At 36.4% G+C, this 118765-nt stretch overlaps 3 protein-coding genes across 5 annotated transcripts in view; 1 reads left to right on the forward strand and 2 right to left on the reverse strand.

The window, feature by feature from the left end:
• zcchc7 (zinc finger, CCHC domain containing 7) overlaps positions 1-28709 on the reverse strand; it is a 49464-nt gene extending 20755 nt beyond the window's left edge. The window contains exons 1-2 of the mRNA XM_052546443.1: positions 28569-28709; positions 26361-26944 (exon numbers count right to left, since the gene is read on the reverse strand). Of these exons, the coding sequence (XP_052402403.1) occupies positions 26361-26931 (571 nt within the window). The 5' untranslated portion in view covers positions 26932-26944; positions 28569-28709. The remainder of the gene's footprint in view (positions 1-26360; positions 26945-28568) is intronic.
• Positions 28710-35197: 6488 nt separating this feature from the next.
• On the forward strand, positions 35198-92692 carry pax5 (paired box 5). Of its 3 annotated transcripts, none has more exons than XM_052545555.1 (11): positions 35198-35531; positions 44881-45046; positions 47867-48064; positions 49356-49420; positions 51872-51997; positions 66567-66667; positions 72351-72480; positions 78368-78469; positions 84642-84728; positions 86228-86314; positions 88953-92692. In XM_052545555.1, exons 1-11 carry the CDS (start codon positions 35486-35488, stop codon positions 89033-89035), a joined length of 1191 nt encoding a protein of 396 aa, XP_052401515.1. In that variant the 5' UTR covers positions 35198-35485; the 3' UTR covers positions 89036-92692. The 3 variants fall into 3 exon arrangements, with proteins under 3 accessions (XP_052401515.1, XP_052401513.1, XP_052401514.1); XM_052545553.1 differs by having other exon boundaries at positions 35199-35531; positions 66567-66748; XM_052545554.1 differs by lacking the exon at positions 35198-35531 and adding an exon at positions 39638-40906 and having other exon boundaries at positions 66567-66748.
• A 12322-nt stretch (positions 92693-105014) lies between these two features.
• On the reverse strand, positions 105015-115908 carry melk (maternal embryonic leucine zipper kinase). The gene is made up of 18 exons (XM_052544886.1): positions 115668-115908; positions 115139-115204; positions 114954-115039; positions 114719-114835; positions 114489-114632; positions 113666-113734; positions 113205-113297; positions 113009-113107; positions 112428-112496; positions 112247-112345; positions 111849-111935; positions 111143-111271; positions 110789-110944; positions 109440-109707; positions 107738-107828; positions 107231-107390; positions 106016-106119; positions 105015-105614 (listed from the first exon to the last, which is right to left on the reverse strand). The coding sequence occupies exons 2-18, from the start codon at positions 115185-115187 to the stop codon at positions 105437-105439; spliced, it is 1998 nt and encodes a 665-aa protein (XP_052400846.1). The 5' UTR covers positions 115188-115204; positions 115668-115908; the 3' UTR covers positions 105015-105436.
• Between the last annotated feature and the right edge of the window lie 2857 nt (positions 115909-118765).

The raw sequence follows: 118765 nt of genomic DNA on the forward strand, positions 1-118765 counted from the left end.
TTCCCTCAACAATGTCATGCTCCAAAAAGTTAATAAAGGCATTGTAAATGTAATCGATGTGAACACACAACCTAGCAAGCAGGTTTGAACTTCAAATATGTTTCCCATATTTGAAGTGCTCCATGGGTGCATTCATCATTGTTTATATGTGAATGAAAGCCTAAATTAAAACTGTTCATCATACAAAGCTTGTGTCTCTTCAGACTCTAATTAAACCAGTCAAATCATATGGTCTTCTTGAATCACAAAAGTTTGGGGTCAATGGACTTTCAATTGAGGGGCAGGCATCTCTCAAGTTTCAATAAAAATATCTTCAACTGTGTTTCAGGGATTATTAAAAGCATTATGGCTTTGGAAGTACACAAGAGTGAGTATATTATGACATTATGACATTTTTGGATAAACTAATCCTTAAAAAGTAAGCAATTGGGGTAATTTGTTGGCATCGACAGCACATGACATCCCATACCAACCAGTGACACACGCATCCATCTTGATCACCCTTTCCTCACACTCGTCTCCCTTAACAACCTCCCTCAAGTGTAACCATTCAGCCTCCTCTAGCAGGGGGAACATGGGACTGAACCCTAAAAAAGCTGATCAAAGCCACAAGCAGGCCCCGCCGTTAACCAGTTTTGCGGGTCCTTTGTGCGGTGCTGTTGACTTCTGCCACTGGGCTGCCGGAGGGGACAAAGAGAGCGGAAGAGAGGCCAGCAGTCAGATTAACACAGCCATACATAACAATGGAGCCCGAGTGTGTGCGACCCCGTGTACCTTTGTGTGTGAGGGTGTACGTTTAGCAGAGGGAGAGAGGGACAGGAGAAGATGCTCATGTTTAGTCCCATTTTTGTTTCTTATTGCAGGACTCAACAATATAGATAGCCTGATGACCAAGGGCCAATATAAATGTTTTGGCACAACTCACTGAACCCTCATTTGACCTATTTGGCTAACATATAATTGCTATTCAAAAGTTGCTTTTCTGAAATAAATACTCTTATTCAGCAAGGATGCATTAAACTGATCAAACCGAATAGCAAAATAATTAAACAATTATAAGATATGCAATACATTTTTGTCTTTATGCATTCATTCACATCTTTTAGAGCTATTTAAAGTGTCTCTATTGTGAATTTTTGAAAATTATTTTTCATGCAGTGTGTGATAGCTGTATTTGAATGTAAATAGTATGCAAAAATTGTTGCTGTGATGTTCTGTTGAGCATTGCAAAATATGTGTGTGTTGTGTATACACTCAATGCAGCTGTTGGTCACCGGCTAACTCACATTATAGTTCTGCTAATCAGCTGCCGGCCCACTATTGTCTAGAAATGTGTTGATTAATATAGAATGTCTGTCATTCTTATTGCCTGGAGTCATGATAAAAAGATGGAGCAATATGTTGGTTTACAGACTGCAATGATATATATATATATATCTGTGTTCCAATGTCAGTGTTCAGCATATACTGTAGCATTATTGTTTGGGTCTTTGCTATATTCCGTTTCTGACAAACTGGGTCACCAGACCAATCAGAGCAGAGTAACCTTGCGTAAAGAAGGGGTTTGGAAAGATGAATCACTGAAACAATTGTCATTGAGAGATCAGCTAAATTTAAAAGCTATTACAAAAAATTTACATATATATTTTTTTACCTTTACATGTAAACCTGTTGTACCCAAAACCAAACATTTTAAATAACATAACAGGTGCACTTTAACTATGATTAGAACTAAAATTATTTAAAAAAATAAATAAATAAATAAAAAAAACATTTTGTGGTAGAACCAAAATCTGAACTAAAAACTTCTTGTTTAGCAATTAATTGTCCAACTGATTTTTCAAGATGTAGATAAGAAATAGAGATTATTTTGAAATAAAAGGACATGGTTGTAAATAAACTTATACAAAAACGGCACTGGTGAAATAAACAGCCAGATGCAATGCAACAACCACGTACACGACTGGCTCAGGTGCTTTTGAGGAACAACTAATCATTTGATTCACAAAGGTTTAAAAGTGAATGATATTCAGAGATTGCTTAAGGCACTGAGTCATGTTCGCAAGTAGATCTGAATGCACCACTTTATATCCAGTGTTTTCTATATTAACCATCATAGAACCTACCACAGCATTATTTTAATTACTTTTTTTGGCCACTCTGGTTTAATCCATTTTGGATCAACCCACCTTCAAATAGCATGCAAAATGAACTATGGCTGGTTGCTTTCTCTTCCTGTCTAAGTGGGCGTTTCTTGGCCTGAATAAACTGCAATGTGGACCAGACTCTTCGCCATTTAGTCAAAGGTCTAGCTATGTGAGACTAGCAATACAGAGAAGGCTAAATGCCCCACAGAAGGGCAGACATGGGGGGTCAGCATCCCTCACAGACCCCCTGACAAATACTTGACATGGACCACAGAGCAAATGCATTACGTCCCTATTCACCCTGCCTGGACCAGACCTTAATCCAATCAAACAGTGATCAAACACACACACACACAGCGTTCACGCCTGCTTTCTCTCCTCCTGGCCTCCATTCTCCTGTTCCTCCACTTCCTTCATCAGCTAAATAATCTCCTCGCTCATTCTCATTTCCTGTCAGAATCCATCCCTCCAAACTGCTTTCATACCTTCTGTGCAACCCTTTCACTGGCTTCATTATTTTTATGGCCTTTTTGCCATTTTTATGGAAATGATAGTAGAGAGAAAACAGGAAATGAAAGGCGAGAATGGGAATAAGAAATGTTGCGAGCTAGATTCAAACACTTATTTCACACACGAGCACCGTGGCACCATCTGCTAAGCCACAACTCTGTCCTCTCTGTTCCTTTATGCCATTCTATATTCTTAAATCTTCGAATCAGTGTTTGTAGCAGAAATGCCAGATTTACATCCACACGGGCAATTAAACTCTGGTTGACGAAGGAGACGGAAGGCAGAATTCAAATGAGCGGTGCAGTGAAATGCATCATGGTCCATGAACAGACCACAGTGAGTTAGGTGAGCAGTGGTGAATGTGAGTGTGAAAACCAAACGGTGTGTAACAACGGCACACTTCAAAGACAAAACACACACACAAGGGTACCTCACTACAAGAGACTGGAGATACGCGTGCTTACAAACATACTCGCTAGCGTTTCACACTCGACTAAATTCAAGCATCCAGTTGGACCACAAACAGAACATGTTGGAAGAGAAGAGCAGGACATGAAATCAAGCAGAAAGAGACAGACATGTTGAGACAGAGATGAAATGAGAGAGATGGAGAGAGAGATCTCCCTCTCGGTCAATACATCATGTACAGGTCGATTATGGATTACAGTGGCACATTTCATTTCATGCTCAGTCTTCATGTTTGCAGCACTGCTGTGGAGCATTGCAACATGGATTACACTGATATCTCTATTGGACACATACATTCAACTTTAGCACCAAAAACCACCTTTGGAGCATAACACAGACACGCACAAAGTTTCCGTTACTACCATGATATAGTTTTTAAAATAAAGTTCATCCAAATCTGAATTCTGTCATTAGTTATTCACACTCATGTCATTTCAGACTTGTATGCCTCAATTTGACAAGAGAAACATAAAAGCAGAATTTACTAAATGATCACTACACAATACTCAATTCAACCAAAATAATTTGGTTGAATTGAAAATTGTGCTTTAAAGTGGAAAAGGTTTTTTCAGATAATTAAATCGTTCTTCTCAATAAGAAAATCAATGTTCATTGAAAGGTTCTTTGGGGAAACCAAAATATTTCATTTATGGCATTGCTTCAAAAACCTTGAAACCTTTATTTTAAGTGTATGAAAATAAAAGTGCACAATATTGCAAATCTTCTGAGGGCATATAATAGTTTGACGTGACAAAAACGCCAACATTTAAATGGTTACTCACAAATGACGACCTGGAGTATGATGGCATGTAGTATGTAATAAGTAAGTACAGTATACATGATCATTTTCTGATCCCTCTTTTAATAAATAAAATAAAGATCTTGCGGATTTTGAGAAGAAGTGTATAATTTGGGGACAAAATTTGGTAAATCAAGAAATTTTTAACATTTATTGTAAAAAAACATTATCAACAACAAAACCGTTTAAAGATTTGAGTTAGATGGTAGAAATACTAATTGGCTTTATATGACAATGGAGAATAAAACATAAAAAAAAGTCAGGTAACCGATTGTCAATGAAGATTAAGTACATTAAGCATTCCCTCCAAGTCTGCCAAACACTTTGACCATCAGTTTAAATTACACCCACTCTGCAGGTACAACACGATAGTGAGGCGTGTGGCTAAAGCGGTGCCCCATACCCAATATTCGGCATGGCACACGATACGTGCTGCCACACTCCTGGCATTCCTGACTCCCAGTTTAAAGGGGGAGGTGGGGCAGGTGGCCAAACCTGTCTGTCAATGTACCGTTGCCTCTTGCAACCCAGAGGGGGCCCAATTACTGCCCAGCGGGGCGCGGTATGGCAACAGCACGGCAACCACACGCCAACCATACGCTCCAATCAGAGTGGCAGACGGGTAAGTGACAGGAGATAAGGGAAGAGAGTCACATGGGATTGAGAAAAGCACATGCACACACTCAACATGACTCTTTGTACTTGGTAATCTGATGTCAAGTTAATGAAAAAACAAAAAACAAAGCCTTCAACCACAGAAAAAAAAAATAAAAATACAGACCAGACATCCAGGAGTTCACCAAAATTAAATTCTGCCATTATTTACCCTCATGTCATTCCAAACTTGTACGACTTTCCTCCCTCCGTGGAACACAAAAGAAGAAATTCTGAAGAATGTTGATCCTGCTCTTTTCAAAACAGTGACCAAGGGGCCTGCCAAGATCAAAAAGTTCAAGAATGTAGCTCACAAATTCCAACTCAAATATTTTCTATAAATAAAAACTTTCAGTCTGCTCTGGTCTATTCCTAACACTGCCACCAGCTTCAGAAGACTCCAAATTTATTGTGTTCATTTATTTTAATTAAATAATTACAATAAAATACTTAACAAATAATTATTATTTTTAAGTCTTTTGGACTAGTTTTGTGTTGATGTTGTGTCAGTTTTAGGAGCTTGATAGCCCTGCACACTTTTGTGAGCATGGTCAAGTTTGTGTTCCATGAAATAAAATCACAAGGGTTTTATAATAACATGAAGTTAAAGGTAAATACAAAACACATAATGCACAGAACTGTTATGTACTGTAAAAAATAAAAAAATAATATATAATAGAAAAATGTAAAGAAATATTAAGAATAAAATGAGTATGAATTAAAGTCCATTTTCAAGAGTGATTACAGTATGTTATCTGAATCATGTTATGTTAGAAAGTGATAAAACAGGAGGAACAAAATAATTTAACAACAAATCATGATGAAAATAATGTATATTTGGTTTAAGGAATGTACTGGCAGTCAGGCCCTCATGTGCCTCGATAGAAACAGCTTGTGTGCCCAGCACATCTCAGTCTCGATCAGTCACTTGTCACAGTGCTAGTCTGTGACAAACCTGCTTCAAGAGCCCACCAGAGAAATATGTCCACAGCTTATCCTACCATACAAATGATAACAGCACTAAGACACCATGCATATGCTTATATATGCTAAATAATATTGATTTGTCATTTGATTTGTCACTGCAGCAGCTTTGGAGCTAGCATGGGATATGTGATGTATTAGCCCATTACTGAATATATGCAATATACAGAAACAGCATTACTAGTCACCAATCTGTCAGCATTTATATTTGGTGGTTAAAGTGGTTAAACAGGCTCATAAATAAATATTAGATAAAAGTCCATATTATAGGTCTCGAATTACATTCATGTTTGAAGCACAACATTTCCCAAGAAGAAAAACTTTTGGTTTGTTTTTGTCTATTCCAAACACCAAACTCTCAGGATCAGAAGACTCTGAATCACCAGTGTGTCACCAATGTCAGTTCCAGTATTTATTCCAAAACATGCATTTCTAAACCAAAATTTAAATAAATAGTGCATTTTCTGGCACTTGACTTGTTATTTGAAAAAGTGTAGTAAAGGGGACTCTTAAATCAGATCAGAATCACAGCAGTGTTCAAATATTGATGTATCTCCAACTGTATCTTCTATATGAACGTATCCTATATCTAAAAGAAAAATGAATACTCAGAGTCGGCCCATGGAGTCTCCTCAGACCGCTGTGTGTTTAAAAAAAAAATCATTTTAAATTGAAATGACCCTGGAAACATCCCCATCACACAACAAGCAGACTTAATATTCCAAACCTTCAGTTTTCCTTCTGCGTCCATGTGCGCACAAACATACGAGAAGGAAAAATTAAATACTTAATAAAACCAGTAGCTTGCGACTTCAATTTCATTCTGATGAAAATTCTCCTCTGGGAGTGTTTTTCTATCAGGCTGAGGGGCAGATCGACTTTTCATGATTGTTATTATATGAAAAGAGATAAACACCATCATTAATCGGCTACATTCCCTTTCCCTTATCTGAGTGATAGGAGGAGAGGAGGGCTTTTCTTCCTCCCATCCAACCCACACTGTAATTAGGCCTCCCTTTCATTCACTCACTCACTAAAACGTGAACGTGCGCACACAGACACACACACAAGGGATGCGAGAGACAGCAGTGTTCAGCAAATTAAAAATTTGTCATTAAGTGGAATTTACCATAATGCTGTTTTATCTTCCAGCGGTTGGAGGGGGGCTGATGAGGTGTGTGTATGTGTGTGTGTGTGTGTGTATGTTATGGGTCTGGGTGTTAGGGGGTGTGTGTGGGCAGTGGGGCTTCTGTAAATTGAAAAAGCAGAATAATCCTGCCCTTTCTATCGCCCTCTTCAGTCACACACACACAGCAAATCCATAGCCATTGGGGTAATTAAATAATAGCGCTTTAAGATTCTAATTTGTTGTTTTTTTTTTCTTTTCTGCCCGTAGCTCATCATTGGACTTTAGGAAAAGTGGTAACAATATAGGATGGGAACAGAGGGAACAGAAGACACACACACACCCATACACATTAAATATAACCTCACAAATTAGATTAGGAAACATAAAGCTGGCATTATTAAAAACGATATCTCTCAGTCTTGAATTATAATGAAAGACAATAGGAATTATTTCTACTCTCCCACAAGAGATCCGAGAAAAAGTCCACACGGGGGGGTCTGGAAGCCGTGCGCTGTTCAGCTCGGACAACCTGGAATAAAATATGAGTTTGGGTGGGGTTCAGTTCCACCAGACTGACAGCAGGCAGCACGCGTCAAAATAACCGTTGCATTGAAACAAACACTACAAATGTGGCATTTCCACAAACGGCGCATCAATGAATACTTCAACAAAAATCTAAACCCCCTGTTGGTAAACAGGAGGCATAAAAGAAAAACTAATTTAGCTTTAGTTTTTATTTCCTATAAACTTAGAAAGCAGAGAACTAGTTGAAGTGAACTAAGTGATCATAAAACAATAACTCATGAATATTCGCGCCAGTTTATCTGTAGTAGGATCATAATAGCCACAGATATTTTAAATAAATAGGATGGTTAATGGAATGTTCCTGGTTAAATACATCATGACAACTAATTCTTGAAACTGTAAACAACGCAACAACAAAGATTGACAAAACCCCAAAACTGTCTACCGAGAAACAATGTTAGTTTGCCCCTCAAACTTATACGGAAAATGCATATTTGTCAACACCTACTTTTATTTCTTTATTTAAATTTATGTGTACTGAACCTCAAATATTAAATCTTTTAAAAAATTTTAATAGTTTCAATAAAATTACAGTTTTTCTTAAGACAATACTAAGCTGAAGTGTCAATAATTAAAAAAAATCCCGTTCTCTCAATTCCCTAACAGATTATTTAGTATGAATGAGCATGAACATTTCTGTCCAAATACCATTATTATTTAGTGTTACTTGCTGAAATAAAACCAAGGTAATTTTTCTAAAGGGTGATTTCAGTTTCATTACTATAGCTTAGCGTTACTAATAAACGCAGACTGAGACGATATGTCTAATTTTGAAACAGTCACATTAAATTCCATCAAACAAAAAGAGATTAAAAAAGGCTGAGAGATGTCAGGCGCGGAGGAGAAGGGAAGGGGAAAGACAGATGGCGGGGCTATGGCTGGGTGAAAGAAGGGTAAAAGGGGGGCACGAGGAAGCGACAGAGAAAGAGAGAGAAGGTGTAACGAGAGGGTTTGCCTGTCCATCTTCACCTCACTCTCTTCCCCAGGGTATTCCTCCCTTTCCTTCTAGCTCGTTCTCCCGCTCATAATTCTCATTTATCGGGTCTTCCCTTGTTATTCCGAGCTCTTGTTTATTCATTATGTTGGTTCGCCCATTTCAGCTGTTTTCCTCCAATACAGTCAGACTATGCAGATTACTAGAGGAAGGCTTTTGTTTGATGTTGTTTTTATTAAGCATCCTTAAATGTTCAGTAATATTTCATAACATATACATTTACAGTGATGATTCATGAATATTTGAAATGAAAGGATCAAATGGTTTGCATACGATGACAGGCAAGACTAAATTTACTCTTCAGAAACCATTCTCTCCACCCATCCATCTCTCACTCTAGTCATCCCTCCATCTGACTTTGTTTTTCTCAGCCTTTGACAGGTAATAGCATCCAAAAGAAAACCTAACTGACAAGCCCATTTGAATGTGTGTTTAATATGATAACGATAGGTCCTCAGACCTTCACAGCATCCTGCTCTCTCGCCTCTATCCATCCAAACTATCCAAACTATTGAATTACAATGTTTCGAAGTAATGTATCAGTGGATGGTTCAACAAACTTCACTTTTTTGATTAGGAAGTGATGTTTGCCCCTGAAATAGATTTGTTTTATTATTATTATTATTAATAATAATATTTTTTTTTCACCTTTAATATAAAAAATTCAGTGTATCACCCATCAAATTCTTCGATTGCTCTTCAATTAATTTAAATGTAACTAAAGTTTCCTAAACCATAAAAAGAATGGTATAGAGAAGAATAATGACTATACTTTTAATTATCTAGACCCCTATGGAATCTGTACAACTTTTCTTTTTTTTTTTTTCTTTTTTTTTTGCATTTTACACTTGAGTTAACTTAATTTTAATAATCAAAATATATGCCTTATTAATTGGATTCATAAAACTTTAATATTTAATAATTTATTAAAATTTTATCAATAATAGGGCCCTAGAAATAGATTTTTTTATATATATATAATTCCATTATATATATATATATATATATATATATATATATATATATATATATATATATATATATATATACACAAAATTATTATAACATTCTTGTTCCCCAGGTTGGGAACCACTACCCTATTGATTCAGTGTTAGATTTCTTGCAGATGCTGTCTTTATTGTATTGGCTTTAATTCTGTCATAATTTCTTTAAGCTAAACCTTAAAGCTTTTAAACTTTTTTTTTTTTTTTTTTTTTTTGGAAGGTGTGTACATGACAATAGCATTTCTCAAATTAAACTGTGAAATGCTCATGAAGTCAAAAAATCACTAGTCCATATTGCAATTTGAATTAGTTTGAATTCATTTTACAGCCCTACTTTTGATGTATTAATTCAGAATTTGACAAATTCCATGAAATTTCATGTTATATAGCAATCGCCATTTAAATTCTGTGATTCCGTCCAGAATTTATGGTATCTCTGTTACTTCTGATAGCATTTTTGACCCTGGCTCCAACAAAAAATTTCATAAAAAAAAAAAAAAACTGATTTATTTTTATGCTGTTTTTTGTTTCTTTACATGTCAAAGTTTACTCTACATGTTTTGTGCCAAAAAACATTCTAAACACTGAATTTATTAATCAAACATCATATATTTCTTTCCTTTTTTGCCACACTGCTAATGCAGTTCAAACCACTTCATTACATTCAAACTTTGTTTCATTCCATTCAAACTAATTTGGATTTTATAAATTATTTGTCAAGAAAAGGTGTATGACTTGCATTATTTAAATGCTCACCATTCAAAATCTATCAGTGTAATATTTGGTACACAAAAGCAGCATAACATGTTGCCTGTCGTGTACAAATGATAGAAAATAACAGCATATTGAAAGCTTCTCCAAAGCCAAAATGTTCATCTTACCTTAAAAATGTAACACTATTATTTTGCTCCCATCTAAGCATGGGCATTTCTATTAAAAAATGGAAATTTCTTCAAACTGCGAATGTTAATCTACAATAAATAAACATTGAGATTGTGTGCATTTCTGTTTTAAATAACTACTACAATATAGCAGGTAAGGTGAATATATAACCCTAAAATGCCCTTGCACCATACATCAGAAAATCCCATTACACCCAAAGGGATCTGCAAAATTGAATTGAACGTATTTATATGAACAACAGGAGGTTTCTTTAATACACCATAACATATGCCTAATGCCCTCACTAATACCTCTCTATTTGAATGTAGTCACTTAAGGCAAAGGCTTTATAGGAAAAATCTATTAAATATGCCATCAAAGAGTACCGGTGGTTTAGCCTCGAAAAGAATTACATTCCAGACCTCTCTCTCTCTCTCTCTCTCTCTCTCTCTCACTTTGGTGCATGACAGAGACAGAGAAGGAAAGAAGCGGAAAATAAAAATATATATAAAACAGGGGGTTGAGAAAGAAAGATTTTTAGATTAGGCCTAATGCTGAATAAATATGGAGAGATTTGCGGAGGAAAGTCAGTCATGCTCAGTACCTCGTAAACACTCTCCATTTCTCCTTCCGCTGGTCCACCGGGCCACTAAGCTGGTCAGCAGCGGCAACCCAATTACTATTGATCACCGCACTTCAGGAAAACGAGAGAGGGGAAGAGAGCGAGGGGAAGAAGGAGATAGACAGATAGACAGCAAAATCCATTCTAAAGTGAGCGTTATTTTGCCCTACTCGCTCTGGAGGGCAAACACAGAGTGAATAGGGTGCAGGGCATTACTATGTGCTCATTTGGTACACTCTGCAAAAATTGAATGTTACCTTGACTGCAGAAAAAAATACTGCTATTAGAGGTATCCAAAAATGAATACTCTGTCATCATCTACTCTCCCTCATTTCACAACCTGTATCACTTTTTCTTCCGTGGTACACAAAGAGAGATTCTGAACAATGTTTCTACTGTCATTGTCCATACAATGAAAGATAATGAGGAATATTATTGTGTTCAAAAGAAGAAAGAAATGTGTACAGGTTTGGAACGATGTGATGGTGAGTAAATGAATTTTTAATCTATAGGTTAAATATGCATTTTAAATAGTTTTTTTTGTTTTTTTTTACATATCGCAGACTTATAAGTGCATTACCGCTACCTATCTCTCAAATGGACCACTAACACTCTATATACAATCTCAATTAAGAGTGTCAATGGTCCATTTGAAAGATAGATGGCAGTAATGCACTTAGAAGTTTGCGATCTATCGTAAAGCAAGAAGAAAAAGAAGAGTCACGCACCTGCTGTTGAGAACATGCTCAGTTCGGACATTACATGAATCAGAGGTAAGAAAATTATATAAATACTGTTCAGTTTCATTTTGTGTCTTTGCACATCAATGTATCGTCACGAGCCTCAAGGTTTAATTTGGTTAAAATTTGGTTATGTCTTTTTATTCCCATTCACTTCCATTATATGCCTCACAGACTGCAACGGTTTGAGTTAAAAACCTGTGTTCGTGTTCTTCTGAAGAAACAAAGTCACCTACATCTTGGATTTCCTGGGGGTAAAATTTTCATTTTGGGGTGAACAATCCCTTTAATCACCACAGGTTTTATTGAAAATTTGACAAATAGCAAAAGAAATATTAAATGGTAAAAAATGCTTTGGGAAATATTTCAGATTTCCTTTGCTTGCTTTAGCATGGAGTTTCATTGGTGCAAAATGCCATCTGGAAATCATCCAGAGAGAAGAGAGACTTGTGGGATAGGAGCCATTTGTCAATAAACACCAAGTGAAATCACTTGACAAGTGTATTACTCTTTTCTGCGTTGATGGATTTCATTTGGTAAGGAAAGTTTTGAGTTGTGCAGCATGATGGGCAATAAGCATTAATTCTGTCAAAAGCCATTAATCGTTATTTGATACTTGCTTGTCAGAGGTATGCGGTAATTGAGGGGAGGGACATTCTCATTCTAGTGAGCATTTGATTGGACAAAAATCTGTAGAGCAGAGGATGAGTCATCAATTGTTCTAAAAAATGATATGCATATATGTTAAAAGTTAACTAGCATGCTAAGTGGACACCATTGTCTTAAAGCTAACAGACATGGACTAAAAGCCCCAAAGCTGGTAGATATGAACAAGTTCTGTACATTTCACAAAAAAGATAAACTAAAGGCAGTTATAAAGTTAATGTCATACATAAGATTATACAGGTGGCTAGTGTCAAATAAGACTATTCATACTGTATGGAATAATAGCAATGCTAATATGAAACACTTCAGCTTTCACTCACATGAAACGATTAAATGACAACAATCCAATGAACCAATCAATTCCTGGTGGAAAAAATCAAGTCAAATCATTTGAAAAGCAGATTCTATCTGATATACGATAGGAAAAACAGTATATACTTTTGCTTTCATGACAACTTTAACAGATTTGCTAATTGGCAAATGAGCTGTTCCAATCAAACTATCAATAAAAAAAACTAGGGGCTGTTGAATTATAAACAAACTGTTAAAAATATATATTTAAAAATACATAAAATTAATTGATAAACAAATATAACTAGGCCTATAAAACAACACAAGGCTTTGAAAAAAGGAAATAAAATGTTCTCACATTCTCATTCTTCATGCAAACTTTTTTTTTTTTTTTTAAAACAGGATTTCTGTTGTCACAGCTATTATTTATTCCAAGAAATGTTTAGGTTTCATCTTATAGAATATTATAATACAAACCGTTGCTTATGTGATAATGAGGATGATAGCTAGCAAAAACATTATTGGATTTTAGTGGAAAGATAAACTGGCAATATGTCTGGTGTATGCAGTAATCACAGCAACAGTAAATAGAAGAAGAGGCGAAACGATATGAGAAAAATGGCTTCCTGACTGTAGCCCCATCAACATATCAGCCTTATTCTACCAATGAAGCCAAAATCTTCACAGCCAGGTTCTCCGCTCCAGCGTCAGCTATCGCAGCTCACAGCTAAACCAACTGTAAGCTTGGGCCGTAGATAGCAAAAGAAACTCAGAGCTTTATATCTCCATGTCATTATGAGTTACGACCAGAAATTTAAAAAAAGCTTAAAATCCCAGCGGGATGATAGCGGGTTTCAATATTTCTGCATGTTGGAAGATTATTTGATACGTTTTAGTATTATTACATGAAATATAGAAATCTATTAGGACAGAAGCTTTCAATGAATAACAATAAAACATTTGAAAATCATTCACAATATGAAAAAAATCTAGTACGGATATATGCTACAGCAAGCATTTTTGAGGTTTAATACGTAACGGCAACTATAAATTAAGTAGTACAGTATAGTGGTCGACCAATATTGTTTAGTTGACTGTCGATGCTGATATCTTGGAAAGCAGGGGGGCCGATAGCTGATATTTAAAAAAATTATTTTAATTAATATTTAAGAAGTTTGAAATCATTTGACAATGGATAAACAAAAATTGTAAATTAAACATACTTATACTTTAGATGGCAAAGTATTTTTCAGAAATAAATAATTTTATAAAAAATATGACTAAAAAAAAAAGAAGTAAACACTGAAACCAACAGGGCACTCAGTATTCTGGGAAGTTTGTGTGCATTGGGAATCATATTTTTCAAATAAAACCAGAGTAACACTCATTTTACATAAAGCACACAGAGAAAATGACATTAATATGACAGTGGGCAAATGCATAAAGTGCAGCATAATTTGAAATCACAAGTTTCAAGTTTAAAGCATTTAATTCATTAATTAAATGTTAATTAGTCATTCGAAGATTAGTTTAAATGCGTATTTGCTCAATGCTGATGGCAAATGAGAGTATTATAATGTCTGATTATTAGATAGACTTTTATTCGTATTAGAAAGGAACTGTTAATGATGAAAGTGAACAAGAGGGAGAATGCCGCTCTCAGCGCCGTCAAAATAAAAGTCCCTCCTCAAACATATCGGCCAAGCAGAAAAACTTAGCTAGACCACTAGTACAGTAGAGCCTAATTTTATAGTGACCAATAATTTAACTAAGGAAAGTGCTTTGATATATTCAAGAGTAACCAAAAACAGAACATGTCAAAACACAAGGTCTCAGATTAAAAGGTTTATAACTCAAAAGTAAAAATATACAAAAAAGAAACATAAAAAAATTAAAAAATAAAAAACACAGTAAAAAAGTAAGATTTACCTTGGTAACTATGATCATGTGTTGCCATTCATGAATTAACTTGGATATAGTAAATACCACCCCATAGTTACAATCGAAGAAATATGGTAAATATGGATTCTTAAAGGAGTGTCATTAAATGACCAATGCCATATGAAAATAAATTAAATAAATAAATGTTATATATATATATATATATATATATATATATATATATATATATATATATATATATATATATATATATATATTTATATATATATATTCTAAATTCTTGAAGGAAGTATTAATAAAAAACGAGTAGCACATTTTCACGTAATTTTTTTAATCATTAAAATTTTTTTTTTAAATAATAACTCAATAGTTAAAAAGCACAAACTGTGGTCAATATAGTTTCTTAAGACAGGGTTAATATATGTCTGTTTTATGTTGCTAGTTTCTTCCTTTCTTTCTTCTGTCGGCCTCACTGTAGTTTTACCAGAGAAGTAAATGTAGTTATGAAGTTGTTTTTGATGTCACAAGTTCAGTTTAACAGTTGGCGCAACAAAAAGGAAAACTAGCTGCACACTTTCACTCTCTCCCTCACAAACACACACACACAATTGAGAGCAGCTCCCTCAATATGCAAAAGAGACCCTAATAATAGTGAGGTGGCGTTTTCCGGAAGGTCCCTAAGGGAGTTAAGAAGGCTTGAGAGATTAGTAACAGTGAGACACAGACCGACTGGCATAAAATTATACACACACAAACACCACATAACTCAAGTGAAGAGATCAGTACAGTCACAAGCAGAGAGAAAGAAATGAGATAAACAAATAAGGCAACATGTCTATTAAAGATAACTATAAATACCATAAAAATGACTTTCCAATGATACTTTCAAAAGCTGAAAATTTTTTTGGAGTAGATATTTAAGAACTACATCTAAATAAGTGAATAGCAATCACCACTGATGCATTTGGAAAGTAATCTAGAATACTCTAAAAGACAGCTTTTTTTATTTTTATTTTTTTATTGTAGATGGCCATGTATACATTTTTGAATATTGTTAGCATATATGATGAATATTATGGCTGCACGACATTGGGAAAAAATTACATATTTTATTTTTCTGCGATATATATTGCGATATGAAATCGAATAAATTTTTTTCTTACAAACAAAAATGGGGTGCGCACACTTACATTCTCATTTAAATGATTGAAACATCGACAACATCGTGTCAATTGATTAATATGCGCGAGGGAGAGAGAGCAAGACGGCGCTCATGTTGTTTGAAGACGGTGAGCGTGCAGCCGGGGCTCGCTCGCTCTCTCGCACTCTCTCTCTCTCTCTGCCCTGTTAAACTCACAGGACTTAAAATTTTAAAACTGCTGTGAAATTAATCCGCGAATCAGATTCGTCAAGGGCCGTACAGTTAATGAATAACGGATCAACTACGACAGCCTACATCGCACATCATGAATATCGTGGATTCGTACATCGCGATATCGATGCTTAAACGACAGCCCATAGTGCTCATAATCATGCAGCCCTAATGAATATAGTGGCTTTTAATTTACTATTTTAATGTGTCTTTATTACAACATATTTACAGAAATAAATACTTAAGTTTGCATTTAGGTGAAGTAAGGTAAAATAACAATACAAAATACAATTTGCATAATTTACTATCATTATTACAGTAAATACATGTAACTTGTGTAACTAGGATATTACAATGAAGTTTTCTTCTATGTTTCTACATGAATGTTTCATATAAAATCAGATTTCTCTTGAAAATCAGTTGTTAGCGGTTATATAAATATACATATAGTAGTTGTTGTGCTGTATGTAAGTTGTTGTACAGACCGACTTACTAAAGAGGCCACAAAATGTACAATTTTCCCGCTTCATTTCGCATTACTCTAATGAAATTACATTTATAATCTAATAGTCTACAGTCTAATAAATACCCCAAACAGTTAGGTAGGTAATCATCATATTGGCTCAGTTTTAATAAATACCCCTTACCCAAACACCCCACCCAAAGAGGCAGGGTGATTTAAAAGTTACAGTTGTGCTGAAAGGGAGAGGAAAAAAAATAAATTAATCAGGTCTCACTGGGGTGCCTCCGTCCTCTGTCGCTGCGGCAATAATTTGATTTTATATTAAATGACTGCTTAATTATAATGAATTTTATTGGTAATTGCAATTACCTTTCCTCCCTCACTGAAGTTTCCTGCCGCCCAGATACACAACTTATGAGGGCCGCCACCACAGAATGATAATCAAGCCAGACTATTAAAAAAAAAACTAGAAAATGATCGTATCCACATACATTTTAACCATAATATTCTGGCTTGGATTACAGTGAAATTGGCTTAAACACAAATGATAATATTAGTCTGAATGTGAATAAATAATGTGCTTTATATTCATTCAATACTACCAACAAATCTCATTTCAGCATTTTCGTGATCATATAGATAGAAGTATGTTACTCTCCTCGTTTCTGGACACGCAAAATCAAATATGAATTTGTGTGGTCTCAATTCCTCTTCTTAAAAAAAAAAAACATCAACAAACAAAACGTGCATTTTCTGGTTTCCGAGCACCGTCTTGTCATCACATTTGAATAATTCTGTGAAAAACAAATGCATTCGGTGCGTGGAATTAACGACAGAGGCTAGTGGGTGGGGGGACTTTTTCCACTACACTTTGTCTGAAAACAGCCCACACAAGTATTCTATATTGAAAAAAACGTTCGCATCAAACCAAATGAGCACCTGCGAAAACAAACACAGATGTTGGACTTGAGGTTTTCCGGGACAGCGCTGCATCTTCGTGTGGTGAAGATAATCACAGAGGAACAGACACAATATTCAGATTTCACCCACTCTGGGAGGACACTCTCCTAACTATGACAAAATAATATGACTTGTCATTGGTGAATAGCTAAATCTAAGACGGAATATTGATAAATGCATTATTAAGGACACTACTATGTAATAACGATTATAAAATTATAATAATCTAATGTGAGAAAAAGTTGAATCTAATCACCGAGGTTATGCATAGACAAAATGCTTATAAGTTTCCACGTAAAGCCTTGCTGAAAATGGAGTGTATAATTCCTTGAACAGAATAAGTACAGCGCTGTGGGTTTAAATGCACAGACCTGCCGCTCTGCACCACTGACAGAAACTATGACAATGGCCCGGGGCTGGGTACCTCAGGCTTGCCTTCTCTAATCAAACCTGGTGTGTGAGCATTTAGTATGAAATTGGGATGGGAGCTTGCCAGCTAACCCCTTCTCAAAAATACACCCCACACCCCGTAACATGATTAAGGATACCTGCTGTCCCATGCAGAGCCCACCCAAAACGCCAGGAACACACGCAGACCTTTCAAACAGGATTACACTGCCCACACTCATAGCGTAGTCCACCGGCCATTCGTGAAGAAAGGGCTGATGGAAATGCTCTTTTCTCCGAGAAGCCGGATTTCGACCCGATGAAAAATTACAATCTCTTGGAAAAGTTTGATGAGATTATTTTGATTTAAAGCAAAAGCTCAGCGAGTCGTGTTGTTACTACTTTTTTTTTTTGACCGAGAGAACTATCTATATTGACCAAAATGGTTCAAATAAGACACATTTGCAGTAGCTGAAATGCATGCCAATTTCTTTTCTTTTTTTTCACACAAATTAAACAATAAATTGATTATAATAATATATGAATGTGAAAAAAATAAATATTACAAAATTAACACCTTACAATTATAAACTGATCAAATCTGACCATACGGACGCACCGGCTATTTTTATGTTAAGGTTGTCTATGATGAATTGCCAATTTATTTCAAAAAGCATTAAAAGTAGTTCATGAATGACAGATGGATAACAATTTCTTTTTAGATCTGCTATAGAGAAAACATTTACTGTTTGGACAGATGAAAGTCTTTATAATAAATAATAGACCTCTGGAAGCTGGTCTAATGTCCTTGAAAACATTAGACCCCAATTACAGTCTCTAATCAATGGACTGTAATGATACTTCGGGAGTTAAACAAAGGAGTTTGTGTGTGCTCAGAAAAAGAATAAATTGAAAGGCTTGATTATGTAGAATACAACAGAATAAAATATATTTAACATTCTGAATAGGCAGAAGCAAAACAATGCCAATATCAATACAAATACATTTTAAAAGATCACTGCTTTCATATGATAAACATTATGATCAAACCATATCATGCATCTATAGCTGACTGGATTCGGATATTTCTTATAAATGCCAATTAAGACCATTCCATAACATCATATTACTACATATTTTGTAATAATGATATTGAAAACAATTAATATTTGTACAATAAAACAACCAAAAAAAGGCTTATCTCAATATATATATATATATATATATATATATATATATATATATATATATATATATATATATATATATATATATAAAAACACAGCCTTGTGCTGTGATTTTATGGTGAATCTCTGTTTGTGTGAGGACATGGCGTCTGTTCAAACACACCGTGTGGAGAAATGGGTGTGGTGTTTCAGCTGAAGTGGCACTGCTGTGCCCAGATAAGAGTTGATGCCTATCCCTGCCACACACACAAACACACACACACACCTCCCGGTCCACACGCTCACAATAACACACAAACACACATCAGCACCACTTGTCTTACACACACAAACTTACACCCCAAAAAGCCCTCCAATCTCACAAACACAGACCTACAGACACATATCCCCTCACACAGCTGCCACGCCTCACACACACACACACACACACACACACACAGCTGCGAGAATCTTGTAGCACTATGCAGTCTTCATAAATCCTGCAGATAAAACACCTTCACTCTCCAGCACTCAGCAACACAAGTTACACAACACAGTCTCATTTCTCCGGCCCGACCGCTGGCGTCTCGAGCTAAATCAGTCTGATCCATCCGTAATGATGCACTCTACTATTGACTGCGCATTCAAAACAATCACAATCACATTCACCTTATCTTCAAGCTCTTCTCGATACACAGTTCAATGTGTTAAAAAAGGTACGTAAAACATACATATGGAGGAATTCAACAAAGAAACACAAACTATAAGGTCTAGTAATCTAACAAATCCTTGACAAAGATTTATCCTACAGAAACTGAACGCAAGATTCCTGATTTGTAGGCTTAAACAACGTTTTTTTTTTATGTAAAAAAAAAATGTTATAAATGCAAACATATGCAAAATTAAAAAGAGTTTTACCACGATTTCACACAATAAGCAACTTCAAATATAATATTGTCCAATATAATCTATTTTTTCTATTATTATCTCAACTCTGTGTTGTAGAAATCTCGTTTGCTCTCTCAAAGTGAGTAAAATAAAAATGTGACTGTAAAAAATATATGAAAAAAATGCATTTCACTGATAAAAAAAAAAGAGACCTATTGTTACAAAAAAAATCAGTTCTTTCCACAAAAATAGTAAGCAGCACAACTGATTTCATAACTGATAATAATTAGAAATGTCTCTTGAGCACCAAATCATGTTTTCTGAAGGATCATGTGACACTGAAGACTGGAGTAAGGCTGGTGAGAATTCAGCTTTGCTATTACAGGAATGAATAAAATATATTAACATTGAAAACAATTTATTATAATATTGCACAATATTATACTGTATTTTTATCAAATAAACAGCCTTTGTTGCCAAATGAGCAAAAAATAAATTAGTCTCATTCATTAAGATAAGCATTCTTTATATAACCATTGCTTCTCGATCACTTCCATGTAGACTATAAGAAAGTCAAAGGAAAACAAAGGTGATTGACAGCTTTCAGTTATTGGTGGAGGTCTGGGTGTGGTCACATTAAACCGGGTGAGAGGGAAATACAAGGAAAAGAGGGAGACGAGGCGATGACGGCAAGAGAAAACCACAACCAATAGGATACAGTGAGTGACAAGGCCACGTTCACTACTCTGAAAATGGCAGTCAAGTCACAACAGACAGAGAAAGATAGCTAAGAACAGAACAATTCACAACTACGAATAAGCAGTAATGCCATTTCAGAACCCTTGAAAGAAAAAGAGGGAGATGGAGGCTAATATCTTACCTTATGCCCTGCAGTATATCAAACACACTCAGAGACACTTCTCTTTCAAACACCCATGCATTCAGCTTAAACTAATGCCCATCTGCTGCCACTGCTTTAGTCCAGCCTAATGACAAAGTTTGGTGTTCACAGGGCGAAAAACCAGACAGAACCAAAAAGGGGAGGGAAAAACACTGGGAAAAAAAAGATAAAAAAGGGGGAAAGGGAAATTAAAAAGGCACAAAGGGGGAAGAAAAAAGAAAGTGTGACCACTGAGGAAGGCTCAACAACTCTAATTCAAGTTTAGAGCCCCCCTTTTCAGAGTGTTTCCCCTCCTTTCTTTCTTCTTTTTTTTTTTTTTTTTTTTTTTGGAGGCTCTCATTTTTTCTTGTCTGTTCTGTTTGAGTGGGGTCCAAGGGCCCCCCTCCATGCCTCCATCCTAAAGTCAGATAGATTCAGAGAGACAACCTGTGTGTGTGCTGGACTGTAAGGACAAATAGGATTGTTTGGGAGGGATTTTGGGGATGTTTTTGTCTCTTTGTGCCATCGTTATACTTTTCCACACACTGGCCTGTCTGTCTGTCTGTCAAAGTATTATAGATAGACGAACTGAAATACTACTAAAATATTGCTTCAGTTAAATATAAACACATAAAATGATTAATAATCCCTGGCTTGTATTTTTTAAATGTCTACCATTCTTCAAATAAACTTCTGTTGACCAGTAGGTGTGTATCTGTTACCATACAGTAACATCAACACTAACAACTGTAGAGAATTGGATTTTAGGGAGTATGTGTCACAGTATGTTGTTCGGCTGACACATCACATACTTGAGACTTAGCAACTGAGGAGAATTGGATTTGTGTGAGAGTGTGTGAGTCTGTGCGCTCAAATGAAATTAGTCACCGCTGTCTAAAGCTTTTTACTAGTCTATCATAAACACAATCAATCACAATCATACTAAATACAAATCCCCAATGGGGAGTGCATATAGCCTTGACCAGACGGGAAATGTTTACAAATAAAAATGTGTTTATTTCCCTTATGCACACTGTGTTTTAGTATCGATTTCACTTAAATATATCTGAACTCTGAGATTTCAAGTATGTATAATATTTAAATATTAATTATTTCAGGTATGATTCTGAAAATGACACAAAGGGAAACAAATGTTTCTATTAACTGGCCGAGTAAAGGCCAATGCCAATTATCTAAATTTAGTCACAAATCTGCCAATTCACATTTATGTATTTGACAGATGCTTTTATTCAAAGCAACTAACATTGCATTTCAAGAATTCATTTTATCAGTTGGATTACATTGCCTTTACTAGCACCGTTCTCTAAAGCAGCTGATTTCATAATTGATAATAATTCAAAATGTTTCTTGAGCACCATATCAGGATATAAGAATGATTTCTGAAGAATCATGTGACACTGAAAACTGGAGTAACATCTGATGAAAATTCAGCTTTGCCATCACAATAATCAATTATTATTAAAAATATATATTTTTATCTTAAGAAATAGTTATTTTAAACTGTAGCAATATTTCACAATATTACAGTTTTGAGATTTCTTGATCAAAGAAGTCAGCCTTAATGACAAAATTCTTGGACCCCATGTATGTGTGTATATGATAAAGAAATCATGATAAAATACATTATGATTAAGGATGTCAGTTTAATTTGTGGGGCCAATGACAAAATTATCAAGAACTTCCCACTTTTTTTTGCTAAGAAATCCTCACCTACATTCCCACCTCACCCGAGTGTCTTTTGTCAAGCTCTACCACAGTTAACCCGGCAATGGAAACCTCTGGCTTTAAGACGTGTAAGTGCACAGGCAGATGCAACCTCTCTAGCCACTTCCTCCCAGCTCCCCTCCCTTGTGTGACCCACATGTTCTGGAGTGCGGGGTCAAGCCCCAGAGATCAGAGACACAGAGCAGAAAAAGAGAGACAGAGAGCTACCCCTTTCCTTCCTTCACCCCCTGTTTATCCCTCTGTACCCCTCCCCTCTCTCTCTGTCTCACTCTCTCTCTCCCTCCACTGAATCTCTCTCTGGGTAACAAAAGCAGGCCAGGGCAGGAGAAGGCCCCCTCTGCACATGAGTGTGAGAGGCATGACCGACAGAGCAGAAATACCAGCCCACAGACTCCTCCACAGTCACCATTCAAATAAGCAAAAGAGAGCAAGAGAAGGATGGACGGATGGATGGATGGATGGAGGGAAAGAGGGAGAAAAGACACAATGAAACACTCTGTATTTAAAGGGGAGAACTAGATAAAAAGAAAGAGAGAAGAAGAAAGAGTAGAAAATGAATAACAGGAACAGGAAGGAGTCTCCGAATGGAAATGAGGACAACACATTCAGGGAGGATTGAGGAAAAAAGAGAAGAGAAGAACGATTGAAAGAAACAGAGAGAGAGGTTTGCTGCTTTGCTGAGCTTTGCAGGTTAACCTAATGTGTAGATCTGGAGAGATTTGCAAATACATTTTTATTCGTCTATGATTAAAGTCTCTCTCTCGCTCACGCTCTCTGACAGGAGGTTTGTTATGTTTTGTTTGTTTTTTCCTCTACATACACAGAAATATTCCCTCATTGCTTTTCCTGCATGTTCTCACATGCATGCAAATTAACTTTACTCACGTGAAGTCAGATGCATGTGCTCACGCACACACCTAGTCATTTCGATCGGCACAGTAACTTTACAACAAGTACATGAGGATGAGACATCAGATTCAGTGATTAGGATACACATACAGCCAAGTGAATTGGGGATAAACACAAATTTTTGCTTACATTAACACGAATGGAGACCACAGGTGCTCTGGCCTGCAAACCATACAAACCATTGGGTGCGCCCCCATACAAATACTGACTAACAAACTAACACCTTAAAAAAATACATTTTCTTACAGGTCAAAGAATATCAGGTTTTTGTGCACAATATGATTAAAAACACTGCCTGGGAAAGAAATTCAAATGTAAAAAATAAAAGAATAAAACAAATAAACAATTTATTAAAAAAAGAATATTGAGAGACATTGTGCTCTCAAATGTCATTTGCATTCTTATATTTGTTCACACTTTATTTTAAGGTCCAATTCTTGCTATTAAATGCACACCACTTTTTTTTTTGAAAATAGGCTAATTTTCCAACTCCCCTAGAGTTAAACAGTTGAGTTTTCCCATTTTCGAATCCATTCCATATCATTGCGCCTGCTGCACCCATGGTACAGGAGAAAATTTCCTTGATTATTACACTGGAATGAAACTATAGCTCTTAGCCATATCAGACTAAAAAATCGCAACTTTTCATTTTCTGTTGGTCTTAGTACATTATGCAACTACAGAAGAATCAAGTTTTAAATAGGAAAAATACAGGAACTGCACTCTAATTTGGTCATTTTTGAGCGAGATGCTAACAGACTAATCAGATTCAATGATCTATGCAAAGCTAAGCTAAAAGTGCTACCGTTAGAACCGGAGATCGGCTGAATGGATTTGAAAACAGTAAAACTCTACTGGAGTTGGACAATGAGCATATTTTCAAAAAATAGTGATTTATATGTTAAGTCAATGCAAAGACGCGAATAGACATCCTGCAGCACTTTTCCCGCGAATGAGGCGGCGCAAAAGACACGCTTCGTGCAATAGACGCTATGCGAATTGAGCTTTTCAGGCGTTTTAATGCACAAAATGCATGTGAAAAATAGGTTTTAGCGAAATTTTGCACCACGTTAGCCAATCAGAAGCTTGCTCTAGTAGTGACGTGATTACGACATAGCGAGCGGAGGGAAAATCCGAAACAACAATGGAGGACAGTCATCGTCGCTGTATGTGGATAGCCGGTGTATGATGTATGATACTTCTTCATACTTTTACAAAAACAAGAATAAAAGGGATCTTGCTAGGAGGAAATAGATTAATTGAATGAAGAATGATATTTTATGTTGAACCACTAAAGAGTCAGAGCCAGCGGCAAATGTCAGAAGGACTAGCCGAGTAGAGTGTGCTCTCAGTGGATACATGATCACTGAGCTCCCGCTGATCGCATGGAGCTTGTCTCTGAAATCGGCGAAACACATTTTTAAATAGGTGCTGTCTTTATAAATAAACTGCATATTTGAGTTTAAAAAAAAACTATATTCTTGCCTGAAATGCTTTTAAAACTACATTTCATGACACCATAACAGTAATATTTTGAAAGTTATCTGAACAAAAGGTGGTTGAAATGCAGGCGGCAAGGAAGTCGAACGGAAGTTGAAGTCGGCTGGGTGCCGCCATCTTGTAGCAGAACTTCACTTGCATTAGCATTCCCATTGACTCCCATTCATTTTGGCGTCACTTTGACAGCGAATAACTTTACATCTGAGGCGTTTAAAGACTCCGTTGGTCCATTATTTATTTCTAAAGATACACAACAATGTATAAAGGGCTCCATTACCCTCTATGTTACATTATGGCCCCGTGGAAACAGTTTTTGTGAAAATAGGCTAACGATTGCGTCATAACCACGCGACTCTCTGTCGCATTACCGTACAGACAGGAGGAGAAGCTCGTAGGCAATTAACTTAATATGGCGTACTGGCATTACATTTTAAAAAACTATACAAAATAATTAATCAGAATACTTACTCCTGCTCACTCACGACAAAGAACTCCCCGCTCAAGCTCGCCGTCTCTGCAAGATTAACGATGGCAGTTTGCACGCACAGCTACTAGAACATTTACATCTGTCAGACAGGTTGCTGACGTCATCAAGCTTAGTTTGAGTCTGCGCATCAGAAATGGAAGTGCTAAAAAACGCTAAAAATGGGCTTCACTTTATCAGTTGAGTTCCAATGGGGTCGCTGTGTCCATTTCTTTTACTGTCTATGTTGAAATCACAATGCTGCCTGAACTCAACTGGCAGAAGCCCCTCCCATGACGTGAATTCACGTCTGTTGTGAAGTGAATTTCACGAGCGAATGAAGCAAATAAACTCAAAATGTTCAAGCGTCCAACTACAAGTCGTGTCTGGTGTGAAAGCACAGTAAGGCCTCTTTTTTTCAAACCTAAGTTGATGGCTTCAAAGGCATGGTATATAGTGTACAAGACACAAGGGCTAATTTACTTTACATTTTCAATCTTGACAGCCCATATTAATAGATACATTGTATAGAAAACCGAAGCACTAACATTCTACAAAATACCTTTGTGTTACATGGAACTCGAGTTCTACAGAAGCACATGTGGGTGTGAAAATGACCGAATCTTTTTTCTTTTTTAATCAGGGGATCGCAACAGAAGATAAAGGGAGGTCCCCAATAACTCACCCTCATGTCGTTTAACTGCATTACATTCTTTCTTGTGTGGAATACGAAAGAAGACATTTTGAAGAACATTAGTACTCACTCAAGTAAAAACTCAAACCTTTCTCAAAATATTGTAAATTACACAAAAGAAACACATACAGAAAATCATACAGGGATGGAATGACACGAGGATGAGTAAATGAACTATTTCTTTAAGTATGCACTAATCATGTTTTTGTTTACATTCTGTTTATACTATGGAAGCCCAGATTGCACAGGTAATTTTGTGATTTTGTATATATATACAGTCACAGTGTGAGATATAAAATGACATTATGAGAAATTAAGAGTAAATTTAGTACAGACAGTATAAAGTGCTGAACTTAGTCCTGAATTTTAAGCATTCTTGAGAGTAATGTTTAATAGATTACCTGCGTCTAATTTAATTGTGTAACCGTTTCTTATGTCTTAATTAAAGTGTGGACTTGTAAAGCATTAATGTGATAGAAAAAAATGAGTGGCTGCACTTTTATAAAAACAACACTAAAATATGCTCAAAAATACATGGTTGGGTAAAATCCTTACCTGGTAAGGAGAGGTTGAGCTGGATGTTCTGATCTCCATCCTGTTTGTCCCGGCCCAGAATCATCCAGTTCTCCAGCCCATCCGAGTCCGAATCCAGATCCTCCACAAAAGGAGGTACAGATTCAGAAGAGCTGTCTTCTGAATCAGATTCCAACACAACTTCATCATCTGGGGAGCTACTTCTTGCTTGAACTTGTGGTAGGGAGGGTGAAAGCAAGCTATGGGTCTGCAACTTCTTGTTCCAGCGTTTTGATGATTGACCCATTTTAGCACATACACTGTCATCTTCCTCAGAGCTGTCTGACTCTGTGATAGCATCTGTGCCAGAGTCAATCACAATAACATCTACAGGTGGAGCATGAGGCAAGGGTTTCTGCTGTGTTTGAGTCTGTGGTACTGATGACTGGACCTCTCTCGAGTCCTCACGGTCCTCCTGGATCTCAGTGCTGTAGTGCAGCTGGGAATAAAGCTGGAACTCCAGTTCACTGTCGTTGTCAGACAAACTCGAGTCCGCATCATCCCGGTACAACTCGTCCTCGTAGTCATCCCGCTCCTGATACCCTGAGAACATCTCAAGGAGAGCCCTAAACAGAGAGCAGCCGAGTTGCAACCAACAGCATGAGTCATCATTCAGAAGCCATAAAGATTTTTTCAGCATATCACCCTGTAAAAATCTGTACAGGATCTTAAAAACTATATATATATATGTGTGTGTGTGTGTGTGTGTGTGTGTGTGTGTGTGTGTGTGTGTGTGTGAAACAGAAATGTATCTGTTTTGTAACATTTATTTTACAAAACATAGATCAAGTAACACTTTGCAATAAGGTTTCTTTTGTTAATAGTTAACTACATTTGTAACAAACTAATACTGAAAAATATTCTAAAGCATTTTTTTTTATCTTAATATTGATATCAACATTTACTAGTATTATATAAAATGAAAATTTGTAACAACTAATGTTAGCTAACGGACCTCAGCTGAATTTTTATTAATTGACAATGATTAATAAATACTGTAACAAATGTATTGTTCATTGTTAGTTAATTTTATTACTTAACAAACGTTAACAAATGGAAACTTACTGTAAAGTGTTAACCAAAATCCTTACAAAACAAACATGTTTAATTTATATGAGATATAATATGCAATAATAATGGAAAATTAAACAGCTGGAATTTTACTCCACGGAAACTTCAGAAACGTTTATAAACAACTTTTGGTGAGCATTATTTGAATATTATTCATTATCATTTTGATCAACAGAACTAAAATACATGCTGTGGGAGACAACTGCATAGTTTATGGTAAACACTGCAATATTTCATTTGTCATTAAATGATCGTATGTTATATATCACCTGAGCCATTGAAAAACATATATTGTGAGATGTAGAAGGCTTTTCCTGGAAGAAACAATATTAATTTACTGCCCATTCTGACCCCTTCAACTTTATAATCATTCAGAGAGACAGGGGAGAAGTTAGATAGGATAAATGAAATGAAAATGAAATCAGACAGTATCAGGAAAATACATAAACAGTTCTTCGAACGGTCATACTTTTATTAAAATACAGGACTTGCATAGAGCCAAGAGAAGACAATCTCTATCCATAAAGCAAAGTGCAATGACATGAACATAAAACAGCAGCTGTTTAGTTTTGGTCAAACTGTCAGTTTGTATCCTGAAGGATGACGGTACAACCAGATCAATGGAGCTTTCTATATGTCTCAATTTTACATAAGGATACACATCTGCACTTTTCTTTTAAATTTAGCATGTTTGACAGCAGCACGTAAGTCACAAATATATATGTCTGGTCAAATCCATCAACTTTTCCCAAGATTATGTACACAACACAAGCCATGGATACTATGCCAGCTGGTTAGCTTAAAACCTAGATTACAGTAAACAAGAAACCTAGAGTATTCACAATAACAAATACATGTATAAAACCTATGAGTAATAAACCACTTGTACTGTAACAGCCTAAAGATAACATATTTCTGATGGATGAACATGTGTTAGCATCAGTGCTATCAAGTGCTGCTCAATGACCCACGTGTGTTCACGTACACATGGACGCCGGCTGAGGACGTATTACTAATAAACGTGCACGACAACAGGGTTTAAAACATTTGCAACCTCAGCTACACCATCCATATGACAGGTTTTACTGAGTCTGGTACGAAACTGAATAAAAATCTGACCTGTTTATAAGTTCCGTTTTGCAAAACAAACAGGGACACCCGCTTCCGGACTCCACAGGAAAATTAAATGGTTGGCCAACTAGTCTTCGTCCCTGGGAAAAAAAGTTCTACATTTAGCACACGAACGGAAGGTTGCTTGACTCTGAGTCTGGTGATTGTTTTTAATATTAACATGCTTGTTCATAGTGTGACTGAGAGAGGACCTGTTCTCTCTTGAATTTTCTGTTTGTATAAAGTTTAGAAGAAACATTAGTAGAGTTAGGCATTAAACAATGGTTCCTGAATTTATACCTTCAGTCCTGGGAAACAATCTTTACACCTTATTTAAAAATAAAGAGTGTTTTTTGGGAAAGGTTTCACCTAATTTCATGATAGATGATGACAATAATAATAACAACGACAATAAAAATAACAATTTTGTTTTGTTTAGCCATTGATAAACAATGATCAAAATCATTGCAAAATTCTTCTGAAAATTATTGGTGGTAAACAAAAAATTATAATACAAAATAAAATAAAGCCACACACAATATGATAAACAGTAGCATTGCCTCATTGGCTGCAGAAATACATACATACACACACACATATATAGGCTACAAAATCTATTCCGAATGAATAAATAAATAAATATATAATCAGAATCAGAATCAGAAAGAGCTTTATTGCCAAGTATGCTTACGCATACAAGGAATTTGTTTTAGTGACATAAGCTTCCAGTACACAGAGACAACAACACACAGAAAAAAATAAAAATAAAAAAAATAAAAAAGATATTTACAAATTGACAAATAAATAAGTGTATAAACAATTGTGCTATAAATGATAATGGAATAGGATTGAGTGAGATGCAGGAATGTTCTAGGATGGAGGGTTAACAAATAAATATAAGGATATTGCACGTTTATAAGCATAAGTAGGGAACATTTAACCCTGGGGGAAGAAACTGTTCTTGTGCCTTGCTGTTCTGGTGTTTGCGGCTCTGAGGCGCCGGCCAGATGGCCAAAGTTCAAAGATGGAGTGACTTGGATGTGAGGGATCCAGAGTGATTTTCTGAGCCCTTTTCCTCACTCTGGATGTATACAGTTCTTGAAGGGTGGGCAGGGGAGCACCAATAATCCTTTCAGCAGTCCGAACAGTTCTCTGTAGTCTTCTGATGTCTGATATAATTAATACAAATTTATTAATATATTTATTTTTGCAGCCAATTTATGAGGCAATGTTGTGTGTTGGGTTTTTACTAGAATTTGCTTTCCATTATATGTATATGTGTTTGTGTGCGTGTGTGTGTGTGTGTGTGTGTGTGTGTGTGTGTGAGAGAGAGAAGTTCAGATACAAAAGCCTCTAAGCGACATCTTAAATTGTCCTCTAAAATGAGCATTTTTATCAGGCTCCTATGCTTATGTTAAGTTATTTCACTTTAATAGCAATGAAAAGAACATATTCACTGCCATTAAAGTGAAATTACTGAACCTACACACAGGAGCCTGATAAAAATGCTAATCTACAGCATTTTACACATACTGGTGGATTAACCATTGCAGAAACATGAAAATAAAATGTTTGGTAATAACCAATACTGTTTTTGAAGTTTATGGCAGCTGTAGCACAAATATATAACATTGGGTTGGGTTAGGTTTATTTATATACACACACTTTTTTATTTACTTTTGCAAGCAAGTTATGAAGCAATGTTATTGGCAACATGTGTGTTTATAATATCTGGTATATATATTTAAGACTATTTTATTTCTACCAAATAGTTAGTCAAAACATAAGCTGGCATTTCAAGACTTTGGCCTTTTATGAAATGTGAACTTCTTGCTATCTTTATTGCTGTTGTAGACATAACATGCGAAATGTTCTTTTATAAGTGGCTGTGTTTGGCCTCTTCTGAGGTCCATATTTACATATCTTAACAGGCAGCATATCTGTCAGAAACATCAAAATATAGATCGCATTCATATTCTTTCTTTCTTTCTTTCTTTCTTTCTTTCTTTCTGTTTTTGTGAAATCACAGCCTACCTTTATCATCTCCAGTGCCTATGACATGAACGGAGCATGTGACTGATGTGGGAATCATGGTGTGAATGCCATCTGATTCTGAAGACGTCTCCATGCGTGTCAGTGTCAGAAAAGTCCATCAAAGCAGTGGATTGTTTTCTTTCAAAAGGTTACATTTCCTAAATGAAGCCAAAAGCCCACCACATATACCATATTTTAGGAGAAAGCAGAAATAGTGATTGTCGCTCGAGAATAGAATGCCTGGCTGCTCCACAGAAATGGCCATATTGGACATATTTGTTGATCGTTATTCCTATTATTGTCTTAAAAGGAAAAAGGGCAGCGTTTGTTCGTCGGTTAATCTGCACAAATTCAAACCAGTCGGGTGTTGAAGATGGAGTCACCAGCGAGGATGCAGGCTTTCCCATTCCAATATCTGATTCCACATGGCTGTTCTGCATGAGAAAGATTTTCATTTAGGAAATGAAGCCAAATGGCCACCTTCAGCAACCCCTGCATTTATATCACTGATGCCTCCACAGCCTGCACCTTCAGTGTGTCATTCAAGTGTAACATTGACCCATACTGTGCTATGATCAATATTTGAGCATACAATTATCATGGCATTGAAAGTTATAAGTCTATTTGGGTGCTATATATAAAAAAAACATAATAGCTTTATTACTACTGTATGAGAAGCAAACTATAGGTATGTTTTCTGATGAAAACAATCACAGCACAAGAGTACAAAAAATAAGAAGTTTCTAAGAATGCTGAGTTAATATTAAATGTAAAAAAAGAAAAATTAAAAAGGTTGTCCATTGCCATCTCTCTCTCTCTCTCTCGCTCTCTCGCTCTCATCTTTGTGCAGATTTAATATCCAGATCCTTTGGTTCTGACAATTTATTATTCAGAATGATGTCATTTGTTCCCTTTTGAGGGTCCACTTAAAACAGTTGTTCCCAACACTGGTCCTGGAGGCACCCAAACACTGCACATTCTGCATGTCTCCTTTCTCTGACACTCCAGTTTCAGATCTTGGAGTCTGTACTAATGAGGCGATGACCTGAATGTGTTTGATTAAGAACACATGCAAAGCGTGCAGTGTTGGGGTGCCTCCAGGACCAGTGTTGGGAACCACTGACTTAGAATATCAAGGCACAGTTTGACCCCAGCATGTTGCTACACGTAACACGATCTGGAACAAAACATTCAGTGAAGAAACCCATGTTCTCTTTGTGTGGTCTGGTGTTGTGCCAAGTGTTGACAGGTTTAGAACTGGCACTTTTTCCTGCTGAGGCTTGGTGTTCACTCATTCTGTAGACATTTTCACACTTGTTATCAGGTTAATACTTAGAATACATCATTATAATAAATCACTCATATAGATAATGAACCATTTGATATAGATTTTGGCAACACCAAACGTCATGTTTCTGGAGAAATGCTATAGGACAACTTTTTTAATTATTCTTTTCCGCTTGCTGAGAATTTAAGAGAACACCTCTGCAAAAGTTAACACATTTTCATGTGAAAAAAAAAAAGACAACAAAAAGATACCCCATCAGTGTTATCTGTATATTAAACTAACAGCACTGGCCATGATCTTTCTCTCTTCAAATATGAAAAACCTGCATTTTAACAATTTTGAATGGTTAAATAAGCATAAGGGGGAAATTATGGTTTCACAGATTTGACAACACAGCAAAAAAATAAAAATGAATAAATAAAACCTTTTTATTTGTGAGGTAGTTATTATAATCAAACAAATTCTGTCATGTCCTGTCGTTGGTAACTAGATATAGACATAAGATAGCCTATGTAAATTAATTAATACCGACAGTTGCTTACCAAAATTGCCTTATTTTTTCGAAATACAGTTACAGATGCTTTATGTGGAGCCATGGGAGATCTCTTTCGGAATATTCCTTTATCTGTTTGTTTGTTTGACGACAGTGTTGGCTTTTGTTTCCACAGTAAAAACAATAATTTTAGTTCTACTCTGTATTTTGAGGGAAAAGTGGTTGGTATTTTTTGAAAGGGATATAGGACAAGAAACATTCAAAAGTATGCTTCTGTCAGAAACATCGATGATCAGATGAGAGACAGGCAGTCCGAAAAGACAATTTTGGATTAGTTTTATGTGAGCTTGCGTGTAAAAATAAATAAAAATAAATAAACAAATAAATAAACTCGTTTATTGGACTTCTATTCATAACATCATTCACAGAACAAATGAGCAGAATAAAAAATGGAGGCGTCATTAATGTTGTTGATTTCTCTATGTATTTGTTTACTTTTTGTTTTAATTGTCCGCTTTGACTCGGTCAAAAGCGATTATTTCCGCTTCCAGCAGGGCAACAGCCAAAATCACTCCTTACCAAAAACTCTCCGCGCTTTAATTACTTTATTAATTAAATTAAGAAGGAGACTGAAACACCCTATTTTGTTATCCTATCACGTTTAGACTGCATGTGTGGAGCAATGTTGCCAAGCGAAATATCCACAGAGTCATGATGTAGCCTAGGCTATAAAAACCTTTTTTATAAATAAATGTATTACTAATTATTTCATAATAAATAATTTTGTAATCATTTGATTAAAGCTCAAATATATTTCCAAACATATTTGTAACTTTTTTTTACGGTTACAGAGCAATTCGCTTCTAAAAATAAATAAATTATGCCTTACAAATATACCATAATAACCATGTTTTATGCAAATAATAATAATAATAGCCATATTTTCTACAACTATTGCACTACAGTATAATAAACTATATGGAAAAACCTTTATAATGCCAAAAAATATAAGATTTGACATTTCTTGCCTTTATTCTTTTAATAATATTACCAGCTTTACCAGGTACAGTGGTAAAACTATAGCAGCAATATTATTATTATCAATTTATTACTAAATAGGCTATTTTGTTAATAATAATAGTAATAATAATAATAATAATGTTTTAATCTTTCATTAAACAGGCACACATGTAATAAAATACAGTTAATAAAGCTACAAAGGTACATTCTTATAGATTTCATTTTTGTAAAATAAGATGCAGTGTAAAACGGCTCATCAACACTGAACTCAGAAATCAAATTCTAAAAAATAAAAAAAATAAAACAATGTTGTCGCACTTGATGTCCTAAAAATTCAGCCTTGGGTTTGGCCATCGGGGAAAATAATTATTTTATTTTAAAGTCTATTATGAATTCCATGGATGGATGCAAACAGAAGCCCTGTGGTCCCAAGTGTTAAAAGATGTGACAAGAAGGGAGAAAGAGGAAGAAAGAGTGGACGTTGATGTAAGTTTATGTAGGACAAGTTTGGCCTTTGATCTTGGAGCGGAGAGTCGTGTGTAGCGATGCGGTTACATCGCCTCAGGTCACCGTGACAACAGCCACCTGCACAGTAACACTGTCAGAGCTCCAGAAGCCCAAACTCACCTCAAAATACAGCCCCACTTTCTAATGATTTCATTTATTTGTTTATCGCAAATGAATACAGACTTTCCGTCATGCGCGAAAAGTATTGTAATTAAATAATTGACCTCTGGGCCAAAATTATCTGAAACAAGCCACGGGCCACTCCGTATTAAATTAATAAGGTCTAAAGCCTCATTCATTATTCTGCCTTTAGCCCTCTATCAATGGAACATGGCTTTATGAGGCGCGATTAAATGAGCTACATTTGTTGTTTTCTGAGTAGAGGTCAGAGAGTGCCGCACTGCGCGTCAGTCGCATTGTTCGACGCTCAATTGTGTCTGTGTCGCCCATGAACCTCGAGACCTCAAATTATCGCCTGTCATCATCCAGCGCGTGCATTCACGTGCATTGTTGGTGTTACGAAAAAAAGAATATATATTCTGCAGAAGTCTTGTTAGATGCTTTAAAAAATGAAATGCAACCAAAAAGTCTCACCATATTTATTTATTTATTTTATTTGGTAACACTTTTACCTATTCTGTAAACATTATTAAACCTGCATATTGTTTGACATGTCTAAATGTTTAGGCATATGAAATTTATAATAGACTACATATCTAAATTAATGCTGTACTGTTTTTAAATAAAATATTTTATAACGTAATATATGTAAAAAAGTTACTGTAGTGTTATTTGAAATTATAGCTCGGTTACGATTCTGGCACATGCTTAAAATTATTTTGGTTAAATTGTATTTTAAGGTGTCCTTGTTACAGTGTAATTATGCATTTAAGTACGAGTAGTACTATGGCATAAGGGTTTAGTTTAGGGTTACTTGCATGCAATTAGGCCCATGCATAATTACTATTTTAACTACATTTAACATGCAACAAGGTCACCTTAAAATAAAGTGTTAACATGTTTTTTTTTTTTTACTAAATATCATGTTGTGTATTTACTTATCTCCTGAATCCCAAATGAACCCACTTAAACTTGTCAGCATGACTGAGAGACAGAGATAGAGGGAGCGAAAGTGATGTTTGAAAAGTGTTACCAACAAATTAATAGATATACGCGCCTACGCATAGACCCACTGCCCATATCTGAAAAGAGGAGCAGTTGTGCGTGTGTGTGTGTGTGTGTGTGTGTGAGAGAGAGAGAGAGAGAGAGAGAGGAAGAAAGAGAGAGAAAGAGGAAGAAAGAGGGCATGAGCGCGCGGCTCTTTCTTGACTTTGCCCCATAATCGTTTCACGCTTCCTTCAGAGTCTCTTTTCCACCTAAAACGTTTAGTCTCACTCCAGTGAACAATTGCAACGGCGCAACAGGGAGCGGAAGAGACACATTATTTCAAACTACCATTCGTCAAAACCACTGTTACAAAAAAGAGCAGAGTGAAAAGCAACAGAGGACATAGGAGAGGGAACTTTTTTTGTTCTCACACCCCCCCACCCCCGCTCATCCCTCTGTCCAACCGCTAGCCACGGCATGGACTTGGACCAAAAGGGTCCATCTCTGCGCATCGGACGGTCGGGTAGGGCCTTGTTTCTCCATTTCATTTGAACTACCATTGTTTGTACAAAGTTGTCTACTAATAAAAATGTCTCTCTTTTACAAAACTAAACTAACAAATACAGCATTTGTGCACTAACTACACGGGCTTATATGTGTTTTATAAAACTGTTTGGTTTTTGGATTGATCCTTATATTGATATGCATTTTGAAAGTTCATTTTGTGACACTTTTAACATCAGAAATCTAGAACAACACGGGCCTAGAAATTCTATAAGCTTACATTTTGGCCACACCTTTGCTGACTCTGTGATTTTGACAGCAACGTACTTTTGAGCTTGAAGTGTGCTGGGTTTAGGCCTATTTGTCGGGACTATTACAATCCAAAGGGACATAATCAAAATTCAAAACCGTCACAAGAAATTTCAAAACAGAACTATACGTGAAACCAATTACATTTCCTGTCACACAATGAGGTTGTTGAAAGATGTATGCTCCAATGGGAAGGGTTTGAGCCCGAGTGTGAGTGTCTATATTGCAGATCTTTTCATTCAGAATCCAAAAGTATGAATTATGAGTGTTCAGTCCATGGATTCAATAGAAAACAGTTCTGTGTTTTCATAAACGTCCGTCGTTCACGCGTCACATCTTGAACTCCCAATGAAACGGCGCGTGCAATCGAGATTTATGTGTAAATTCTGTCGGTGTTGGTGCTTGTTACTTTGCTAAACGTGAGACAGGCCTACACAAATCGCACAGTACTCAAAATTGATTGTTGTCATGTAGAAATGGTACTTTGAAAGTATAAAGCTATACAAGGGGACATGCATTACTTTTCTTAACAAAATGAGACATGTTTCTTAAACTGACATGTTCTTAAATTGCTCTGCAAACTAAAGCAGTAAAGGTGGTTCATCTCACCTGGTTCAAAACGATACGCCTAGCTATCCTTGAAGATTATAAATAATAATAGCATGCGACATTGTGGCCTGTTTTAGGTTCTCGTGTCTTTATTTTTCTGGTGATTTTTATTATTATTATTTTTTTTTATTTTTTTTAATTGGCCCAATGTGTCATAAATATATATTTGATAAATAGGTCACTGCCTTTAACTGATGGAATAGGCATAAGCTTAGACATCTGATAGTCTTGCAGTCCTTTGGTTAGAGGTTCTGTGTGTTTCATCCAGAGCATTTTTTTTCTCAATGACAGCATCTGGGACATAATTTGTAGAATTTATTTAACTTTCGATTGAACCAAAACACAATCTCCACTTCTCACGAATACAAAATGAGAGTTTGTGTCAGTGATGTGATTCATTGCAAGTACGACCAACTTGGAGTGGACTGGAAACCCTGATACTCTGAAATATGTACATTATTATTATTACATATTCAGATTTCTGAACACTTTTATAGAAATGTTATATTTTTGTTTACTATTAATTATGTTTATTATCGAAAGTGATCTGAGTCCGACTCATTATTTCCTTATTACTTTTTTTCCAAACTTTCTTTCTTTCTTTCTTTCTTTCTTTCTTTCAAAGCGTTAAATAATTTAAGATTATTTATTCTTTTAACAAATGATTTGAATAATACACTTTTATAAAAAAAAAAAAAATCCATACCAGAAAGCAATTTTATACATGATTTTAGTTGTTTTAGTTTTACTTGTTTTAATATTTTATTATATTAAATATTTATTTTTTGTTGTTTTTGATTGCTTCCACTGTCTTCATCTGTAAGTAGCTTTGGATAAAAGCGTCTGCTAAATGAATAAATGTAATGTAAATGTAATATTTAATTTGCTAAATATATGCAGAAAAAAATATTTTGGGCCACCACATCTGGTATTTTTATTTATTTATTTATTGGGAAAAGGGGCAGACTAGATAAACTAAAATAATTAAGATAATTTACTAGAAAAAATGTAAATCGTTTAATCAGCCTAATGTTATACAACCATTATTGTTCATCTGTTTGTTCTCAACATAAGGAACAAAACAAAACAACTAACAAATAAATGATTGAGAAATGTCAACTGAAAGCCTATAAGGGCTTCGAAAGAACATGAGTGTTCACCTTAATTGTTAATGTTAGTAAAATAACTTAATTGATCCCCACATCTAAACATCTTATTAAAATTAATACGGAATAGCCTGCAAAATATCTACAAACAGCGCTATTGTATATTTTAATATTGCAACACGTTTAGGCTATGTTTTCACAAGTTTAAAAGTGAGCGTGTGTGTATGCTCATAAATGTGTGTGTGTGTGTGTGTGTGTGTGTGTGTATTGGTAAATATGGTTTATGAGGACACAAATTTATCAAATGACATGGGTAGGCTACTACAACGTAAACATGGTCTATGAGGATAGTTTTTGTGTCCCCGTGAAACAAAAGACTTCAGAACATACAAAACTGTGTTTTATGAAATTCAAAAATGGCTAATAGTTAATTCCCTGTAAGTAGTAGGTTAAGGTGTAGGGCGATAGGAAATACAGTTTGTACAGTATAAAAACCATGTAAACCACAAATGCAAGTATGTCTGTGTGTGTGTGTGTGTGTGTGCAAGCTGACTTGATCCAGCTTCTTCACACGAGACAAAAGGTTCGCCCCCTCGTGGCACTTATAGTGCACCGCGCGGGAATCTTTTAAAGCCTTAAAAAAAGTAGAATATATGTTTAAGCACATTGATTTTGAGCATGAGCCACGGGATTCCAACGACTTCAAAGTTACCTTTTTCTCACCACACATGCAAATGCACGTAGGGTAGCAGTGCCTCTGTTCTCTAAGTGTAGATAACACTGTGATTGGTCACAGAAGATGCACGAAAACTTTCTCCAAAATGTACTCATTCCAAACAGAAAAAAAAAATGTTTTATAAGAGTTAAGTTTTGCATTGTATCCAGGCAAAGAAACATCTCGGCATAATTTAATAGACTGAGTAACACTATGCAAAAAAAAAAATTCGTTGTATGTTTTGATGCAATTATTATTATTTTTTAGTTTAGTTTTTGTTTACAAAAGTTTTTTTGTAGCATATATATAAGGACATAAATTAATATACGTATAATTGAAAAACCAACTACATGTTTAAAAAAATACTTCAAGTTAATTAATTCACTAACTTTAATTTAATTCAAGTAAATTTTGTGTGCGTGTGTTCTTGCCTAGGTAAGTATTTTTTTTTATTAAAGACCAAATTAATGTTGATAACCCTAATTTTATGTTTTTAAAAATGCTTGTTATTTCTTCGTATAACACTTATCACCATGCTAGCCCCCACAACAATTATAATCACCATTATTAAAAAAACAAATCACAGTTACTAAGTCAACTAAACTAAACATGACTACATACCAAGTGCTTAATAATCTGTTAGAAGGCTGATAATGAATACTTGTTTGGCTTGAAAATAGAGCAAAAGTCTGCATGGAACAGCGCTCGTGTCTGTCAAACAATGTAGAAAGGAAGAATCTTTTTTCAAAGGCGCATACATAACAACGAATAATTTGGGCAACTTTAATGAATCCATAAACATTCAATTCGTTAATTAAGATTTACCAAACAATTTACCCAAAACAAAAAAATCTAACTTGTTTATGATTTGAAGTCGTAGGCTTAACTGCACGCGCAAGTGCGATATTTATAATTTCTAAATACTTTGCAAATACAATACTCTTTGAAAAACTCTGTAAATTTATTTTATATGCATTGTTTTTTTTTGTCTTATATGCACATGTCATTCAGTGAAATGCTACAACGTGTCAAATGCCATAAGCAATATGTTTAAATGATTTCCAATGCATTATATTGTCTTATTCATATAATTGAAAATATTCTGACGCAATACCTTATTATTAACTATTTATTAATTGGAAGACTGAAAAGAGTGCAAACGGATATTTGAAAATTTCAATTTTATCCCCTTCCTTAATTGAAATTAGACACGGGATCAGCGACACCACTGAACCAACTTCGATTCAAGACTCCCTATTTGTCAGTGCACAATTGGGACTGCACGTCACTTTCATATTGGCTGAGTGTTAGCCAATCGGTGTCGTCTTTATCTGAGCGCGACTCAGGGCGATTGTGACGGCAGAGGTGCAGAGCCCGGATAGGTAGGCTTATCTTGATTGACAGTCGCGCTCGCGCTCGGTAGTAGATTCAGAGCGCTGTAGCTTTGGCGCTGTCCACACGAGAGCAGGTTCTGAAACGCGCCGTGAGCTCGTGCAGTGATTGCGCGGTGAGGACGGAGGATCGGGCACTGCTTCTCGCCGACGGAGCGCTCACACGGGAAGAACATCCGACGCGACCAGACCGACAAATTGCACTACCTTATCAGACATCTGAGACTTTCCGTGGATTTTTACGCACTGGTTCAAAACTTGATAAACCCAGTTTTCTTCTTCAGGACATTTCTTGGACATTTTTTTCAAGTTAAAATTCTTCGCGCAATGGCTGTTTTTTATTTTCTATTTAACTTTGGCAAACATTTTGATTCGGGGTTCATACCACGTACTTTGTAATCTCATAAATCCACGGTCGTATGTCTTTTGTTTGGGGATCTTCGTGTTGTCGGAGTTAACCTGCATTTTGTTTCTTTCTAAAAAGAGAGTCTGAGAACGCGCTTTGGGCGATCAGAAGATCAAGATGCAAGGAAACGCAAGGTTTACGTGAAGATACGACGGACATGAAATAAATGATTTGGTTTGTCAGAAACCTCACCCGGATTGTACAGACCCCTGTTAGAGACGCGCTCTGACAGTGCGAACCTCAGTCACAGTTCACGGGTCACGGTCAGTGGAGCGAGGATGTCAAGATAGAGCTTGGAAACGAGACTTCTACATTTTTATCTAAAGCTTAAGACTGTTCGGACTAATATTACAAATTGTAGATATCGCCAGGACTTTTTCTTGAAATTCAGTTTTTGTGAATCCCAGCTGATGTCTGAGTTGGTTCACCCTGGATGTTGGGCCGCAGAAGCAGTTGTGTGATCCTGCATGGTTGTACCCTGACCGCCCATTTACATTTTTTGTTGATTAATTAATGTTGAATCAGATAAATTGTTATTTATGAATGACCTCTTTTCCTTTACCCCGGTGAGAATCACAAAATCTATTTACGTATATTCTTCTGTTCTTGACCTTAGGCCTTATAGGGGCTTCAGGTTCAATAGTTTATTTTCCAAACAAAGTTTCTGTGGACTTCCACACAGCTGAAACTGTTTAAGAGAAACATTTCCGAGCAGAGAGGACAGAATACACACGCAGAAACCTTTGAAAGAGCAAGAAAAGGACATTCTAAACTTTTTGGTGTTTTTTTCACTGGAAGGCCTGTTCTACTGACCGATGGAAATCCACTGCAAACACGACCCGTTCGCAGCGATGCACAGTAAGTCCACGGTAGACTTTCACTTCAGACTAACTGCTGTTACATTTTTGATTTCTATCAAAGTTCCCAAAATACGCCCCCCCCCCACACTTATTCTAATATTTCTTTCAGAATTATAGAATAATTAAAATACGCTCTGATTAAATTTAAAGAAACCAAAGTACTTTGTGCACTGTTGCTGGTCAACTTTAAAAAGGCAGCAGTGTCTTAAATAACGGTTAATTTTTTTGCTGTTGGGGCTAATTATTTGGGTAGTTTTCTCTTCATTAAGAACCGTGTTTCTTTGTTAGAGCTTTTGGCTTTCTGTCTGACAATCCCTGGGGAAAGAGAGGGGGAAGAGATCGCGACCAAGGCCGGTAGCCAGCGGACACAAACTGAACTTGAACCGCAGCTGAGAATATGGCTCCGTAACCTTTAAATACTTGGCTTGAGGGTGGCTGTAAACAGGCCACTTGTGAGGTTAAAAACGAAAGCTGAAGTTGCCCACTGTAGCGGAGAGATGTGTGGTCACTCACTCGTGACATGGCGGACACCGGTGGTCCCCCAAGATACCAGCGTTAGGGCCCCTTTTCTCCTTCCTTCTCTTTAGCCCATTTCTTGTTCTAGTTGCCGCCGACGCGCAAAAAACAGCTTACACACTTGAAATAATTATGAATGGGAATTTTAAGTTGGCAAGACATACTTTAGAATTAATTTTTTTTCAAAATCCATAATTATTATAAATATATTTAAACTATTTACATGTCATCAACTGGTAGGAAAAATAGTTTTAAAATGGAAAATCGCAATGGCTTTGTTGCCAAAACCAAGAGCTGCCAATCACATATTAGCCTATGCACATTAAAAATACAATTGTGGTCGCTCTCTCTCTCTCTCTCTCCCGTTCCTCTGTCGCTCATTCTTTATTTCTCTTCCAGTCTTCTTTCTCACCTGTGAATAAACCCTCATACACCAAGCCACCGCACAACCCAAATATTCGCGCACCCACCCACTCGCACACGCACATCTATGTGAAATGACATCTATTGGCACGGTGAATGAAACGGTGGATTAGATGTATACAGATTTCAGAAGCTAGAACGAATCACGTTTCCTCTCCGCCACAATATCTCAATACAATCCGCGGGGTAAAACGATTACACCGAAAATGTCAAACGGTGCAAGCTTTAAGAACAGCCTGTGACACGAACCTGCGAGACTCTGAGGAAAGACAGAGAGAGTGGAAGAAGACTTTAGGATGTTTTAAACTCATAGTCTACTTATCTTGCTCATGAATATTAATAAGTCTCTGCAGGTTTTAAAAAGGTGTGCTCATAAAAAGTGTGAACGCTTGTACATTGTAGCCTAAGTTTCTATAGGGCCTATATTTAATTCTCCCTCTGGGGCAGTAAATTAGATGTTATACGGTTGTTATAAGGCCACTGGTTGGTCTTCTATATTTGTTACAGTTTTATGCTAAATTGAAATAAACGACGAACGCAGATTAATATTAATCTTAAAATATTAAAGCGAATTCAAACATTGTTTCATCTAATCTTGTTTAGGCTAAATGTAAGATGCAAACCTATAAATACTATTTATTGTCAATAACTTAAAATAATAATAATTATAATAATTATAAATATAATTCAGTCTTGCTTAGGAGTAGAGATTTGAAGTTTATGCAAAAACCAAAATAAAATTAAAAATAAATAAATAAAGATTTTGCTGAAATTTCCATGAGTTTCCCTGCTCTGTTGTTAGTTTTCTCCTCTTAAAACCCAACAGTATTGTTATTAAAATGATTGGCTACATTTTACGCAAATTAAACTAAATGTACTATATAAATAAATAAGCAGGTATTATCAATGAGTTATAAATTACTAACAGGCTATGATAGGTTATATGATTAACTTGACTATAGGATATATGGCAAAATAATAATGAATATGTAACAAATTATACAACGAATATGTAACAGATTTACAAAGCCTACAAAGCAAATTATGAATAAAAAAAACACCACTTTTTAAAACTTTTTTCTTTCTTTTTTTCTTTTTAATCCAGCTAACCTAAACGCTTTTATTAAACGATAGGCTATATATTACTTACTACATATAATATTATTATCTGTGCTTTTATTTTCAAACGCTGCATTCTTTTCCAAAAACACTGAATTTACAATGCATGAATGAAGTTAGTCCCTTACTTGTTTTCTCTCTCTCTCTCTCTCTTTTTTTTTTTTTTTTTTTTGGTGAGTCTGTCTGTAAAGCACGCTGATGTCACGTCGCTTTGCTGCGTTTGGTTCGCTCTGTTTGGAGCGGTTTAATCGGAGCGGCCGATAGCGGATCGTAATGGAGCAGCGTCTCTAATCGGGTTTATTTTCTGGATGGGGGAGCATGAATGTCTTTCAGCCGCTCTCGCTGTTTCTAAACGGAACCTGCCTCGAAATCAATCAAAGCTCTAGGAACCCTTCGATTTATAAGCCAGCCGTATTTGCAGAAGAAACGGGAGAAAGTCTTGGTCAGATCACATCTGAATAGCTTGTTTCGTTTAATCCCTACTGCAGCCTTTTCTCTCTCTATGACATGCACTTACATTCAAACACACGTCCACACGTATACATGCTCTCATTTACCCTCAAACACAAACTTGCTCTATACATCATTGGATTGTATGCATGCTTTGTACATGGGCTAACTACTGTAAATCAGTGCTTATATAGTTAACAAAGTTTTTAAAAAATTGAAAAATTAATCTAAAAATATATTTGTAAGCAATGCATTTATTAAAAAATTTAAATAAGCCATTCCAGAGAGAGAGAGAGAAAAAAAAATTACACTCCAGTTTCAACTCAGTTTGTTGTATTTCTTTTGTATTGTGGGAATAGTTGCCTACTTTATTTTATTTAAACAGGAGATTAAGCAAAAGTGGAATTGTTTTACAAATAATTATTCATTTAACAGATGCTTTTATCCAAATGACTTACAAATGAGGAATATGTTTGCACACCTAATTTTAAATGTACATTTTTAAAATTCAATTTAGCTAGTTGACTCTATGACTTAATCACTTTGCTCAAGGTTATTCAAATAATAAACTGTAACTGAAAGACACATAAAAAGAGAAAAAGAAAAAGAAAAAAGGAAACTAAAACATTATTTGAAAGGAAAGGAAAATGAGGTGAAATGAAACAGAACACAAAATGCATAATAAATAATGTTTACTAACCCACCTCTCAGAAATCGAACAGGTCAAATCTCTCACTAAAGGATTTTTTTTTTAAATATGAAAATTCTGTTTTTCTGCATATTGCCTTGAGAAAATGAGAAAATTGAGAAAAGACGTAGTTGGGTTTTAATTTTCTGTTAGCTGAACTTATGTATTTAGTGATAGGCACACAAGGCCAGTTTGATATTGCCTTCTCGGATGTATTTAAGATCCATTACCCTGTAGCTTGGATTAACAGACACCCCCCAGTTCTTTTGTGTGTGTAAATGAAAAAAAAAGAAGTGTTTGTGTGTTCCCCTTCTGAAGCAATCAGTATGTTAATATGACAGATTGACTGGATTACCACGTAGACTTCTGCACTGAAATGATGATAAGATACTGAATTCTAATGAATATATACAGTACAAGAATGCAATAAAATTGGTATCCAAAAGTCTAAGCCCACAAAGGAGGTCCATCCATGCAAAAAAGACACACAACAACAATTATAGACAGACAGACAGACACAGACAGACAGACAGAAATACTACCTTGGGTGAGGAGGTCATGTGCAGTTCTCTAGGTGACCACCAGGGGTGATATGATAAACAGGAGAGGAAGAGACTGCATAATCATAACCTTCAGGTCAAACACACACACACACACACACGCACACACCCACCAGGATTGGACAGCATCACTTCTTGCCCACCATGTGTCAGCTTCAGTGTTTAAGGAAGATATGATTTTCTCAGTTTCTCTTTTATTTTTGTTTGTGTCTGCAGGGCATGGAGGGGTGAATCAGCTGGGTGGGGTGTTTGTAAACGGGCGTCCCTTGCCTGACGTGGTGAGGCAGAGGATAGTAGAGTTGGCCCATCAGGGCGTACGTCCGTGTGACATCTCCCGCCAGCTCCGGGTCAGCCACGGCTGCGTCAGCAAGATACTGGGCAGGTGAGTTCTGCTTATTGTAAAGAAAAGTGAAGAAGCCTTTTGTGTTAACATCACTAGCAAAACAAGTACCAAAGTACGCATGTAACGTAAGAACAATGGTAATACCATGGTACATGCAGTATATAGGTACCATTTAATACAAGTATACTTTTTTGCATGGTTTCTATTACTTCCATATACTTATGCTGTATTTATGAAATTTAAAGCACTGAGAAGTACAGAAACGTTCAAAGGGTTTGGGGCAAAATTGATATGTTTATTTACTCAGGACAAATTAAGTTGACGTTAAGTACCTCCGTAATGTTACAAAAATTCTGTTTCCATTAAATCCTCTATTGAACTTTCATTCATTAAAGAACTCTGAAAAAAAAAAGTTAAAAAAATATTGAGCAGCACAACAGTTTTCAACATTGATAATGCTAAGAAATTCAGCTTTGCCATCACAAAAAAAATTATATATATATATATATATATATATATATATATATATATATATATATATATATATATATATATATACAATTGTAATAATATTTCAAAATATCCTTTCTTTGAAAAACATTAACATGTTAGTGAAGCTGTTTTTGAAATCACTTTATGCAGCTCATTTCTCAAGCTGTAAACAAATAGATTAACATTAGGTGTGTATTATAATAAAGAGTGAATGAGTCTTGCAGCTATTAGCGAACATTTTACTAGACATGCTGGACCTCATATCTCATTATAGAGGCCGAATTACAGTTTCTTGAGATATTTTATGATTTTTTCATATAACAATGTACTAGCAATGTCAAGTTGGCTAAATTTGTTTGTAGTCTACGCTAGCAGACACCACGGATTAGTTCCCACACACAGAGTTTGCCTAGTCCCAGACTGAAAAGGATGTTGAATAGAGAATCTCTATTGCCTGTGCCATTTTATCCAGAACTAGGCTTAATCTTTGCCTGGGAAACCAGCTTAATGTCCTCTATTGCATTCAAACAGTGGGGCCAGTATGTGTTTGGAGTCTTGCCTTTAAATGCTTTCCAACCCTCCTTCCGTTCTTTCATCAAGTCAACCTTTACTTAATCCATAATAAATATCAATTTCTGAAATATCCATACACTGATGAATGCTGTCCGTTCGCTTGATATCCCCTCTTTCGGCGGTTCAACTTGAGGCTGACTCAGCGCTTCCTTTCAAAGACGACACGTTGAAATTCAGAAATTCTCAAATCTCGCACTGAAGCCAAAGTCAAAGCGCCGTCTTTTCTTTCTGTCTTTCTGGGACAAAAAAGAAAAGATTCATCACATTTTACATTTGCATCAAAATGACACTGGCACCATACGTCTCCCGAGGCGGGAGGGATGGCTGGAAGGACAGAGAGAGAGAGGGAGAGAGAGAGGAGGAAAGAGAGAAGGAGAGAGAGGAAGGGGTTAAGGGGGAGGACAGAATTTGAATGGATAAAGGTGTGGATTAGTGCTAGAGCCTTTAGCTATATCAAAAAAATGTGTTTCCCATTGTTCTCCTTTTGCCTCAACCCTCTTCCCCCAGCCCTGGTCCAACTCACTCATCCGTTACTGCGGCGCACGGTGTGTGTGTGTGTGTGTGTGCGGTAACGTCTTCCCTCCCTCTCACTGCTCAGGCAGAAAACACACTAATATGTGGGCTGCAAGTGAGGTTTGAGTAAATAAGGCGTATGACTAACTCTGCTCTCTTGTTAATGAGGGAATTTTCTGGTGAGCTTTTCATGGCTGTGCTGCATGAGCTGTGCTTTTGGTTTATGATTGTGTTTTGGACTTTAACTAAACTAAAGCAGTCAGACACGTGAGAATAAGCGGAGCACCTAAAACCCCCTTAACCTTGCTAAAAATCTCTAGAATGCACAACATGACCTGTTCCTTGATAAAACACCAGCAAGAGGAATATATGAGACATCAGTGTTCAATAAATGTGTTCATATTAATAATCTAAGATAGCGTTCATTTATTAATATTATTACAATTTCCATTTTTTTTATTTCAGTTAATAATCATATTGATATTATTATTAATACCATCTATCAATCACATAGAATATCAGAATATTAATCAAAAGTTTTGGGTCAATAATATTTTTTTTTCATTTATTAATACTTTTACTGAACAAGTATACATTAAATGTGTCGAAAACCACCCCCCTCCCCCCCAAAAATAAAAATAAAATAATGATACATGTACCATATTTCAAATGAATGCTGTTCTTTTGAACATTGATAATACAAAATTATTCTTGAATACCTAATCACCATATAAGAATAATTATTAATTAATATGAATTATTAAAAATAATTCTTCCACCGGATTACCTCATTTTCAATAGATTTTTGTTTTTAATTGTTTTTATTATTATTACTAATTAATTAAATAAATAATATATAATGATACTATTTTAAAATTGATAACTTAAACGATTATTCCACCATGAACATTTGCTTAAATATAGGCTGTTTACACTTGCCGTGTATCTTAATCCAGCATTAATACAGAATGTGTGGTCACAGGTGTGCAGTTATCTGCATGGCTTTAAAGCGTCTCATCCATTCAGAATTTAGACCGGCCCCTGTTTTATAATTCCTGTAACATATAAGGTTTGAAAGTGCTCATCTGTGGCGGTTTTTTGTAAACAGCTTTGAACAGCCTGATATTTTTTGCACGATTGTGAAAGCTATGTGTTGTTCTCTGTGTCTGTGTTACTAGTAACCAACTGTGCACTGACCGAGCAAGACTGGATGAGCATATATTCTTTCCCTATGTTTATCTTGCCTGGTGATATACAGCTCTCTATCTGTCTGCGCCACAGGTACTATGAGACAGGCAGCATCAGACCAGGGGTGATCGGAGGCTCCAAACCAAAGGTTGCTACACCCAAAGTCGTGGACAAAATCGCTGATTACAAACGCCAAAACCCCACCATGTTTGCCTGGGAGATCCGAGACAGACTGCTGGCAGAGAGAGTGTGTGACAATGACAGCGTGCCCAGCGTCAGCTCAATCAACAGGTGTGTGTGCACTGTAAAAATCATCCATTTAACTTGACACAAACCTTTCTTTCTATTTGATGTCCATTTGATCAGTCGGTTTCATCAACAGTATTTGAATTCACTTCGTTTTTCTTAAAATGTGAGGGGCTGAAACATAAGAGTATTAAGATTGTATTGGGTTGAAATAGTTGAAAGTGTGTTTTCTGAAATGTGTCTGTGGTATTGCTTCACTTTGGTAATATGAATTAAAGTGTATGGTACACTACTGTTCAAAAGGCTGAGATCAGTAGGATTTTTTATTATTATTAATGCTTTTATTGAGCATGGGTTGCATTAAATTTAACAAAAGTGACTGAAAAGGCATTTATAACATTTTCTTTTTAAAAAATCTATTTCACATTAGTGTTCTATTAGTCAATCAATCCTGAAAAAAATTTATCACAGTTTCCACGAAAATATTACGCATCACAACTGTTGCCAACGTGGATATTTCATTATATTAGCATGATTTCTGAAGAATCACGTGACACTGAAGACTGGAGAAATGTCTGCTGAAAATTCAGCTTTGCCATCACAGGAATAAATTGCATTTGAAAAAAAAAATATATGAATAGAAAACAGTTATTTGAACTTGCAATACTATTTTAAATATTAATGTTTTAACTCTATTTTTGATCAAATAAATGCAGTCTTGGTGAGCACAAGAGACTTAAGACAAAAGAGACAAACACATTACCACCCCCAAACTTTTGAAATGTACTGTAAACAGTACAGTATGTGTGCAAAAGACTACATTTTTGAGAACAAGGCGATCAGTAGATTAGAGAAGTGATAGAGCAATGCATGGAGAAGAGATAGAAAGAATGCAGGGAGAGAGACATAGATAAAGGAAAACTACAGGAGTGAGTCAGTGGCGTAAAAAAGAAACACATATTCATGAGCAGTGTCCAGCTCACTGGTTCAACAGCATGTGTACAATGACAACCTTTCTCAGAGAGTGAGAGCAAGAAAGAAAGAAACAGAGGGAGGGAGAGAGAGAGGAGGGGGGAGAGGGACGAGGAGGAGAGGGGAAAGGTGCTTTGCTTGAGCAGCCATGCAGGAAGTGTGAGACTCTGCTGCCATGTCAGCCTGCATGAGCCACTTCTCTCTCTCTCTCACACACACACACACACACACACACACACGCACACACACACACACACACACACACACTTCACATGTTTGCATGCTTATATTAAAGCATATACAGTATCACAGCTCCTAAACCTTAAACACATGGTAATGTCTGTTTGCTCCTACTTTGCTGCAGGATCATTCGCACTAAAGTCCAGCAACCACCCGGCCAATCAGGACCTCTCTCTGCCCATAACTTAGGTAAGAATCAACTTCACATATTCTTTTGTCATATTTCAAAATTCTCAAAATACAGAAATGTAGTTATTGGTGGGAAATACTAGGGAATTACATATTTTATATATATAAAAAAAAGAAATGTAGTTTCTGAAAAAAAGCTTTTTGTTATACACATCCCATTCAAATGTTTTGGGGTCAGAAAGGTTTTTTATTTTTTGATTATTATTATTTTCTTTTTAAAGAAATGAATAGTTTTATTCAGCAAATAGGTATTACTGTATATTTGATCAAAAGAGAAAGTAAAGGTATTTATAATGTTACAAAAGATTCGAACTTTCTACTCATCAAAGCGCTCATTATTCTACCTATCTATTCATCCATTTTTTTTTTTCAAGGATTTTTTTTTATAAAATTAATCGTGGTTTCTACATGCAGCTTAACTTTTTCAACATTTTTAAAACTTTGAAATGTTTCTTTAGCACCAAATCAACATATTTAGAATGCTTTCTAAAGGTTCATGTCAGACTGAAGACTGGATAAATATATTAAAAATATATTAACTATATATAAAATAACAGTAGAATTCAATTTTATTTTTTATTTATTAATTGTTTTGCATTTCTGAGCAAATAAACGATCTAATTTAAGCAGTTTAAGACATTGTTGAAGCACATATGTGATAATTTGAGATCTCAGGAGAAAGTCAATAAAAAGATAAAAGTTAAAGAAGTACTCATTTGCTCTCCATTTAATTCACTTTACCTTTAAGACTTAGGTAGGCAGGGCTGTATCTCTCTTAGACATTGAGAGGAACAGAGATTTGAGATGTTTAAACATTTACTGTACTGTATTTCAATCTATCTCCCCATGTTTGATAAAAACCTTTAATCTATGCTGTTGTTCTGACACTCAGATGACCCCAAAAACCAAAAGGGATTCTCCAAAAATGGTCTGAGATCAGTTTTCGAGGAAAACTCCCGTCGGCAGTTAATAAAGTATTGAACTGCGCTTGTCTCACTGTCAGTAATCTTCATAATCGCACACCTCCACTTAATCTAAATTAATTTTGCACGCACACCGCTCGCCAGTTCTCCGTCTCCTTCAGATTACGATGATAAATAGTTCTCATACCCAGGCGGAAAATTGAAATTTAGGGATTTTGAATATGAAGCGTTTGCTTCGGGTTTCCATTCCTCGACGCGTGGAGAAAAAAGTGCGAAAGAATAAGAGATTCAGATAATTGAAACGATAAATCAAGACTAAAAAAAAAAAATGGAGGGATATGCATTCATTACATTTTCCACCTGGTTAGGAAACGAGAGCGGCGGGTGAGCAAAGGCGTTTATCTTTTCTCCGAACGATTTGTTTTTCTTTTTTCCCCACCTTCTCCATTTTAGCAGAGTCTGTTGGGATGCTGGATTAGCCTCATCTCTACACCGTAGTGTCCCCTTGGGGCCACTGTACTGTCACTCAGGCTGTACGTCAGCTGACAGGAAGTGAGATAAAGAGGAGAGAGAGGGAATGAAGGGTTGACAGAGAGAAGACTTTGTGGCCTTGTCCCCTACCGCCAAGACCTCACAGACAGCCAGACATGCCGAAAAGCTGTTAGCTTGTTAGCGTCTTATCCTTGGGCGGCAGCACGTTGCCAAAATTGAGTGACAGCAGGTTTTGGTGAAAGGTCTTTGGCAGGAAAAACACCAGGCCGAGAACCATGAAAGGAAAAACAAAACTCAAGAACATACTGCGTTCAAAAGCTAGAATCACAGAAAACCTAATACAATCAATATTAATATACATTTACACAGATACATATTTTCTCACTCCATGCATTACCTGGCAATTGAACCGATGGCTAAAATGACTGCATTAAAAAAAAAAAAAAAATCTGGAAAAGAAAGCTTTAATAAAGGCATAGTTGACACAAATATTATAATTCTATTGTTACTTAATCATGGAGATGGTTTTCCAAATCAGCGTGACTTACTTTCTTCTTTGAAACATTGACATCCACTTTACTTTTCGGCAATATATCGCAAGTCAGTGGGTACCGAATTTATCCCTTTGAGTATTTTGGCATAACAGTTTATTATTCTTTTTTATAAAGAAAACGAAAATTCACAACAACTGCATCACATCTTTGTAATATTTGAAGAACTTTTGTCTGCCAAATCAAAGTTATGTTATGCATCCAAAAAAAGTCATGTTGTACAACATCATACAGACAAAAAAATCATTTTCAATTTCATCATAGAAATGACCCCCACTGAACATCAGGAATGTGTGTTAAGGTTTAGGTAAGATTAGTTGTTAGAGTTGTAAAATGCTATTAATTAGTAAGTTAATCATAATATTTATACATGATATTAAATATGCAAAAAAACTATTTAAAAATGGGCAGCAATAATGGTGTCCACCATGTTCATGTATACTTAGGATATTTGTGGTGTTCATTACCTCTCTGTAACTGTCTAGCCTCTACAGTGGCAGTGACCCAGGTATCCGCAGTAACCAGTGATGCTGCAGGCTCCTCCTACTCCATCAGTGGGATTCTGGGAATCAGCTCACCTGCCGACGCAAACAAACGAAAGAGAGATGAAAGTAAGTCCATATGTGTGCTTTGTTTTCAGAAACTAACAAGGCCTAGGTTATTTGAAAATGTAATTTTACACCAAACTCACTCTAAACTTAACTTAACTGGTATTCAGTAACTACCAGTGATTACTTAACAAAAAGCATCCTGAATGAATCCTTCATCTTTATCCTTTCTTTCGTTCTTTATTTCATTCCTATGCACAACATCATTTTAATGCACTCACACACATGCACACAAGCACCGGGAGCACAGATGGAAGTTGCTGAACATTGACAGATGCATCAGAGTAGGAGGGGGATTGGTCACCGCTGGCACGTCTTAGATAAACATCTCTATCCAGGGGAGGCGCAGCATGTGCATGTGGATGCGCACGCATGTGTGTTTTAAAAAGCCATTGCTTGGCAGACCCCTGCAGTACATGAGGGAACTCCAGATGTCACCCACATACACTCAAGCACAGTACGACTTACACCAGACATCAGCAATAGAAGATTCCTGTCTATTTGCTGCCCAGGGTTATTTCAGATGAATCTAAAACTGAAACTTAAATCAAAACCATAAAAAAGTCATCGCTTGAAATAAACGAAACATCAGCAATAAACAATAAAGTCAAATTTAAGGGATTGAACTGACAGTAAAAACAAAACTGTAAAAATGTCATTACCTAATATAATATTAATATGCGATCTTGCTACTCTGTTTTGTAACTGTAAAATACACTGATAGCCACTATAATAATGTAATGTTGAATTAGAGGTATATAGTAATAAACAGACGGTGCACAGAGTGTTATGCAGGAAATACAAAACACCATCATGGTAACACACTACACTTAAATGTCAAATGTAATGTAATAAATCTAATAAACATTAATAAGCAACATAAAATGTAACTAAAAACTCAAATGTAGATGATTGTTATCAGAAATTAACAAGAAACATAAATGTTTAAACAGAATCCCATCAAATGTAAATTCTGTTGCATTGAATATCACTTAATCTTTTTTTTTACTGTTAATTATGACGACTTAATTTTACAAAAGTCTGTATTTTAAACAGTATTTTACTTTAAAATGTCCTGTTAGATCTACAACTTGCTGTTAAAAAGTTTGGCAGGATACTTTTCAGAGTCTTTTATAGTTTACAGTGTTTACTGTATGAAATGTAATACAGTAATACTCCATGTAAAATGAACAACATGCATAAACTATAGATGCATATATAACTACAGTTTATAGCTAAGTTTATTTGCTAACTACTGGCTTAGTTGAACACACTCTCTCTCTCTCTCTCTCTCTCACTCTCTCTCTCTCTCTCTCACACACACACACACACACACACACACATCAATGTTCATCCAAGCTCCAATTAGGCCGACGTCTGGCACTTTAATTAATGCAACACATCACATCCAGCAGGGAAGGAGGGGCGATTAAATGAATTTGTGTGTTTAATTGACATGGTGAAACTGCGGGTGGTCAGTGCTGTGATGTTTTGCAGTATGTGAGTGTGTCAGCGCGCTCGCAGCGAGGGACGTTCTCATGGGTTTGCTGAAGGCATAAAGTAACATGAGCGATAGTTTTGGCAGCTACTAGTCTATACTACTTGCAAATTTGAAAAGCATAAGGCATGATAAGGAGTGTGCAGACTGTGCACGATTTCGAGCATGAAAAAGAAAAAAAAAAGGGACGTTTTCGGCTCCGCTTCAGCAGAATCAGAGCACAAGAAATTCTCTTTCATCTGAGTCATTGTGAGTTTTCCGTTTGTATCGCATGTTAAACAATTACAAGACATGCACCCTGAATAAGAAAAGAAGTATTGATTGAGATGCGACCTACATGTAAAAACATATAAAGCAACTAGTGCACCAGTGAATCAGAAGCATACAGTGCGATCAGTGTAAGTTATTCCTGAAAAATACAGTGGGAACAAAACTAAACAGTGGGATCAGACTGGTTCCTGCAATGAGTGATGCTTATGAGCCCATTCTTTGTAGTGAAAACATACAGCACAACCAATTGTGGTCAATTGTGAAAACAAATTATGCTTATGAGCCGGTTCTTCTTAGTGAATCAAAAACATACAGGGCAGACAGGGTAGGTTCATGCAGCAAATGACGTTTATGAGCTGTTTTTAAGTGAATCAAAAACATACAGTGCAATCTGCGTACTGATTCCTACAACGAATAAGTCTTAGGAGCTAGTTCTTTTTAATGAATCAGAAACATACAGCACAACAAGTGTAGCTTAAATCCAAAAATGAATGACTCTTGTTAGCCAGCCACTCATTGAATGAATTTCAATCAAACTGTAGCTTGTGAATGGGAATCGAATGGATACATTTGTATCGAAACCCAGTCCTAAGAAAGTGTGAAATTAAATAAAGACATTTTCCATATACTTCAATAAATTGTGTCTATGTAATACTAGGAATTTCTGTGCTTAATGGTAATGCTTTCAAAAAGGAGAGGGAGTCAAAAAGCATGTTTAGTGAAGCAAGACACTATGATTTCCAGCTGCTCACAAGCAGGAAAGGAAGTAACAGAGGGTTTGGATGGCTTAGTGTGTGTGTGTTGTGTATATGTGTTTGGGGAAAGCCCACTGATGCCCTTTGACCCAGGGGAAGTGATCTGAAAGAGAGAACTTGACTTGTGGGGCCTCTAGAACAGAAGCATTGTGTCTGCCCACTCTCTCTGAACGGAGGAGGAATGGACGAGGGGAGGAGTGGAGGAAAGGAGAAATAGAATAAAGAAAGACAGGAGGCCTTCGGTCCGGGGCAGAGGGGTCGGACAATGTTCTCTTTGCCCTCTGAAACAATAAAGAAACCTTTCTTTAAGGTAACAGTTTCAAAACATGAAGGAAATGAAAGGAAAATCTGAAAAATATTGAAAAAATATAAAAAATCTATAGATGATCTGTTAAATTTAACAAACCACAACTAGATTTTTGCATCCGCAGCGGACATCATCAGGACAGACTTGGTTTTCTCTACTGTTTAATATGTTCACTTCTTGTCCAGTTTCATTTCAGTCATTTTTATCTCGTTCATTCTGTGGAATATGCTGAATGGAAGATAGAGGAAATTTTTAATAAGGTGGGGGGATTGTGAAAGAGAGGGGGGGGGGGGGAGCGGGAGGATAGGGGATAGATGATAACAGTGGGATTTGTTAAAGGTTGGTATCCCCCTTTCAGAGACTCATACTTTGATCTGTCAAGGTTGAAACACACACACACACACACACACACTCTCTCTCTGAGTGTATCAAGTGCACAAGGAATCCACCGAGCAGTTTTCTCTGCCCCCAAAAAACCTTCAACCTCACCCCTGAGAGAAAGAGAGAGGAAGACGGAAAGAGACAGAGGGGGCACAACGGTGATCTCATTGTTGCTATTGTCTCTGCTTTTGAAGCAAGGAAGATGCCTCTCCTCCGTTCTCCTTCTCTCTCTCTCTCTCTCTCTCTCTCTCTCTGTGTGTGTGTGTGTGTGTGTGTGTGTGTGAATAGTGGGGTTAACCGTGAATGCAGCTGGGCTGTATTGTGTCTGGTTACAGAGAGTGGTTCCCAATAGCAGGTTCAGAAACTGAAAGACAAAAGGCCAGAGAAACACCGGCCAACTGAATACCTAAGAGTCTATTTGTTTGCATGTGTGTTTTATTTTTATTTTTATTTTCAAGGATTGGAAACTTGAGGAAGGTTGGTTAAATGTGATGATGGTATGGTCTGTTTGTTTAAATTTGGTGAAAATAGCTTTATTGGTGACCTCTCTTCTTTCTGTCTCTCTTTTGCTCTGATATGGCTGAGTGGGCTTCCAGATCTGTCTGAAATTGCATTTCACACACGGTGGCTGGCACTGTGAAACAGTAACACTCCTAACACACACAACAACAGTCACAGATAAACACGCATCTGTGTAATAATAACGACTGGAAAAAAGTCCATAACATTGTTTTTGGCACGCGATGGCTGTGTTTTCATAAGGTCAAGTGATCCCAGAAGAATATGGATGTTTGAGGACATATGAAGCAGTAGTTTAAGTGGAAAATTAGGAATTTGGGGAATGTTCGTTCTTAAGGTACGTATGGTAACGTTTACTGTCATTTCAATAGGAATCCAGCAAATGGGAGTTTAGTTTGAGGGTGAAAGATTTCTCAACGCATATTTCGCAGTGGGTTTAAGTTGGTCACTCTGATTTGCCAGTTGGTTAGAAAGTGGCTTCTGTGTGAGCTGTGCTTCATATATCACAACCCTATAGACTTTTTGCTTGCAAAATATTGTGAAACTGGTTAACTGAAACCTGGAAGGAAATAGAAAATGTTAGGGTTTTGAAACATAACATAACAAGCCTTACGAAAAATAAGTTTATTCAGGTGTACTTGCTATAAACTAAAAATAGGAAAGTAGGCTTTTTACTTTTTATGTACTTCTCAGAAATGGACTTTATGTACATTTACATTTATTCATTAAGCAGACACTTTTTATACAAAGCAACTTACAAATGAGGACAGTGGAAGCAATCAAAAAAAGAAATATATTTAAAATGACATTTAAGTATACTTGACTTATACTTACAAAAATTCTAAATATATTTGAGCTATACTCCTAGAATCCGTGTTTTCATTATTATACTGTAGAGGGCGCTAGTACACATCTTCTGCTCAGAATTTCCAAAAGTGAATAAGAAAAATGAAACAACAGATACTAACAGATGTAATCTAACACGACCATCTGACATGAAACAGCATCAAATTTGTAACGTTATGGAATAAAATTCGACTGATGAAGAGGTAATAGTTACAGTCAAGCTTTGGGGTGTTGATCGACTCCATCTACATTTTGATTATCATTCTGAATCTTTTTTTCAGCTTTTTGTTCAAAATGTAATTTCTTTCATTTTTATGAAGTGTTTAAAAAAGAATGCATGAAGCTAGAATCAAATGCTTTTGTTTAGAAGCAGATAGCCTGTTCTTTCTTTTGATGTTTTGTATGTTTAGATATTCAACAAAATATATACAAGGTAAAACCCAAATAGGGACGTAGTAGTATAAAAACTTATGAGTATACTTGCAGTATAAAACTGCTGAACTAGTAGTTTACTGAGACTATACTTCAAAGTGTAAAAAGTATTTAATTAGTAAACTATCAGTATACCTATAAGTTCCATAATTCCATAACAGCATAATTAGCGCTGTCAAATGATTAATCACGATTAATCTCATCCAAAATAAAAGTTTGGTTTACATAATAATTGTATATATAATATAATATAATATAATATAATATAATATAATATAATATAATATAATATAATATAATATAATATAATATAATATAATATAATATAATATAATTAAAATGCTTCACTATAACTAATTTGTACCACTGACCATCTGAACTACTTTCAAAAGGTCAGATTTTCTTCTGCTGAGCACCAGATGCTCTTAGGATCATTTTCAAATCATGTTGGATAACATAATAACAACAACATGATCACAACTGTATGATTCATGCTGCTGTCTTTGAAAGAAAAGGTAGTCAAACCATGATGTGAATGACATTTTTGAGCTAATGATTCAATTTGTCATAAAACAAATTTGTATTAAACTGGAGAAATGCAAAATAAATGCATTTTCACTAGCGGTCTCAGATGTTTTTGCCTGTGCTGATGCACACAAACAGTTTACAAACTGCCGTAAAAAAAAAAAAAAAAAAAAAAACCTAGATATGTGTACTGATGCACACTTTCAGACATCTTTTGTGTGTGTGTGTGTGTGTGTGTGCTGTCGGCGGACAGTCTTTGAGAAGAGTGGAAAGCAATAAACCTGCTGAAATGGTGCCATCTCACAGACATGATTGATCAATTGAATTCTATCAGACACACTGACCGCTGGGATTAAGAGGGTCAAAACACTGGAGATCATACACTCTCTGTGTGTTTTCTGTGTGTGTGTGTGTGAGAGAGAGAGAGAGAGCATTTAAGCTTTGTTGAGGTAAGTCCTGGCGTTGAGGTGTATTAGAGACACATGGGACCTTCACGCCATCAAGGAGTCGGAGACAAGAAGATCTTTCTTTTAAATAACCACAGATGGCAGTAAACTGGATCTGAATTCACATTCAAATGGATCGATTTCTGTGTTCAAATGAAGGAGGAAAAGGGAATGTTTGGATAGCTGCTTTTTCTGCCTGTCATTTTATCCCTCTATTCCTCCATCTCTCTCTCTCTCTCTCTCTCTCTCTCTCTCTCTCTCTCTCTTGTCTTGTGGGGATTGCTCTGGCCTCTGACTCTAACTCCCTAGAATAACCTCTCAGAGGCATTTTGAAGAAATGAATTGGCTCTATATCAGGGATTTTCGTTTCTATTCTTTTTTCATCCCTCTCTCTCTCTCTCTTTCTCTCCCTGTAATCATTTGAGGGCTGTAGCTTTCTCAGCTCTGATAATTGTCTCTTCAGAAACTCAACAGCCCAGTAATAACTGACTTACGCGCTGCCTTAACACTCACTCAGAGAGGAGGACGAAGTCCAAGAATCTATGTTTGTATGCCTGTATGTGTGCTTGAGTCCCTGTATGATAGTTTCCAGAAAAGTTCAAGTACTTACCCTTATGATCATAACAAAGAGGAATATTTCACTATTATTATTTATGTTTTTACAGCATGTAATTAGAACCATTAGAACCTCTACCCGCATCCCCACTTTCCTAAACAAACAAGAAACAAACAAATAAGAAACAAAAAAAGAGTAACATTTCCAAATTTGAGGTAAAATTCATAAAACAGTAGCTACCCGAATGACTTACTAACTCCGGTGAGATTCTCAAGTGTACATTCAGAGTATTTGAGATTTTGGATGTAGCCAGGGTATCTGCAGGATTTTTTCGATCAAATTTAAGGCCTTTTAAAGACCTTAAATTATGAGTCTATGGTAAAATATGAAACTGTAAAATGACTGTAAAAAGTTAGATTTACAGTTCAGATACAAGTTTTCATAAAAACAAAAGTCAGAACAAAAGTCAAAAGGCTAACCTGTCCTCCAACCAATACGCTCGTATAGGTTGTTTGTCTAAATCCCTGAAATACAACCCATCAGAGCGCAATTGCGCCCCTATCGGCAAAAGGTAATTTTCATATTAATGTTTTGTACTCTTTTATTTTTCACTCTGATTTGCGTTTCATGTAGCTCAGTTGGTAGATTATTGTGTTATACCTTGATATGTAATCAGGCTATCATGGGTTTGATCCCAGCGAATGATGTGCACGAAAATTTATATGCTCAATAAATCATAATTTATCATGATTTCTGTGAGGGTTATGTTTAGGGGTGGGGTTAGGTGTGGCCATTCGAACGAATAAACCACCTAGTAAAATATGTAGGAAATTGTCAGGACCGGGGCTCGAACTTGGGTCTCTGATGCCAGAGTCTTAATTTCTACCGCTGAGCCACAGGAGGTAGTTGAACCCAAATAGTCAGACGCCTTGTAAACTTAACTCAGAAGAGTTTATTTAACAAAAAACAGCAAAAGGGAACAAAATATCCTTTGTATAGAGTTAGGTTATAAAACAGGAAAATCCACAGACCAGAACGGGTCAAAAATAGTAAAACAGTCTCCAAAACAAAAACTCAGAGAGAAAACTTCAAAACTATTCTCAGGAAAACAATTCAAAAAATACTTTCAAAGAATAGATCTGGTAACTAGAGCAGACTTACGGCAGCAACTTGCTTAGGAACAATAATAACCAAGCAAAGATACAAAGGAAGTGATCAGCTTAAATAGACAGCCCAGAATGAGAAACATGTGAAAACAATTACACTGATTACAAAATGCACAATGTTGACGTGAGTGCACATTGGGGACCTCTAGTGGCCAAAATAACACATTGCAACACAAAGGTTCTGACAGGACCCCTCCCTCTAGGAATGGCTCCTGACGTTCCCTCCAGGACAACTGGTCTTGCGAGCGTAAAATTCTTGCACTAGTTTGGGGTCTAAGATGTCCTTAGCAGGAACCCAGGAGCGCTCCTCGGGACCATAGCCTTCCCAGTCCACAAGATACTGCCGGGACCCACGTACTTGACGGACATCTAGTATTCTGTGGACTGTGTAAGCTGGCTGGCCCCCGATGATACGAGGAGGAGGAGGTCTTCCTGTCGCAAGAAAAGGAGAAGACAAAACAGGTTTTAACAGGGAGACATGAAAAGTTGGATTAATTTTCAAAGACTTAGGCAAGTACAATTGATAGGTAACTGGGTTCACTTTCCTGGCAATCCTGAAGGGGCCAATGAATCTCTGGGAAAGTTTGCGGGACTCCACCCGCAAGGGAATGTTCTTAGTGGAGAGCCAGACTATTTGGCCAGGGCGCAGAGTGGGGGCAGGTCTGCGTCTGCGATTCGCCTGGTGCTGGTATTGCTGAGAGGCCCTAAGGAGCTTGAGTCTGGCTTTTTTCCATGTCTGGCGGCAGCGTTTAACAAATTGATGAGCAGAGGGAACTGCAACCTCCACCTCTTGTTCAGGGAATAGAGGAGGGGTGTAACCAAACTGGCACTCGAAAGGGGACATGCCTGTTGCAGAGGAGCGAAGGGTATTGTGTGCGTATTCTGCCCACATGATGAATGAAGACCAAGAGGAAGGACTGTTAGCTGCCATACATCTCAGTGTCGTCTCAAGATCTTGGTTAAGCCGCTCAGTTTGTCCATTGGACTCTGGGTGAAACCCAGAAGACAGGCTCACTGTAGCCCCCAGAGATTGACAAAAAGCCCGCCAGAATCGGGAGGAAAACTGGGGTCCTCGATCAGAGACGATGTCTTGTGGAATTCCAAAGACTCTGAACACATGATTTATGACCAATTCAGCAGTTTGTTTTGCGGTGGGTAGTTTAGGCAGAGGAATAAATCTGGCGGCCTTGGAAAATCTATCTACTATGACCATGATAGTGGTGTTGCCTTGTGATAGTGGAAGACCAGTGATAAAATCCATGGAAAGGTGGGACCAAGGTCTATGAGGTATGGGGAGAGGGTGCAATAGCCCTTGAGGAGAGCGGTGAGAGATTTTATTTTGGTTGCATGTGGGACATGCGTTCACAAATGTGGTCACATCCTCCTTGATAGCTGGCCACCAGAATCGTCTTTGGAGGAACTCAAGAGTGCGTGAGGTACCAGGATGACAAGTGAGACGAGAGGAGTGTCCCCACTGGAGGATCTGAGAGCGGACAGCTTTAGGGACAAACAGACAGTGGGTAGGCCCCCCTCCTGGGTCTGGTTCTCTGGCTTGGGCTTGTTTTACAGTATCTTCCAGATTCCACCTGACAGGGGCTAATATCTTGGAACTTGGAATAATTGGTGCAACACAATCTTCCTGTGGAGCTTTAACATATGCTCGGGACAAGGCATCAGGCTTTAGGTTCTTAGAGCCAGGGCGGTAGGACAAGATGAACTGGAATCTATTGAAAAATAAGGACCAATGTACCTGGCGGGGGTTGAGTCGCTTTGCCTGCTGAATATATTCCAGATTCTTGTGGTCCGTCAGTACTTGGAATGGGTGTTTGGCCCCCTCAAGCCAATGTCTCCACTCTTCAAGCGCTAACTTGACTGCCAGTAACTCTCGATCCCCTACATGATAGTTGCTTTCAGTAGGTGTAAGGCGGTGGGAAAGGAATGCACATGGATGCAGCTTGTTGTCCTCTCCTCTCTGGGATAATACAGCTCCAACCCCTACATCTGAAGCATCGACTTCCACGATGAATGGTCTATCTGGGTTTGGGAGAATGAGAATAGGTGCAGAGGTGAAATATTTCTTCAGTTTGTTGAAAGCCAACTCTGCTTCAGGTCCCCAAGAAAAGGTGGTTGTGTTCCCCTTGGTGAGAGCAGATAAAGGAGCCGCCACAGTACTGAAGTTCCGGATGAATTTGCGATAAAAATTGGCAAAGCCAAGGAAACGCTGTACCTCTTTTACCGATGAGGGGGAGGGCCAATCCACAACAGCTTGAACCTTTTGAGGATCCATTTGTATTTGGCCAGGCTTGATGATGAACCCCAGGAACTGAACCTTGGTCACATGAAACTCACATTTCTCAGGTTTAACATAAAGATGGTTATCAAGAAGGCGCCTCAGAACCTTACTGACGTGTTCTACATGCTGTTGGAGGGAACTCGAGAAGATGAGGATATCGTCTAAGTAGACAAAAACAAATTGGTTTAACATGTCTCTGAGAACATCATTGATGAGAGCTTGAAATACTGCGGGAGCATTAGTGAGGCCAAAGGGCATAACTAAATATTCATAGTGCCCAGTGGGCGTGTTGAAGGCAGTTTTCCACTCATCTCCTTGCCTAATGCGAACAAGATGGTAGGCGTTGCGCAAGTCAAGCTTAGTGAAGATGGAGGCTTCTTGCAGCATTTCAAATGCAGATGTCATTAGTGGCAAGGGATAACGGTTTCGAATGGTTATCTTATTAAGGCCCCTGTAATCAATACATGGTCGAAGTCCGCCATCCTTTTTCCCAACAAAAAAGAATCCAGCTCCAGCAGGGGAAGTGGATGGTTGGATGATGCCTGCTACAAGAGCTTCATTAATGTATCGGTCCATAGCAGTTCGTTCAGGGGGAGACAAAGAAAATATACGACCTCTGGGGGGACAGGTACCCGGGAGTAGCTCAATGGCGCAGTCATAAGGCCGATGAGGTGGTAAGGAGGTGGCCTTCCTTTTACTGAACACTGCTTTGAGGTGGTGGTATGGAGCAGGGACTTGAGACAGATCTATGGTTTCTTGGGACTCGAGAATAAGGTCAGGGGGGTTCTGGGCCAAGCATTTAGTCTGACAGGTGGGACCCCAACCTAGAACAGTGCCAGTCGACCAGTCAACGTGTGGATTATGCTGGAGAAGCCATGGGTGACCGAGGATAACAGGGAACTCTGGAGACTGTATAAGGTGAAAGCACATTCTCTCCTGGTGCTGGTAAGTGGTGAGACCAAGGGGAGAGGTGAGGTGGGTTACTTTCCCGGGAGACAATGGTCTTCCATCCAAGGCTGTCACAGTTAGGGGTGCAGGAAGAGAATAAGTAGAGATCTGAAGACTCTTAGCAAGAGAAACATCCATGAAATTTCCGGCAGCGCCAGAATCAATCAATGCCTCTAGTTGGTGTTTTTGTCCTCTCCAAGTGAGTGTGATTGGAAGGAACAGCCCAGAGTTGGAAGGTGAAGTGGTGCGTGTAACTCCCGTCACAGTCCTTCCTTGCCTGTACGGGACTGGGCGTTTCCCGAAAGCTCGGGGCAGGTGGAGCGAAAATGACCATACAATCCACAATAAAGACAACAGCGCTCTCTCATACGACGGTCTCGTTCCGAGGGGGAAAGTCTAGCCCTACCCAATTGCATGGGTTCCGAAGAATCTTGGGGCACTGGTGGCATTTGAGCAAGAGCTGGACTGGCAGACCATAAGGAAACAGATGGGCGGTTCCGGCTTCTCTCTCTCAGGCGATTATCCAGTCGGATTGCTTGATCCATGAGAGTTTCCAGATCAACAGCAGGTTCTCTGGTAGCCAGATCATCCTTGATTGCCTCTGACAGACCATTCAGGAAACACACCATGAGGGCCTCATTGTTCCAACCACTCCCTGCTGCAACGGTCCGAAACTGAATGGCATACTCAGCTGCACTGCCCTTACCTTGACGGAGGGTGAGAAGTCTCTTTGAGGCTTGTCGGCCACTGAAGGGGTGATCGAAGACTCGCTTAAACTCCTTTTCGAATGCCGAATAACTTGAACAGAAGGGGGCTTGTGCCTTCCAGACCGCGGTTGCCCAAGAAAGGGCTTTGCCAGAAAGGAGGGTGATGACGTACGCTATCTTGGCTCGATCTGAGGGGAAGGACGATGGTTGTAGTTCAAACGTGAGAGAGCATTGAGTCAGGAACCCATCACATGTACTAGGGTCACCTGAGAAATGTTGTGGTGGAGGTAGGCGGGGTTCACTTAGAGGAGAGAGCACTCGAGAATCTGGAAGGGGTACAGAGGCAGCAGGAGAAGCGGTAACTGAGGTAGAGGGCAGCCGGTCAAAGATCTGACGGACCGAAGTCATGAGATCAGACAGCAACTGGGAGTGTCTAGCCATCAAAGCCTCCTGCTGAGCTAGTGCTGACTCATGGCGTTGGACTGTGGACTCATACTGAGCAGCTGTGGCAAGGAGTTCTTGAGGATTGGGCGCCTCTGGGTTCATAATGTGGCTTGGTTATTCTGTCAGGACCGGGGCTCGAACTTGGGTCTCTGATGCCAGAGTCTTAATTTCTACCGCTGAGCCACAGGAGGTAGTTGAACCCAAATAGTCAGACACCTTGTAAACTTAACTCAGAAGAGTTTATTTAACAAAAAACAGCAAAAGGGAACAAAATATCCTTTGTATAGAGTTAGGTTATAAAACAGGAAAATCCACAGACCAGAACGGGTCAAAAATAGTAAAACAGTCTCCAAAACAAAAACTCAGAGAGAAAACTTCAAAACTATTCTCAGGAAAACAATTCAAAAAATACTTTCAAAGAATAGATCTGGTAACTAGAGCAGACTTACGGCAGCAACTTGCTTAGGAACAATAATAACCAAGCAAAGATACAAAGGAAGTGATCAGCTTAAATAGACAGCCCAGAATGAGAAACATGTGAAAACAATTACACTGATTACAAAATGCACAATGTTGACGTGAGTGCACATTGGGGACCTCTAGTGGCCAAAATAACACATTGCAACACAAAGGTTCTGACAGGAAATACTGTGAGATCGGTGTAAAAAGCCCACGCATTTCATTTAAATAAACATGCGTTTTGATTGGTAATGACGTTTTAAGTTATTTCATGACGACAGCACAAAGGCATACTGTCATTATTTTTAGGCCCGCTAGAGGGCGCTTAACTTTAAAACGTAAATATAGGTCGTAATAAGGTGCTTGCACAAACTACCTATATGGTCGTTTTTTGTTGGAGGACAGGCTCCAAAAGGCAGAAGGTCTGGGAACCTTGACCCCTTTAAATGGTAAAGGCACGCCCAAGAGGCCATTTGTTTGACAGGTAAAGCAACCAATTAGGTTTTGTTTTATGCCGTGTCATGTTTAGGGGCCTGAAAATGTCCCCACAATAACAGTATGTGTGTATATATATATATAATAACAAATGTGAATATCTCTTCTTAGTGTATTAATTATTTAGATATTAATATAATGCAGCGGTTCTCAATTCCAGTCCTCGTGACCCCTTTTCTCTCTTTGTTAACACACCTGATTCAGATAATCAGCTCATTAGAAGTGAGCTCCGTACATGAACTGTGTTTCGACTGACATGGTCTCTACACAGTGTTCATTGATAATAAATAAATACTATTTAAATCCACGTCTCACACACTTCAGTGCAGTTTGAATGGAACATATGCATTCACTTTGAACTTGAATCATAGTGCAATATCCTGTGATGTCCACTTTGCAAGGCACTTCCGTTCGAATAGAACAAATGTCTGAAGCCATAAGAGAGACATACAAAATGTGCAGAGCAGTGGGGCGCGAGGACTGGAATTTAGAACTGCTGGTATAATGTATAAGCTTCTTGTCAATCCACCAGTTGACATGTGCAACTCTGCATGTTTGCTACATAAAAAATATTCATTGATTTTGATCATCGCTTTCGTCTGAACTCTGAACAAAAACAGAAGAAATGCTTATTGAAAATGCAAATTCATTCTCTGCCAGCAGGTGGCGCTTTCATAACAGAATCAATATAGCGATGTCCACGGTAACCACTGTACACAAAGTAGCCAGTACATGTCTTAGCAAAATGCAAAGCTCATATTTATTCAATGAAATCATAGCCTTTTGAAGTTTTCACATTAATCTATATCAGGGTTCTTGTCTTTCCATCCCCAAAATATTAATTTAATACCAAATACCAAATACCAAATACCAAATACCAAAATACCAAATACCTTCCATAAAAAAAAATTGATATAACTAAATTTAAGGCTTTTAAAGGACCTGTGGAAAGCCTGGTATCTATAGATTTTTAGATACTAAGTTTTAGATGCTAATACTAAGTTGTTACAATTAAGACAGGTTGACCTAATTTTACACAACAGTTGTTAAAAAGGAAACATAGCCATTTACTCACCTTCATGTTGTCACAAACCTTTATGACTTTCTGTCTCCTGTGAAACACAAAAGATTGTTTAAACTATGTACACACAATATTTTTTAAGTTTAACATTTCTTGTCAAAATTTTTGGGGCGGAAGAGTTATTCCAATTGTATTCCAGGAGTTTTGTCTTGAGGGTGAAAAATGAATTACTCTCATTTTGGTCATGTGAATGTGTAAGTGACTTTTGAAAGTGACTTCTATGTTAGCTGTGGACTATACATCGCTGCCCTACTGACATCAGATAAAGGACCTTTTTTGCATGACACATTTAGCTTAATGATTCAGTTTTGTAACAGTTTTTTGTTTTTTTACTATACATCTAAAACTCAAGCATGTGTGTCTTTTTCTTAAATGTCCCACTTTTGAAAATGCTACATTGTACTTAACAGTTTTTTCATGAAGTCTGTTTGAATCTCTCTCCAGCTCTACAGGATTCTCCTTTGGCGAATGGCCACGCCCACTCAGGCCGGGACTTCCTACGGAAGCAAATGCGAGGAGAGCTCTTTACACCACAGCAGCTCGAGGTATTGGACCATGTCTTTGATCGACAGCCATATCCCGACATTTACCCCGTCCCTGACAACAGCAGCTACAAGGCCGCCCAGGTAAGGGCTGGGGGGAAGGGGTGTGTATCCTGCCACGGTGGTTGTGTGCACCTCCTCTTAAAGCTCACGCTTGCCCTTGCCTGGCTGCCAGTATCGCTTGACCCTGTCCCAACCCTGCTGTTGACCTATGCACCCCCACACTAAAGCTAATGCTGAACTTTAACCTTTCTGAGCTAATGCTGGGGCTTTGACCCTGCTGGTGCTGATGCCCCCCTGATGTAGAGTTTTTGGCTGAGCTTCAGTCTCAGCTCTGTGTAGAGGTTTAGGGTTCAGTAGCAAACACCTGTTTGTTGGTTTGCAAAAGTTATCCACATGGCATAATGTTTATATGTCCAAGTGACCATATCAGAAATCATTATTAATGCATGATGATGCCGCCAGTGGCAGTCCTGGGACATCTACTGAAAAATGTAATTTTAGTTTAGAGTGGTGTAAGGGAGGGTACATAATGTCAACATTTTGCAAATGATCTGTGAAAGATGTGTCTCGACTGGATTGGCTAAATTGTGAGTAGATTATTTCTGTCACAGCTTTTTAGACTAACACTTTTTACCTTTATTCTGGTAAAAGAATGTCTTTCCCTAATTCTAGTCTTTGCCTTCATTCTGCTCAAAGCTATGTTTGTGTTTGCAGTACTTGTAAATGATTGCAGTATGGCTAGACATGCTGACACATAACAGATAAGATGCAAAAGTACAGCCGTATGCACATACAGACAATCATGTGATGCATAAAAATTGATCACAAGAATAGGCAGTCAAAGGTGTCACTCAAAAGTCAAATGCTATCACCCCCACATTCATTCAGGCACACATACAAGGCCAGTGTCAGAGTTCTATAGACTTGTCTGAAAGACCCCGTAATTCCTCTGTCCACTTCACCACCGAGCGCTGAGGCTGGCAAGGTCAAAGGCTACTGAGCAGGGCATTAACCTTAGGGTCAGTCCACATCCCTCGGGTCCGTGTGAGTCAGGTTTGTTGTGGCACAAACGATCAGACAAATTGAGAACCGTGAATTTCGAGCTGTCTCTTTTTCAGAAACGAGAGTTTACGAGAGAGGTGTATGCTAAGTGGTCTTGTGTGATTGACTGACGGGTTGTTTTCCTCCCACTGACAGAGTGAATGCTGCTGAAGGAGAGAGAAATGATGGAGGGCTTTACTCTGTTTGAGTGTGTTTCTGTCTCCTAGGGGCATGAAATGAACTTGGGACTCGATTTTGTTCTTTACTCTAATAGCTGCTGATTAGATTAGGGTACATAAGGGCTCAATTATATAAAAACGATGGTGTGACTGTATAATTCATTTTTTATATATGTTAATACCTTACCTGCACTGCAAAGTCACTGTGGTAAAAAAAACATCTGCTATGATGGTAAACATGAAATGTAAATATATCTCTTTTCTCTCCACCCATAAATTTACCGTCAAGCTATATCTATTAGATAGTGATGAAATTTCCTTTTTCATCTTTCATCCTCCCCTCCTGCGTCCTTTCTCCACCTCTTTTACATTTCTTTCCACTTCTCCTCTCATTTGCTCTCTCCATCTCTCAGTTTGTGGTGCTGGAAGGACCATTAAGCACTGGCAGATCTATTAATTAGTGTACTGCACTTCAAGGGGGAGCATATAAAACAGCGCACGCTCGTGAGAGTCGTTTCATTTGAATTTTCCTCTTTCCATCTCCTTACATTATGCCAGGGACACATCAACAGCCAAACAACCCTTACACTGAGCTAATTGCTCAACCAAGAGAGAGAGAGAGCATGATCAAGGCACTTTCCAGGGAAATTTCGGGTCATACACAAAGTGAATGTTTTTTAAATATGAACTTCAGAGGTAAATATTAATATAGAGTTGAGAGCAAAAATGAATGCAGTTATTTGACTCAATTTTTTTGAAAAATTACGTACATATAAATACAATTTACTGCTGTTACCAGCTGAAAAGAACACCAAGACATTAAAGTCAGCAAAACATTAAGGCAGGAAGACATTCAAAACTTTTCTCAAAAATTATGATTCCAGGGCAGATTATCAATTAATAAAGATTTATTTTCATGCGGTTGCTTGAACAAAACTGTCATATCCTCGAAATACTTTTAAAATATTGCACGATATGTAAACTAATAAAGTATGATGTTTGCATCATATAGCCAGCTCCATAGTCTGGCTTTTCTGAGATAGTAAACTTGCTCGGTAGTTCACCTGGTATAGCATTGCTTGAGATTCATAACACTTGGGTACAAGTCCTATGAAACACAAACGATAAAAGAGCTCAATGACTTGTAGAAGCAAGCTAAACTGCATTGTTGCTTCAGCAAATGCATTTTTTTTAGTTTTTAGTTTACATTATTGGTAAGGTTTAGGGTATGATTTAGTGAGCCTAGTCTCATGAAAATGTGTTTAAATAGTACGGCAAATAAAAACAAAAAATCATGGCATTGATATGCCAAAACTGACTTGGCGCGCATATGATATTCACGTGTTTGGCATGCATATAATATGCAGTTTTTGCCATGCATAAGATACAAAATTTGTTGCCGTGCATATGATACGCAGTTCTCCCATACATATGATACACAACTACCCCACAACCCTAAGCCTACCCATTGCATCTGCACGCAAAAGTCAATTTTGTGTATAAACAGTACACTAAATCAAAACATTAACACATTCATGAGACCGGGTTGGAATTAGTGCAGGTGGTACTTTATTTTCAAGTGTGACAGAACATTTACCTTTTAATGCCACTCACTGGACATTTCACTTTTGCAAAACATTCTAGAAGCAATGTGATATAATTTTTGACACCTTGAGCCTGATTTTCTAGATTTTCTGATTTTTCAAATTAGCCAAATGAAGCTTCTTTTGTGTCCTGCAAATGAAAGGACGTCATACAGGTTTGGAGTGAGGGTAGGCGATGACAGAATCTTAATTTCTGTGTGAAACTATGCCCTCTACGTATATTAGATTTCATCAAAAAAAAAAAAAAAAAAAGTTCTGAAGCAACATAGTCTCAAATAAAGCATTTTTGAATTGTGAGTGTGCATTACACATGTTGAGAGTCGCGACTGTCTGCTTCAGAGGAGCTCACCAATAAATGCCTCCCTGCACTGCTAAATACCTCCCCCATCACTCTTTCTCAGTCCCACACACACATAGTGCAGTTTACACAGGCTCTTCGAAGAGACAATACGTACAAGCTGAGAAAAAATAGAGGAAGGGAGATAGAGGGAATGGAAGAGAGAAAGAGCGTCTGAGAGGAAATACTATTATGTAAATGCGACTGCGGGTTGGGGTGAAATTATTTTGGTGTCGCGCGATTAGGGGCCTCATCTGTTATTGATGTGAGCGGAGAGGAGAGCCATTACAGAGGGGCTGTGTCAAAAATGACCCCCGAGAAAACTGTGACCCCAGAGAGAAATCGAGAGAGCAAGGAATACAGTTGAAATGAAATTCCAGTGAGTTTCAGATAGGCTACACGCTTGTTATTTAGTCAAAATCAATAAAAGTATTTTTTGTTGTTGTTGTTTTTTCTCTTTTACTCTTTTTTTTTTTTTTCTCCGTTTCATCTCAATTTATTTTACAAAGCCCATTCCTTTACACATTTTTTCTCTCTCTCAATGTCTGGCTACTCTCCAATCTTTGCCCCAGCTGTGGTGTGTGTGAGTGTGTGCCGCGTCTATATGTGAAATGTGTGTGTGCATCATGGGCGCTGATGGGTTGCGTAGCTTCAGAATTGACAACATTTACAGGCTAAAATGAGAATCATCCATCTTCACTAGGCTGCTGTCAGAGGCAGGGCCAAACTTCATAATCCCCAATTACTAGCGCTAACCTCCCCATCTACATACACACATGATGAGGGGGCGGGTGCGAGCCGCATAAATAGAGAGGAAATGCCTCAGACTGAATGACTGAAACAGAGAAACAGACAGTGGAAAGGAGTCAGGGATGGAGAGAGAGAGAGAGAGGGAGGAAGTGGACGGTGTGAGCTGTGATTGGTTAGGTCACAGTCTACTGCCCTCGCCGTGGTGATGAGCACTGAGGTGTTTAAGGGGTCACTGGGATACACACATTCATTCATACACAAACACCAACAAACTCCCTGCTCACGCTGTGTATTAGATAGGGATTTAAAAGTTGTGGGTTTTCAGTTGTAATTTTAGTATCTAGAATTACATTTTTATCCACAATTCTTTCGTACTTTAGACGAACCTCTCTCTCTCTCTCTCTCTCTCTCACTCTCTCAATAATCTGGGCTAACTACAAACAAGCAAATAAACAAACAAACAATTCAGTTTTTTTGCAATGTGATTTGTGCAACAGATAGATAGATAGATAGATAGATAGATAGATAGATAGATAGATAGATAGATAGATAGATAGATAGATAGATAGATAGATAGATAGATAGATAGATAGATAGATTTTTTTTTGTTTGTTTTTTACACTTTTATGCTTAGTAAAAGCTAAATGAAATATTAATAGTGTCAGATTATGGTATGTTACATATTTATTTATTTATTTATTATTATTATTATTATTATTATTATTATTATTATTATTATTATTATTATTATTATTATTATTATTATTATTATTTATTTATTTATTTATTTATATTTATATTTTGGTGTATGTCACCATACATCATTTTGAGTACTTTAGCATTAGTATGTGGCCTCTGTAATTTTTATGTCACTTATTCTTTATTTGTAAATGTAGTTTATTATAACTATAACTGTATAACTTTAACCATAACTTTATTTATTATAACTATAACTTTCATATTTTTATACAGAACATCAAGTGGACAACTAATTATACAGAAGCTGATTAATTAAAATTAATTTTAAAGCTGAACACGCGCTTGGTTTAAGTCGGATATGACGAAGGCAATGAACTGTAGTTCGTTAAAGAAGAATCACTTTGAAAGATTCAGTGAGTGACAAAATTGTAAATGTGTAACTTTTAGGAGTACAAATATAGATGGACAGATGCAGACTAAAATCCACAAAACTCTTCCTGAAATCAAATTATGTGGTTCTACTAGTATTTTTTTTATTTTTTAATGGAACCCATTCTGAGTGGACAGAGAGGATTAGTATGCCCAGTAGAAAAGCACAAGCTTAGTTGCAGCTTAACATTTATTTACAGGAATGTTAAAGTGGCTGGTTATAGCGTGTAATGATGTAACTGTACGGTAACAGCAGGGGCAGGTGGACCATCAGGATTTCGTTGGGGTTTAATTCACTCCTAATCAGAGTTATTATTAACCTCCTCCTGCACTAAAACAGAAGCGACATCCACTTCCCAAACTCTGCCATCAAACCACATCCACACCTGAGTGACAAACCACATTACTGCCAATAGAGATGAATCACTGTGGGTGTGGGGTGGGACAGAGATCATAAGTAATTGGTCATGAAACCACACAAGCGGGGTCAGCCTGAGGTCGGCCACATATCTATGCCACCACTACTCATTAGTGTTGACTATGTACCTGTGTGCCATTCACAAACACAAAAATTAGGCTTAACATGCATTTCATATAGTAGATTTTCTTCCATTGTAGCCGTCTAATGAAATCTCTCTCCATAGACATCCGATTACTCGGCTATGGCATCTTTGGCTGGGGGACTGGAGGAGATGAAGAACAGTTTGGCCAATCAGACGGGAGCAGAACTGGGTTCCAGTGTTGCAGGGCCTCAATCGTATCCACTTGTGTCTGGTAAGCAAACTACCTACTGTATATGTTAAAAACACACACATACACAATTTCACTTTCATTGTGGAGTTTTCCCAGATGCTTGCTTATCAAAGCGACCCATTCCACCCAATTCCAAATTGTGAGAGAAAATGTTGTTAAAATTAGTAAAATAAGAAAATAATTATTTTAAATTCAGACTACAGAGAGAGAGAAAAAAGCTTGCTTTGATTAGTGGATAAAAAAAAATGTAAGTCTTAAATAAAAAAAATAAAAACAACACGAAATGGAATGGAATTTACTATGTTGGAAGTGGAATTAAACAGCAGACAGTTTTGGCTGAGATCTGCTAGGATTCTTCTGTATTATAGCTGTGTTAAACATGTATTAGAACCAGCGGCTTGTGGATCAGCTTGCTGTGGGCAGCTCAGAGGTGAGATGAGAGTGTCATCAGACCTGTTAAACAGTGCTCAGTGATTCAGATTCACACTCTATATCCTAAGGGACAGAGGGAGTGGATGGAGACCTGTAATTACTATATACACGTCTCGTTCTCTCCCTTACTGGCTCACTCCATTTGGGAGTAAGGGAGCGCTAATTAAGAGCTGCTTGGACAGGAGCCCTAATGAGGGAATCATGGAATTGGGATTTGTGGACCATCTGACAAGGTAGAGCGAAACCTGTATGTCTAGACTCTGTGTGTTTGTGCTTGCGTGCACATGTGTGTGTGTGTGTGTGGAAGGATAGAAAGCCAGAATGAATTACGAACAGAGCTTGCCTCATAATGGACCATGTGAAAAGAGCATGGAAGGGTACCTCTCCTTTGCATAATGCAAACAATAGGCGCCCCCTATTGGCACATATGTTTTTACATTGATAACTAGCCATTTTTATCAATTTACAAAACATGCATTCAAACAGTAACATTTATACAGGAATGCAGAACAAAAAAATAAAGTGAAAGAAAAACTTTTTTTTATCTCTCTTGATTAGTTTATAGAAAAAGAAATGAGATTGAGAAGTAGCCCCATCTACTACACATGTACTGTAACATTTTTTCTTTCTTTTTTTTTTGAGCAAGAAAATCTTTTCCTGTCTACCCTCTTTCATTCTTCTCTTTTCTGACAACGTCTCTCAGAGGACTAGGCCTTGTCTGTTCTTCCTCTGAAGAGTCCATCTCTCCCTGTCCCTCGCTGTTGCCCTGTCCACTGACCCAGAGTGGATTAGTATCCAGTCTTCACTAATGTCTATCTGTCACCTAACATGGACAACTCCCTAACATGGCAAACAGCAGAACAGAGAGTGCGAGACTCTGTGTATAACTGCGTCAGGTCCGGGCAAAGTACATTTGTTTCTAAAAGCTAAACATGCATTAACTACCAATATTTTGGTATGTTACCTTTTACATTTGTCTGCTTCATGCATTGTTCATTGCTTAAATATTACTGTAAAGCTTACATCTGGTTGCTGGTCTGATAACTTGCCCCAATGCTTGTGACACCATGCCCCTTTTTGTATGGTACTTTGAATTTATTTAAAGGATAGCCCTTTGAAATGTGACATCTCATTTTCAAGGGGGTCCTAAAAACACAAAAACAAAATATTGCAACATAAACAAAACCATAGAAAACATAATATACAAAATATACACAAATATATAAAACAGAAGTCCCCCACAGCAGGATTACAAAGCAATCAATGTCATATTCAATTCAGTTCAAGTTTATTTGTATAGCGCTTTTTACGATACAAATCATTACAAAGCAACTTTACCGAAAATCACGTTTCTACAATATTTGGTAGTAGCTTATAAGTGGTGACTGTCAGTTTGTGTGCATATGACAGGATTTTTCTGAAAAATTAAGACAAGACGTAGTCAGCCAGACGATGAACATTATTAACAGCAATTATTATATGATGCAACCACACTTGTAGCAATATTTGTTAGTTCTGTTTGTTGATTCAGGGTTAGCATCATCTGAGGTCCTCTGAGGGGTCAGCATCATCTCTTCTCAGGATGTTCTGGATCCAGACTGGAGCTAAAAACAGAGAAACAAATTAGAGACATAATTAGCGTAGCTGCTGTTCCAACCAAGTAAAATTAATTGGTTTAACCAAAGCTAAAGAATAAGAATGCGCATTTGATCAAATGCAACTGCAGTCACAATTTAAGAGATGCATTATTCGAATGTTTGGCGAAAGAGATGCATTTTTAATCTAGATTTACACAGAAAGAGTGTGTCTGAACCCCGAACATTATCAGGAAGGATTTTCCAGAGTTTGGGAGCCAAATGTGAGCCAAACTCCTTTAGTGGACTTTGCTATCGTAGGAACTACCAAAAGTCCAGCATTTTGTGACCTTAGGGAGCGTGATGGGTTGTAGCGTGGTAGAAGGCTTGTCAGGTACGCAGGAGCTAAACCATTTAGGACCTTATATGTAAGTAATGATCATTTGTAACTGATACGGAACTTAATAGGTAGCCAGTACAGAGACTGTAAAATCATATTTTCTCTAGCCTCTACATTTTGGACTATGTGTAGCTTGTTTACTGAAGATGCAGGACAACCACCTAGAAGTGCATTACAATAGTCATATAAAAACAGAATCAACTTAATAAAACTTAAAAGCATCGACAAATTATTTTTGAGATAAGAAAATAAAGTCCCATAGCCAAGGCATATGGTTATTATAATAATTTAATAATGAAATATTTTCTATAATAAAAAATATATTAATTTCGTAATATCTCTGATAATTGCTATGGCCATGCATGTTTGTTTACGCATTCAACTCGTGGCCATGAGAAAAACATGTTGTTCACTCAACAGAACATCTCATGGCCACGACATAGGGATGTCGTTACCTTGTCAAAATGATCTCATGGCCACGACATAACATGACATTCCCATGAGTTAATATGACGTTCCCACTAATTAATATTTTGTGGCCACAACATTATCACGTTCCCACAAGTTATTATGTTGTGGCCACGACAAAACTAAGCGAACCGACCATGTCCTCTCACAGGCACCGTACTTTAAGACGTTATTTACACTGATTTTTAAGAACAATATTTTCATGAATTTAAAATCTTCTCAAGTTTAGTCTTTAGAACAATCAATAAGAACTTTCTGAAGTGTTTTTGGGAATACAAAATAGTTGTGCCTTTACGCTTAGTTTAGAAAATTTTAAGTTAAGTTAAGAAGAATTTTATTTTTAAGAATATTTTGGGAATTGGTACGAATTAAGTGAATGATTCAATCATTGTTTGACACAATGGCAACATTCACTGTGCTTTTCCTGAATTAATTAGCACTTTCGAAGACACTTGTTGTTTTCTGTGTAATATATTTATATTTATAATACTTTTTGACTGATATGTGACCTATATCCACTCACATCTCATTTGGTTTCTACCTGCAAACATAGAATCTGCAACTGCTGAATAACCTGTTTACCCAAAGGTCATATAGTAGTGATGTTGCACAACAATTTCCCTTTCCGCACTTTACCACACTTCTTTCAATCTTAACACGTCCCTGAGTTATTCTTCACCATGCCTCTGTCTCTTATACCTTCTTTCATCTTCTCATTCTCTTTTTAATCTCTGATAAAGTATTCCGTTTCCCTCCTTTCCCCCTCCCCCTCGTACGCCCTACTGAGGCTTAAACGGTGTCTGTGTTGAAGGGGATGGATGAACTGTGTGATGGTGTTTATTATGATGAATGGGCTGCAGTCTACAGATCAGCACCATGTGCAGACTGAGAGATGATTCACTCTGACAGCCATGTCATGTAGCCTAATACAGTTATACATCCATACAACAGAGAGAGAGAGGACAGATAAAGTGAGAGAGAATTCAATTTAGAAACTGCCCAATGATCATTGTGAAATGGACAAGTTAAATCTCTCATTAATATTATTATTAATCCATCCCTGTTTGTTTTTAATGAACTCTAATTGACAATCTGTAAGGTATTGACTGTTGTCACATGCAGGTCAGTTACCTGTGCCTTTTTTTCCCCCTAACTTTAACTTCACTGATTTTTTTCTTCATTCCTATGAATATGGCCCTTTCTTTAGTGAATCAGGCCTGAGGGAGACTGGGCCATGTACGTTGTACACTAATAGTAGAGACTAGCAGATCCTGTCATACATCAGTGCATAATTATACCAGAGGCCCTATTACTGGGGCAAAGGCAGATTTGTGATCTGACATAAAGTGAGATGGCTGTATTAATCGGATTGGTTAAACAGGATGTCACTAGTTTACCGTGCTCATAAGATGTCACTTATTTGATTTAATAAGCTACAGCATAGATCCATGCTTCATTCACTTTGCAATGTGAACTCTTTCTGTCAGCTTTTAAATCACACTAGCCTTTAATTGAAAATGTGTTAGTAAGGGTCATAAATGTAAACATAATTATTTTAAAAACTGTTACATAATATCTATTAAAACGAGAAATTTACATTCTCAGAACGTTCTGGGAACCAAAAAAATTGTTTGCTGGGTTACTGCAATGATTCACTCTGTATTAATTCGCAAATCGACAGTTCTGATACTAATCTGAGAGAAAACACACATGACGTGTATGCTGAAATATTGTCAGGAAAATGATTCTCAGGTCTCAGATCTAATCACAATTGTTAGTCAGTCAGTGATATTACACATTTTTTTAGGTATCATTAATAGTGTACTGACACAGCAGTATTTCACTAAAGTCTAGCGATGCCCCTGGTGGTAAGGATTTTTAAGTGTTCTGCAGATTGATATGTTAACAGTTGGTGACAAGTGAATCATTTTAAAAATTATTAATGAAACCATAAGGTTTATTTAAACCACTGATTTATGAAGGAATAATAATGCATACTGCTTAGAGATTAACAACTATCTACTCTATTTTGGCTTCATTCTGAACTTTTTTCATATGTGGAACAAAAATACACAAAGCAAATACTACTATCTAAAATGTAAATATTTCTTGTTTATTAAACTATATAAAAGCACATTTCACACTTGCGCTGGGAGTCTGACTACTAGCTGAATCAAATCTATGCTTTATTATTTGCCATTTTTACATTTATTTCCATACAGAAACACAGGACACACTTATGTGTTGACATCACTATAAGACGCTTTTCAGTTTTAACCTGGTTGTTAAATCTGATCTCACACGTCATCATTTCTGGATTCAAACACTCTTATCAGATCCCAAAAACCAACATTAAATGGTGCTAATATACAGTCACAGTTCTGTAGTACAACCAAAAATGATCTTTACCTATCCTAGTTGGCCAGACAGTGATTATTTATAAAAAATGTTAAAATATTGGTGTCTCAGACACTGAAGGGGTCATCGGATGCCACATGCACTTTTACAAGTTGTTTGAAAACCCTAACCCTAGCCATTTCCTAATAACGTGCTAGTTAGCAAGTTTCACAATGGATATGGCTACAGTTTACCATCTCTCAAGAGAGTGGCTCGGAAGAGAGGGGCGGGGTCAGCAGAGCTCATTTGCATTTAAAGCTGCATGCAACAATATGGCTTGCTCTGAAAAGAGCTGTTTTTGACAGATTAAAAAGGGAGTTGTTTTAAACTACCATTTTTAACCAAGGTATGTTATAGACTTTTCATTTAGGCCCTAAAGAATCATATCAACTTGTGGAAAATGGGCATCTGATGACCCCTTTAAAGCATAGTTGAGATCTTGGAGTAAAGGTTGGGACCCTCAAACATTGCCACAACTTAACAAGCCGATAAAAAAGTTTAAAGCCTATTTACGGAACAATTATAAATTAAAATGCTTTGTAAGGGGTTGTGGTGATTGGAACTCAGGAGTCACTGAGAAGTCAGATCAATAAACTCTTTCCTATTCATGCTAGAAATGCTCTTTTTATCTTTACAGGTCGCGACCTGGCCAGCACCACGCTCCCTGGTTACCCTCCTCATGTTCCTCCAACTGGGCAGGGTAGTTACTCCACACCCTCCCTCACAGGGATGGTACCTGGTGAGTCTCACTCACATACATGCATGTCAATCAATGGTTAACTAACAGAAACAACTATTTTAAGTTCCCATCATATGAGTTCTTCATTTTTTTATTTTTTGGTCTATTTCTAAAGGAGGGAGTGTCAATGAAAATAACAGATAATTTTCATACATGTGCCACCCTCGTTTTTTCTCTCTCATCCTCTCCAGCTCGTCCTGCTGTAGTCACTCTCCCAATACCCCCTTTTCACCTCTGCTTTATTTCAGTTGAGGTCCCAGTGGGAGGGGGTCTTGTCTTTGCCACTTCCTGTCTCCCCCCATCTGCCAGGTTGACAGCACTCCCAGGGGGTTATGGGATGGGGAAGGGTGGGGGGTGTTGGGTGGCTGGCAGTGTGTGAGGCGGGTGGACTGGCGTTGAGTCTTCAGCAGGAGTGGCTGGACTATTAGACCCCAGTCACACAGCTGTCCCTTCTCAACATCAGTAATTTGTTTTTAATGAGAATCATCACTGACCCTTGACTAATTCATTCATTCTTCTGCAGACTCCCTTGGCCTCCTTTCTTTTAGCTATTTTTTAATCCACAGGCCACTTCAGAATCACAAAAAAATACACATGAATTCTCTCACCAAGATATTCATATTCACAAACACAATAGCATGTAAATGGCTTCGAACACTGTTCACCTTGATACATACAGAATGTGACTTAAATAATACTACCTCATTCTTTTTTTCTTAATCCAACATCATCTGAAATTTTGAAATTAACTGAAAAACACCCACCTATTTGTTATTGAAATAAGTCTAAAGTTGTATTTATTTATTTAATTTTACTATTAAAGGTAGGGTTACAAAGTCCACATTTTCCCCCCATGGGTTAAAGGTTTTTGAGGAACTCTGATGATTTTATCTGTAAATTAGTTTAGTAATTAAAAGCTACAGAACATTTCTCACTGACTAGGTAATAAACGGCACTGTTCATGAAGCAGATGAACTTACAGTTTTGCTAATAGAAGAGGCACTGCTGAATGTCTTCATCTGAACAATGTTTTGAGGTAACTGTAGTATAACTGAAATAATTTACTCCAATCCATTTAATTATTTGTATATAATGTACACCCATGGTGTACTGTAATGGCCATTCTGCTTTGCATTGTAATAATTCAATAGCTCATCGTCAGTTATTCCTTACATATTTATTTCTAACAAAAATATCTTCCCGAAAAATATTTTATTAGCAAGCATCGTTAGGGAGCCTTTGAGTTCCAGTAAGAAGTCCACATCATTACATCATTGGTAAACATCAGACAGCTGATGTTGACCAAGCTAGCGCCAACCAACGTAACCAGAGCTGCCAACTCTCAAGCATTCACCGTGAGACACACGCAATTGACTCTTTTCACACGCTTTCACACCACACATCAATTTACTCACGCACAGAAAAATGGGTAATTTATAGCTAGCTAATTATCAAACGCAGCTACGGTTAGCCATCGCTAACATTAGCACGTTTATCGAACAGCCTTCGATACATTTCTATGTTTAACTTCCTGAAAAAAAATACACAAACATTTAAAACAAACTTCTAGCGAAATACTAACAGCATCTAACTTACCAATCCAAAAGAAATGTTGCAAGTTTGGAGTCGAACCTCATTTCTTTCAGGTCCATCAGTTGTCTCCAGCGATTGAAAGCAGTGCTGTTTACTCTGGTTCGGCTCCTTTTCTTATCGGATTTGATCTGTGATTCCGAGCGCGGTTGTTTCCCTGTAGCGGGTGGTGGTCTCTTGCCAAGGGCTTGAGCCATCCTTCCTCTCTCTTCCCTGAACTGAAATTAAGTATGCCAGTACGGTTCAGGTACGCCCACAAGCCGTGCGAGTTATTCGTGTATTGCAGGTTGGCTGGTTGTTAAGTTGCCCGTATACCGGCGCCCATGGCCGAAACTGGTATTACGACACCTGTCGGGCCGGGGCTAGTAATGCTAATGCTAATTAAGGTTGATATCTCTGCAGCACTGTAACTTGACATTTTTTTTTATGACATCATCGCCCTTATTTCTTCTTATTCTTTTGATGTATGTAATTTTTTGGAAATTTTTACCTCAATTTTTGCATATGGCACCTTTAATGTTTGGGATAGGTTCATTGAGCTAGTTTTATTACAGAAACCTGACAACCTTGGTTAAGGGCTACTTGCATTTTTGTGCATGTCCATCACATTTGACAGTTATGAATCATATTTTTGGTTTAATGTCATATTATTTAGGGTCACTGCTAAATAGTAGTAGAGGCTTGAAAAAAAGTAGGAATTGTGGTTCAGCTTGTCTGACACCCTGTAGTATTTCAGAGTCTTGAAATATTTGGTTAATATTAGCTCAAGTGGTAGAGCATTTTGTTAGTAAGCACAAGGTTGGGGGTTCAAATCCCAGGGAACACATGTTAGGTGAAAATTAAAAGCCTGAATGCAATGTAAATTGCTTTGGATAAAAGCGTCTGCTAAATGCATAATTTAAATTTTAAAATATTTTTTATCTAATTTTAAATTTATTTATCAAATGATTAGTAAAATGTGGGGCCTAACAGATGTTTTATAATTGGAGGTGAACTTATTTTTTTTATGTTTATTAGAATGCATTTCTGAAAGAAGAAGATGCACAATATGATTCACAATACACAAAAAGTAGAATATACAGTATATGGATCCACAAGCTGGTTATCAATGGATATCAGCGTTTTTGAAAAAAAGTATTTTTATTATGCAGTATTGGATGCTAATGATGGTTTAAATCTTAAATGCAACATTTAAAAAATATTTAATAAGCTATATCTCTGGACCAAAACAGTTGACAGATGAATGTGATAACTTGTGCAACAGATATATTTACCTCAGAAAAGAAAGTACATGGATTGTATTTCATATTGCATTCTTATTCATCTCGTTTTTTTCACAACTTGTGTGAGGCATAGAAAATGTACTGGTAATTTTCTGCAAGGATATTATGCTGAAGTTTACAGACATTTCTTTTAACCCTAAAATACAACACTTTTAAAATGTGATTTAAAATATGCGGAAAACACCTATAAAAAAATTGCTTTATATTAACACTACACTTTGCTTTATTTTTACGGACTTTCCTTACTTTAATCAACTACTTTTCTTGTTAAATGTGGCTTACCAACTAGAAAAGTTATAACTATGATGAAAAAAGCTAAACTTGAAGGAGGGATTTGCTTGCTTAGCTTCAGTATCAAGTGCAAGGTAACACAAGTGGATACAAGTGGAAACTCTAGTGTGACAAGACAAATAGAGTGGTATAAAAAAGCAAGAAGTGTGGGATGAAGGACTGTTCACCAACCCTTGTATCAACTCCCTGAACACAGCCAAACAAACCCAAGCAAAACAACAACAACAACATGTCTCTTGTCGTGTCTCCAGTCTGTCACGCTGGTGTCTCTGTCGATGCTCTCCCTGTTGCCACCGTGACTTAAAGGGTCTTGTCGGGTCCCCTCTCTTCAGAGCAAGATCGGTAACCTTGTCTCGTATTTCCCTCCAACTGAATCCCCCATGTTTCCCCCACTTCTGACAAGCATTTATGACCTTGCAACCCATCTCTCTCGCTGGGGAGACCCCATCCCTCTTTTATTCTCCATCCATAAGTCATCCCCCGCACTTTGACCAGCATCTTCCCAAAACAACCTCACATGCAGTAGTCATTTTAGCACAGGGTTGACAGAGGGAAGGTAACCATGCCAACGATCCCATCTAAAAGCATTTTGAAGGTTAAGGGTAGGAGCATCCTACTTCATTTACCTTCAACTACTGCCCTTTTTTCAGTTGTCTTTATTTATGATGATACTTGGGGATTTATACAATTTTGTTTAAAATATAAACATGAAAATCACTTTAAGCTTTACTCTGACAGCAAACATTTAATGAATCATATTGTATTAATGTCTCCATATTTTATATATGCATGCATTTTTTTTATATCCATTATATACTATAGATGAAATAATGTAAAATTACATAAAATATAAAGTTAAAGGGGTCATATGATGTGATTTAAATGTTTCCTTTCTGTTTGGAGTGTTACAAGCTCTTAGTAAAGTCACAAAGACCAAAGTCTCAAATCCAAAGAGATTTTCTTTATAAAAGTTAGTCTTTATAAAAACCTCCTAAAACTGCTTGTTCTAACATGCCCCAACATCTCTACATCACTGCGTCGGAAGATTTGCATAACGCCAACCAGATGTTCACGCAAAGAAAGAAAATGTACCTTCTATTCTCGTTGTAGTATTGTTTTTGCCACCACCGCCGCCATGTTGTATAGAAGCTGTGCATTTCACTGTGAAAGTGAAACTACTTTGTTTGGCCTTCTAAAAGAGGATGATATCCGCTTCATCATGAGTGGAGCTGATCCGTGCTGGTCGCTGAGGAAATACATCAACTTTCACCGGGGATGAAGCGGAGTCCAGCCCAGGGTTGTTACATGTGGTTGCTGCAAGTCCAATGCCCGCCTCTGCTCGCTCTAGGACTCCGGCCTCTGCTCACTCAAGGCCACGTTGTGTGATGCGGTTTTGTTGAGAAAGCGAAACTACTTTGTTTGGCCTTCTAAAGAGGACACGATTAGAAATCATGTTTATATCACTTTTATAATTGGTTTTATTTTTAGATTTCATTATTCCGGCCGAACAAGGCAACACAATATGTTAAGGGGCGTAGCATTTCCGTCACAAGCTTGAGGTATTCGGCCAATCACAACGCACTGGATAGCTGGCCAATCAGAGCATACCTCTCTTTTCAGACCTTTGTAAAAATCGATGAGTTTCAGAAGTTGGGGCATAGAGGAGAAACAATATTGTACAGTATACCGAAAATAATGTGTTTTTTAACCTTAAACCGCATAAACACGTTTCATTTCACTTTAATGTTTTGAAAGACTCTTATTTGATCAAAAATACAGTAAAACCAGTAATGTTGAGAAATATTATTTCCAATTAAATTTAAGATGTATTTTATTCCTGTGATGACCAAGCAGACTTTCAGTCGCCATTACCCCAGTCTCCATTATTCAAGTTGAAATTTCTTGTTGAAAACAGTTGTACTGCTTAATATTTTTTTGGAAACTGGATGCTTTTTTCACATACTTCTATACTGTCCCTTCCTTATAAATAATGCATTAAACTGGCCAAAAAATATCATATCACATACTGTATGCTTTGAATAGCTGTCTTTGTTCCAAATTGTGCTTTAGTGTGAACAGTCTAGTTATTGCTAGAAACCTGGAAACCATGTGTGGCATTACTCTCATTCTGTGCAGTTTTGTGATTAGATTGGTTGCTTGCTTTTTATTTTATTTTACTTTTTCCTTCATTCTCTGTACAAACAATCAGTACAATCAGTCATACAATGCACACATTCTCTTAGATTAAGTTTTCAAATTAAGTTCACTACATTTGTAATTTTTTTTTAAAATATGCATTTTGAACAGCTTGATTTAAACAGTTCCTTTGAGTATGTTAATTATATATGTATATATATATATATATATATATATATATATATATATATATATATATATATATAAATTGATATAAAAGTACAAAAAAAAGGTTATATTTATTGATAGAACTGCTTCAGGTTCTTATTTACAACTCCCAAAAATGATAGACTTCACTTTCACTTTTATATAAAATTGATTAGTGCTTTTATTTTTATTTTTTTCAGTATATCTCCTTGATCCTCTTCCTGCACTTTATCCCACAGCGTATCGCTTATTTCTCCTCTCCTTTTCCTCCGTTCTGTTGCTTTCTCTCTTTCAGCAGGGGGGCTGACACACAGGGGAGGGGGGCACAAAATCAGCCAGGCAGAACCGACAGAGCGAGAGATGGAGGGAAAGAGAGAGAGAGCCGGGGCCTCTGATTTTGTGACAGCCAGCAAAGGGAAAGTGTTCCCCGGGGAAAGGGAGAACGAGGGAAAAGAGGGAGAGAAAGAAAGAGGGAGATAAGGGAAAACTACACTGAAGCAATGGAGGAGAAAAACTGTCACAAATTTACACTTCCAGCTCACCAATTGGACCTTTTAGGCCCATACACACCACATGCGCAGTACAGGATATACTTTCAAATAGAAGCGTTAGATTAACTGTACATTCATATCCAACATTTTTCATTGTCTTTTCTTGAATTTCAGGAGGAGATTTCTCTGGCAGTCCTTATTCCCATCCACAGTATTCAACTTACAACGAATCTTGGAGATTTGCAAACCCCAGTCTACTAGGTAAGAGCTTGAGCTGAACGCACAAATATATGGACAGTAATGCAGAATACTTGCTTTTTATAAGCTTTTAAATATATAGTAATGTGTTAATGTGCCTTAAAAGGAACAATTCAACCAAAATGAAAAACGATAATTGTGATTTTATCTCCCGACTGTGATTTTATATCTCACAATATAACTATTTATGTCCCAACTGCAACTTGATACAATCTCTCCATATGTATCAGTTACAATTTAATATCTCACAGTTAAACTTTTAATGCAATAAAAAAAAAGTCTGTCCTCATCTTCAATTTTATATTCCATTCTGCAAATTTGAACTGGTGCCATGACTAGTTACGACTCATGCAAGAACCAGGGTATGTAAATTCGATTTCAGGGTTTCAGTGAAGGGGGAAATTACTCACGCTAAGCTTTTGTATAGCTTATATTTACTGTACCATTCAATAAAAGTGATTAGTAATTGAAAGTAACTGAAAGACAAAGGTGACACTTAAGACATTTATAATGTTACAAAAGATTATTTTTAAATAAATGCTGAACTTTTTGTATAAAACAAAGAATCCAGAGCAACCTTTTTGTGTGTGTGTGTGTGTGTGTGTGTTTACACCCTCATAATGCAGTTATAATGGGATTTTGGTAATATTGCAATTAAACTTGACCTTATGTAGACACAATACTTTGATCAAAATAGTGAGATTAAGTTCATAATTGTAGCAACCACAATCACAATAAAATAAGTGGCATCCACGTGTTGCTCACACAACTTCATAAATGTACTCTGCGACATTAATCCAAAGCAGATCTGGATCTATTTGGGTGCTAGAAGATGCTAAGCACCATTGAATGAAAGCAAAAGCACCCTTAGTAAGGCTGTAAAAATAGGATATTAGCAAAAAAAGATTTGGTAAACACTCCAGTACGTATTGTATTCATGTTTGTGATCAGGAGAGCTTCAAAGGTTTCTATTTACAATGTGTTTTTAAGCACTGAGCAATATAGCCAACCACAGACATATTGTTTGAGTTCTTGAATGGAATGGCCAATCAGAAGTTTTTCAGTTCAAGCATCCCATCACTGTTCAAAACGCTGCATTTTTGTTCTGCAAGCTCACATTAAATTCTATCATTATATTGAAGACACAATGTAAATAATAGATTTACTATGCATCATAGAATAATTCATGGATGATAACAGAACGTTGTCGGATCGCAATGTTACAATGTTCAGCACGGAGCTGAATAACCTTCCAGTAGCCCATGTCAGTAGTCATGTTTTACATTGTAAGTAATGGTGGTAAAAACAACCACACTTTTTGGAAACATGAGAAAAGAACATGATTACACATGGGGTAAATAATAACAGAATTTCTTTGTGAACTACTTATTTAAGTAGAATAAATGCATTGATTTAGAATGTTTTATAAAGGATTAATTTATAATTTACTGTGAATGATAAACTTACTTATTTAAGTCATTGTATGTGTGCGCGCTTTGCAGTGTTCCAGCAGGAGTACGGTTCTTTACTGGGCTCGGAGAGAGCAGCTTCATCAGGTCTGTTCCCTGGCCAAACCCCACAACCTACAGGTACATAACACCCATGCTATCAGAGGGGGATGTGTGGGTGGTTTGATGTTTGAAACATTGTCGGGTTAGCTTGCCATATGTGTATGTATGTATGGTGCACTGCACAGAATGAGCGGTTCAGAAGCAAAACCTCAGACTGACACACCAGTCAAAAGCAAGGTGAAGGGGCATTGGCTTAAAAATAGTGTGTAAGAGAGAGCCACAGAGCTGACCTTAATGCTCCCAATGGAGAAGGCATTCCTTGGAGATTTCATGAGCTTTTTACTTGGTGTGTCAAGACAGAGACCCTGATCTGACAGACGTTTGACAGTGTTTGTGTGAAGTGCACTATTAGGGCTCGACTATTATGTGGATTAAAACATTTCCACTGTAGATTCAGGATCTAAAACATGTATGTAATGCTTTAAGAATTGAATCAAGTAATAGTAGTACATTTTTATTTACCTAAATACAATTAATTGCTGATTCAGAGTGTTAACCTGATAACCTAACTGGTTTGCAAAAAATTGAAGTGCCACTGAAATTTCTCTGCCTTAATACTCTCGTCTTAGTTGTGAGACAGTAGTTATTTGCTGAAAATGCTAGTTAATGTTTTTGTATTGAGGTAAAAAAAAAATAATGATAATAATAACTTCTATTCTAATTTGCTCAAACAATTTAGCATTTTTGTAATTTTTTGGGGGGATTTCTTTCCCACATTGTTATGCATGTGGTGTAAAAATTGCTTATACATTTTTTATTATGCTATATTATTACCAAATATTGGATTTAATCTTTTTGTCAAATGAAATCTTTCAGTTAGCACAGGTTTTATATTTCTTTTTGGAATTAATGCTAGTAGGTCTCATTGATCGGAGCTTATGCATCTTAGATTTTGAGTGAACATTGCCAGGATTATCCACAAATAATGATTTTTCAATCAAAAACAGTGACATCTTGATATACTTCACTCTCTCAAACCCTGTTTTTAAAGCAACACAAAAGCTACTGAATCACACTCACATAATCTTTATTTCAAGTGAAGACAAACACACCCATCCACCACATTTCTCACAATTTCAAACTCTTTAACTCCGGCAACAAAGACTAAGCAGCACAGCTGTCCCTCTATTCTGTTATATCCCTCGCTCACGTCCGCTGTCTGTGTGTAATAAAGAAAAATACTTCCTGCTAAAACGAACTATGATACTAAAGACATTTCATCTTTGAGGGGTCCATCAGCACTTAATGCCGACACAGACTGATCAAGATGGATCATGTGTCTTATAGAGCAGAAATGGTCTTTTCCCTGCAGAATCTGAGCTGATGATGGTGGTGTCATTTTTGATAAGAGGAAGGGTGACATGATCGTGGGGGACTTGATAAATAAAAAGTACACTGGGCTGTACATCCATCATCCTGTGATCATATTTATTCTTGTTAATGAATTAATTGCTTCTTATTTAGCAATTATCTTAATGTGATCAACAGCAGTTCCATTTTGAGTGCAGAGGTAGTAATAAAATAAATACAGTGCTACAAACAGAAGTTCATGGTTTAAATACATGCTGTGTTAAAACATAACACATGATTCACATAACTTACACTACACATTTTATGCTAACAAATTAATGCTTTTTATCAAGAGTGACCTCAAAAATACATTTATAACGTTACTAGTGCTGGGCAATGATTAATCGCGATTAATCGCATCCAAAATAAAGATTTTTGTGTACATAATATATATGTGTACTGTTATTATATAGATATATATAAAGAAATATGCATACAGTATATTTAGAAAATATTTACATGCATATATTTATATATGTATCATTTATATTATATATAAATATTTTATATATATATATATATATATATATATATATATATATATATATATATATATATATATATATATATATATATATATATATATATATATATATATATATATATATATATATATATTTAAATAAATACATGCATGTCAGTGTATTTATATGAACATAATAAATATACACAGTACACACACATATATGTACACAAAAACTTTTATTTTGGATGCAATTAATCGTGATTAATCGTTGCCCAGCACTAAATGCTACGAAATATTTATATTTAAAATAAATGCTGTTTTTTATTAACTCGTATTCATCAAAGAATCTTGAGAAAAATGTAGCAGCACATGATAATAAAAATAATAATAAATGTGTTTTTTTTTTTTTTACCATCAAATCAGTATTTTAGAATGATATCTGAAGGATCATGTGATTTTATTGGCTGCTGCCATCACAGAAATAAATTATATTTTAAAATATATTTAAATATAAAATAGTTATTTTAAATAATAATAATAATAATAATAGTTCACAACATTACTGTTTTATTGTATTTGTGATCAAATAAAAACCGCATTGATGAGCATAAGAGACCTAGAGGCATTCGAGAGTTTTTTTCTTCTGTTTTAAACTGTGTAGGTGTTTAAATGTGTAACTTTAACTTTCAAAACCTTGATTCATTTAAATTTAGAGGGTCACTGAGGGGCCAAGTTTGCTGACACGTGGGCTCCGGCCTTTAAAACTCCTCCCATTTGAGCTATTTAAGTGTTCTTCTTCATCTGACGACTGACAGATTTGTTTTTTCATATCCCTTGTAGGATCTCCATACTACTATAGCGCAGCCACACGGGGAGCAGGAACAGCTGCCACAGCTACTGCCACTGCCTATGACCGCCACTGACCAGCCGGACAGAGCAGAGGAGGAACGGTGGAGGAGTGAGCCAAACGAAAAGAAAGAGGAGCGAGAACGGATTGATAGCAGCCACGCAAGACTGTCTAACTTAGGAGCAAAGAAACGAAGGCGGAGCAGGAAGGAGAAAGAAGAAAGAAAGAAGAGGTGACAATGTTTTCCTGCCGATTACAATCAATGGTCCAGTCAGTAGCTTCGACCGATGTTTCTCATTTCTGTTGATTAGTGGAAAGTATACACCCAATCACCTGTATTCCTGTGGTCTCGGCTCACACGAAATCTGTTATTGCTTTGATTTATCTTCTGTCATTAAAGCCTTGCTTATCCTATCGTCTTTGCATCTCTATGCAGTCTGTTCTTAGAGATGATCAGGTGTTGGGAGTCGGTATACCAGACAATCTACTAGTGGCAGCTTGAGATGACCTACGTACGTGATTTGAGTTCATTTTTGAGTCATTTTTATCCAATGTGTGAATGTGGCGTCATAATCTGTGGCGGGCTTATTGTCTGTTAAAAACCATGAATTGTTTCGGAGAGAACCTAACGTATCAAGTGAACGGGGATTTAACAGAGTTGGACAGATAACTCAGGTCGGAATATTGGCATTATTTACATTCAAATTAGCCAGCGTGAAGGACAGACCCATTTCACTATTGATCATGGGACGCGTCCACTCGAAAATGTAGCATAAATACGGTTGAGACTATACTAGAAGATGCGGCAATCAGCCCTGATGCATAAGCACAAGAATACTTGAGCCCTCTGTTGTAATCTAGGAACCATTTAGAAATAATGGACTCCTTATAAACCGAATTACATGACAAATGGGACTGTTTTGGGTAATATGTTGGAAAAGTGCAGCAGGATTTAAATGTTTAAGCACTGTCGCATTGAACGAGAGCATCAGTATTTTAAAAGACTCCTCTCCTTCCTCTATGTAGATAAATACTATTTACGTACGTACTGAATACCCTTATTCAACTGTACATTAGTAAGAGTTATAGCTATTTATGATGGAGAGTAATATATATAATTGTGTGTAAAAGTTTACCGCGGACAAATGCTACAATGCTACTGCTAGCTAAAGATGTTGCCGTTGAATACGTAGCTGGTTCTCTTTTTAAACCCCCGATGTTTCATTCCAAAAACAAATCAGTTGCAATTAAAAAGCACTGGCAAGCTTTTGTGAAGTTGCTCCATTCTAGAAGGGGAAAACCATTAGCGATGCTACTTCCCCTAACAGGAAGTGATGTCACACTGTCTGTCCCTTCAAATCATTTCCTTAGCCTCCCCAAAGATACTCTTCAGTAGTGCAAATAGACACTCTTAAAAGCACAAAGTGACAATTTTTTTTTTGTTTTTTTGTCCACGCTATTTCTCTCTGAGTGCATTTGTTTTTGATTATTCCCTTCATCCATACTGCGCCAAGACAATGCATGAGACCAAGGTGGAGGCCTTACCAAACTCTCTATGTAGCAACATCATGCTGTACATCCTTCCTGTTTGTCTGTCTGAGATATCCTGTACATCTATCACTTACAATGACAAGAGCTTTTGATATCATTATTGACTGATATATTGATATCTAACTTTAGATTCTAGTAGACAAGAAAAGACTAAAAGTGTGCTTTATTTAGCTATTGTCCGTGATGAGTGTTTCCAGTTCTTAATTTTCTTGCTTTTTTTTTTCAATACGCTGTGCATTGCTGAGTAGCTTTCGAAAAAGCAGAACACTGTAGTTTTAGTAGTGAGACACAAGCACCAAAATTTGATGTGAAATGAGAAAAAAATGACAAACCTATGAATATATACATATATAAGTTGATAGTTTTTATGTTGTTGCTCTGGATTGTAAAGTAGTAATAGGATTACATTTGTTTGTAGAGACCATAAGTTGCATGTTATGCAACTCTAAAGAAACCCTTGATGCCGTTTCACCACTAATGACTACTGGTGAACTTTGACCTTTTAAACTTTTAGTCAGAGGCATTATGAACCTGAAGTACACCAGCTGAAATCAAGGACAGTGCCTTTATTTTTCTACCGAGTCATCCAGAATGACCATGTGTCACTAAATTGCAAAATTGTCTGCATGACATAATGAGATCACAGCTTAAACCAACCAATCAACGAACAGATACTACACTACCAATCATTTTAGCAGCATTTTTTTTACATGCTAATTTTACAATCTAATTAAAACCCATTTCATATCCACTAATATGCACCTATTTAATATTTAACATCAAGGTAGAAACAAGTATCCTTTATAAAACAATGATCTATCATTGACGATATAAAACAGAAATCTAAAAACAACGATTCAATAAAAGATTTAGTCAAAATTCACATATTCTGAGACCCAACTTATCTATATGACATGATGGAACAATAAACTCCTGATGGTAATTCCATTCTCTTAAAGGGAAAGTTCACCCAAATATATGAACCCTCATCATTTACTCAACCAAATGGTATTCCAAATGGTTTCACTGGACCACACTGACTTTGATTGTATGGACAATAAAAACAGGGACAATACATTTTTCAAAATGACGTCTTTTGTGTTTCAAAGAAGAAAACATGCATATAGGTTTGGAACATTATGAGTGGATTTTGGGTGAACTATTCCTTCAAGCACTGAAAATGAATATTAGATTAACTGTAAAAGGGATTGTCTTGTCATTTATATAAATATATATTTAAATGGACGTTCTGGGTGTTCCTGTTGGATTAATGTAGAGAGATACAAATGAAAAACACACACAGTCCTTTTGTCCTTCGTCAGGTCGTGAATATGCCACACCTCTCCAATGACATGATCAAAACGTGCTGCACCAGCAAAATCGAACACCCCTTTCTCATTTCGCATCCCCTCTTATTTCAATTTCTTATTTCCACCCCCACCACCATTTAACTCCATTTGCCTTTCTGGTGCACCTTTAATCTGATCAGATCTTCCTAACCCCTTCCTCCAATGCCATCAGGATTACAAATTCTACAAATTGGCTGTTGATCACCTTTGTGTAAATTCCCCATTTTTTTCTGAGAAGACTATAGTTGGCATATTTCCTATTTTTATAGATAGGAAATATACCAAATTTTATTATGTTTAAAAAGCACCTCACAATATTAGCAGTTAATTATATATATGCATCCATGTTCTCCTTTGCATATTTCAGTTTTTAAAACAACCTGCATTTTAAGTTGTAAACAGCATGCATAAAAAAAAAATTCTTGTTTTAGATCACTGGCAGACAAAAGTGATGTGACATACAGCCAACGTAAAGGTAAATTAATTAGTACTATTTTTCTCAGACTCTCTAATTAAAAAAAGTGGCAAAATAAATACCCGGCTTTCAATTATACCTTAAAACAAAGTAATTTACTGTCTAAATATGGTATAGTAATGACTTCATATTTAAAATATTTCCAAAGCAAATTCTGAGCATCATAACTGATACTCATTCATTCAGTGAACAGCCCCCAATTTAATTTCAGCGTTCCAATATTTTCATCTATTCACATCGAAATAAAATGAGAGCCAAATACTATATGACTTCACTTTGTTTTCCAAAAAAAAAAAAATTCAAATTTGGTTTAAAATTCTAACACAGGAATATATTAAGTAATGTATTGATTCTAAAAGTGGTATGTCCAGATCAACATTAAAGGTTTCCCAATTTAAAAAGCAGACTTTAAGCAAAATCAATCAATAAATAAAAACAGAGGACTTGGTTATCACCTTATTGTGGCCTTCTGTGTACAATCGGAAGCTCCAACTGTAATTACTTGCTAATAGTTTCTTTCCCAAGGGGTTCATAAGTATTTTTTACTCAGTTTTTGAAGTAAAGAGTAAAGATTTTAAGAAAGCTTGAGACGTTTTGTCAAATTTGATAACAGCAATCAGTTCAATTCAAAGGAAACAGAAAAAGTCAGACCAATAACATATCTGTAGCATCCATCCGAAGTTAGAGATGCTTGGTTTAAAAGTATTTTCTGGTCATCATTGCAAAAATATTCAAATTATGAAATAACCAACATGACAGAAAGATGAAGGCAACAGATGTTTGCAACGAGTAAATGGATGAACTGCTTCTTTAAGAAATGTGTATGTTTTTTATTGAATTTTCTAGTAGTAAAAAAAAAAAAAAATCTTGGTGTTTTTCTCTGCGTGTCGTGCGTTGTCTTAATATTTGAATGTATTTACTGCAGAACAAAATTTGCCAAAGATATCATGCCACTTGATTTCAATCTTTTTTGGTTCTTCATGACTTATTTCTTGATTTTATTCAAAATCTGTCCACAAGCTGGAAATACATGTGATTTGATATTGATTTTCTAATGGAATCAAATTGTTATTGTTATATTATTATTGTTATGATGATGATTTTTGTTTGTTTGTTTTCCTGTCATTCAGGGTTATTCAATTGTCTGGCATTCCTCCTAATCCCTGATACAGGGTCATAGGCTACTCTGTGTATGTGCATATGAGTGAATGTTGTTTGTGTATTATCAATTCATGTATGTTGTAATGTGAAACTAAGAAGTAATTATTTGTAAATATTGGCCATAATTTTATTGGTTCATCAGAATAAAAGTAATTTTTTAAGTTCACAGGTTGTATTAGTATTGATCAAAAAGCTTGACTTTCATCACATGGGTGTTTTACCCAGTTTATATAGGCATTTCACACACAGAGGGAAGTGGAAATATATTACATATTGTATAAAATATGGCATGGGGTTGTGAGAATGCCATTATCATGGTTATTATGTTCACCCATAAAGGGATAGTTCACCCAAAATTAAAGTTCTGTTATTAATTATTCACCCTCGTGTCACTCCAAACCCGTAAGATCTTCTTTCATCTTGTACAACACAGCTGAACACATTAAGATATTTTGGATGAAATCCGGGAGCTCTCTGATCCTCCATAGACAGCAATGTAACTGAAATGTTCCCAGGCCCAGAAAGGTGGTAAGAGCATAGTTAAAAAAAAAGTCTAACATCAGTGATTTAACCTTAATAAGAGAATATTTTTGTGAAAACAAAGAAAACAAAAATAACGATTTTATTCAACAATTTCTTCTCTTCTGTGTCAGTCTGGAAAACGCATGCGTCGTGGAACTGTCATGAATGTGCTTTGAAGTCTGACATAACTAAATTTTAAGCTGAGCTTTAGATAAATTTAATTTAATTTTAACATTGTAGCATACAATAATAATACACACTTGACTAATGTTTATTTATATATGACATATTTTAATATAAATGTTATTTGCATGTGTTTTGTGTCTTCTTGCTTATAAGAAGCAAAGAAGTTGTATCACTACAAACATCCAGGGCATGGAACTGGATTGGATACAGGTCTCATAAACCTAATTTAAGAAACGCTTTCAAAGGCAACAACTGACTGAATTAATCCACTTCCCTACTTTGTGAGAATGGAGCTTACCAGAGCTTCACTTTTGGCTGGTGGCATGGTCCACAGGAGGTCTTAACAGGGGGTGATAATGGACCACAAGCTGCAATACAACAACAACACCCCCCACACACATGAAAAACAGCTTCAGCCCAGCTGGATACACACTCAGCACCAGCTGGGATTTGGTCATGTGCCAGTGTACCATGTCTCACACACACATTCAGTAACACAGTCTTGGGTCACTGCCCGAATACCTAGTTTGCCAGGTTGGCACCTGCGATATTTCGGCACTTGGGTGCATTCCCAGATTAGAAGCACAGTGGCAAATTGTGATTTCTGCAGAGCTTGAGTCTCAGCCAGATAACATGATGAATGAGCACTTCAAAGCAGAGGAGTTCCTCAGGTGTGTACATTTTTGACTTTGGATGCACTGGATCACTCTCTCCTAGCAGCACTTTCAAAAGCTCATTATCATCTGGAAATTACTTTCCTAAATGTGCAGTTCTGTCCCACAAAACCTTATACATAACACCCAAATTGTTTCTCCAAACCAAGCCAACAAACCTTTTCTGAACAGTTATTCACTCAGGGATTACTTAAAATATAATATCAGAAAATACTCATAAAGACATGATTGCTTTGAACAACTGAGCTCATCAATTACAGGAAAAGAAAGAAAGAAAAAAAAACCTGGAATGCAAGAAATTTGTGTTATAGTGTTTCGTTATTACAATTCTGTTTAACATATTAGATTAGCTCTATGTGCAGTGATTAATATTTATATGTATATAAAATCTATTCAGCATTTAAAGCAATCATTTAAACAAGCACACCATTCATATGGATTATTTTCATGATTTCTTCATTTACTTTTTAAGCAATAAATTAATATTGATCATTACATGTTTAGCTTGTTACATGCTCTGTCAACAAAACTAAAAGACAATGGATTACACCACAGTAGTGATGCTTTGTTAATGAATAAAATCAGTGATTTAAAAGAAAAGGTTACATAAACGATTCAATTAACCACTTGCTTGTACAATATAAAGTGCAGGATGAGTCTCAACTGACAGTCAGTTGCACAAACAGTGAAAAATGCTAGTGATGTTGCACTGCTTATAAGCACTTTTGGAATGAAGCTCTTTTTGGAACAGCTGTATAATGCTTCTATAAACTTATCTTCTCAGTAGGCAGCTTTTTCAGGACCTGTTAAAAAAATTGCATTGTGCTGTTAATAATTATATCACAGTTCCTCCAATGACATGTGCATTTAAAGTGCTCGGCATGCTTTAGTAAATATAGAGGGGAAAACTATATGGATGCTATGTCCACATTTGTTAATTACATCCACCCCACATGAGACTTAATAAGACACAGGGAGCTGTAATTGAGAGCATACACCAATATAAAGATAAATATAATTTAGAACCGAACTTTAGTCTACAGACTAAAATGAATCATCTGTGTTGGACAAATTTTCCTTTCCCTTTATTAGACTGGCTCCTTCAAGCCTGATTAAATAAATAATCATGACATTTTTATTTTTCCTGTCTATTTTATTTGCTCTTGCTCTGCGAGAAGAGCGCAAGTGGGAGAGATAGCCATTAGAGGGCCAAGAAGCCATGCAAATTAACGTCACTCACAGAGCAGCTACTTCTGCGTGTGTGTGAGTGGAAATGGAGGGTGCATTGCTGGTAAGGTAATTGCAAGAGTCTTATTAAGACAGAGGAGCATTGAGCTGACGTGCAGGTGAAGACACTTGCAAGCATAGGACGCTTACATGAGGACGCACATGTTCTCTCCCCCTTATACACAAGCAAACACAGACCCACACACAGACTTGAAGAATCGGAGACACTTGATTACTAGGAGTTGTAGTCTCTTTTTCGTTCACATTCACACACGCTGACAGTCGTGGGTGGGCCTTAGGGGAGGCTAAGAGGTGAACAGGAAAGTGAACTCCCCACAGTAATTAGTTTAGAAAAGTACTAGCTCTTATTTAAAACTTTTTTTTTATATTGCTCAAGAAGTTAGTTGGAAAAGGTCTTTCCTTTTTTTCTGCAATTTTACGATAAAGAAATCCTCTGGTAAATTAAAAAGGGTTGAGGGCAAATGATGGTGTTTCCGTAGCGTATTTGCAATGTTAAGGCTGTGGGTTTGCAACTTGAATACGCTGTTGGTTATGGAAGCCTGTTTTGACACGTGCAAAAAATAAGAAACGAAACAAAAGAACAGCTTTGAGTAATTGTGAGATAAAGTTTTAAAGAAGAAGGTTCACCCCAAATTTTTAATTCAGTCAACATTTCATGTAGAGGGCTGGAATGAACAAAGAAGCAATTACAATAAATTATTTTAAGGAAAAATAATTTCAATTATTCTAGGCATGTCAATACACTCGGTGACGATGTTGGTAATGCCCCAATGCAATTATTTCCAGTCATGGAAATATAGGTAATATCTGCATAAGTATAATTGATAAATATGTATATGTGGATGTATATGTTTAGTAGCTTATCCTTCTGAAGAGACTTGCAGAAAAAATAAGATCCTTACTACATAAATGAGAAAATAATCAAATATTTAAAAAAATTAAAAGTAATATATTTCACATTGGTAATAAAATCTGATAACAACAGCATTAAAAATGTATATTATTCATGGTGGTACCATGTCTAACATGCATGTGCATTCAAGAGAAAGGAAAAGGCTGACTTGCAAAACTGCACATAGGGTTTGATGTTAGGTGATCAAAAAATACAGACAATTTCCAATGTTTAATGCAGAATAGAATACTACTGATGTACAGTAGAATACTACCGACAGCTGACATTGCTAGATAGTTCATTGGTTTTAAGTAACCAAATTTTAACATCTGTCCAATGTTGGAGGCTGACATAAAGCAAACCTTAAGTTTTGATGTAAATCTGATTTTCATTCCCTAAAAAAATTCAACATCTATCCAATGTTGGGTGTTGATGTCAAGCCTGATTTTCAACCAAAATTCTATATCTTTCCAATGTTGGACTTATTGACTGTATATACCGACTGTTAGACTAAACTAAACTTGTAGTCTGTAAAAATTGAAGGAGTGAGTCACATGATGCAAAAAGCATGCACAAAACAGACAGACAACAGTCTCAGAAGATCTCCACAGTGTCCACGTGTCTCTAAGACATGGGAAATGTAGATTGATTCAAACATCAGTCATTTGCTAAAGGGTCATCCGTGGACACAGAGCATCTTCCAGCGTGCACTGTGGTTAAATATGACATTACTCACATGAGTAGCATTTGAGTGCTTACCGTCATCATGCCTTCACACACACAAGCTTACCTTCCTCTCATAACCCTCAGCTCCTTTCTTATTTCTATAAAGGCAAGTCCGAGTAAGTTTTGTTCATGTATGTGAGCATTTGTGTGCACATTAAAGGGTTAAAACAGATGTTGATCTAATCATCTAACTAATGCTCCAGTGAGCTGTACAATTTCCTCGTCTTTTCCTATGCCTGTAAAACTGACACACATGACGAGTTGGAAAAAAGAAAGGGATAAAAAAAAAGAAGAGAGAAGTGAGCTGACAGGCAAAAGACCCTCTCATCCAGCTGTCTGACCCCCCTCCTCGCTCTCTCTCTCCGTCTCTCCCAGAGGGTTTGTCCTTCTGGTCTCGTCCATGATGAATGGACCTGTCGAAAGAAACTCATCCTAGACCCAATTAGAGACAGAGAGAGAAAGAGAACGAGAAAGAGAGAGGGCTGGGGGAGAATGAGCAAGAGTAAGAGAGAGTGACAGCGAGAGAGAAAGAATCCCAAACACAAGTCAGCTATATGCAGGCGAGAGCCATATTATTTGAGTCTATACTTACTTTCAAAGCTGGGTTTCTTTAGTGTGTCCTACACTGCACTAGACTGCTAGTCTGAATTCATTTACACACACATGCACTGACGGACATGTCTCATACAACAAAGTTCTACAGCCACCACAGTTTCCGCAAAAAAGCATACTACATTTACTACTGCAGGGTTTTCAAACCTCTTGATACCAAGGACCATCAAAATCACTCTTTGGGATCCCTCTCCATAAATATAGAGACAGTTATGTATTTTCATGCAACATTTGCTAAATGACACAATTAAGCCAGTTATGTAATTCAGGGAATAATGCATGAAAATATTTAATACCCTTTTGTGGGGATTGCAAGGAGATCATCGGATTTGGCAAGTTGCAGACACACACACACACACACACACACACACACACATTCTTACACGTGTCGGACACCTGAAATAGCCACTGGGATCTTTTCGTACAGCAGTGAATAGGGGATTTTTCCTTGATGCTTCTCAATTTCCTCTGGGCTTTTGTTGTTTTGGAGTGTTTGTTTCCTGCTTACAAGTGGAGACTGTGTAAGTGTGTGTGAGCAGTGTTCTGTAGCTCAAAGGCACACACACATTTACACAGCCCTGAAAAAGGTCTTAGGACTTTAACCTTGTCGGTTTAAGCTGTAATGTTACTGACAAGGAAAGAACAGGAGGACAGTATATGTGTGTGTGTGTGAGAGAGAGAGAGAGAAAGCGAGAGAGAGAGAGAGAGAGAGAGAGACAGACAGAAAGAAACTGTTGTAGTGGATTAAAAGATACCTTATTTTTTAAAACAATTAAAATGATTTTCCCGACTTGTAAGTTAAAACAAAACAACGAATACACTTATAAAATCCTTTAATTTAACTGTTAAATTTATGGTAAAAAAAAAAAAAAAAAAAAAAAAACTGTGAATGGTTAAAAAAGACAATGTGGTCACACTTTATGATATGGTCAATTCTCACCATAAACAAACTTTTACTCACTCTCGAAGCATCCTATGTGTATGAGACCTTCTTCTTTCAGAATAATCCAATCAAAGTTGTATTAGAAATTGTCCTTGCTCTTCCAAGCCTTTCAATTGGCTAAGCGGGTGTTTGCTGTCAACAGTTCAGAAGACGTGAAATAAAGTGCACACTTCTGTTATTTATTCGGTTGGGTTTTAGGGTGAGAATAAAGGTCCACTGTAGTGAATCCATGTGTTTTTGTAAGATAAATATCCAGATTTCAAATGCAAGAAACACTTTTTTTCACTTCTGTTGACTGTTGGACGAAATTTTGTGCTTCTAATTTGTGACCAGCGTTTTTTTTTTTTTTAATCTCTTTGCACTCATCACTAACCACACATCCGCCTGTATGTCTTCCGGCTACTGGGGCCTTTATTCACCCCCCAAACCAGCCACACCCCCCCCCCATGCGAGGGAAGTTTTATAATGGAAGTGTGCACTTTATTTCACATCTTCTGAAGTGTTCACAACAAACACCAGTTTACCCCATTTAACGGCTTGAAAGAGCAAGGACAGTTATGGGATGGCTTTTTTGTTGTCTATAAATTTCACAATCTTTAACTTCATACATGTTATAGGCTATAGTAATATTTTTAGGTGAATTCATGTACTACTTGAGATTAGCTATTTTACTAAATATTAGCCTATATAATAGACAGTTTTTACTATTTTTTACTAAGATAATGGAAATATCCGAATAATATTTAAGAATGGATAAATATACTAAACATTTTCTTTATTAATTTATATATATATATATTTTTTTTTTTTGGCAGTAAAATTACATGTATTGTCCTGTTAAATCAATATGTACTGTATATGGTAAGGTAACAGTTAACAGCATTGTTACATAGTTTAGAAACATTTTATTTGTGTGTGGTGTGAAAACTTGAGGAGTGTAGGCACTAAATATATATATCAAGCTAGAGTGAAATAAAAACCTGGAAACTATACAAGAAGGACAGATGGAGAGTGAAGACTAGACAGATAATGAAAGAGTGAAAATGGCTGCTGAAGGAAAATGGGAAAGGGACAGAAAGTAAGACAGAAAGTCATTCAATGGATAGAGAGAAATATATAGATAATAAAGAAGAGGCGAACAGAGAGAGAAAGATGAGAGGAATGGAAAAGAGACCAAGAGATGGAGGAGATGAATGTGGAAGGTGAAATTAAAGATAGACAGTCCAGAGGAAGTGATCAGACACAGAAAAGAGGAGAAACGGACAGGAAGAGAGGGTGAGAACGAGAGTTAGAGGGGGTCAGATACAAGGAGGGAGAGAGAGGAGAAAGAGAGGATGACAGCACAATTAGGGATTTTAATTCTCTGCTTGACTGAGTAAGTCCAGTCTACATGATAATGAGCAGTTTCAATGTAATAAATCTTTATGATACACTGACACACACACACACACACACACACACACACACACCACGTTTACATTGATCATTTCTCTTTTCATAAATACTCTGTGCATTTTTATACAAAGTAAAAAGACTTGTTAAAACTTGTTGGAAGTTTCATGGGCATCAAATTTCATGGTCATATCATACATTATTCATGATTTTTTTCCCCCTTCTGTAATGCTAGTCAAAATTTACACCATTTTTCTGACCCTTGGAATTAAATGGAACAGCCAACTCAGCTGTGAGTTTCCTGTTGGGTACAGTACATGTGGTGCACAAACTCTTAAACCTAATAAAGAAAGTCAGCATTACCCTAATGTTGTTACAACTGATGAATTTCTTTCAGAAATTCAGAAACATTCCTGTGTGCAATATATCCAGCGCTTCACACTCCATTCCAGGTAGCAGAAGTTTCTATGCACCATTTTGAAAGGCAATTGCTAAGGCGATTTTATTTTTATTTTATTTATTTATTTTTATATGGCCCTTTTTCACATTTCCAGGTTCCTCAGCAATGGAAGTCAACATAGTTGGGCTAACTTGAAGAGCAATGAATGGGAGAGTACCAAAAATTTATATTTTGCATAATTTTATGTCTAGAATCAATCAATGAAAACAATCATTTTTAGGTGGAGATACTTAAGGTTGTAATGAAATGATCAGTGATGTTGTTAAATAAAACAAAAAACTTTCTTAATACTGGTACACACAGTCAGGAACAGCACAAGGTTTGACAAGCTCTCCTAGTTATTACTCTTATATTATTCCTAAACAAATTATTGTATACCATTTAGAAAAAGTGCTTAACTGATCATTTCAATTTTTAAAAGAAAATTTGCAGATAATATAATGTGAATAAATAAAATGCAGCTTAAGTTTTCTTAAAGTGCAATTTCTTGACTGTTTCTAACACTAATAATTTTTTTTGCCAAATTAAAACTTTAAAGTCGATTTATAATGTTTCAATAATCCTTTGTCAAAAAGTACATTTATTGTGATGTGTTGGTTATAGGTACATGTCAAGTACTTCATTAGAATTTTTTAATACATTTACACACACACGTTTGTTTTTGTGAAAAGTGGGGACATTTCATAGGCGTAATGGTTTTTATTCTGTACAAACTGTATATTATATGGCCCTACACCAACCCTACACCTAACCCTAACCCTCACAGGAGACTTTGTGCATTTTTACTTTCTCAAAAACTCAACTCATTCTGTATGATTTATAAGTGTTTTGAAATATGGGGACATGGGTTATGTCCTCATAAGTCACCCTCTCCTTGTAATACCTGTGTCATACCCATGTCATTATACAGAGTCGTGTCCTGATATATATATATATATATATATATATATATATATATATATATATATATATATATATATATATATATATATATATATATATATATATAAAGATGTTCTTGTACTCTGAAGTTCAGGTAATTGCATTAACCAATTTAACAAGCATAAACGATAACACATTGTCATTTAATTGCAATTAACAAGCAATTAAGTATCTGAAAAATACAAGTATACAGAATAACTCTTTTTTTTTTAAGTATGCTAAAGTGGGCTTTTTTCATTCTCTTAGTAGCCATCCTGGAACTAAAGAAAGCTTAGTTTTAATATTTGGGGGGTTTTGACAAAAATGTATTTCTTCATTATATGGACATTTTAATCCTCTTAAAATCTCTAACCTAGTCTTTGTCTGTTGATTTTTGTCTTTTAGAAAAAGACTTCATATCCTTTAGTAAAATAAGCAATAAAGTTGTCAGACATTGTTTTTACCATTTAGAAAATCTTGCACTAACAGCTGGTTTTTAAATGTACAAACAGCATGTTATTGTCCTGCACTGCTGGCGTATTTGCCAATAGTTTCCTCAGGCTGAAAAGACATTTCGGCATGAGAATCAAGCTCTTCATTTGTTCTTCAACCACTGGAACCAGTCGTCCGTTAACAAAACAACACAGCGAATAATTTTTCCCATCGGAGACATCACACGCCGCCATCTACTGTACATGCCCATTAGCTCTGTGTCTCTGTGTGTGTGTGATGGAAACCCACATCTCTGGAATATGAAGTCCCCTAATGAACAAGCGTCCGACTGCAAGCGGCATCAGTGGAAAGCAAAATTTGTTAAAACTGAAGGAGGTAATTGGAAAGTGAGCTGTCACGATGCAGCCGCCTTCCGATTCCATCAGATTTGTAATGAAGAGAAACATCACTGTCTTCGTTGACCCAAGAAAACACACAAAGACAAGCAGAGGAAGGGATAAACACGTTCACCTCATTACACTTAGCTCCTCAATGGTGTATAAGTGAGAGTGATGCTTGGGGTCATGTGTTAGCACACTCTGGGCACACGCACTGATATGAAATCAAATAATTTAACTCTTTTTAAGCTCATTTAAGACAGGTCAGATTGAGTAATTAAAGTTGTTGTTTATATTATGAGAAATAAAGAGCTGAAGTTGAACTTAAAAGAGACAGTAAGGGTATGTGGAGAAACAGAAAACCAGAAAGAGAGACGGCTTAAGGAGATGTGAGAGAGATGACAGCAAGCGTCTGTTCCTGCAGCTGGCCCTTGCCCCCCCCTCTATAAAATACACAGCAGGAGTCATTATCAGTGGGGGGGTGAGTTCATCCCCATATTACCCACCTTACCCCTCCATTAACCATCCACCTTCCCAGCAGCACACACACTTCATCTGATGTTAACTATGTAAGCACTCATATCTGTCACACTAATAGCTATTGTTATGCTGATACGCACAGTAGGACTGACACACAGGTTGCTCCCACTTCAATCATAACAGACCAGTTAAAGCAAGATAATACATGATCTCACCAGCATGTGACATATTGGTTTTACAGACCTGAACATACCATAAAATGGTGGGAGGGATTTACACCAAATTTTAGCCGCTCAACTTTCTCAAATGCTACTGTTTTGTCTTATTCTCATATAAATTTATTGTCGAGTAAATCTGTCTTGAGTAATTATGATGATGTAAAATAGACTTCAACATGATCTTAAACTTGACATGAAAATTCGCCCCCTATTTTCTAAATGCATGTTGATCTTATTGTGAGGATTCATCCATGCATGTTTTTTTTTACTTTCTTTTAAATTTTTTTTATTAAAATATCTGTTCTATCTGAAAGGAAAGACATTTATTTGGTGATGAATACCAGACTATAGTTGGCTAAGAATGGTTTTGGGAATTGCACCCAATCTTACCTTGCCCTACATTTATTTTTAATGGTGGCGCTAGTAATTGTAATTAAGCAGTTATTTTGTAATATTTATGCTTTAAAATTTGTTCAATTGACTTTTGCCAATGTAGATGTCTTCATACAAAAGTAATGTGAACATAAATGAAAGACATGCAGCACAGAGTTAGATATCTAGGATTTCCATGTAATAACAACCTAAAGAAATCATAATAAAGTATAATAACGCATTTGGATAGCAACTGTTACTTGCACTGTGTTTTACAGCTGCCAGTAACATTCTTTCATGTGGGTTCATTTTATTGACTGTCGCTATAGAAACAGATAAACCTCAAGTAGTACTTGAACAGCACCAAGTTGAACATCATGAGTTGTCATCTCGGAATTACGGTAATTAGGACATGGCACAAATGCAGCATAACTCACACTACTGTTACATTTACATTGCAATCTCTTAGTTAAATATCTTACCCATTTTGTAAGGAAGCCATCTCTGTGTCTTTCAAATCTCAGAGGTCACATGATCGCCATCAAAAAAATTATGTTGATTCAGGTTTTATTACAGACTCTTTCGGAGTTTCATTGTTTGTACAACTGGTAATCCTTTGGGGGTTTACAGTTTTGCACGGTTCATGGTCAATATATTAAAACACAAGAACTAGCTTTCTCTCTGTTTACGATATGAAATAATGCACACAGGTGAATAACGCAAGTATGCATATAAACAATTAGGCTTACATTAATTATTCAGGGTTTCAGAGTTTAACTTTTATTATTACATGAATAGCCATTAGCCACATATCCAATTTTGCTTAATACATCGTTTATATTTTTAGTTTAGGAATATACCACGCCATACTCACAATAAGGCACTGTTTATGGGGTGAAATTCGATGAAAATAGATTTTTGTAAGTTTTAATTTTGCTGTGGGCAGTTTCTTGGAATAAGTTTAAGGTTAATAAGTCCAAACCGAGGAAAATGTCTTATAAAAAACATTTTTAAAACACACCTTTCACTGATACAGTGAGACATGGGTGTTAAAGATATTTATTAAATTTTGTCGGATTGACATTATCAAAAGCAAACATGAACAAAAGGACAAACATCTAGAAAAGGGTAACAGATTAAAAACTTTACACAAAACAAATAAAAAAATGACATCATGGAGACAAACACAAAAACAAAAGACAAATAAGATACAATTGCTGCCATAATGCTATATGAGTTTTGCTTATTGCTAAATTAGGTCATAAAAAGTAAAGTGACAACAAAATTTCTCTCAAAACCGGAATAATACTGTACCAACTCCAGCACATCATGATAAACAATGGATATCATCATACGAAGTATAAAGAAGGGCATTCTGTAATGGACATCACAAACAGACTACATCCACCTCATTAAACTCAGGCAGGCAAGAGGTGATGTCACTCTTAAAGTAGACAAAATGATATCAGATGCTGGAGGTGGACAGGATGTCCTCTACCAGGTGTTTATACACCCAGGCGTCACCTTTGAGCCGCTGACGACGGATCCCGACCACCTCAGGCTTCTGCAGGATACAAACCTCCAGCTCAAACTGCATGGTCACCTTTCCAAAGTCTGACTGTGTGTGGCACTTCAGAGTATAGCTAACAGAAAAAGAGGACATTATGATAGCATATAACAATTTAACAACTAAACCAAGTTATTTGGTTACAACTGCAGTTCTCAACCTTTTTGACTCGAACGCTATATTTCCAGGTATTATGATAGCTGCTTGTTTTCAAATGTTTTTATGGTTATATTAAACTAACATGCATTTATGTTCTGTATTCAAGAACTGTAGATTCTTCAATAAAAATATATAAATGAATAAATAATAATAACAGAATTTAGAATTATATTGTTTTAATATATTAATGATATTTTATTCATTGAAATACTCCTCATCCTGCTGAAGTTCACTGAGGCCGTCTAGTGGGCCCCGTCCCCTCTACTACTGGTTTAGCAGAAAAACTAATTTGAATTGCTGAGGGAAGGTTAAACTTACCCCTTCTGAACGAAGTCCACGTTCTTCTCTGGTAGGATGCTGAGAATCTGATTGAGCACTTGCTCAGCATTAGTCTGACTGGTGAGTGTTACGTTGTATTGAGCCTAAAAAAAAATAGAGCATGAGTTGTAGAGTAAGTGACAAACATCTAAAATGTGCAATATGGAGAGACTACCGGAAATTAAATAGAAAGAAATATGGATAGGAAGTGAATGTTAAAGGGACACTTAAAAAAAATACCCAAATATGGCCAAATTTGTGTTATTTTGTTGAAATATAATTTTTTTCCATTTAGTTCTGCCCTTCGTAAGCAACAGAAGATACTTGTATGTTTCCCGGTACACAAATTAAGTACAATTTACCTTGATCTTCAAATTCCAAAAGTTTTCACCCCCCAGCTCTTAATGCATCTTGTTTCCTTCTGGAGCATCAGTGAATGTTTGAATCTTTTTAAATAGTTGTGTTTGAGTCCCTCAAATGTCCTCAGTCTAAAAAGATGCATCTCAAAATCATAAAGTCACTGCTTGAAAGGGTTCAAATATGTAAAGAGGCTGGAAAACTGAAGAATCTGCAGGACCTTAAAGATTTTTCTGAAGAACGCTGCTCAGTTTAACTGTTCAGAACAAACAAGGGACTCATGCACAACCATCACAAAACAGAAAGACAGTCGAGGATCATCAGGTGACCACACACAGTACTAAGAACCAAGGGTTCCCAAACTTTTGAGTGGGGTTATTTTAATAATTTCAGCATTTTTTTTGTCTTGTGGACTAAATGTTAATATCTTTTATGGATAATATCTTACTCAGGACAGTACTAAATAAAATATAACATGCATTTAGTATGATCTCTCTTATTTTTTTAAAATTACTCGCATTTTCACAGATTCTCCAAAGGGTGCCCAAACTTTCCAGCCCCACTATATATATATGTATTCAAGTATGCATATGTACATGTGCTTGTCTTTAATCCTTATCCAGTAAATCACAAAAAAATCCCTTTTAAAACTTTGGTTAACTTCCAGCGAGGTGGTGTTTGTGAGAGGAGTCACTGCTAAAGCAATGTGCCTGGTTGCAGCAGTGTGATAAACATGCCATATCATAATTGGATAATTGGAATAGGATTAAGAATCAGGACATTTAAGCATTCAGGAGAACAGACAAACAATACAATCTTAAAGGCTAAACTCAAATGTAAAAATGAGACGAATGATACCTTAATTTTGCGTGGTCCATCTCGAGGTCCTCTCTTCTTACTGGGTGTGAGCATTGTAATAACTTTATCCAGGCCTCTCTCCAGACTGCCAAACACTTTACCTCCCTTACGCTTCTGCCCACTGTCCACCTGACAGCCAGCCAGGTCCAGAGATCGAGACCTGGACAAGTGGGAAATTCAGTTCAGAACATAATTGCAAATTTCTATAATTACAAAACTATCACAATGCAATGCAGCATTTGCCAAGAGGCTACTACTAAAAAATGTGGCAGTTAAAATTTTTATCATTTATTTTATCATTGCCCCACAAAAAAGCTGACCTCAAAAAAAAAAAAAAAAAAAAAAAAGGATTTTAAAGAAGAAGTATCAATTATGTAGTATAACTTTTCTTATAGGACAGAATTACACACTTCATCTTTAAAGCCTACAGTCCTCTTCCACTCCATTCTATTTTTCTTTCTATCTGCTGGTTATTTGACTCTTCTCACAAAAGACAAAGTCATCTACCTTCTCTCGGGGCTGAAAGCCAGTATATCCAGTTCTCGGTGTTGGTCCACTTCTCTCCTGTGGGACACTTCTTTAGTGGCACTGCCCGCTCCTGCACACACATGATAAACACATGTCACTACATGCTACATGCCGCCGCAGCACTGGGAACAGCCACACATACACCTGTCAGTATGCACTTCGGGAGTTGTCTCGTACACACACACATACACACACACTCCGTCCCCAGTGTGCACCTGTCTGTTCCAGTGCAGGAGGTGGTGTGTGACAGTAACGAGGTGGACACAGTGGATGTTGGGACATGAAGACGTTTCCCCAGACACACTGCGCCCATAAAGTGACACACACTTACACTCTGATCAACTGAATCAAACTATAGATGCTAGATGACACAACATTTTTTGTTAGGTATATTATTTTAAACCCCAGATATGCCATTAAAGGATCTAGAACTGAACAATACGGAAAATGCAATGTTTGCAGAAAATGAGTATTTAGACCTATGTAAGCTTTATCAAAGAGCACACGAAGACAAAAGGAAAAGATCCAGGTATTGCAAGCAGTGAAAGCCTTGATTAGACATGATATCTCCAGAGAACTTCCATTCACTGTCAAATCGCTATGAATGCTTTTGTTCAGCTGTCAAATCCTTTAAAAGAATTAGAAATACAAAAATAAAAAAAATCTCCCAGGCCCAAGGAGTTCATAATCACAATTCAGTGTTAAAAATCTAATAACAATATTCATGATTTGATAATAAAATAAAACTATTAAAAACCAGACATCTTACTGAGCCTAAGCTTATGAGGCGACTATATAAAACCCTGGACCAGAAAAAAAAAAAAAAAAAAAAAAATTAATATAAATATTCTTTCTATTGAGGTATGGTTTGTTAGGATCGGACAATATTTGGCTGTGATACAACTATTTGCAAATCTGGAAATCTGAGATAAAATAAAAATTATTCTAAATATTGAGAAAATCGCCTTTAAAGTTGTCAGAATTAATAATAATAATAATAATTCTTTACATTTATATAGCGCTTTTTTTTTTTTCTAGACACTCAAAGCGCTTACATAGTCAAGGGGTATCTCCTCATCCACCACCAGTGTGCAGCATCCACCTGGATGATGCGACGGCAGCCATAGTGCGCCAGAACGCCCACCACACACCAGCTTACTGATGGAGAGGAGACAGAGTGATGAAGCCAATCAGCGGATATGGGGATTGTTAGGAGGCCATGATGGTCAGAGACCAATGGGCGAATTTAGCCAGGATGCCTAATTAAGTACTTAGCAAAGCATATTACAAACCTAAAATTAAGTTTTGATATATTTACAGTAGGAAATTTACAAAATATCTTCATGGAACATGATCTTTACTTAATATCATAATGATTTTTGACATAAAAGAAAAATGGATAATTTTGACCCATACACTGTGTTGTTGGTTATTGCTTCAAATATACTACTTACGATAGGTTTCGTGGTCCATATAAGGGAAATTCCAAAAAATACAGCACATAAAAATTGTCACACAAAATAAATGCATTGATTTCATTCAGAAAAAATAAAATGTGTTTTTCAAGGTATATGAAGACATGTTCATACAAGTGGTGAGATTAAGGATAACACATATTTGGATTATAACATCAAAAGTGTATAATTGTTGTGATGCTCAACTGATTCATTATCCAGCTCACCTTTGTTTGCGTCGCTGCTTGTGATAGTGATGTTGTTAGGTGTCGTCGCTACATTTCTGTTGGATTTGGTCTTTCTGCTGGACATTGGAGTTCGGGGGGCAGGCAGAGCAAACACATCTCCATCTGTGCCTGTCACAGCAAGATTCTCTTTATTTTGTCTGGTTCTATCACGTCTCTCTGGCTTCTGCTGACGGGGTCTCCCTTGCTCTATGATGGGGGAGTAGCCTATTTCATTCCACCGCTTCTCCGATGTTTCAGAGGTGAGCTTCTGAAGACGAAAAGAGTTTTCACAACAATTAGTAACTAAAGAGTATTTCCTTTAGTAATGACAAAAAAACTTGTAAATTAATAACAGAGTGAGCCACTGGGAATCATAACTTGAAAGTAAAATTCTGCTTTTGGAAAACACATGATCAAAGTTAAATGTGTTGATATTTGTTTCATGTTGGCGAAAAAAAAAATGCTTAAAAAGGGGAATAAATATGACTTAAAAAAAAAAGTATTTTATGCTCATCAAGGCTGCCTTTTATTTGATCAAAAATACAGTAAAAAAGTAATATTGTAAAACACTTTTACAATTTAAAATTCTCTTATTTAAGGTATAAATGTCATTGTTTCCCTTGGTGGAATTACTCCATTACTCTAGTCTTCAGTGTCACATGATCGTTCAGAAATCATTCTAATATTCTGATTTGGTACTTGGGTATTAAATATGATTTGTGCTTAAATATTAATAACGGTTCTTACTATTAAATATTTTGCTTTTTTTCGCTTTATATTTGTCTGGAAACCATGATACATTCTTTGATGGCTAGAAAGTTCGAAACACCAGCATTTAGATGAAATTGAAATTCATATAATTGACATTCTAAATGTCTTTTCTGTCACATTTACTAAATTGAATACGTCTTTTCAAGATCTACAATATTAAGCACCAAATCAGTATATTAGAAATGATTTCTGACGTAAAAAGTAACATTAAAAGTAACAGACTAGAATTAATACAGCCTTTGAGAACATAAAATACATATATTTTTTTTTTAATCGTAATTATTCCAGCTTTACATTTTTTAAACTTTAGAACTTTTTTTTACCGATAACTGATCAGACACAATCAGGTCTATCAACACTACATCAATTCAAGAGGACTGTTTCTCCATTTTGGATGTAAAAAAATATTAAACATTAAACATTAAATAGCGAGTATCATTATTTACTAACAAAACAAGAAGCAGTAAGATATAAAGAGAGTGTGGAGAAGGAAGTTAAATGTTAAAAAAAGACTGGTTGTATAAGGAGCAATGGACAAGAGGGAAGAGCAGACAAATAAAGAGAACATGGAGGCTAACCATGCGTGGAGTGTTTGTGGTGTGTGTGATCTTGGGCGTTAGAGGGGTCCAGGGATTCTCGTCATCGTAGCAATCAGAGGGGAAGACCACAGAGCCAAGCACCACTGGGTGAACACCACCATCATCATCCTCACTGAAGCGTAGACTCTTCTTCAGCTGAGACAGACACACAAAATCACACTCCATACATCGCACAAACATGACTATAGTAATATTAATAAATAAACAGCCATCATTCCTGAGTGAGTTTTAAAGTACCATGGCAATCCATTCTTTGTATTTGTATAAGAAACATAGCATGACCTGACCATTGTGCATTTATAATGCTTCTAAATATGTGAATATTGAACTCACTTGTATGTCCTGCAAAGGGGAGTACATGGGGTCAATCATAGGGCAATCTGCTCTCAGACGCACAGGGCGGCCTTGATGCTTTTTAGCCAGCAGTAACAGGTAGGTGGCAGTCATTTGATCATACTTCCACTGAAAAACAAAACAAAAAACAACACAAACAGAGTAAATATGTATCTTATGTGTGATATAATAATACTGATGTTTATAACAGAGGGAATTTTGATCAAGTCATGTCTCAGTATTAAAGAGAAGCAGCTTTGGCCAATGCACTGGCATCTACTGACATCTAGTGGTCATGGTAAAGCGATTTGATGTTTTACTTCCAAGCTGTTATCTTTCTCTGGTTATTAAGCTTCCATTTCTTAAAATTGTTTCTTAAACACATAATCAACCAATTAGAATGATTTCTAATGGATCATCTGAAACTGAAGCCAGGAGTAATGGCTGCTGAAAATTTTACTTAATCACAGGAATTCATTACATTTTAATAATGTAATCAGATTTTACTATATAACATTTTTAATTGTAATAAAATCAAATAAATTGAGCTTTTGTGAGACACAATTAAAAACATTCAAAAATGGTTCCATTTGAACAGTAGTGTCTTTGCTAGATCTATACACTTAATACAAAACAAATAAATACTTATGCATTTTAACATTAATAAATATAATACTCATTTGAAATCACAGAAATCACTCTGTACCTCTGACACAAGTTGGATTGTTCGCTGTCTGGACTGTTTAAAAGCCACTGCCATTTCAGTGATGCAGTCTTCATCTATATGACCCAACTAAAAAGAAAAACATATTTAACTCAATGACTCCTATACAGTATTCTCTACATTTATTGGCTGAGCTTAATAGTTGAGTGTCCATCAATAAAGAATCAATGAACACTGCTGATCAATAAATGTCTGTTTCATTTGAACATATTAAGGTCATATGAATCTGTTAAAACTTTAAAGGAACTAAAGCAGATATATTATATGGATAAGACAAAGAATCATAACAACTTTTAAGTCCAATTTAAATTACTTTTACTTGACTAATTGGATCTTGGAGACATATGATTTGACTATAATGTTTATAGAGCTCATCTTACAGGATGTTTACTGTGCCACTCCACTGGTGTGCTGTATCCCTTCATGACCCAAGGGTGATCAAGCAACTGTTTCACAGTCAAACGCCTCTTTGGGTCCACCTGTAGGAGAGGAAAATCAACTGCATTAAGTTGTACTGCCTTACTAAAACACATAAAACGACACATAAACCATGCACAGTACCTGCATCATCTGGTTTAGAAGCAGAATGCTAGCAGGTGAAAGCCAGTGGGGGTTGCTATATTTGCCTCTCTGTCAAAACACAAGCCGATATCGCATAATATGAGATCACGTACTATACAAAACTACTTTTATGTGACACTACAGTGATGCTACAGTAACGTTACAGTGACACAACAGTAATGTTACAGTGATGCTACAGCAACATTACAGTGATATTACAGCAATGTTACAGTGACGCTACAGCAATGCTACAGTATTGTTACAGTGACGCTACAGTACTGTTACAGTGATGCTACAGCGACGTTACAGCAATGTTACAGTGATGCTACAGTACTGTTACAGTGACGCTACAGCGACGCTACAGCGACATTACAGCGACGTTACAGTTATGTTACAGTGACACTACAGCGACGTTACAGTGACATTACAGTGATGTTAGTGACATTACAATTATGTTACAGTTATGTTACAGTGACGCTACAGCAACGTTACAGTAATGCTACAGCCACATTACATCGATGCTACAGTGATGTTACAGTGACGCTACAGTGATGTTAATATTGCATCTAACACAAACTTACTGTGATTTTTCTGTAGAGGACCATACAATTGTCATCATCAAATGGAAGAAAACCACACAGTAGGGCGTAAAGCAATATGCCCATACTCCACACATCTGCCTGAAACACATATGCCATGAGATCACAAGAAATATATATGCTTCATTTGGAATTGTTTTCAAATATGTTGGACACGAAACACATATGCCACACTGACCTCAGAACCAATGTAAGCCTTGCCCTGAATGAGCTCTGGAGCTGCATATGCTGGACTGCCACAACAGGTTAGTAATTCAAAACCCAAACCGCCCTATCAAAGTAAAATTGACTTAAAACTTTTCAAATGTCATTAAAGCATTTACCCTGAATCGAAACCAAGTCACAAATGTATTGAAGCACTGATACTAAACTTAATTTAATTTCATTAATAACACTATTGTTTTCTGTACAGTTGCTTTACAGCTGAATTTAACTGGTTTCACAACAGTGACCGAACTGTAATGATACTACTGTCTGAAATTTAAGTTGTCATAATTGATGAATTTTGCAACATAAACGCTGTTATATTCCTGTTTTCAGTGAAGCAGCTTTAAAACAATTTGTATAGTATGAAGCGCTATAAAAATAAATGTGACTTGACTTTAAGCAAGAAAATTGACATAATAGATGGATACACACCTTTGGTTTGGCACAAAGGCCGAAGTCAATGAGTTTTAGGTTATGATCTTCATCGATCAACAGGTTTTCCTAAGGTCAGTAAAAACAGTTGTGTCAAACAAACATTGCCAATGTAATAATTCACTCCCTAATGAAAATGCTGCCATTATTTAGTCATCCTCATGTTTTTCCAAATTTAGATATCATTTAGCCAATTTCTTACATCAAGCAATCAGATGGCCACATGGATTGGAATATGGCGCACAAGTTGGGCCATATTAATGGTGCTTTTGTGTCCTTTTCAAAATTGAAAACATAAATCCCTGTGTATTATAAATGAATGTAAAAGAGGAATGAGCACAAGTGTTCTAAATTTCTCTTGTGTGTTCTACAGAGTAAAATCTTATGGATTTGGAACGACTTGTTCAGAGAGCTGATAAAACAACACAATAATCAATGAGCAATCAAAACAAATCCAAATCCATCAATTAACATCTAATGAGTGAAAAGAGGCATGTTTGTAAAAACGAATTCATCATTAAAGGCATTTTAACTTTAAACCACCGCTTTTGGACAAAATACAATAAAATTCATAATCCATAAGAGCCTTCCTCCAGTTAAAAAGTTCATCCCCTGTCAAAATCCACCAACATATTTGTTTAGACATGTTCCGGACTGATTTCAACAAACAAACCAGTCTACATCTTGGTAGGCCTGAGGGTGCCAATTTTCTAAATGTTCATTTAAAACATTTTTCTTTTCTGTATGATCTGTTCCTTTAATGGGAGAACTCAGTATATGATTAAGCTATTTAAAAATCAAATGTTCTGTTCAACAAACTCACCGGTTTGAGGTCTCGATGGGCATAGCCTTGGCTATGAACATAGGCCAACGCAGAGATGATCTGACGGAAAAACACTCGGGTCTCTTCCTCCGACAACCGGTCTTTAGCAATGATGTAATCAAACAGTTCTCCTCCAGGACAGTACTAAGAGTGACAAGATTTATGCATATAAACATATGAAGCTTAATCTATTTTCATTAAGCATCAGAATCACTTTCAAGAAAACATACCTCAAGCACCATGTAGATCTTGCTTGATGTCTCAATGACGTGGTAGAGTCGACACACGTGTTGATGACTGAGGTTCTTCATAGCCTCAATCTCCATCTTAACTCGGGGCAGATCATCCTAAAAACAGGTAATGCAACCTTAAAGATAATTTATTTTCCAAAATACATACTCTTCTCATTTTCAGCATGCTAACACTGAAAGAAAAGTAGAATACACCTAAAGAAGAAGATCTTACCCCTAGGTCTTTCTTCTCCATTATTTTGATGGCCACTTTCTCACCTGTCAGAAGGTGTCTACCAAGTTTGACTTTGGCAAACCCACCTATGGGTTAGAACAGAATAAAACAAGATGTGCTCTAGATTAAAGTTCATATGCACAATCACAAAAGCATTATATAAAAGCATAATCAATACACATTACCTGAGCCGATGGTTTCATAAAGCTCATAGTGCTTGAGAAGTTGAGACATGCCGAGGAAACTTACACCTGCATCAAATCAGCATTTTTTTATTTAAGTTTCACATTTTTTAGCGACACGTTTATATAAAACCACCGATTAAGTGACACTCATCACATTTGCAATATCAAGTACTTGGTGACAATGAATGGTGATCATCACAATGGTGTAAACAAACAACACGATCAAACCACAAAACAGAAGCTTCAACTACAAAGAGTAGGTTTTATTTAAATTGTTCATCCTATTAATGCTGGATGACTATCTTCGAGAAGAATGCTTTTTTATTTTTTATTGTCTTGAAAGACAGCTCAAAATTCCTAAAGCGTTACTGACTCAGATAACGTTACTCGCAGAGCAATGTATTGGATGCATTATGCATATCCACAAAGGAGAAAACATTAAAATGTACCTACGTCAAACTAACACAGTTAATAAACTGGTAAAAACAGTAATAAAGGATTGTTTTGACCAACATCTCAACAAACTCACCAGCTGTGCTCCAATGGTTCACTTTAAAACGCCGATATAAACGATTTCAAAACAATAAAAAAAAAACTTATAATGCAATGTTTAAAAAGGGGCAGTAGTTCTGTCACTCGAGATTATATATGTTTACAATGTGATATAAAATTAAAACTGTCAAAGCATCTTTCATTCGAACATATTTAAAAAATTTGAATTTCCCACTTGCTACGTCAGAAGAGTTCCTGTTTCCTGTTACGGTAAAAGTCCTTTTGCGCTGAAATATCTTGGTTAGCTGTCACACCTGTTTTTTTTTTTTTTTTTTTTTTTGTAACTCGTGTGAATAATTTTCATGGTGAATATATATATATATATATATATATATATATATATATATATATATATATATATATATATATATATATATATAGTACAGACCAAAAGTTTGGACACACCTTCTCATTCTCTTTATTTTCATGACTATGAAAATTGTAGATTCACACTCAAGGCATCAAAACTATGAATTAACAAATGTGGAATTATATATGGAATTATACACATAACAAAAAAGTGTGAAACAATATATATAATATATACAGTATATACAATATATAAAATATGTAATATTCTAGGTTCTTCAAAGTAGCCACCTTTTGCTTTGATTACTGCTTTTGCACACTCTTGGCATTCTCTTGATGAGCTTCAAGAGGTAGTCACCTGAAATGGTCTTCCAACAGTCTTGAAGGAGTTCCCCGAGAGATGCTTAGCACATGTTGGCCCTTTTGCCTTCTGTCTGCGGTCCAGCTCACCCCTATAACCATCTTGATTGGGTTCAGGTCCGGTGACTGTGGAGGCCAGGTCATCTGGCGCAGCACCCCATCACTCTCCTTCTTGGTCAAATAGCCCTTGATGCCTGCAGTGTGACTCTACAATTTTCATAGTCATTAAAATTAAGAAAACTCTTTGAATGAGAAGGTGTGTCCATATATAAGATAAGTATATATAAGATTTAGGCTACACATCAGGCAAGTTGTCACAGTGAAATATTTGGGTGTTTCTCCAACTAAGGGCACTTTTAAGTCCCAGCAGTGAACTTTTATATTTTAAAGGGATCATATAATGCAATTTCATGTTTCCTATCTCTTTGGAATGTTATGTACATAGATAGGATCCCTAAAGTTTCAATATATTCTTTATAAAAGTTAAGACTCGTCCACACCCACCTAAACACCTTGTTCAAACACACCTGCACATCTATGTCACTGTGTGGGAAGATTTGCATAACACTGCCCAAACGTTTACGTAAAGAAGGCGTAACTTTTATTCTTGCTGTAGGATTGTTGCTGCAGCCGCCATGTCGTGGAGACGATTGTGAAATCGAAAATACTTTGTTAAACTTTCCAAAAGAGGACACAACTAGAAATCACTGGTTAAGTTGTATTTACAACACTCTTCTAGAACAGTTCAAGCCAAATATCGCATAAACACAATGTATTACACCAAATTACACAAAATAATGTTCCTTTTAGCAACATCAAATTGATCATATGTTGCTTTATAAGTATATTCGCAGCGTCATTACACACCAAAAACATGACAAAAGCATAATTATTGATTAATTTTAATTAATATAAAACTATTAAGATTTATTAAAAACTATTAACTATTATATAGACTGTATATAGGTCCAAACACTATTTTTGTTAATGTCCCACAACTAAAACAAGCTAACTGAATTACAATTTTACATTATTTCAAATGGAATTGTTTGATATACATATTTATTTACAGCATCTTATGTTATTATTATTATTATTTACTTATTTTTTCAACTAAATATGTCTGTCCCATACTTTTGAGTCCTTACCGCAACGATGACATTTTTTTTTATATATTATGACATTTTATCAAGTCTTGTTTCTATGGAAACAGAAATTAGCATGTGAGCATATTGCTGATAGATTGGCCCACCTAACTACATTACTCACAAGATCCCAAAAATACAAGGTAAATAAATATAATCTTTTCTGTGTCATTGTTCATTGTGTGTCCTTACCATACATCTTAGTAAGTATGTACTTTGAACTACATTTTAAAAATAAAAGTATATTACTGTTTAATTCATGTATATAGAGATGCTAAGGGTCAAAACTAATAAAAAACAAAATAAATAAAAAAACAAATACAATATTGTACCACGGCAATATAGGTGTTGTGGTAAAGAACTTGTGTTGCGGTAGAGACAAGTTCAAGGTTTACTGTATATTAAATTACAAATATTCAGATATTCAAATATTGCAATTAATCCTATTTACTTTTACTGTTGTTCTCTACATACAGTAGCCTGTTTTTTATTTCATGGCACTTTAACATTGGGTCCTTACCAACACAAGATGTCATTACCACAGCTCTGCTATTTATTTATATTTTTCATTATTGTATTTGCAAAAAAATATTTGAACAATTTAGTTGAGATGATTTACACATTGAAATTGCAACATTTGTCATGAAAAGCTTAATATGTCATGTTTAGTGGAAACGACTTACTAACTGTGTTATTGTCTAAATTTTACATGGCATTGGGAAAACCATGAAATCTTCTATTTTGTATACAGTATAATTTTTTAATATCAGTATTTACAAAACTGCACAAAATTAAAAAAAAATCTATTAAAATCTATTACATTTTTGTAGAAATTAAAAAATTCACAAGTTGATTATTTTTTTACTTTTAGATAGTCAAAAGTACCAGTAGTTGCAGAAACACACATTTACGTTTTTTTGATGTCAAACGTGTAAAAAAAAAAAAAAAAACTCATCTGTTAAAACAACAACAACAATGACAATAATAATAATACATTAAATAAATCTGTGACCAAGGAGCTCTAAAGACTTAACTGAAAAAACAATGGTTATTTTGATTCTACATCCATTCATTGCAGACAGCCAATGAAAATGCTTTAAAACCTATTCTCCAACTCCATTTAAATTGTATGTGTGATATTATTACGGTATTCTTAGAAATTAATAGTATGTTTGAAAAAAAAAAAAAAGATTAAAATGAAGACTCAACATTACTAACCTAATAAAACTTGATTCACATGGTGCTGGGCTGCCTCAAATCT

The sequence above is a fragment of the Carassius gibelio genome, chromosome B1, assembly GCF_023724105.1.
Source record: "Carassius gibelio isolate Cgi1373 ecotype wild population from Czech Republic chromosome B1, carGib1.2-hapl.c, whole genome shotgun sequence".
NCBI classification, from domain to species: Eukaryota; Metazoa; Chordata; class Actinopteri; order Cypriniformes; family Cyprinidae; genus Carassius; species Carassius gibelio.

Bases quoted from the DNA above. Each gene is read 5' to 3' on its own strand.
- melk (XM_052544886.1), bottom strand. From the start codon at position 115,187: ATGTCTCAACTTCTCAAGCACTATGAGCTTTATGAAACCATCGGCTCA. The intron at 111,936-112,246 runs GTAAGATGAGCT...TTTTCTTTTTAG, and splicing joins AGTGGCACAGTAAACATCCT to TTGGGTCATATAGATGAAGA. The intron at 107,391-107,737 runs GTAGATGACTTT...CCACTTGTCCAG, and splicing joins GCTTTCAGCCCCGAGAGAAG to GTCTCGATCTCTGGACCTGG.
- pax5 (XM_052545553.1), top strand. From the start codon at position 35,486: ATGGACTTGGACCAAAAGGGTCCATCTCTGCGCATCGGACGGTCGG. The intron at 49,421-51,871 runs GTAAGAATCAAC...GTAACTGTCTAG, and splicing joins TCTCTCTGCCCATAACTTAG to CCTCTACAGTGGCAGTGACC. The intron at 72,481-78,367 runs GTAAGCAAACTA...TTATCTTTACAG, and splicing joins ATCGTATCCACTTGTGTCTG to GTCGCGACCTGGCCAGCACC.